The sequence below is a fragment of the Equus caballus genome, chromosome 8 (assembly GCF_041296265.1).
Source record: "Equus caballus isolate H_3958 breed thoroughbred chromosome 8, TB-T2T, whole genome shotgun sequence".
In the NCBI taxonomy this organism is placed as follows: Eukaryota; Metazoa; Chordata; class Mammalia; order Perissodactyla; family Equidae; genus Equus; species Equus caballus.
In genome coordinates, this window is record NC_091691.1 from 49,149,918 (window position 1) to 49,275,695 (window position 125,778).

The 125,778-nt window shown below is 36.7% G+C and overlaps 2 protein-coding genes and 1 long non-coding RNA gene across 5 annotated transcripts; 2 read left to right on the forward strand and 1 right to left on the reverse strand.

Annotated features, from left to right (window-relative positions):
- Positions 1 to 645: 645 nt before the first annotated feature.
- On the forward strand, positions 646 to 36,300 carry USP14 (ubiquitin specific peptidase 14). Of its 2 annotated transcripts, none has more exons than XM_023647533.2 (16): positions 646 to 1,047; positions 5,646 to 5,791; positions 7,941 to 7,973; positions 16,315 to 16,419; positions 17,194 to 17,297; positions 18,419 to 18,477; positions 21,333 to 21,463; positions 22,693 to 22,773; positions 23,121 to 23,206; positions 23,914 to 24,028; positions 26,676 to 26,741; positions 26,896 to 26,988; positions 28,149 to 28,277; positions 32,003 to 32,063; positions 32,426 to 32,533; positions 33,189 to 36,300. In XM_023647533.2, exons 1-16 carry the CDS (start codon positions 1,032 to 1,034, stop codon positions 33,338 to 33,340), a joined length of 1,485 nt encoding a protein of 494 aa, XP_023503301.1. In that variant the 5' UTR covers positions 646 to 1,031; the 3' UTR covers positions 33,341 to 36,300. The 2 variants fall into 2 exon arrangements, with proteins under 2 accessions (XP_023503301.1, XP_023503300.1); XM_023647532.2 differs by having other exon boundaries at positions 1,041 to 1,265.
- On the reverse strand, positions 36,186 to 91,388 carry THOC1 (THO complex subunit 1). 2 transcript variants are annotated; one of them, XM_001491890.7, is made up of 21 exons: positions 89,936 to 91,388; positions 87,729 to 87,802; positions 87,575 to 87,635; positions 86,266 to 86,332; positions 82,845 to 82,963; positions 82,332 to 82,380; positions 81,827 to 81,922; positions 75,405 to 75,487; positions 73,217 to 73,290; positions 68,201 to 68,309; positions 66,618 to 66,749; positions 50,051 to 50,151; positions 48,035 to 48,101; positions 47,786 to 47,836; positions 47,624 to 47,694; positions 47,114 to 47,209; positions 46,271 to 46,336; positions 40,900 to 40,983; positions 37,952 to 38,099; positions 37,095 to 37,170; positions 36,186 to 36,592 (listed from the first exon to the last, which is right to left on the reverse strand). In XM_001491890.7, exons 1-21 carry the CDS (start codon positions 90,218 to 90,220, stop codon positions 36,297 to 36,299), a joined length of 2,205 nt encoding a protein of 734 aa, XP_001491940.2. In that variant the 5' UTR covers positions 90,221 to 91,388; the 3' UTR covers positions 36,186 to 36,296. The 2 variants fall into 2 exon arrangements, with proteins under 2 accessions (XP_001491940.2, XP_023503298.2); XM_023647530.2 differs by lacking the exon at positions 66,618 to 66,749 and having other exon boundaries at positions 89,936 to 90,091.
- Positions 90,021 to 98,947, forward strand: LOC111774710 (uncharacterized). The gene is made up of 2 exons (XR_002809859.2): positions 90,021 to 90,147; positions 98,336 to 98,947. It is a non-coding gene; the product is annotated as an uncharacterized lncRNA (long non-coding RNA).
- Positions 98,948 to 125,778: the final 26,831 nt, after the last annotated feature.

The following is a 125,778-nucleotide window of genomic DNA, read 5'->3' on the forward strand; positions in this document are numbered from 1 at the left end:
TGCAGCATTTGGGATCTTTATAAAACCTCTTTATTAGGCAAGAAAGTACCTCAATTTTAATTTGCATTTCTTCGAAATTCCTCCGTTCGTTTACAGGTTCTATTTCCACTCTAATTCATTTAGAATGCTTCAATTTGTCTCTGCCATGACGATTTAGAGTTTGAAGAGGCCTCAGAAACCTCCCAGACTGATTCCGTCACTTTCCAGCCCGGGAAACCTGTCCGAGACAATGAGGTGCAAAGCTACAGGGAACTTGCACCCCGGGGCTGGGGCCGGACTCGTAGGGCGTTTTTCCTACTACCTGACCACATCCAACCTACAGACCCAACCGGTTGTTAGAAACAACAGTCTATTACCATCAAGGCAGACCTATCTCTGAAGCATTCAAAGCGCTTCGACATTTATTTTTGTCACAAAACCCCGACAGGGAAGGCTAGACATTTTCATTAATAAGTAGAAAGACGGAGTTGAGGGGCGGAGCAAGGCCTCTCTCAGCTCTTCTACTGGCTACACTAACAAAAAAAAATCCCGGGCTCGTACTGACCCACGGTTTTGAAACAGGGGAAAATGACTTTTTAAAAACGACAACCGCAGGGACACCGCGTTCCCACCCCACCTGCGGCCAGTCGAGGCGGGGCCGGGCCCGCGAAGCCGGCGGGCGGGGGGCGCGCGCTGAGCGCAGGCGCGCACCTGTCCAGGCGCAGGGGCCTCGTGCCCGCGCGCCGCGCCCGCCGCCCGCGCGCCCGCGCCTCTCCCGGCTTCCCCCTCACCTCGCTGCTCTCTCCGCCCTCCAGGCCCCGCCTCGCCGCTCCCGGTCTCCTCCCTGCAGTCGCCCGTGGCTCCGCGGGCGAACTGCGTGTTGCTGCGTCATCGCCAGTGGCCGGTTTGAATGAGCCTCTTGTCGCAGCCCCGCTGCCGCCACCGCCGCGCCTCTGCCTCGGCCGCCGCCGCAGCTTCTTCGCGTCCCTTTGCCTTCGACGCTCCTGCCAGGCCCAGCCTTCCTGCGCCGCCGCCGCCCCTCGCGCCTCGCCATGCCGCTCTACTCCGGTGAGCTCCCTCCTCGCCTCCTGCCCAGCCCGGCGCTAGGCCTCGGAGTAGGCCTGGCCTGCGGGGCGGGCGCCCGGCCGAGCCCTGGGCGGGGGAGGAGACAGGGGAGGCGTGTGTGTGGGGAGGTGACTGCGGCATGGGGATGACCCCGGCCCCTTTCTCCCTGCCAGTTCCGAGCCCTGCAGCTCGAGGGAGCGCTCTCCGTCCTGGGCCGCCAGGTGGGTGGGGTGGGAGCGGGAGTGGAGATGGAAGCAGCGAGCGTTGGCCTCTCCGAGTGGTGACTCTGCAGAATAGTTTCTGCCGCTGTCCTCGTGGGCCAGGAAAGGCGAGGGTGTGTCCCGGGGACCAGGCTGGAGGGGTGCTGGGGTTTCCCTGGGCTCCTCGGTGGTAGCTGCGGAAGGGAGCGGCCAGGAGGGGCAGTCTGAGGCCAGGGAGGGATCGAGGGACCGGGGAGGTGAGGTTGGCCGTCAGCGTTCTGGGGGTTTCCTTCTATAGCATCCTTGCCTTTGGCTCACCCGCCCTTTTTGTACCAATTTCGGTTTTATCCCGAGGCAGATTGCGAATTTATCTTTTTGCTTCGTTTTCATTTTATCACACATTGTGCTTTGGGCTTCTCTGTCCCGAGCATAATGTTAGCTTTGAGAGGTAGGTGAAATACAAATATCCATGGGCGTCATTTCCTTTTGATTGGCGTTTGACAGCGTTATTTTGCATAACGGCAGTCCGAGGTACTGGCCAGGGGTCACATTTTTTCTTAGTTAAATGGACCTTGCTAGTCTTATTCAAAATGGCACCTAAAATGTGTGTGGTGGCTCCGGTTGGTTGTGGATCTGTGATTCATTGGCCATCCTTGACTCTCAGTCATAATTCGTTTATTGAAGATTCAGTATTTTCAAAGAATGATATGAAACAAAAGAGTAATGTTTAATCTCGAGGTGGATTCTTGACTTTCTAGAATCTTGAATCGAATGCCTTCATAGTGATTGCTTAACCTCTTTCTGAGGCCACAATGATTAACAGTAGAATGGTATATTCTGTTTATGCAATATAAAATTGAGGGGCATTAATTAACTAATGGCGGTAAATACCCAGAGTATACTAATACTACTAAAACACACTGGTAGACTCACATACAGCAAAACCAGTCCCTCTCTTTGTTCCCCTCAAAAATGCATGTACTCACCAAACTATCTTAAAAATTGAGTTCTGGGCCAGCCGGGCTGAGTGGTTGAGTTCGTTCGCTGAGCTTTGGCGGCCTGTACCTAGATCCCGCTCATCGGGCCGTCCTGAGGCAGTGTCCCACATAGAGGAGCTAGAATGACCTACAACTAAGATATGCAACCATGTACTGGGGCTTTGGGGAGGGAAAAAAAGAGGAAGATTGGCAACAGATGTTAGCTCAGGGCCAATCTTCCTCACCAAGAAGCATATCTTTAAAAAAAAAAAAAGATTCTTTTAAAAAAAGAGAAAATTGAGTTCCATCTTAAATATTTAATCAGATCTTTTCCTCATTTCCAAAATGAGGGAATTGTAGATTTCTAAGGTTTCTTCCTTTGACATCTCCATATTGAGAATCTGTATTTTCAGGTTCTGCAAAAATGAGAACATTTTAAGTACCTTTTCTTAAGTTTTAGTAGCACATAAAATATTCAGATTCTTATATGGTTAGGGATAAGTGCTAGAAAAATCAATGAACACCTGTGTGCCTGGCACAGGGCTATTGTTTTTATACATGGTACTTTGTTTTAATCTTCAACGTAATCCTGTGATACTGATCTGATTCTCCTTTATGGGTAAGCAAAGAGTTTAAGTAACTTGCTGGTGGTGACACAGCTAAATAAATTGCAGGTGGGTTTCTCTTCATTATTTCTAATACTGTTTTGGTTTAGTCTCATCGCTTGCTTATATTATTGTAATATATTTCTAGCTTATCTCAGTGATTACAGTTGTGCTCCCTTCAAACCTATTTTCCCTGATGCTGCTAGAGGGATCTAATGTTCAAACCAGACCAACATGGCCTGTATAAAAACCTTTCAGGGGTTGCTCACGTCCTACAGCATAAAGCCCCGTACATTTTAGCATGACTTATGTTATCTTCCTTGACTTGATCCTTGGCCAGCTTCCAGTTTCAGCTGCTTGCTCTTCACTCTGGGAATTACTTACATCTCGGAACACGCTATGCTGCTTTATACTTTTGAATGTTTTTCTTGTCTTTTCCAGGAATGCTTTTATTCGCTCTTGTTTTCTGGCTAACGTCTAATTTTTTCTTTGATGCTCAACTCAAAGTTGATAGTGATAATTCAAAGTTATCACTTCCTCCAGGGAATCCTTCCTCACTCATGAAGCTTTACTCTGTACTCCTGTAGCATTTATAATATTTATATTGTTAATTATCTTAAGCTTTTTCCCTGTCTCTCCTTGAGTAAACTATTAAGTTTGTTCATAGTTTCCCTAATGCTTGTTACTGGGCTTATTGAATGAGTGCTAACCACATTAATTGAACTGGTGAAAGAATTGAGATTTGGAGTCAGAGTCAGTTTTTCATATTCTGATTTTAGTAGTTGGAAATCAGACCATTGTTAGTTTTGAGATTCTCATTTTGAGTAGGTATTAATTTTTCAGTGGAAACAAACACTGTTTATCCTTGAGTTTATTTATTTTTACATATTTTAAAAGTTAGCTATTTTATGAGGCTGATTGAAATTTTTTTATTGTGGTACAGTATATGTAACATAAAATGTACTGTTTTACCGTTTTTTTCTTTTTTGTGTGTGTGAGGAAAATTTGCCTTGAGCTATCATCCATTGCCAATCCTCTTTTTTTTGCTTGAGGAAGATTAGCCCTGAGCTAACATCTGTGCCAGTCTTCCTCTGCTTTGTATGTGGGATGCCTCCACAGCATGGCTGATGAGTGGAGTAGGTCCACACCTGGGATCTGAACCTGCGAACTCTGGGCTGCGGAAGCGGAGTGTGTGAAACCCTAACCACTTGGCCAAGGGGTGGCCCCCTATTTTAACCTTTTTTTTTTTTTTTTTAAGATTGGCCCTTAGCTAACATCTGTTGTCAATCTTTTTTTATTTTCTTCTTCTCCCCACCCAAAGGCCTTGCAGTACATAGTTGTATGTTCTAGACGAAGGTCCTTCTAGTTCTGCTGTGTGGCACACTGCTTCGGCATGGCTTGATGAGCAATGCTAGGTCCGCGCCCATGATCTGAACCAGCAAAACCCTGGGTCACCTAAGTGAGGCACATGAGCTTAACCACTCGGGCATGGGGCTGGCTATTTTGAAGTGTACAGTTTTTGGCATTAAGTACATTCTTGTAGTTGTACAACCATCATCACAATCTACCTCTAGAACTTTTTCATGTTACTAAACTGAAACTCTGTACCCATTAAACAGTAACTCCCTATTTCTGCTTCCCCCTAGCCTCCTGGCAACCACTACTCTACTTTCTCTCTATGAATTTGACTACTTTATTAGGTACCTTACATAAGTGGAATCATACAACATTTGTCCTTTTGTATCTGGCTTATTTCACTTAGCATAATATCTCCAAGGTTCATCCACATTGTAGCACATGGAAGAATTTCATTACTTTTTAAAGCTAAATAATATCCATTGTGTGTATATATCATGTACTGTTCATTCATTCATCTGTTGATAGTCACTTGGGTTCCTCCCATCTTAGGCTGTTGTGAATAATGCTTCTGTCAACGTGGGTATACACATATCAGTTTGAGTTGCTGCTTTCCATACTTTTGGGTATATACTTAGAAGTGGAATTACTGGATCATATGGTAATTCAGTGTTTAATTTTTTGAGGAACCATCATACCTTTTTCCCCAGTGGCTGCACCATTTTATATTCCAGTCATCAGTGCACAGGGGTTCCAGTTTCTCCACATCCTCACCAACACTTGTTATTTTCTGTGTTGTATTGTTTTTGGGTTTTTTCCTAATAGCCATTGGTATGTCTATGAAGTAGGATTTCTGTCTTTTCTAATGATTTAGTTATATCTTTGGATTCTTCTTAATATTTGACCACCTCTTGCTCAGGAACCATACCTTTCATTTCTCCCACACGTTTCTTCTTATAATTTAGCATCTTTATTCCTTAACCTGTTTTAAATATGCTTTATTCTCCCAAGAATTTTTTTCTTCTTTCAAATTATCTTTCTAACGTTTCTTTCCTCTCTTTATTCCAACAGTATATACTGATTTTAGTGATTGTTTAATTAAACACATTTTGAAGTCTGTGAACCTTATTTTCGAAACTATTTCCGTGTTGTTCACGTTTTGCAGAGATTATTGGAGTAGGATTCAGAAGACTTGAATATTTACTAACTAGTTTTGTGAGGTTAGTAAATCAATCAACTTCTCTTAAGTCTCTTTCCTTATTTATCAAATGAGAAGTTGGATTAGATCTAAAGTTTATTGAGAATTTACTGCATTCAAGTCACTCCTGATTAGCATAATGGGCATGAAAAAGATGAATGACATAGTTTAGTTTTCAAGAACTAGCCTTATAGTCCCTAAGGATCTTATAAATCTGTCTTATTATTTTGTAAATGAAAAAAATAAATTATGGTTTTATTAACAGTTACTGTGAAATGGGGAAAGGAGAAATTTGAAGGTGTGGAATTGAATACTGATGAACCTCCAATGGTGTTCAAGGCTCAGCTTTTTGCACTGACTGGAGTCCAGCCAGCGAGACAGAAAGTTATGGTGAAAGGAGGAACATTGAAGGTAAAATTTAGTCCAAATCTTCATTACTATTTATTATATAATTAGTGAAAATAACACCAGAAATGTAGCATATGCAGTATTTTTTATTTAGTCAAGGTATGTAATCTCTGGGATTAAAACTCTTGTTCATGTTAGTGTAAGAGGGGAACATTGTAGCCATTTCAAAACGCTATGTTATAAAAGCATCATTAAAATTTTCATTTTAAAGTGCATTATATCAATGAATACCTCTAGGGATCAGGGGAGTGGGGCACTTCCTATGAGGATGTGTTAGAAGTATTTTATTTTATTTAGACTAATATAAAATCTATTTATTTCCTTAAGTAATTTTCTGTTATAGAGGTGCAAAATTTTATGTTTTGTTAAAAATATGGAACAATATGGTAAATTTGTTTTTTAAAAAAATGACTACTACAGAATGTATTTTTGTATATGCATTCAAATGTTGAAATTCAGAGTATTTTAACATCTTTACCAAAGCCCCATTTCTGGAATACTGGAAAACTTCATTTTTTCCTTTGGCTTTTCTTGCATCCTACCCATTAAAAGAGAGCCCTTTTCTCTTGAATTATTGCTATCTAACACCTATCTGGAGATGGGAGAAAAAAATTTTTGTTTAAAAAGAGAGGGAGCCTAATTTTTTCTTTAGTTCCTTTGGAATGATCACATTGACTGCAGTTAAGAGTCCAAGCTTACTAGCATCATTGATGAAGGGCCACAAAGCAAAACTATTTTCTTTATTATTGTTTGTAATACCATTTAAGTGTAGTATATTAAAAACTGCTTTCTTCAAGAGTCAGATATGAAATGCTAAAGAGCTGTAGTTAACTTTAGAGATAAGGGCTGGCTCCCCTTGTCAGCGGGCAGTAAAAGATGTTGGTGAAGAAACATTGTTTCCCCTCCAAATTGCGGTATGAGCTTTTGGCCATTAGTGAACTTGATAAGCCAATTTGTACTGAGCTGTGTACTGGTGGTGTATTGTGGAGAATTATAGAAAAATGCTGCTTAAGTGAAACTATGACTACTAACAGCTACCACTTAGTGAATACCTATTGTGTGCCAGGCTCTTCCTTTGTTTTAATTCTCAACTGTATGTATTTTAAAAGTGAGGAAAGTAAATCTGTTTTACGTATTTTATAAGTGAGGAAATTGAGCATCAGAGAGGTTTAAGTAACATAGTAAGGTACCAAAAGAGCTTGAGATTTACAAGCTGAGCAGATATGGGTTCATTTCCCAACTTTGTGTGAGCTGGAATAAGTAAGTGATCTGAGGAGGCAAATATAGTTATCATTCCTTCTGATTAGCATTAATAGCCCTTGAACTGAGAAGGGCCTTTAGGAAGTTCCTGTTCCACTTTGAAGCAGGGTGTCCAAAGAGATAATTAGTGACATCACCAAAGGAAAGCATATGAGTGCCTGGCACTTTCTGTAAAAAAAAAAAAAAAGAGTAATGTGGAACTGACTTTATTCTGTGAAGGGAAAGGCTTAGCTGCACTAGGCCAAAATATCTATGGACCAATCATGGCGTTAAAAAAAATCGTTTTAACTGAACCTATGGAAGTGAAAGTATTTAATTGCTTCCTAGGTGTAAAATTTAGGACTTGAGAAACATTTGTGGACATGGCAAATATTATTAAGTGTTGATTTGCCTCTGGTAGTCTTGTTTACTCTCCTGATATAATTTTTAATACTACTTTCATTCTCAAGAGTCTCCTGATTTGGGTGATAAATTATATATTCACTTAATTATGTAAATTATATATTCACTTAATTATGTAGTCCTTGTAAGTTATTCTTCATTCTTGTCACATAAGCTAGTTATTAGCTCTGCTGGTTCTACACATTCAATAAACATGCAAGAAGTTAGTATCTGTCATTTGTCATCAATCAAGTGTTTTTTAGTACTTTTGGTGCTGCCAAGTTTACTGTCTTTTAGATTGTGTCTTACACAGTTTAAGCAATTGTTAGGCTTACTAGGACTGCATGGGTTTTTTGTTTTTTGTAAAATACTTTTGATTACAGTAATTTTAAATAAAATCTGCATACAGAAAAACGTTCTATTTTGAAGTAGTTTAAAATTAGTTGTTTATTAGATTATGTTCAGATTGTACAGAGTGGTTAAATGTTTTTTTAATTTGTCTTTGAAACAGGATGATGATTGGGGAAACATCAAAATAAAAAATGTAAGTATTATCTTAAGAAAGCTTATTATAATGCAATTTCCTAATTATTACTCCAAAATATATTCCAAAAGCCTTTTTTTCCATTTGTATATCCAGTTATTCCAGCACCATCTATTGAAAATACTCTCCTTTTCCCATTGACTTGTGTCTTGCTTGAAAATCAGTTGTAGTTCTATTTTTGGACTCTTGTTTCATTGATAGATTTGATTAAATTTATACTAGTTCCATATGGACTTGATTAAAAGCTTTATAATACAAGTCTTGAAATAAGATAGTATGTTCACGATGACTTCTTCAAGAATATTTTAGCTCCTTTGCATTTCCTTATAATTTTAGAGTAAGTTTGTTAGTTTCTACAAATGGACTCCTGGAATTTTGTTTGAGATTGCATTGAATCTGTAGTTCAGTTTGGGGAGAATGAACATCTTAGCTGTATGGAGTATTAAAATCCTTAAATATGGTGTATTTTTCCATTTATTTAGCTCTTTATATTTTCTTAGCAAAGTTTTGTAGCGTTTCAGTGTGGAGATCTTACATGGTTTTTGCTAGATTCTTGGAAGTTGATGTTTCTTGGTTGTTGAAAATGGTATTTTTAAAAAATTTCATTTTCCATTGTTTATGGCTAGGTTATGAAAAGACAGTTTATTTTCATCCTTTGGCCTTGCTAAATTCACTTATTAGTTCCAGTAGTTTTTTTCTGTATATTCCAGTGGATTTTCTATGTACATAAGCATGTAATCTATAAATAGAGGCAGCTTTACTTCTCCCTTTCCAGTCTTTGTAACTTTTATGTTTTTACTGTCTTACTCCGTTGGCCAGGACTTCTAATACAGTTTTGAATAGAAAGTGGTAAGAGTGGGCATCCTTGTCTATTCCTAGTTCACTAAGACCTTTTAGATTAGGCATGGCTGTTGAATTTTAAGTGCTTTTTCTGCTGCTTATTGAAATGATCATATGACTTTTCTCTGTTATTCTGGTAATCTAGTTAGTCTCACTGATTTTTAACTGTTACACCTTGCGTTCCTGCTATGTGTAGTTCTCAGTTTCTTGGTCTTTGTGACCCCTTTACCCTCTTAAAAATTATTGGTTTTAAATCCCAAAGAGTTTCATATTTATGGGTTATATCTATTGATTGAGAAATTTAAAAAAATACTATTCATTTAAAAATAACAATACCAAACCCATTACAAGTTAATCTAATGTTTTTCAAAACAAAAAAAAATAGTGAAATGACTGGCATTGTTCTACAGTTTTGCAAATCTCTTGACAGTCTAGGTTAGTAGAAGATAACTGAATTCTCATATTTGCCTCTGCATTCAATCTGTTGTGATATGTTGTTTTGATTAAAGTATATGTAAGAAATCTGGCCTCACATAGTTAAATAGTTGGACGAGGGAGGTGTCTTTTCAGATAAAATGGTGAACATTTTTCTTTCATAGTATACCAAAACTCAACACATGATAATTTATTGTTGGTTAGTTTGATGTGGTAGAAACCACATCAGTGACCTTTGTACGTTAAAATCTATTTGTCTGTTTTGCACTTAGGATGGGTCTTATACCCATGCATGATTTTGAACATCATGTATTGGTCATTTGGTAAATAATGGTTTTCTGAGTTTTTTAGATCTTATGTATGTTGATGCATTTCATTATACAATGTCAAAAAATTGCATTAGTTAATGTCATTACCAACCTCAACAAAAAAATCTTTAAATAGTTGAAAGCTGCCAGGTGCATAGTGACAGATACAAAATTCTTATTTTCACTTGAAAGCTCTAATTTTTTTTTCACTGTAAAAAATCAGACTCCACCTTTTATTGGGGGTGTGGCAAGATCACTTTGTAGGAGAGCATTTAGGATAGGAGATATTGGTGCAGCTATCTTTGGAAAATATAATCTGCCACATTTGACCTCTGGCCACAGCAATTTACATTCCTCCCGAATGCAAATCCACCCTGCCCTTCCAGACCCCCAGAGTCTAATTCGATTTCGGCATCAACTCAAACTCCAGGATCTTGTCATATTAACCAAGTCCAAGTCCAGATGAAGTTCTTCAAGTGCAATTTCTTGGGTATAGCTCCTCAAGTATGGTTCCTCATTCTGAACACTTGTAAACCAGAGACAAGTTATATGCTCCCACACACCCAGTGTGTACAGTGGTGATACAAGGATAGGATAACCACAATAGAATCCATTCAGAAAGAGGGAGAATGGGAAGCAATATAGAATCATTGATCCATTGCAGTTCTGGAATCCACCCAGGCACATGTCTTATTTCCTTGATTTGGTCCCAGTATCTCTCCCTGGTAATGATTTTCCATGATTGTGACACTCTACTCTGAGCTTTGGTTCCATCTTCTGAATCAAACTTTGATTTCTATAAAACATAGCCTCTGTTTGCAGCTGAGTAGCTCTCTCAGCCTTGAAAGCTCTAATTTTGTCATTGGCAACTATGAATATTGTCAGTTGTTTTCCCTGAAGCAACAAGCTCACTTCATTCATTTTTGAGAAAATGTTGGCTAAATACCCAAGTCTAAAAACGCATAATTTGTCAGTTGTTTTAAGTAAAAATACTACATGTAAAAAAAACAACTAGTCCAGTTTGCAACTTAAACATTTACGCAAGCGTATCCCAAAGACAGCTATCATACTTAGGTACCCAGAAGTGGTGTTTTCTTTTTTAATTGATTGGCACTTTGTAATTATTTCTTCAATAGACTTTAGTTTTTAGACTAGTTTTAGGTTCACAGCAAAACTGAGCGGGAGATACAGAACTTCCCCTGTGCCCTCCTCCCTCCGTATGTATGCGCGTAGCCTTCTCCAGCAGCAGCCTCCCCACCAGCATGGCGCATCTTTTGCAGTTGATGAACTGGCATTGACACATTGTTATCATCCAGAGTCCGTGGTTTATCTTAGGGTTCACTCCTGGTGTTGTGCATTGTATGGGTTTGGACAAATGTGTAATGATATATATCCAGTATTATAGGCTCATATAGAGTAATTTCTTTGCCCTAAAAGTCCTCGGTGCTCTGCCTATTCATCCCCTCCTCTCCCCAACCCCTGGCAGCCATTGATATTTTTACCCTCTCCGTAGTTTTGCCTTTTTCAGAACGTCATATAGTTGGAATTATACAGCATGCAGCCTTTTCAGATTGCTGCTTTCACTTAGTAATATGCATTTAAGTTTCCTCCGTGTCTTTTCATGGCTCAATAACTCAGTTCTTTTTAGTGCTGAATAATATTCCATTGTCTGGATGTGCCAGTTTGTTTATTCATTCACCTACTGTAGGACGTCTTGGTTGCCAGGAGAAGTAAGTTTTTTATGGGTACTTCCCATTCCATAATATAGAATATCGAAAAGAAGTGTATTCAAGGGTTGAGATTTAATAAAATTAATCGCTTTTACTGGTTCATTTTGATGTCACTGCTTTGATATATGCTAAACTGTTAAACTGCCACTGTTGATTTACCACCATCAGTGCAGATGTCAACACAGTGAAAAAGGGAAATAAATAGCATCTTGGTATTATTAAGAAAATAGTTTTGACCTTGCTGGCTCTGTGACAGAAGCTCAGAGACCCCATAGGGGTTCACGGACAACACTTGAGAACTGCAGCCTGGGACAAATTCACTAAGTCATGATGTATTTGTCTCTTTTATGTATTGCTGGATTTAATTTTCTCATATTTTTAAGGATATTTGCATATATGTTTATGAGGGATATTAGTATTTTTATTTTGTATCATCTTTCATTTTGTTATCAGGGTTATATTGGACTCATTAATAGAATTGGGGACGTATTCCCTTCTCTTTTCTGAATGAGTTTGTGTAAGATCGGTATTATTTCTATAAATATTTGAAGTAGTTTACCAGTGAATTCTGTTTGGACTTAGCTTTTCTTTGTGGGAATTTATTTGGTTGATGTGCAATTTCTTTAATAGATATAGGGCTATTTAGATTTTCTACTTTTTCTTATGTGAGTTTTCGTGGATTTTCTCTTTTGAGGAATTTATTTTAAATATGTTGAATTTATCAGCATAAAGTTCGTCATATCGAATATTCATTAATTGTCCTTTTGTATCTGTTATTATTTATTGATGTTCCCTCTTTCATTCCTGATGTTAGTAATATAAGTAGTTCTTATTTTTTTTGGTTGGTGTTGCTAAGGATTTATCAGTAAATCTTTTCATTTTTGACTTTGTTGATTTTATATATTACCCATTTTCTGTTTTATTGATATCTAAGTTACTTCCTTTTTTTTTCTACTTTGGGTTTAAATTGCTTCATTTTCTTGCTTTTTAAAGTGTATGCTTAGATCATTGATTTTTATACCTTATTTTCTTATATAAACAGAAGTAATACTAATTTCTCTTTAAGAACTTTTAGCTGTATTCACAAATTTTAATATGCTGTGTTTTTATTATGCAGTTAAAATATTTTCTAATTTACCTTGTGATTTCTTTTTTGTCCCATGGATTTTTTAAAACTATGTTGTTTCATTTCCAATTATTTGGGGCTTTTTCTAATATATTTGTATTATTTATTTCTAATTTGATTCTGTTATGGTCATGTAACATACCCTAGATTATTTCAGTCCCCTGAAATTTATTGGTACTTGTTTTATGGCCCATCCATTTGGTGATTATTTCATGTGCACTTGAAAACAATTTGTATTCTGCTGTTTTTGGGTAAAATGTTCTATAGATGTCAGGTCAAGTTGGTTTATAGTGTTCAGGTCCTCTGTATCCTAACTGATTTTTTGTCTACTTCTTTTATTAAGTGTGTTGAAATCTCCAACTGTTAGTGTAGATTCGATTGTATCTCCTTTCAGTTATATCAGTTTTTGCTTCATGTTTGTTTTTTTTTTTCTTTTTTCCTGAGGAATATTTGCCCTGAGCTAACATCTGTGCCAGTCTTCCTCTGTTTTGTACGTGAGTGGCTGTCACAGCATGGCTGCTGACAACTAGTGTAGGACTGTGCCCAGGAACCAAACCCTGGCTGCCAAAGTGGAGTATGCCAAACTTAACCACCAGGCCACAGGGCTCGTCCCTGCTTCATGCATTTTGAAGTTCTGTTTTTGGGTGCATACATCTATAAGATTGTTATATCTTCATGAATTGACCTTTCATCACAATGAACCGTCCCTCTTTATCCTTGATAATATTCCTTGTTCTGAGGTCTGCTTAATAGAGCTATTCCATATTTCTTTTAATTATTGATTGCATTTCATATATTTTTTTCATCCTTTTGCTTTTAATCCATCTATGTCTTTATATTTAAAATGGGTTTTTTTAAAAGAGCATATACTTGAGTCCTGCTTTTTTATCCGATCTTAAAATCTCTACCTTTTAATTGGAACATTTAGACCATTTATGTTCAATGTAATTATCAATATATTTGAGTTTAAGTTTACCATCTTGCTATTTGTTTTCTGTCTCATTTGTTCCTTTCTTCTTTTTCTTCCCTTTTTTTGATTTTTAAAATTTTGTGTTTATCTCTACCTTTGCATACTCTTTGTTTTGCTATTTGTGTTTTTATAACAGCTTTATTCAGATATAATTCACAGACCATAAAATCCAACCCTTTAAGGTGTTCATTTGTGTTTTCTACTATATTCATAGAGTTGTGCAACCATCAACACTAGATAGTTTTAAAAAAATGTAATCCCAAAAAGAAAGCTTGTACTCATTAACATTTTTAAAATTCTCCCCTACACCTCCAGAGTTTTAATGATTCCTATAGGATGCCAGTTCTCCAACTGTATCCTGGGAAGCCTAGGCAGTACCCAAGACTCTTTCAAGGGGTCCTTGCGATCAAAACTATTTTCATATTGATACTAGGATTTTATTTGCCTTTTTATTATTTGTTTATGAGTATGCAGTAGAGTTTTTCATAGGCTCCGTGACACGCGATATTGTAGCAGATTGAATGAAGAAGGAAATATGAAAATCTACTGTCTTCTCTTAAGCTAGACATTAAATTTGAGAAAATGTACAACAGAGTCACTCTTCACTAATTTTCTTTGTTTTGAGAAATACCATTATCTTTTACAGAAAATGTTTTTTATCTTAACATTAAATGGGTATATTATTATTTTTAAAATGAATAATAATTCATTAATAGTTCATTACTTAAAGTATTATTAAAATTTTTCAGCTCTAATTTCTAATATGGTAAATATTCATAGATAAAACTTAAATAACAGAAGTGCTTTGGAGTTCTCAGTTTTTAAAAATGTAAAACCATAGTCATCAAACTGAACTGTGGGCCAAATCTGGCCTGCATCCTGTTTTTGTAAGGCCTGCAAATTAAGAATTTTTTTTTTTTTTTTAAAGATTTTATTTTTTTCCTTTTTCTCCCCAAAGCCCCCCGGTACATATATTCTTCGTTGTGGGTCCATCTAGTTGTGGCATGTGGGACGCTGCCTCAGCGTGGTTTGATGAGTAGTGCCATGTCCACGCCCAGGATTCGAACCAACGAAACACTGGGCCGCCTGCAGTGGAGCACACGAACTTAACCACTTGGCCACGGGGCCAGCCCCAAATTAAGAATGTTTTTAAAATTTTTAAAGGGTTGAGGTTGAAAACAACAAACAATATGCAACAGAGACTATGTGTGGCCCAGATAGCCTAAGATATTGATTATATGCCCCTCAATAGGAAAAGTTTGCTGACTCTTGGTATAAAGGGTCCTAAGATGATATGTTTTTGAACTGCTGCTGTAGGGTTTATATTACGTATCTAAATTATTATCTACTTCACCTCAGCATTTTTCATTGTATAATCTATTTTCTTAATTTTAAATGCCATTTAGTCTTTGTTTATTCTTTTTCAGAAATTTCTAACTGTTTTCATGGTTATGAATTTGCTACCATGAATTTGTTTTCATGGTGAATGAATTATTTTGTAAAGTTTCAAAAAGGAATTTCATTAAATTTATGTAATAATTTAGAATCACATCTTTACAATAATTTTTCCAGTTCAGAAATGTGTTATGTCCTTCAGTTTATTTTGGTGTTCTTTTAATAAATAAAGCAAAGTTTTCTTATTGAAGTATTATGTATTTCTGGTTAGGTTTACTCCTAGATATTTCTTGGTATTCTTTCTTATCTATTGTATTTTCTAACTGGCTATTGCTAGTATGTTCTATGAATATTTGATTTTCCTGAGACAGTTGTCTTTGGAAAAAGATTCTTTAGTGGTAGCTGACTACTGCTTTGCTGTTATCTTATAGAAAACTTAGTAAAAATAACAGTTGATAGGATAAAGGTTATTGGATTTCAACATAGGTACTTTAAGACTGAGTTTATTGACCGTATTTGTTTCCTAATTTTAATTCTCATTATTTTTCTCTTCTCTTACTGTCTTTTTTTTTTAGACTTCCACTTCTGGCTTTTTTTTGCTTTTTGTTTTTTTATACCCCTCCACCCTTTTCTTTGTCTCATGTGTTCATGTCTTCCAATTAAGATATTAAGTAAGATGTCATTCACATTTCTGGATTGTGAGATTTAGGGCGACAGTAGCCTCATTGTTCTTCTATTGTATGGAGTGTTAGCATATATTGAGTGTAAGTATTCCCTTAGGTTAATAATGTGTAGAATTATAAAATTGGACATTTTGAACTAATTTGTGTGTTTGTTTTGATGTTTTCCAATAATGGAGATTTCAGTGCTCTCAAAATATTTCTATTCAAATGTAAATAATTGTTACAGTTATACAATAGACATTCACAGAAAGAATTTTATTAGGGCTTAAGTATTTTTTCTGGGGAGAAGTGATCATTTGAAGATGTCCCTCCCCTCCAATATTGTAATCATTCTCGACTTTCTTTATGACAATATTTATTTTTTCATTCTTAAGATATAATTTATAGAGAGTAAAATTCACCTATTTTTTAGTGTACAGTTCGATGAATTTGGTTAATTTTATACAGTTGTGTAACTAACAACACAATCAAGATATAGATGTTTCACCACTATAAAAAGTTTCTTTGTGCTTCTTTGATGGTAAGCAGGTGACCTCTGGCCTGAAGCAGCTGTCCTAGTACTTTTTTTTTTTAACAATTCGATAAGCTTTAGTATATTTACAAAGTTGTGTAACCTTCACTACAATCTAATTTTAGAATATTTCGACCACCCCAGAAAGACAGGCGTACCTGTTTAAAGTGACTCCCTCTTTCCACCTTTAGCCCTAGCAACCACTCATCTACTTTGTGTCTCTATAGGTTTACCTTTTTGGCACATGGAAGCAGTATATGTTTTTCTGTGTCTGGCTTCTTTGATTGGATAAAAACATGATCAACTTTTGAGCATTTTCATAAAATTAATTTTTTTTAAACAGGGAATGACTCTGCTAATGATGGGGTCAGCAGATGCTCTTCCTGAGGAACCTTCAGCTAAAACTGTCTTTGTAGAAGACATGACAGAAGAACAGTTAGCATCTGCTGTAAGACGTACCACATTTTCAATATTTAATCTCACTACGTTTCAGAAGTACAGTTACTAAGATGCCTTTCAGAAAGTAGCATCTAAATGTTTTGAAGATTTAATTTTTAACAGTAAGATGTATGTTTTTAGCAGTAAATAAAAATTTTATTTTTGAAATTGGCTTAAGGGGTCCTTCCATAATTGGATAATTCATGATAAAGTCAATATCTGTAATAAATTTGTGTCTGGCAGATGGTTCTATTTAAGTGTTTACTTTTATGGGAAAACAAGCTCAAAGAGGTTAAGTAGTTTAAATGCTGGGATATTTAAATTCTTCAAACCTTCTGTGTTGAAAATACACACAGTTTATTCTTAATTTAAATGTAGTGTTGGTTTAGAAACTGGTCAAAACATACTTGCCAAATGTTGTTATTACTATTTTTTTTACTACTCAACATTTATATAAACCGTTACATAAACCATTCGGGGGTTTTTTTGAAGTGTTAAGTATATATTTTGTTACCTTGTTCTAATGGTAAGCCTGCAAAGGAGGCAGGAATGATATGATTGCTGTTTTATTATTTTCAAGAAGGGAATTAAAATACAGAATGAGGGTCAGCATGATGCAAGTAAAAGTTTTTGTTGGGGAAATAAAACGTTGTTACTTTAGAGTGAAGGTGGAATGTAAATTGGTATGAGCTGGTAAATTGTATTTGTTTCAGAGTGTGAAGTTAGTGATTTATATATGCTATGTCATTTTATAAAAATCATTTAATCCTTTTCCTTAAATTAGATGGAATTACCATGTGGATTGACAAACCTTGGTAACACTTGTTACATGAACGCTACAGTTCAGTGCATTCGTTCTGTGCCTGAACTCAAAGATGCCCTTAAAAGGTACGACAGAAGAGAAATATTTTAAGTCTTCTTGGGTAAGGGAGGTCACATTTGGGTGAGTAGTGTTGTTTTGTGTATATATATATATTTTAGCAGCTTTATTGAGATATAATTCATTCATTGTATAATTCACCCTTTTAAAGTATTCAATTAAATGGTCTTTATTGTATTCACAAGGTTGTTCAACCATTGCCACAATCTAATTTTAGAATATTTTCTTCCCCAACTCCTTGAGGAGCTACTGATCTCATATGAGTTTTGTGCATTCTGTAACTTAAAATAAATGTACAGGATGTCCTTTTTCTTTGGTTTGGGTTAGTTCACTCAGCATAGTTTTTGAGATTCGTCCATGTTATTGACTGTATCAGTAGTTCTGGTTGTTCTGCATTCCTGCCAATCTTGGGTAGTGTCAGTCTTTTCCATTTTAGTCACTCATGGTTTTATCACGCTGAGTAAGCAATCTCTCCCACCCCCAATGTTTGAGATTATCTGAATGATGATTTCTGATCTTTTGCCATATGACATTGCATTAATAAATACTATGGTTTAAATATTTCCTTTGGATGGCAAGTCCTTTGTACTGTTGTAAATTAACTGAAAATTACAAAGCTGAAAATGAATTTAGAAATTACTTTAATAGAAGCCCCTCATTTTATAGGTGAGCAAACTGATTTGAAATTTAAGTGACTTATTTAATGTTACATAGCAAGTTAGTGCTGAATCTAGGTGTCTTGATTTGGATTTTGGATTGTTTTTGATCTAATGCTTTTTTCTTCATTATTTCTGAAATTGTATTATTTTCTTTGTAATAATGGACGTAAATGTGTCCCCTTTTTTTACACTATTTTCAGAAAATGTTTGTTTTAGATGAGTTAGACAAAGGGAAAGAATTTAAAGTAGGCTTCATTTATCTAAATTTCCTTTTTTCTTAGCGCTCCTTTTTTGCCCATATAATGCTTAAAGGAACAAGACCAGAAGAGAAGAAAAATAGAAAGGTGGGAACAACTCTGAGAAACTTGCAGTTGAGGGTGTCATGATAAGTCCTTTTACCTGGTTTCTTCCCATAAGAGTTTCAGAATGAACTGAATCCCTCTCATTTAATTCTGCCTTCATGTTCCTAGGTATGCAGGTGCCTTGAGAGCATCAGGGGAAATGGCTTCAGCACAGTATATTACTGCAGGTCAGTATATGAAATATCCTACTTTTCAAGAGGGCATATGGTAGTCAGTAAATGTTATTTTTCACTCACAATTTGTTTACTATCTTTCAGTTTACAAAATGTGTTTTGTAAAACATCACCTCATTAAAATTGGAGTGCTTACACTTGTGGTAAACAACTTGGGACTTATTTTATCTAAATTATAGACCAGTGATGTCTGTCCTTTTTGAAAAACAATCTTTGGATCTTTTTGGATTAAATTATACTTTGGGCTTTAGATTCTATTAATAAAGTATATCTTTGGGGATATCCAGAGATGGATTTTATTATAGTTGTCATGATCATTATAAAAGAGAGTCTTAGTGAGTACTAGTGTAAGGAAGTGGTGTATGAGGTATGAGGAGAAATAGAAATTTTTAAAGGCTAGAAATAACTTATTTCTTCCTTACATGAGACTGTATCCCCCATCCCATTTTGGGACAATTTTACAAATGAGTTCTCTCTTAAACTATTGCGCTAGATTATTAAGGTTTTTTATAGCTGTGCTTATTTTGTTTGTAACAGCTTTATTGAAGTATAATTCACATATCATACAATTCACCCATTTGAAGTGTACAATTCATTGTTTTTAGTGTATTCTCACAGTTGTCCAACCATAAGCATAGTCAATTTTAGAACATTTTCATCACTCCAAAAAGAAACTCTGTAGCATTTAGCATTCACCCTGTTTTCCCCTCACCACTCCCAGCCCCGTGCAACCACTGTCAGTCTTACAGATTTGCCTGTTCTGTACTTCTGTTGTAAATGGAATTATACATACAATATGTGGTCTTTTGACTGGTTTCTTTCATTTAGAATGTTTTCAGCGTTCATCCACATTGTACATGTATCAGTGTACTTCATTCCTCTTTATTGCTGAATAAGAGTCCATTGTATGGATATACCATGTTTCCTTCATCCTTTCATTATTGAAAGACGTTTGGATAGTTTGCACTTTCTGACTATTATAAATATTCCTAAACATTTGTGTACAAATCTTTATGTGGACATATGTTCTTATTTCTCTTGGATAAATATCTAGGAGTGGAATTGCAGGGTCCTATGGTAATTATATTTAACCTTTTGAGGAACTGCCAGACTGTCTTCCAAAGCAGCTGCATCATTTTACATTCCTCCCAGCATGCATGAGTGTTCCTATTTCTCCGTATCCTCGCCAACACTTGGTATTATCTGTCTTTGATTATAGCCATCCTAGGGGTTTGAGGTGGTGTCTCGTTATGGTCAACCATTAATTTTTAATACTAAAACCAGTAGGTTTCTTTGCATCATTTGAAGTTAGATTTCTCTCTAACCTTTTTTCCTGAAAGTAGATTTGTTGAAATGAAGTTTTTAATAAGAAAGCGTGATCACTTGCATCTAGTTCATTTGATTGTTTGTGTATCTGAGAGTAACTCAGTTATTCTCTGGTGTCACGTAGGAGACTTGTAGTATTGATGGGATGAAAAATACTGTTCTTTACTTTTTGCTTCTTGACTTTTTAACTTTTTTATTTTGAACAAATTTAAATTTACAGAAAAGTTGCAAAAATTAACTAACTACTTTTTGTCACATTTGATTTATCGTTCTCTATAAATGCATGTTCTTTTTCTCAGAACCATTTGAGAGTAAGCTGCAGACATCATGTCTTTTATTCCTGAATACTTCAATGTGTATTTCCTAAGAATAAGGACATTCTTAACCACAAGACAATTGTTAGTTTTCAAAATCTGGGAGTTTAATGCTGATATAGTACTCTAAAATACAGACTTATTTAAATTTTTCTGGTTGACCCAATATTGCCCATTATAAAGTTGTTTTTCTTTTTTGCTTCAGGAGCCAATTTGGGACCACATACTGCAGTTAGTTCTCGTCATGTCTCGTTAGTGCATTGAGATGCTCTGTTCATGATATATATTAAATCTTAAATCATCTTTTTGTTTTTTGAGTAGTGTGTACTTTAAAGTGTTATTATAATTTAGGCTTTTTTATTTTAAAAATAATTAGCTTTGTAATGATGTGAAAATTTCAGCCCTCCCTCCAAAAATATTTTTTAAACATTGTGTTTAGTTGTTTTTTCAGGAACGTTTCATTGAGCGCTTGCTTTGTGCTGAGATGTTGTAGTATTGGCTGGGCTTGAGTATGTTTAATAATGATAGACAACATTTCACATCTTAGTTAAAAAAACAAGTCAAGATAAGCTAGATTAGAGTTTTGCTGTATATGAAGTAAGGGGTAGATATGGATAGCTAGAAAGTCAGCAGAGGAAAAGTGTTCTGAACTCCAAGAGCAAGGCTGAGTCTGTGACCATGGGATTTGTGATAGTGAGAGGGGATAAGCAGAGGGAAGATTTTGAAGAACACAAATTAGATTTGATTTTTAGCTGTTCAGTAGAGTCAGGAAGTATGTTTAAGGAGCCAGATTTCAATATTCAGGAGTTCAGTAGATGGGAACCAAGTATGGGCTTAGAGGGAGGTGCCTGATAACGGCATAGGGGCAGAACAGTGACATTATGCCTGTTTGATCCTTAGACGGGTTGTGTATTCTCGGGATTGGATGGATATACCCTGCTTTGTTTGGGAGGACAAAGGCTGGCAAGGAGAGAGAGGGAGGGGCAGGGCTCAGAAGTTGTTTATAGCCAGTGATGCATTATAGTGTCTTCTGGTGAGTTCTTTAAGATTTAAAAACAAATCTTTTTCTTATTAGGAATACAACAGTAGCAAAAGGAATAGATACACTTAAAAATAGTTATTAAGCAGTTTTTTTTCTATTGAGAATTAATTTATAGTAGCATGTATTAAATATGTCACTATTTTATTGAAGCAGTGTTTGTTTTTAAGCCCTTAGAGATTTGTTTGATTCCATGGATAAAACTTCTTCCAGTATTCCACCTATTATTCTGCTGCAGTTTTTGCACATGGCTTTTCCACAGTTTGCAGAGAAGGGCGAACAAGGACAATATCTTCAACAGGTAATGAGGACAAGGTTCTATGGTTTTCATTTTGTAAATGTAAACTTTAGATTTCCTAGACCTACCATACTTATGGCGTGTATTTGGCAATACAGATGTTAGTCCTCCCTAGGTCACTCCGCTATCGTCTCTTGCTCGGGGTGGTGCCGTAGTCTGTTAACGGAGCATTTGCTTCTGGTTTCGTCCCTCTGCAGAGTTTCCCCCACATCCCCTAGGGTCCTTTTTAAAATCTAAATAAGATTATGTTGGTCCAAGGCTGGCCCCGTGGCCAAGTGCTTAAGTTGGCGTTCTCTGCTTCAGCGGCTCAAGGTTTTACTGGTTTGGATCCTGGGCGCAGACCTAGCACTGCTTATCAAGCCATGCTGAGGTGGCGTCCCACATGGCACAGCTAGAGGCACTCACAACTAGAATATGCAACTATGTACTGGGGGGCTTTAGGGAGAAGAAGAAAAAGAAGAAAAAAAAGATTGGCAACAGATGTTAGCTCAGGGCCACTCTTTAAAGAAAACAAACAAAAAAAGATTATATTGGTCCATTCTTCAATACCACATAGTGATTTTCTGTCCTAGTCCTAAATAATCTATCCACTGGCTACCTCTGAGCTCATGATGGGCCACTCTGCCCTTTGCTCACTTCTCTCCACATACCCTGGCTGCCTTGCTGTTTTAAACCCTCCAAGTATCCTCTTTCTGGAGGGCCTTTGCTCTTGTTCCTTTGGCTCTCAGAACTGAGTATGTAGCTGGCTTCCTCACCTTGTTCAGGTCTCATGGCTCAAATGTCAAGGCATCAGAGGCTTTCCTTGACTATCCTCTTGAAATAGTGCATTTTCCTTCCCCTTATCACGTTCTGCTCCTGTATTGCTTTTTTTTCCCTTGTAACTCTTCTCTTCACTTGAATTGATATTTTGTTTATATGTGTCCCCCTTAGATAAACTTTTTCTGTTTTTGGACTTTATCTGTTTTGCTCACTGCTATGTATTTCTAGTGTTTAGAACAGTGTTTAGCATAATTAGGAGCTCAGTAAAAATCTCTTGAATGAATGAATGAACTATTCTGGAATTCTTCATTGTTTTGAAGATCATATAATATCTAATTTGCCTTACTATTTTTAAAGAAAAAAACAGCTTTCTTCCCCTTCCCTAAGGAAATAGTAATTATTTTAGAAGAATTGTATAGACCAAACACTGTCACAGCCGTGGTTACTTACTGTGTCATTTTTTTAAATTACAGGATGCTAATGAGTGTTGGATACACATGATGCGAGTATTGCAACAGAAATTGGAAGCCATAGAGGATGATTCGGTTAAAGAAGTAATTGAAATATATTTGTGATTATAGTCAGTATAGACTGAAAAGGCTTGAAATAAATTTATCTTAATAGATAGACGTGTCCTTGAATACTTTAGATGTTCAATTGGAATTTGAAAGCTTGCATTTAACACTTGAATTGAATGTATTATTTATTAATCTTAATCATTTGATATTGTTGAGCATCTGTGGTCTTTGGTAATGTTTTTTGAATAGTAGAAATATTTTACAGAAAGATTACATTTTAAAAAGCTTAAATATATTACTAAACTGGATTGTGTGGGAGGAGATAGACATTAATATCTATATAAAGTAAAATTGGAATTTTTATTTCATTTTAATTTTTGCAGACAGATTCTTCATCTGCATCAGCAGTGACACCTTCTAAAAAGAAAAGTTTAATTGATCAGTTCTTCGGGGTGGAATTTGAAACTACGTATCCTTATGAGCCAAGATTTGTGTAGACCGTACTCATTAGCAGTGAATTGGTATAAAAAGCATTGCTGACTGGTTGGAGTGGTGGGTAGGGTATGAGGAAAAAAAATCTTCAGAGGTTCTTAAGCATGAAAAATATCATGGACATTAGGAATTTGGAAAAATACACCCATTGGTGAAATCTTGTACTTTAAATAAATGTACATTTAGAAGATATTCATTATTTTTTCCTAAGAGCATCTTTAGCAGAGTCTACCTCATTAATTCATCTCATAGAGAATTAATTTTTAATTGTGTGAATTGGAGTGTATCAACTAAATTGTATATGTGAGATTGAACCATTTCATAAAACATAAATTTAGGGAAGTACTATTTCATAGGTCATGGGTAGAAACTTAGAAAAGATTTCTGTTTCTGTATCTTTGGGTTATGGAAGACCATTTTAAGACTATATACATTGGTGACCATATAAATGCCAGTTTCTGTTTGTTTAGAGTTTATCCTTTTACACACATTCATTTCTTAGTATTGTTGGTAAGCGAATGAGCATTTTCAAGTATGTTGAAATGAATCTCTATTGGGAAACCAAAATGTTTTAAATGCTAATGAATGATACTATTAATTTTAATAGTATTAGGGCAGTTTATATTCAAGATTATTTAACAAATTGGATGCCCGTTGGCATATTCCTTATCTTATTTCTCAAAGCATGAAATGTACAGAATCTGAAGAAGAAGAAGTCACTAAAGGAAGGGAAAATCAGCTTCAGCTTAGCTGTTTCATCAATCAAGAAGTCAAGTATCTTTTTACGGGACTTAAATTGGTAAGGATAATTACAGTTGATCCTCGTTATTCACGGATTCCATATTTGCAAATACACCTGCTTGCTAAAATTTATTTGTAACCCCAACATCGGTACTTGTGGTGCTTTCATGGTCATTTGTAGAGATGCTCAGATAGGCAAAAATTTTGACTCTCCTCACACTGTCCCACCTGAGGTCCAAAAAGGTGATCTCTGCCTTCTTGTTTCAGCTATGATACAATAAACAAGTGTCCTTTCTGCCGTAATTTTAGTGCCACATTTTTTGCATTTTTGTGCAAAACGTTTGGTGATTTTGCTGTTTAAAATGGCCTGCAGGCTTCGTGCTGAAGTGCCATCTAGTGTTTAAGCGCAAGAAGGCTGTGATATGCCTTAAGAAGAAAATAACGTTTGTTGGATAAGCATCGTTCAGGGGTGAGTTATAGTGTGGTGGCTGAGTTCAATGTTAATGAATCAACAGTATATGTTAGGTAAGGTGTCGTTAAACAGAAACACACTTAAAACAAGGTGGTATACTGATTGGTTGACAAAAATGTTGTGGCCAGAGGCTCACAGGAGGCCTCTGAGGGTTTTATAATAAGGTGTTTTAATAATTATGAGATATAAACTGTGCAGATCAGGCCATATAGTCATTCTGCCATTGCGCTGGTATTGCAGTTGAGGCCCTATAAATTTAAGTGACATAGTTTGTGACAGAGCCAGATCTAGAACTTGCTCTGTTCAGTTAGTACTCTTTCTCCACTGCCATACTAAAGAATGCACTTCAGTGAGCAGTTTGATAAAATATAACAGTTTTGCTTGCTACCTGATTAATTTGATATGGTTTGGGGAATATGTACATCTCTTGAAAGATAGGCAGTGAGTTGGGGCGGGGATTACATTGATAAGCAAGATAATTTGTCATCAAGGAGCTCCCATCTACAGTTTGGGGTAGGATTGGTTAGGGGAAAAGTTGATAAATGTAGACATAAGAAGCAGATAGATAAATAGTGATGTTCTTTGTCATGTGATACTGAGGGGAGAGTTGTGGTGAAGCATAATGGCTTTTAAGAGAAGTTCATTTTAAAAGCATACAAATCCTAGCTCACCACCTAGAGTCCCATGAGAAATCATGATGTGCAAGTTTCAGGGCATCAAAACATGAAATTAAAAGTGTTAATTGGAAAGTGTGGAATGAAGTCTTTTGGCAGACTCTCCAGGATGATATTTTCTTCATAATTTTTAAATCCAGGAGAACTAAATATACTTGGAACTTCCAGATCATAGTGGATTGGTGATAATATGTATAGCTTACCTGATGAATAACATCACACCAGATGTGCTTTCTTGAAAAACACGTATTCATGAGATGTTGTATTTATTGTCTTGGTAATTTTTTAGATGCTTTATCATCATTTGTTCAGATTATTCTTGAGTAATTTGGCTCCACATTTCTTTACCTCTTTGCTACTGAGTAAACTTGATTAAATGTTAAAAAGCTACTCCAGCGCTGGCCCTGTGGCCGAGTGGTTAAGTTTACGTGCTCTGCTTTGGCGGCCCAGGGTTTCGCCAGTTTGGATCCTGGGCCCCGACCGAGCACCGCTCATCAAGCCATGCTGAGGCGATGTCCCACCTGCTACAACTAGAAGGACCCGCAACTAAAGTATACAACTGTGTACTGGGGGGCTGTGAGGAGAAGAAGGAAAAATAAAAATTAAAAAAATAAAAATAAAAAAAGCTGCTCCATGGTGATTCCTTTTATAATGTGATTAGTAATTTTTAAAAAACAAACTTTAAGAAATTTTTTACACATGTGTAACGTGCTTAGAATAATTAACAGTAGATTGTTTTAACTCTGATTTCTTAAATGTTTATATTCTTAATGCAGAGTGCATTAGCACTGCTGATTTTTTTGATATTAGAAATATTAGCTAATGTTTATTGAGCATGGAATATCTGCCAAACAGTTTTCCCAGTTTTCTGCATGTACTAACTCGCGTGACTCTGACAGCAGCACTGTCAACGTAGGTGCTGTCACTGCCACTTCCCAGTGGCGCCCAGAGGGTGTAACTGTCCTGTCCCACATCCCATAGGCTGTGAAGAGTGGAAAGGCAGACGTGATGGTTAGGATACGTGTAGTGGCTAAAGGCTTTCCCACGTTCGTTAGAATAACAAAGGTTTTCTCTGTTATGACTTTTCTCAAATTTAACAATAATTGGTTGGTTCTGGAAGGCTTTTATGCATAAAGCATGAAGAACAAGAACAAAGGTTTCCTACGTTCTCTTAATTTTCCTCTAATAGGAATTTTTTGATAATCCATAAGTAGGGGAATGCCATAAAAGGTTTTCTTACACCTATAAAATACAGTATGATCTCTCAGAATGTGAGCAACATTTGAGTCATAATTAAAAAAGTTCAAACATTATTTACATTCTGAGGAGTTCACACCAGTATAAATTGTTTGTTGCCTTTGAAGAACTAACTGAACCATATCTAAAAGCCTTCTCACATTGTCTTCATTCAAATTATTTCTTGGTGTTATGAATCCATCCACATACTGTACATTGTCTATTAAGTAGTACTAATTTTTAAAAGAATTAAAGGTTTGATTCCATATTGCAGAAAAAGTTGTTTAAAACAATGTTTGGTCTACTGTTATGTTCTTTTTTAGAGACTTCAGGAAGAAATCACCAAACAGTCTCCTACACTGCAAAGAAACGCTTTGTACATCAAATCTGTAAGTTGTGCATTCCTTTTGAAATTGAACTCCATTTTCCAAACTGAAAAGTTTCCAGTTAATTAATGTTAGCCAGTCTTTGTTTTTATCAAACCAAGGAATTAAAAACGTGGTATTGCGTGTAGTAGGAATTTTTTCCATTTTCTCTCCGCAGTCCAAGATCAGCCGGCTACCTGCTTATTTAACTATTCAGATGGTTCGATTTTTTTATAAAGAGAAGGAATCTGTGAATGCTAAAGTTCTTAAGGTTAGTAATGAACTTTTGTATAATAAAATATTATAATTCTTTGAAGGCAGTCCTTAGAATAGGTTTCTTTATTCTTTCAGGGATAAACTTTCTTTGAAATACTGTACATAGGAAAGTTATTAACATTAGATGAGTGGTTCTTAACCAGGAATGTGTATTGGAATTATCTATTGTCCTTTTTTGTTTTAAATCATACATGTGCCTGGCTTCTCCTCCCACCCTCCCTCCCCCCAGCCCCAGCATCTGATTAACTGGGGCCTGAATTCTTAAATTTTTCAAAACATTCCCACATAATTCTGATGGATGCCCTCCACTCCCCAGAAACACTGCTCTAGACCAGATCCTCAACTTCAGAGATACTGAACCAAGAGGTTTGGGGATGGGAGAGGGGTAGGGCGCAGTATAACACATTGCTCTCTGTTCTAGGTGGTTCCTTTCTTCCAGGTTAAAGGAGAGTGTTAAATTACTGGTGTCCAAAGAGTACTTAAATTGCAATCTTTTGATGTAGGAGCCAGCCTAATGATTTAGCTGTTTGGTTGAACAGAGTCCCTTATCCTTGGGAGAGGTATATATAATTCTAGCCTCTTGAGCAGAAATTCATAGTACATTTTCAAATATTTCAAATGTCAACATTTCAAATAGTGTTAGATGAGAAAGTTAAATGTAGTTGAAGAATATACTAGCGTTAACTTTAAACATATATTAATATTAGTTACTGAACTATATCACTATTGTTTCTATGTGAAATTGTGTTTCAAATTTAAAAAAGTCGTAAGAGGCCCCATTTGTACATTGACTCCACTGCTGGTTTTAGGTACCCATTATTTTCGCAGCAACTAGTCTAATATTTCTGAAATGCTTCTTTTGTCCTATAAATTTTGGTAACTCGTCTCTGGTCAGTTTCATGGGTTAAAATGTTTAATGGGAAAAAAGTTTAAAAAATTTAAAGTTAAAAATAAAAGTTTTAAAAATTTAAAGTTAGGACTAGATTGAAATAAACACTATGATATTTTCAACTGTATAGATTTCCAAGTGACTTTTACAGATTTTATTTTTAACTTTGAATTATGAAGGCACTGCTTTAAACGTGTGATAGATATTTTAAATAACTAGCTTTGTAAGTCTGTTTATACATCTGTTTTTCGTTTTGGTTTATTTAGGATGTTAAATTTCCTCTTATGTTGGATGTGTATGAACTATGTACACCAGAACTACAAGAGAAAATGATCTCTTTTCGATCAAAGTTCAAGGACCTAGAAGATAAAAAAGTGAATCAGCAGACACAGACAGTAGGTTCTTTTGCTGATTTTGTAGTCTTAATATTTTAATCTTAATATTTTAATCTTTATTGTTCAAAAATTACTTTGTATTGTTAATCTATTAGTAAAAATGGACAAACTTGTATTTTATTTAGCAGACATACAAATCCTACATATATTGGTGCAAGCCTTTAAAGTTTTAGGTGTATTTTAGCATAAGTAAAAGAACTCTTATGTTATGGTAAATGAGTCCTTTATGGGAGAATAAACTTAATATTTTCTTTTCCCCTGTAGTCTGCAGCTTACATTCCTTTTATGTTTATCTCCTGAAAGCATTTCACACAAAATCTTGCCTACAAGTATTTTCTGCATATTTTATTTTCCTTGTAAAGCGTGGAGTTATCTCCATTTTTAGATGGAAGTGGTGGTACAGCATATTGGTTCATTTATGCCCCCTGTGATGACAAAATTATGTCTTTTAATAAGTGCTGCAGGTGCGCCTGTAACTGCTAAAATTAGAACCTTACCAACTTTAATAAATTGTATTATTTTCGGTTCAGATAAGGTAAAGCAGAATTATATGTTGGATTTTTTTTCTTCAGAATGAAAAAGATATTTCTGGGTAACTAGAAACATTTTCAGCGTGATGTTGTATCAAATTTTAAAATTAAATCCTTCTGCAAGTTACCTTTTGTCTGTATGTGTGTATGTGTGTGTTAAAAGCCATTTGTAAAAAATTAAAAAAATTAAACTTTATTTTGAGATAATTATAGAATCACTTGCAGTTACACGAAGTACTGCAATGAGATTCCAAGTACCTTTTACCTACTTTCCTCTCTTGGTAACATATTGCAAAAACTATAATACAAAATTACAACCAGGATATTGACGTTGATGCAGTCTAGATATAGTACATTTCCATCACCACAGAGATCCCACATATTGTTCCTTTGTAGCCAAACCCACTTTCCTTTTGCCCCTACCGCCTCCATAATTCCTAGCAACCACTAACCTGTTTTCCATTTCTATAATTTTGTCATTTTAAAAAAGTTATATAAATGGAATCATACAGTATGTAACTTGAGATTGACTTTTCTCACTCAGCCTAATTCTCTGGAGATTAATCCAGGTTGTTTCATGTAATAGTAGTTCCTTTTTTATTGCTGAATAGTATTCCATGGTATGGATATATCACAGTTTGCTTAACCATTTACCCATTGAAGAATAGTTGGATTGTTTCCATTTTTGTCTATTCTGAATAAGGCTGCTATAAGCATTTATGTACCAGTTTTAGAGTAAACATAAATTTTGATTTCTCTGGAATAAATACCCAGTAATGTAATGCTAGATTGCATGGTAGTTGTATATTTAGTTTTTAAAGAAACTGTCAAATGTTTTCCATAGTGGCTGTACCGTTTTAGATTCTCATCAGCAGTTTATGACTAATCTACTTTCTCTGCATCCTTACCAGAGTTTAGTGGTGTCACTATTTTTTATTTTAGCCATTTGGATAGGTCTGCAGTTATAGCTCATGTTTTTAATTTGTGTTTCCCTAATGATGTTGAACATGTCTTCATGTGTTTATTTGCCATCTCTGTATCCTCTTTGGTGAAATATCTCTTTATGTCTTCTACCCAGTTTCTAATTGTGCTGTTTGTTTCTTTACTCTTGAATTTTGAGAGGTCTTTACCTTCTAGATGCTACTCCTTTGTCAGATATATGGTTTCCAAATATTTTCTTCCAGTCTGTGCTTTTGTGTTTTCATCCTCTTAACAGGGTCTTTTGCAGAGGGAAAGTTTTAAATTTTGATGCAGTCCAATTTTTTTTTTCTTTGGTGGTTCTTCCTTTTGTTGTCGTATCTAAGAAACCGTTGTCTAGTCACAGGTCATGAAGATTTATGCCTATGTTTTCTTCTAAGAGTTTTATAGTTTTAGCTGTTTCATTTAGGTTTTTGATCCCTTTTGGGTTAATTTTTGTATGGGGGATGAGGTACTGGTCCAAATTCATTCTACTGAATGTGAACATCCAGTTATCCCGGCACCATTTGTTGAGAACACTGTTATTTGCCTATTCGTTGAATGGTCTTGGCACCCTTGGAGAGAATCAGTTGACCATAGATGTGTAAGAATATTTCCGGACTTTGAGATTTATTCCATTGGTCTATATGTCTGCCCTTAATGCCAGTACAGTCTTGATTACTGTGTTTTGTAGTAAGGATTGTAGGAAAATAATGAGCCTTCCAGCTTTGTTGTTCTTTTCAAGATTGTTTTGGCTCTTCTTGTATTTCCATATTTATTTTGGGATCACCTTGTCTATTTTTTCAAGAAAAAGCAATTGGAATTTTGATAGGCTTGCATTGAATCTGTGGATCAGTGTGGGGAGTATTGCCATTATAATAGTATTAAGTCTTGCAATCTATGAACTTAATATGTCTTTGTTTTCTTTAATTTATAGTTTTTAGTGTGCAGGTCTTATACTTCTTAGGTTAAATTTATTCCTAAGTATTTTGTTCTTAAAATAAAGAATAAAAAAATTATTTATTATTATGCATTGTCCTTTGTTCCTGTTAATTTTCTTTGATCTGAAGTCTACTTTGATATTAATGTCAGCTTTATTAATCTTATTTATTAACATGCTTTTTCTGTTAATGTTTGCATGATATCTTTCTCCATCCTTTTACTTTAAATTTGCCCGTATTGTTATGTTTGGAGACAGTTTCTTATAGACAGCATGTAAGAAATGGGTCATATTTTTAAATTTACTCTGTTAATCTCTGTCTCTTTATTGGTATATTTAGACTGTTCACACTCAATGTAATTACTGATACATTAGTGTTTAAGTGTATCTTATATTTTGCTGTTTGTTCTGTTTTTCATTTCTCTTTTTTGTCTTATTGTAGGTTACTTGAACATTTTTCAGAATTCTTATTTGATTTATCTGTATTGTTTTCAAATGTATTTCTTTGGATAGCTTGTTTTTGTGGTTGCTCTAGGTATTACACTATATATATAAAAATGATTGGTTGACCTAGTTGCTATTTTTTGTTGTAGCATCCTTTGTCATCTTGTCACTCCAGCTATCTTTAAACTGCTTGCATTGTCTTCAGTGCCATTATAGTTTTCAAGAACTTTGTCCCCACGTGCCTAGATAAGTTGCTTAATTTTTTTGTATTACACACTGAAATTGGTTGAGGCAGGGAGTTCTCCCTAAAAATCCTTGTCTAAAGTATTAAATCACGCTTGTTTTAATATAGGTAAATATTTACTGAATTAAAGACTTCGGTTCATTTGGGCTGAAATGGCAGGTGGCCATGGCTTAGTAGATTTAATAGTAATTGTACTAATTCGCCTTCCCTTTTTTTTAATTTTTTTGAGGCATCTTTTTTTTTCACCTATGTGTTTTGATAGTACTTTGGTAAAATTATAGAATTGGGTTTTCCTTTTCTACCCTAGAGCATTATTCATCTATACTGCTATATTTGCTGGTATACTCTAGCTTTAGTGATTTAAAATTGGTTCTTACAATCAGAGGGTCTGTTACTATATACTTTGTATATTATTAAAGGGTAGCACCTTTGGGTTTACAGTTTTATGTTAATTTGTAGCTATATCATTTTATTAAATTATAAGATAGACCATATTTTGTCTTGGTGCTTTGCACTGTAGACAGTAAATAATTGTGGAAATGAATGCAGATTGAGCATACAAATTTTATTCCAATACCATGATTTAAAGTTAAATATGTTTTGCCCTCAGAGCGACAAAAAGAGTAGTCCCCAGAAAGAAGTTAAGTATGAACCGTTTTCTTTTGCTGATGGTAAGTGAAATCTTCATTTCAATTGAGTTGTTGTTTTTTTTTAAAGGTAAAATTGCTGTCTTTCCATGTTTGTTCAGATATCACGCTTAAAAAAAAGTTGTGTTTCTTGAAGTATAATTAACTTAATATGACATACAGTAAAAATCACTTTTTAGCGTGTAGTTCTGTGAATGTTATCATCCTTCTTAAAACTTCTTTCTTGAAGCCTTAACTTTGATTGGACGGTAGTATCTTACTGGATTCTAATAATAGAATAGCACTTCTCTAGGCTAAACTTCAGAGTTGTTCTTGCTTGTTACCTAGCTTGAGCAAGCAAATGTCTGTACATTGTCTAATATAACTAGATTTATGTCTTTCTATAGACATTGGCTCCAATAATTGTGGATACTATGACTTACAAGCAGTGCTAACGCATCAGGGAAGGTCTAGCTCTTCAGGTCATTATGTATCATGGGTGAAGAGGAAACAAGGTAAAGTTTGTTTACTGTATATTTTATAGCACAGTAGTTCTCAGACATTCTGGTCTCAGAACCCCCTTACATTCTTAATTATTGTGAACCCCAAAAACCTTTTATTTATGAGGATTGTCTCTCTTAATATTTGTAATGGAAATTATTTAAAGAACAACAAAGAACAACAACAAAAGAACAACAAAGCTGAGAAATAAATTCATTTTAAACTGATAGGAATAAACCCATTACATATTAACATAAATAACATTTTAAAAATAAAAACATTTTCCAAAACAAAAAAAATTAGCAAGAAATGGTATTTACATTTTTAGTCTTTGTATGGTGTAACAGGAGACAGCTGAATTCTCCTGTTTCTGCATTCAGCCTGTTGCTTTATCACATTGTGTAGCCTCTGAAAAATTCCAAAGCACACTTGAGAGAATGAGGGGGAAAAGGCAGATAATGCTTTACTACTGATATGAAAATAGCTGTGACCTTCATGGAACCCCTGAAATGGTCTTGAACCTTAGTAGTCTCTGGACCACAATTTGAGAACTGTTGGTGTGACAGATAAAATATTGCCATGCCTAAAATTATGCAGTACCTTTTTTGAAATGGAACTCTGAAAAATTGCATATGGTTATTAATTTCATTTTCCTTTCTCGTTCTTCAGATGAATGGATTAAGTTTGACGACGATAAGGTCAGCATTGTGACACCAGAGGATATCTTGCGGCTTTCTGGTGGTGGAGACTGGCATATAGCTTATGTTCTACTCTATGGGCCTCGCAGAGTTGAAATAATGGAAGAGGAAAGTGAACAGTAATCTTCATTTTAGCTATTTATGCTTAGGTGTGAAATAAATGTTATTTGTTGATCACTTCTATAATCCACAGCTATAGAGGAAGATATTTAGGTGGTTTTGTGTGTTTCCTCTCATGTGGAACAAGAGGGCAAAAGCAGACCACTCTGTATCAACCTAAAAAATTACAGAAAAGAAAAAATTGCCTTTGGACTGTGTTACCCTGTATAAAGGTAGCAGGAAGACATTTTTAAAAAGCTTATTTCTTGTATTAATTTTTAAAAATTCTGAGTTGAAATGCCTTTCAACCATTACCTTTTGTGATGATAACTTTTCTCCCTTTTTCAGCCCAAGATTCAGCAATCAGATGTTTATTGCACACCTATTTCTCTATTATTTGTTGTTGTTCTTGCATGGTTCAAACTACCGGTAATTCAGTAGCTGCCTATCCTTTGCCTTATCTAACAAAAATTTTGCCAGGAAGGTGGAAAGGAAGTAAGTGTTGCTCTCATTTTGTAACTCTGTGCTGCTGTCCACATCCCATGGAAACATGGGTACAATCAAGTGTTTGTCCAGCCTGACTGTTGCTGGCTTTCATGACTTTAAAATAAATTGTGATCAATAATAGTACATTTGATTATACATTTATTACTGTGTCTCTGATGTACTATTGTTTGTACATTTAACCTGGCAATGGTTTTGTAGTAATCAACTTTAAAAAAAAATGTTGACAAGCTCTGGTTGCTAATTTTTAGAAAATGAGGATATTTAATAAAAAAAAAAAACAACAAAAGGGATTAACAGCTTTTGACCTCAAGTCTTTTGTCTGTTGAGGGTTGGAGCTTGGCTGAAGTTCAGATGTTTTTAATATTATACAGTTTCTGCAGATAGTTTTACTCTGCTGTTAAGCATCCATTTAAAAATGTTATCTTCTTTGCCTGCTAGCATTATATTGTTTAAAAAGAAACACAGAATTGTAAAAGTAATTGAGTTCTTTGGATGCTGAATCCAACAATGTTATCAGTCAGATCTGTTCCTTCTCTCCCTTGGTGTTTGTTTTACTCTCCTGTCAGTTCCAAAAGTCTTAATATATATCAGTGATTTTTAAAAGTGATGGTAGAAATACCCAGAATATGAGGTATTTTAATATGGTGGGTTGCTTACATTTTAACACATTCTAATTCGTCAGTTCCTTATCTTTGTTTCAGGAGGCTTGTTAGAGAAAGGATAGAATGTTAGCTAATTTGTCTCTGATTTTTGAGTTAGATATTTATGATATAGGTTTGGGGATTATCATGAAATCTCATGTCTTTGCTTATGCTGTTTTAATGCTCTTCAGAGCATAGCACTGATAACTATTGGATTCCTAGAGAATAATGGCCATTTTCCTCAAGTTTGAACAATGTGATATAATCTGAGAACGATAGCGGATAAAACAAGCATTTCAGGGAAATTTATTTGTTAATATCCTCTTCAGCTAAACTTTAATTATTGGCAATCAGTACTCCCTTTGCCTTGGGGAAGGATGAGACCATAAGAATTGTAATGATTCTTTTTTATATATTCGTATGATGCTTGTAAGTTTGCAGAGTTTTTTTTTTATTCACTGTCTTATTTGGTCTGAACAATTCTGAGGACATAAATTTAGTAATCAGAATTCAGATTTTCTGATTTGTAGGATGCTGTAAATACTGGATCAGGTGAGGTAGGTTTAGAACAAAGTATGTAAACCTTGTATGTAATTAGAATTAAAATTGTAATTCTTTGTCATTATAAAAAAAACCTTGATCCAAAAAAGCATTATTCCAAAGATTTTTTAAGTATAAGAAATTGGACTTATACCAGTGTTGTTTTAAACTAATAAGGCTATTTTAGAATTTAACCTTGCATATAAGGTCTGAGAAGGGCAAGTAGGCAAGAAGACGACTTGATTCCTGAGTGTGCCTTACATGCTGTGCCACTAGCACTGAGGCCCTTTCTGTATTAGAGCTGAGCTGTATCACTGTTGGACCAGCTGGTGAAGTTAAGCCCAAGCAAGAACATTTATAGCGTGACATGCAACTAGTAGCCCTTCTTCAGGATTCAAAACAATGGCAGCCTAATTTTAGAGCCCTAAAGGGTAATGCTTATGTGGGAAGAGAAAAAGACAGAGGATACTGTCTCCAGCCATTACTACATAGTGCTTTGCTGTTTATAGGGTGCTTTCACATACATCTCATTTGACCTTCACAACAATCCCTGTGGTATGCATCCCTATTTTAACGACTTGAGAGGTTGAATAATTTTTGTAAGGCTAGAAGAACTAGGTCCCATTTCTTTTAAAGTTGGGGCTCAGCAAACCTTTTTCTGTAATGGGCCAGATAGTAAGTATTTTAACCTTTGCAGCCCATAAAGTCTCTTTGCTTTATGCTACTTAACTTTGCTGTTGTAGCATGAAAGGAGCCATAGACAATACTTAAGAGAATCAGCATGGCTGTGTGCTGATAAAATTGTACTTACAAAAACAGGTGGTGATCGGACCACTGTTTGCTGATCCTCTGCTTTTAAAGTATAAATAAGTGAGACTAGAGCACTCATATGGTTTCAGAAAGTCCCATTCTGGGATTTTCCGAATAGCAAGTTAAAAGTACTAACAGCATGTAGGAAACTAATTTGGCGTGGTGTACCTTAGGAAATATCATGCTCCTGAATATTGCTTCTTGACTTCATTATAAATACATTTAATTTATTTAACAAAAATATATTATGTGACCTTCAGGTCACTTTATTTAGGCCATTCTCCCAACCTACTCCCTCCTCCCTCCAAACCCTGAGGTCAGTTATCAAGAGCCAATATGCATTCTGTTGTTATTGGAGCACCAGCCAACTGTACAATTGTTATAAAAATGTTTATTGTTTACCAAAACCAGTGGACCTCTTATCAAATGCTGCTTGGTAACAAAATCTTATCATCACAGTTTTAATAAAAAAAAAAAAGAAGCTAACTATTTGTCTCATTGTCATTAGTTAGACTTTCTGCAAGGTCACTTAATCCAGACTTATTCAGTGCATTAATCAGATTCTCGGGTGTTGCATGTACTCCCTCTTGATCTTGCCAGGCAACCAGTAGCTGCTTAGCTCTCATCTTCATGTCTTCGCTGTCACACTCAATCTGTCTGATTTCTGAGTCTTTCATTTCCAAGTAGGGAGCCAGAATCTTCCATTGTTCACCCAGTTTGTTGGCAAATACTTCTATTTGTTCACCTGTTACAGGTTTGTCTCGCCGAACATCAGGACCTAGAAAACACAGGAAATGTCACTTATGTACCAAGTACCAGGACATGTACAATTCAAGGTATACAACAACTGGGAAGATATGGGGCCACTGAGATATTAAAGTAGAACAATTCCTTTTTTATATTTTTCATGGGTTGAATACTGTTCTTACAATCATGATCATTAGGAAATCAATAATCAAAGCTAAAGCTGTTGCCTCCATTATAATTATGAAGGCTTCCCCTGAAACCAGCTGCTCCCCTCAACTCCCTCCCCAAGAATTAACAGAGGTATGAGTCCCCTTCAAATATAAGTACTTTCCTTCCTAATGCTTCCAAATTTTATTGTATAAAATGTAATATTTCAAAAGTTATTGTCAAGCAATGTTTTGAATTCCTCACTATAAGAAACAGAGCTGAGATAAACGGTAGAAGTTGAGAAGTAGATCAAATAACGTACCTCTCAACCAAGAACCCCCATCTTTTCCAATTTTGTAAAATAGCCAAGAAAATTCAATTCTTACTTTCGTTTTCCTTCAGTAAAGCATCATTATCTTCCTCATCTTCATCCTCACCTGTTTTAATTTCTTCAGAAGGAGGCTAAAATGAATAAGAGGAAGGTTTAAAAGAATGCCAACTTCTAAACTAAGATAACTGGAGCTACTTTTTGTTTAGATAAGAGTGGTTGTGAGAGTCCAAGAACAGGGCCCAGAACTTTACCCCTGAGAGTGGTCATGTGAATGTCAGGTCTGGATCAAAAATGTGACAGTGTTAACCTGGAGAAGGAATGGACGGGGAAGACCTGAGTTGGAAAGACTCCCCTTGCCCCGGACCTGAGAAGAAGGGAGCCAGTAAAAAGTATGGCAAGGTGATTGGCAAATACCTAGCATAGAGTAACAATGGTCTAGGCAAGACTGGGGGAGCACAACTGTGTCTTTAAAAAATTCTGAGTAATTTTATGCACACAGTATAGTTATTATCACATTGTAGTAATATAATGAGAAAGTTGTACTAGAAAAGAGAACAGTAGAAAGATAGGCCAAGTTGCCTACTGTTACCCCTTAGACCCTGTTTTTGATAAAAGACGATATAATGCATTGGCAAACAGGAAAAATGATAATAGTTTATCGAAAGTATTGTGGACTTATATTAAATTGTATGCTGTATAAGAAATTATTAAAGTTACTTTATGAACTTATGTACTTCCTATAAATGTATACTCAGATGCATTTTTTCCTCATTCTAAAACATGGAGGTCTGTGGAGCATTACTTTTTTTCACGTGATAAACTAAATTCAGCTCTTTGTTCAAACAGTGATAGCAGTTTTAAAGAAGACAATGTCAACTAAGGGATATGAAAAATTTGATTTATATTACTTACTGGTAATTCCTTGGCTAGCTTTATTACCATGTTTTCGAGATATTCTGGCAAACTTTTAAATTGCTGGTTGGTTGGCTGGAAGAAATGAGGGCTTCTCCGTGCTAACAGTCTCAGGGCTCTCCAGCCATAATTTGAATTGTTCACAGCCCTATAAAAAAAGAGGTCAGTCTTGTAATTTATAGTCTTTATTTCTATATTCTATTCTAGTTAATGTAATTCACTGTGAAATTCTTTACTCTAAGGTAAGTAGCTGAAGGCACCATTCTTTTCATTCTGATCCTAGTCCTAAAGAACCTCTCAGTATATAGTTCACTTATAAATAATAAGAAACCAACAGAATCTGAAGAGGCAGATTCATAGGCAGGAAACACATTTTACAAGTTTACATACATTTTACTTAACTTTTAAAAAGTCCATTAGAATGTGTCTAGTACTGCCTAGATGCTGTATATTCAGGACAGAAATCATCCACTTAGTTATTTAGGGAAAAAACCCTTTATAATAGATTCACTATGTCTAGTAAGTTAATACCCATGCTGGCAATGTCACCTGCAGGTGTGTTTCATAATATTTTATAAATGCAACCCTGAGTTTCAATCATGTTAATTCAATCAATATTTGGTTTTCGGTTTATGTAACACCTAAACTTTAATTTGCTCGATACCAACCTCGATGAATGAAAATGGCTCCAAAACTAAAAGGGAAACATCCAGTAGCCAACACGGTAAGCAGTGCCCAGAACAGAATTCATGAACTGTTCCTTAAGGAAGCACAGCAATAACAGGCGGTACACAGTAAGGTGAGAAACGGAAACCTCAGAGAAATTCTAAAGCTGATGTTCTGGAAAATGGCAAGCTGCAGAAGAATCCAGAACACACATTTATTTCATTTATGAGTTTTTGCAAGTCATTTGGAAGTCCATGCCAAGTTCTCAGAGTAGGAACCTGATTTACTTAGTCATGTCTTATAAATGAGCCTCATTACCTTTGAGCAGTGCTGGTACAGGTGAAATGACCCCTAGACAGTGGAGATTCTTACTAAGTTAACATTATGCTATGAGGCTTTGCTAAACAGTTACGAGTCTTCCTCTCTGACACATTTCTCTTTAAACAATTTGAATCTTTTAAGCATTTTTAGAATTCCCTGTCAATTGTACATAAAAACTTCCTTATTCTCCAGAGATCCACACCATTCAAGTTCTTAAAGCAATTTTAGAGAACTGTTACTTTTAAGAATGAATCCACCTTGTCTTATCTAACCATGATAAATCAACCATTTATTTGACAAACACTTGCCGAGCTGGGCACTCAGGCGTCGTGTCCTGGAGACCGTGAGTGCACCCTGAACACCTGAGGCACTACAATGTAGTTAAGAGCAGGGCCCCTGACGCCACAGTTTGTTTCCTGGCTCGCCATTTACTAGCTGAGAAGTAAAGTGAATTATTTATCCTCTGCCTCAATTTCCTTAACTGTAAAATGGAGATAAGAACAGTTTCTACCTTAGAGGTAGGAAGTATCTGACACAATAAATGTGGAATGTGTTGGCAAGCATCATTATTGATAAACACAAGATCTAAGACCATTTCAGAGAGTGGTAAGGAAGAGAAAAACACGAGGAATGAGAATTTCAGATGGCGATACATGCTGTGAAATACAACAGGACTGCAGTACAGGGGGAGAGAGGAAGAGCTGCCTGGTCAGGGAAAACTGCTCTGAGGCAACATCCGAGATGAGAGCTGAAGTGAGAGAGCAAGCCACGGGAACACATTGGGGGCAGTGTCAAGCAAACCCAATAGCAAGAGCAAAGGTCCTGAAGTGGAAAAACCTTCGTGTTGAAGAACAGAAACAGGGCTGGTATGGTTAGAGTGGAAAGAAAATGAGCCAAAGACAAGACATGGTTGGAGAGGTAGGTATGAGGCAGATCAGGGAGGTCTTTTAGGCCCCAGTAAGGAGTTTGGGTTTCCTCCTAATTTTAATAGGCAGTCACTGGAAGATTTCAAGCAGAAGATCTGACTTGTGAATTTAAAGAGCATTGGCTGAGACATGGAGACTGACCAGAAAGTCCCAAGTTAAGAGGTCACAGAAACTGTAACTCGTAATTCTAGTCACAGCACTGTTTTCACTGAGTGCTAATTACATGCAATGCATGTTCAAAGTGAACCATCTTAATCCTCAGAATAACCCTGTGAAATGGGTACCTTTACTATTTAACAGATGAGGAAACAAGCAGAGAGGGGTTAAATTAGCTCTAGTAGCCTAGCCAGTAAGTGGTAAAGAATCCCAGGATTGGACCCTCAAATCACTACACCATGATGCCTATTGAAAACCATGGGGCTGTGTGGGGTCACCTAGAAGATTTAGATGAAGCAGCAGCTAAGACTGAGTCCTGAGGTTACTCCAAAATTTGAGTCACGCAAAGGATGGGGAGCCAGCAATGGAGACTGAAACACAGTGAGGCAAAAGGAAAAACAGGAGAGTATAGTGAGAAGAAAACGTTATCTAAGGAGGGAGAGATCAAATGGCGAATGCTGCTGAAAGTCAAAAAATGAAGTGACCTCAACGGGCTGTTTGAGTGGAGTGATGGGGAGACAGCCCAGCAGGAATGGGCTGATGAGATAATGGGAGGTGAGGAAATGAAGGCAGTAATTAAGGACTGTTGGGAGATACTGTGATTTTATGGGGAACAGAGAAAAGAGGTGATACCTGGAGGGAGATGTGGGCTCAAGGGGGATTTTTCTTATTTTTTGAAACAAGTATGATTCTAAGTCTTGCTTGTTAGTCAATGGGAATGGTCACTGAAATCAGGATGTGTAGTAATGTGAACTTGGTATATAAACTCACCTAGGAGGAAAAGTACTATGTACTGTCTCCCTTAATAAGCATTCTAGTATACATACAATTCCTAAGAAAAATACTGGAGAAAATTAGCTCATGAGAAACATTACTTACTTATATTCATTTTCAACCATGTTTTCAGGGTCTGCCTGTTCAATGGCTTCTTCAAAGAATTCCTCTAAAGTTGGCATGTATTCCCTGGGCAGTAAAAAATAACTAATGAGGCTCATGCATGGTCTTAATAATAAATACTCATAAAATTGTAGCAGTAAAAGATTCTGTTACCCACACTTGAGTTACAGTTAGATTACTTAGGAACTCAGATTTTTAAGTAGGTAAATGGCTCAAAACTAAACTTCTCAAAGGGGGCAATAAAGAGGGGGAAGTATGGTACTACACCATATTATATATTATACTTTATGTAATGTAACATGCACTGTACTATTACACTGTAATGTGTGATGATTGTTACTGGTCAGAGGGCAGCCAGAGGTTTCATAGCATAGAATTTCATCAGCAAGCAGGAAATTTTCACATCATGTCCAGATCCATAGATTTTTTTTTCTTTAAACCAGAATTAAACCAAAACTAATAACCAGACCATACTGAATTTCAAGAGTTTTAACTTTGAGCTTATTTTAGATTGTTCCATGGTAGCACAGCAGGTTTTTAGTTGCATCTGTCTTGAATTTGTTTTTAGAAATAAAATTTTGATACAGTCAAGCAAATAATTAAGATCCAAGGATCTGAAGACATCTTTGACTAAAATGAGAAAAATGGGCTCTCTAAAGAAAAATCAAGCATCAAATCTTATGACTTTCATTACAATAACATGCTCTAATCAGTAAACATTACAGGCCTGCCTGTAAGTTTCTTGAGTTTAGCACCACTCTTTTCTTCTATCTATCACACTAGACAAAACAGGGCTCACACTAAAATCCCAACCAGACTATCATTCACAAATGTGTGGAACCGTTTGCTAGTTTTAAAATGACTATATATTGCAAGCAATCAGGACTAATGTAATGAACATCCCAGGCGTTTCCAAAGACTACAAATACAACTGAGAGTGCCCCTGCACCTCTCCTTAATCCCGTTCTCCCCTCTCCCCAGAGGTAGCCTCTGTTCAGAATTTGGCATTTATCATTCCTGTTTGTTTTTTTTTAATTAAATACATTATTGTTTTGAACTTTTTCAAACTCTATCCTGCTTGTACTCTTCTACAACCCGAATTTTTCCAAAGTAGGCCTCTGATGATACAGTAGTCCTCATCCTTATTCTAGTGTGCTAACATAAGAGTAGTCCATTCCAAGAACATGCTACACGTTATCCATTCTCTTGATAAAAGGTGGTTTTCCCAATTTTTGCTATGACAATGCTAAACAAACTCTTGTACCTGTCTCCTTGTGCAGATGAACTAGTGTTTCTTTAGACACTACTGCCTTCAAACTTCCACTGCAACCCACAGTAGGAAATTCACTTTATATTGCAACGCAATACACTTACATATATGCAAGTATGTGTATGACATAAGTAAAGCTAATGTTTCACAAAAGTATATTTCACTAAAAAAAAAAAAAAGAATGCTGGCTGCAATTACTAAATTCACTTCACAAACCACCATTCTCAACTGAGTTTTAAAAGAACTACTTTAGAATCAGTATACCCAGGAACGGAAATGCTAGGACTTATAATGTGCACATCTCTACCCAGTTACTGCCAAATTGCCTTCCAAAGTGGCAGGACCAATTCTAGGCTCTAACTAGCAGCACTGGCAAATTATTTTTATCCCCAATTCTTACAAAATCTTGGTATTTCTAAATTACTAAATTTCTTGGCTGTGAAACTGCCTGCTGTGGGTTTTTCTTTTTTGAGGAAGATTAGCCCTGAGCTAAGTACTGCCAATCCTCTTTTTGCTGAGGAAGACTGGCACTGAGCGCACATCCGTGCCCATCTTCCTCTACTTTATACGTGGGACACCTACCACAGCATGGCGTGCCACTCGGTGCCATGTCCGCACTCAGGATCCAAACTGGTGAACCCCGGGCCACCGAGAAGCAGAACGTGCACACTGAACTGCTGCGCCATTGGGCCGGCCCCTGTGGTTTTTTGGTTTTTTTTTTTGCTTTTTTTTTTTAAAGATTTTATTTATTTCCTTTTTCTCCCCAAAGCCCCCCGGTACATAGTTGTATATTCTTCGTTGTGGGTCGTTCTAGTTGTGGCATGTGGGACGCTGCCTCAGCGTGGTTTGATGAGCAGTGCCATGTCCGCGCCCAGGATTCGAACCAACGAAACACTGGGCCGCCTGCAGCGGAGTGCGCAAACTTAACCACTCGGCCACGGGGCCAGCCCCTGGCCCCTGTGGTTTTTATCTGGACTTCTGGTTACAACAAAGTTGAGCATCTTTTCATAGGTTTATTAAGGTTTTCACTTCTGAAATTATCTATTCGTTTGTCCAGTTTTCTACTGGGTTGACTTTTCCTCATAGATTTGGCAGAAATCTAATTTTATTTATCTATCTTGCTAGCAATTTATTGTCCTACTCTTTAAAAAAATCTTTTGGGTTTTGTTGATGCTATTATTTGTTTGCTATTTTATTGACTTCTAATTTTATTTTACTTGCTATGATTTTACTCTGTTATTCTCCCAGTGCTGGACTCTTAATTTTCAGATTTTTTAAAATCTATAAACACATAAGGTCATAAGTTTCCTTCTGTGTTCTACTGAAGTTAGATCCCAACAGTTTAAATATACAGTACTTTTATTATCATTTAGTTCTATGTTTTCTAATTTACGTTATGATTTTTTTCTTTGATTCAGGAGTTATTCAGAAGTGCTTTAAAGCTTTTAAAGTATTTTATTGTTTTTCATGTATAATTTAAATGAATTTGTGTTTTCTGTATAACTAAGCCTGTTAACTGTCTTGTTAAATCCTAAATATACTAAGTTTTTCCTACCTGATTTCTTAAATACTGAGAAATTATTTGGTATCAAAATTCTAGTAAACACTTAGTATAAGTGTCAAAATTCTTCTGCTCGTGAGTGGATTGGTCAATTTCTGATTGTAATGCTGCCAGTTGAGACTACATTCTTAGGAAATAGAGTTTAGAACATCTATATATTTCTGATGCATTTTTCCCTTTGTTTATGCATTGACTGTCTTTATTTTTCTAATTTTTTAATTTTGTTGAGGAAGATTGGCCCTGAGCTAACATCTCTGCCTGTCTTCTTCTATCTTTTTCTGTGTGGTACGCCTGCCACAGCATAGCTTGATAAGCAGTGTGTAGGTCTGCACCTGGGATCCGAATTGGTGAACCCTGGGCCATCAAAGTGGAGCACGCAAACTTAACTGCTGTGCCACCAGGCCGGCCCTGACTGTCTTTATTTTTAATAATGCCTTCTAGAAGCCTTTAACACTCTTCTGTCTGATATCAATATAACTACGCCTCTTACATCTTATTTTATTCTTTTAGTTTCAACTGTTCCCCATCTTTATTTTTTAAGGTGCTTCTTGTAAATAACATATAGATGAACTTTTAAAATATAACACCATCTTCTGTCTTTGAACCAGAAAGTCTATTTACATTTATTGTTATTATATATTTGAATTTATTTTCACTATATTGTTTTATGCTATTACTTGTTTTTTATGTGCCGCCTTCTGTATTTTATTTGACTGCTTGAATCTTCTGTATTTCCCTTTTTCCTCAATTCGTTTATTCTCTTTCACACACTTAGTTAGCAAGCATGCTTTACTTCAAGTCTAGTTATTCAGGATCTCCATCTTCATCTGGAACATTCTTTAATTCTGATCACTCCTTCTTGTATTACATGTCACTTTTATTAAGTATGTTAGTTCCATCTTTTTAAATAACTCCCAATTAGTACTTATTACTGTTTCATACAGCGAGTTCTTGATCAGATTTATTCATGTTTACCAGCGTCTTTGCATAGCAGTCCTTCTTGCAGCTTACTCATGATTTCTGGGTTCAGTTTCTCTCTGAAGCTTTTTTGGTAAGGACCGATGATGGTAGATTTTCAGTTTTAGTTTGAAAGTAACTTTATTTCTCAATCACTCTTGACTGACCCACTGTTTAATTTATTATAGAATTCTGGGTTGAGGCTTTCAACACTTTGAAGCTGTCATTCCACTGTCTTCTGGTTTTTTTTGTTCTTGAGGTCTGCTTCTCAGTCTGCTCTTCTGCAGGTGGTCTGGTTTTTCTCTCTGGTGACTTTATTACAATGTGTAGAGATATGGATTTATTCTGTTTATCCTACTTAAGACTTGTACTTCTTGAGCTTAAGAATTTATGCCTATTCTCAGTTCTAAACAATTCTCAGTCCTTATCTCCTGGATTACTGCCTCTTTCCCATTCTCTGTTATTTCCTTCTTTATTAGATATTTCTTCAACCTCCTCATTCTGCGGTTCTTGACTCTTACTTTCATATTTTCTAACTCTTGATCCTTCTGTAGTGCTTTCTGGGTAGATTTCTTAATCATTTATTATTATTTCACCTGTGCCTTGTCTGCTATTTAACCTGCCTACTAAATTTTGTAATTTCAATGACTATATTTTCTTATTGCTAGAAATATATTTTTCAGATTCACTTGGTCCTTTCTGAGTGTCATGTTCCTTTCTCTTATTTTCAGTTCCTTCTTGTATGTCTTTAATTATCTTAAATGTACTTATTTTAAGCCTTTTATCAGATGGTTTTATTATCCGAAGAGGCTGTCTAACTTCTGTTGCTTGTTCTATCTGTTGATTCTTACTCATGGTAGATTATTTTCTTGAATGTTTTAAGTTTGGATGGTGAATTTATCTTTGGACTTTTATTTGTAGAATCCTTGTGTGGCTTAGGTTGAACGTATGACCTGCAGAAGGCTTTCTAACACCAGCCTGTGACTTCTTTAGCTCACCCCCTTAGCTTGGGGGTTCCTTTATACTGCTGCTACCATAAATTTAAACTGCAAGACTGCATTACAGCAGACTTGTGGTTATACTTTCTCAGGGAATATTTTTCCTTTTCACTCACACTGCAGGTAGAAATGGACAAGCTTCCTTGTTTCCTGTGCCAGCGAGCAAGTCCCTCCATTTCCCACTCTGCCCTTCTTTTACAGATAGTGTAGTATGTCAAGGGCCTCACCTTTATTCAGGGGAAACTCAGTTACAAATTCGTGCAGGTCTAAGGCCTTATGTTTTGTCCTTTTGTGGCTGTTAAAACTCACTTCCCTGGTTCCCAAAAGTGAGAATCATTCATACTTCAAGTTTTAGTTCCCTCTTTTTTGGTGAATCCTTATTTTCTACAATTATTTATCACCACTTCTAGGTGTTTTATGGTAGGAAGTCATATTCTGCTGTGCCAAAGGCAACCACAATAAACTTAAATTTCTTTTGAGCTCTGCTTATAGCTGACAAAAGGCTCCATTCCACTCTACTTAACATTTGAGAAAAGCAACACGTCATGTGAAACATTTTAAACTTGCCTTGTCTCTGATTTACAGGCTTCCATATTATCAGGGCAGAGATTCCAAAGCCTTGTTAATTCCTCACTACAAAATAGACAGACACATAAATAAATACATTTTTTTATGGACATCATCCTCAAATGCCTTAAAACTGTAAAAATACTTAAAATAAATAGTGGATTTTTGGGTGGTGACAGAATGAGTTTTCATTTTCTTCTACATTTATTTTTGGTATTTAGCAAATTTTTTATATCAGCATATATTTAGTGATAATCAATAATCATTAATTTTTTTTTTGGTGAGGAAGATTAACCCTGAGCTAACATCTGTGCCAGTCTTCCTCTATTTTGTATGTGGGTCATTGCCACGGCATATCTTGATGAGTGGTCTAGGTCCACGCTTGGGATCCAAACCTGTGAACCTGGGCCACCAAAGCGGAGCATACTGGACTTAACCACTATACCATCATCATTACTTTTTCCTAAAAATATTCAAACCCAGTCTAGAGCAATGAATAGTTAGCTGGCACGCAAGAGAAATTCAAGGATTATAGTACCTTGCAACAACTAGAAGTGAGCTGGATCAATCTAACAGCAATTGTTTTTGTCTGTAACATGGAAAAATGGCACAGCCTAGAGCCATGGATTTTGGAAGCAGGAGACAAAACGGAAGTTTGTCTAGTTGCATGAACCCATATAATGGGCTCTATAGATAGATAGGGTGTGGTCTGCTTTAGTACCAGTATGTACCAAACACACAAAAAAGCTGGAAAAACACAAAAACTGGAGAGTGCTTATTGTAACGTCTTCAAAATATAAAAATAACTAATAGCATCCCACATATGGAGATGGTTTAACTTACTTTCCCATCAGAATCTTTTTGTTGGGTCCTTTCCCTAGGAAGTCCTCTGGTGCCGTTCTCTTCCGTACTACTCTTGTCGGCTTGGTATCTGATGTTCTGTGGTGAAAACAATAGAATTACAACTGGACAGCAGAGATGGAAGAGTGTTTAATTGTAAGAGAAAATTTAGTTATTTTCTTCCTAAGAAAAGATGAAAGCTTCATATTACTATAGAACACTCATGAGAGAGAAGAGACAAATGCCACACCAGGGGCAAATTACGGAGTGAGTATATAGCATTTCTTTCAATAATTAATAATAGATCAGTTTGCTCTGGGAACTTAATAACAAGAAATTTGAAGTAAAAAATTCAAACAGAAGTAAATCAAAGTGGTTTTATTCTTATAGAGTTCAACTTACTTTTTTTAATGAAATACATATACACATATCTGTACATAATGTAAAAATAATCATGTCCAACTATATTTTGAAATGCCTTTTTCATATTTCTTGAGATGGGTATATATTTACCTTTCTTTCACAAAACTTGGGCAACCTTCATTTTTCCATGAGTTCCAGTTTTCTTCAGTGTTTAATATATGCTGGGAAAAACAAAGAAATTACATTTGCACAATGGAAGCCTTTGAAATTCTATTTGGTGCTAAGAAGACTATGTAAATATAGAACACATACCTCTACCATCTTTGAAAATCTTTCTCCATCAGGAGGGTTTTCAGATAGTAGCTGTGATTAGAAAGAATATACTAAGCTTTCAACAACGTTCTGCATCATAGGAGTGGTTTGTAGGCAGAGAACCAAGAAGTGTTTGTGGTCTTGTACCTGAGCTTAACTTTATCCTTATTTTCCTATTTGGGGCTGAAACAAAGAAAATTCTAAATTTCCATTTTGTTCAATCATAGGTTTGTTGCAGGTTGAACTTACTTGATAAACTGATTTTGTAGTATCTTCAATCCAGAGTGATTGCTCATCAGTTAAAACATAGTTTGAACTGGGGAACAAAGCAATAAAAGCATGCTTGAGTTACAGCACTATATATTCAATTCTAAGGTTTATGTACTGTCTTGAAAAAACACAAGGTATGTAACAGTAAGTCAGCCATAGTGTAAACAGTGTCAAAAATTACCAAGAATAATTGCAAATGAGAGGATAATAAGATAAAGTTTTTGCACTTCATCCTCAAGATAAGATGGTTAGAATTGAAGACATGAAGGTGTATAAAGGAGAAAAACATTCCATTAATCATTCTGATTAACTATGAACACAGCAATAAACGTTTCTTTTTTTTTTTTTTTTTGAGGAAGATCAGTCCTGAGCTAACTACTGCCAATCTTCCTCTTTTTGCTGAGGAAGCCCAGCCCTGAGCTAACGTCCATGCCCATCTTCCTCTACTTTATACATGGGATGCCTACCACAGCATGGCTTTTGCCAAGTGGTGCCATGTCTGCACCTGGGATTCGAACCGGCAAACCCCACGCTGCCGAGAAGCGGAACGTGTGAACTTAACCGCTGTGCCATCGGGCCGGCCCCCCAGAGCAATAATGTTTCTTAAAATAAGAAGTTTAATGTGAGATGTGAGCCTGAGACAATATTAATATTCCTCTACATGATGCACATTCAGATAAGGCATGCTATATTTCTTTAAAACACATTCAAAATACAAAGAATAAAAAACCCAAAACCTTAGAGAAGGCTGAAGAGAGACCCAAACTGTTAATAGCTGCCATTAATTCAGCTCTCACTATGGACTAGGTGCTTTGTACCCATCCAATCACTTTTTTTTTAAAGACTGGGACCTTTTTTTTAAAGATTGGGCAACATCTGTTCCCAATCTTCTTTTTTTTTCTTCTTCTTCTTCTCCCCAAAGCCCCCCAGTACATAGTTGTGTATTCTAGCTGTGAGTGCCTCTGGTTGTGCTATGTGGGATGCCACCTCAGCATGGCCTGATGAGCAGTGCCATGTCTGCGTCCAGGATCCAAACCTGCGAAACCCCGGGCCGCCGAAGCGGAGCGCATGAACTCAATCACTCAGCCATGGGACCGGCCCCCCTCCAATAAATATTTATGGACTATCATGCGCTAGGATCTGGGCACTTTACATGCATTATTTGTTTACTTCTGAGAACAAGGACGTGTGCATATTCAACAGACTCCAGAGGCTCCATGATTTGACCAAGGCCATAAAGCTTGAATTCAAACCTAGGGCTGGCCCCAAAGTCCTTGATCTTTCTACTAAAACTTCCACAATAATTGGAGGATAAGAAATAACATTTTTGAGTGCTTGCTACATGTTATCTTAAAATTACAAGTCTGAAAGGGCTGAATTACAGCTAGTGAGTGATAAAAGAGGGATTCAAAACCAGCAGGTAGTAAAGCCACATTCTTTATACAACTAATACAACATAATACATGAATACTGCATAAACTGTCTTGCATACTTAAAATACCATCAAGTAACAGTGAACTCTACTTCAATTATGGACAGGACAGGAGGAATGGTCTCTGCTAAAGGTGGAGCTATTCAGATAGAAAGGAGCACCAAAGAAACTGGAACTCCTCCGTACTTCAAAGATTTACTTTAGTTTTTTCAGTTCTAATGTCCTAGACAGCTCCACACCTTGGGAGAGAAGTGTTATTGGCTTAGTTTGCAAATCAGGTTTGGAGAAGGTCTGAGCAAGATGAGAAGAGAATGAGGGAATCCCGGAGCAGAGACCTGCCACTGACAGCAGAGATATCCAACATCTTTTCTCTAAAACAAGTATCTTAACGTCTGGTATCTCTAACAAAAGCTCCTGATTATCTAGTATTGCTGCAAAAGAAATGTTTCAGAGATGTGGCTCTTACACATAAAATGAGCCCAATATATAAGAAAAATATGTCAATAAGCAAGTCCTTCTTTTTGCTGCTGTTTATACATCATTTACTACCCATATGAACTTACCTTTTGAATTTGACCTGCCCCTTGAGATACTGGAATAAAATGAGATACTGCAACAGGATGTGTCGACGAAAGTTACTGTCGCTCAGTTGTAAATCCATCAACTACTCAAAAAACAAGCACACACATACACACACGCAAAACAACACATTAAATTCAAGTTCTGCCTAAAGGTACAGGTTATGCTATTATAGAAATGGAAGATTTCTATTAAAAAAAATTTGCTGAGAGCTCACTGCATGTGAGGCATTACTGCACAAGCCCCAGGATCGCGTAGCAAAAGCTTCATTTAATTCACACATGATTCTTAACCTCTAATTCCTTCTCATTTATTTACCATGAACACCAACTCTGTTGCAGGGACTTTGCAGGGCTACAAAAATGAGCAATGTTCCTTGTTGTTATGTTGTTTATCTGTGTGGACCCCTCCTTTTGCCATTATTTCTTTACGTGAGGGAAAGTGGGCAGCCTTTTACTTTTTCATACTTCTGCCTTACTTTATTCAGACTTCAGGCCCACAGATAAAACACTGCTATCCACTGACATAAATATTTCATAGCATAAATTTTTTTTTTATATTTCAGAGAAAATTGTATCATAGTTGTATTATCACAGAATCTGGATTAGAAAGGAAGTGAAGGTCATTTATGAGGAAGTTAATTAACAGCCCTACCACCTAGCTGTTCTTCCTGTAAGAACGACCTCCAGTGATGAAGGCAGTCATGCTGATTATGTCCCTAAAGCACTGAAGGAAAGCTGAAGTCTACTTCCACAAATTTTTGCTGGTTCTGCCCTCCAGACCTAGAGAACAATAGGAAGCTGCCTTCTTCTAAATGAATAACCAGTAAGACACCTGAAAGCCCTAGGAACTTGTTTCCAGTTCACGGTCTCAAGTTCCTTTGGTTATGCTTCCATTTACTAACGCAGCCTAACATTCAACGAGCCATTTTATTCACTAGCCACTTCTTCCACACAGCTGGCTCCTGTTTAAGCAAATGCCATGGCTTTTTTTTTAACATATGAGTGGCCTTCCATTTGGGTTTCCCTCACCTTCAGGGGCTGAATACTTGATTCTGTTATTTATCATATCCCATCCCAAACTGGCAAACTGAATGGCATGCTCCCAGTCTTCCTTTCCTTCACCTCCTGGGTGACTTTACTATCCCCACCTGGACTCTCAGTTCTTGACCTCAACTCCACTGACAGTCACAGACCCTCTACTTTGGAGCCCACTACCGCAACCACAAGCTGGACCTGGTTATCACTCACAGCTGTCCCAACTCTGAAATCTTTAATTCACAATCCTCTCACTACAATCTCCTATTTTTCTGGGTCTCTCACTCAGTTGTCCCAATGTACCTAATATGTGGACCTTATTGAGACCTTCAGTCTCTTGAATCCTCTATTTCCTGCCTATCTGTTAGTCCCATTGTGTTTTTACTATAATCCTATTTTAGTCTAAATAAGGGGTTGGCAAACTTTTTCTTAGAGGGCCAGTCAATAAATTTTTTAGGCTATGTAAGCCAAGAGGCATATTATGGATATTATGTAGGTACTTATGTAAACATTTAAAATGTAAAAAACCAAAAAACAGACAGTGGGCCAGATCTGTAAGTGGCTGAACCCTGGTCTAGACTTCTTGGTTTATCTCTTCAACCATTTTCTTGCCAACTTCCTCAACACCCTTGTCCCATGCTTCTGTCATATCTACTGAGCAAAATGGCAACCTTGGACCAATCCAACTGTTAGTCACCTTCTCTATACCAACACTAAGGCTTCCAATCTAGGCTGCGGGTGGAGCTGCTTGAAAGGAAATACAAATCACACGCTATGCAGATGGTACCACCGCTAAGTTCCTGTCTCCAATGTAAAACTCTTTCCTGTCTCTAATCAGGAATCTTTCTTTATTCTCCAAGGCTATTCTCTCTCCTCTTCTCCACAGCAACTTTTTCAAACCTTTTCCACTTACCAAAACACTACTTACTACCCCTCTTGCTGTCGGTAGATAGCTACCTCCACCTTCAACGAGGAGAAAAGTTCACTAAATTGGAAGTTTCAGCTGCATCCACATCCTTGTTTTCTTCATTTCTTCTGTCACAACACCTTCATTGCTAAAAGTAATCCTTCCATGTGGACATGCCAACTCCCTAAGTTGAGTTCCATCAGTTAACTGCCCTGGTGCCTGTATCTTCAGCCCTTCCTTCTTTCCAAGCTCCTTTCCATTAGTATTAAACAACTCTCAAAGAGACCTTACAGCCTCACTTTATCCTCCCCGAAGAGCAAAGCTGCTTGAAACAACTGGCTACAGTCACTGTTTCCAACTTACTCCTCATCTTGCTACAATCTGTGGCTTTCTGGTTCATCAACCCACTCAAAGTGTTTTTGCCAAGATCACCAATGACTTTGTTGTTGAATCCAATGAACACTCGTTTCACAGTCCTCATCCTCCTTGATCTGCTTGGCTTCCAGGAGGTCACACTTTTCTAGTTTTTCTCCATTTTCACTGGCTACTCTTCAATCTTCTTCTCTCCTCCTCCCTTCCTTCTACCTTGTTGGTTTTCTTCAGGATTCAGTTCCACACTAAGAATTCTTCTCTTTCCAGTCTACTTTCTCCTCCTTTAATTACCACATATACGCCAATAACTCCAAAATCTATACTCTCAACCTAGATCTTGTTCCTAATTTCCAGATTTATATATTCAAGAACCTACTACATACTTCTACCTGAATGTTTAACTGACACTTGATGGGACTGCAAGTCCACAATAAAACACACCAGGTTTCCCCACAAAGCCTGGTCTTCTCCAGTGTTGGCAAATTCAGTAAGAGGCTCCACCACCCACCTGTTTGCCTAAGCAACTCCAGGAAGCCTTCCTGGAAAAAACAGTAAGTATAAACCACAGGAGCAAACCTAAAGTTGGAGAGTATGCGGGAACAAAGAAACAGCAGGTACAAAGACTCTGAGCCAAGTAAGAGACTGGCCTGTTTGAAGCCCCTACATAGTTCAGTCTGGATTGGAGACAGGACTTCCTGGCCTGAAGAGATGAACTAAAGTGGCTAGGTGCTGTTTAGGAACTCTTCAACTACCTTGAGCTTTAAGCCCCCTTTACCACATTTACTTTTTATGTTGGAAGATAATTTTTTTTGATACAAACAATGGATTGAAAACAGGAGTCAACAAGACATTGAATCAGAGGTGGGAAGGGCCTACTGTGAGCATTCAAGCTAACTGCTTCAACATTATACTTAAGAAAACTAGGCCCCGAGGAGTTAAAATGACTCTGCAAGGTTACACAGCTAGTTAGTGACAGAGCTGAGACTAAAACTGGCATACTCAGTTGTATTTTCTTCCTTAATATATATTTTCTAGTTCTTCTTTTCTTCGGTTATTTTTAAACTACACGATTAACAATCATGCAATGGGTCAAATATTTCTTTGTTTCTTGAACAAAGGGTCTTTTACTGTCCTTAGCTTATACTGCACATCCTAGCTCAGGCCTCAGCCTTCCTGATTATTATTCTAAACCTAAAAAATCTCATGCCATTCTTCTTAGTTATCCTTATGTGCCTTTCTGTCAATAAATTGTACATGTAAACAATATTCCTGGTAAAATTAAACTGAAGTTTGAAATCTTCCATTTCTATCACTTTAACACAAAGTACTTTAAAAATCTGTGCTAGAAAACAAAATATTTAGAGCATTCTCAGCAATTAAAATCTTACTAATTCGTCATTATTAACACATCACCTGAGATCAAATTATCCAATTTTCAAATTATGAAATATTTTAAATGTTCAAAAAGGTATAGTTAAGTAATACACATTCATGTCCTACTATCCAGTTACATATTAAATCATAACATTTTACTTGTTCCACATTTGCCAAATAGAATCCTATCGAAACTGCTGAAGCCCCCACTATAATCTCCCTTCTCCTCTGCCCCTCCCTCCCTCGGCTATGTAAGCACTACATGTATTTGTTGTTTAGGATTGTAATGCATATTTTATACTATCACTACACATGTAGGTGTCTATAAATAATATATCGAGGTGTTCTGCGTTTTCAAACTCTATACATATTATTCTGCAATAAGCTATTTTCACACAACATTATGTTTGAAATTTGCACAACTTAATACACGTAGCTCTAGTTCAGGGGCTGGCAAGTTTCTGTGAAGGGCCAGACAGTAACTCATCTTAGGCTCTGTGGATCGTACAGTTTCCGTCACAACTGCTTCTCTGTGCTGTTGCAGTGCAAAAGCAGCTGTAAACAATACGTAAAGGAATGAACGTGGCTATGCGCCAATAAAACTCACTCACAAAAAGAGGCAGTAAGCCAGATTTGCCTATCCCTGCTCTAGCTCATCCAGGTCAGTGCTTTATAGTACTCTACCGTATAAATTTACCACCCAGTCTCCTGCTTATGAACACTCAGGTTGTTTCCAAACTTTCATTTACAAACACATAATCTATGTCTTCTTATACATTTCCTTGTGCATGTGTGTGATTCTCTAGGGGCCACATCTAGGAACAAAAGTTTTAACTTTGCTAGTTATTATAAAATTGCTTTACAAAATGGTTGCATCAATTTCTAATTGAACCAGGAGTGTATGAAAATTCTTTTCCCTTACCTTTGCCAATACCATTTATTGTTAGGCTTTTTTATTTTTGTCAATTCGATAAGTGTGAAATTATCATCTCATCATTTTAATTTCTTCAGCTACTAGAGATGTTTAGCATCTTTTATAAGCTTAGCAGCCATTCAGGTTTCTACATCTGTAAATTACCTGTTTGCACCATCTTCCCCGTTTTCCACTGGGCTGTCTTTTTATCAATGGAAGGTTCAGAATACTAATCTTTTTCAGTTACACAGGTGGTGAATATCTTCTCCTAGCTTGTGGCTTGTCTTTTCACTTTGTATATGGTATCTTATACTATTCAAGACTTTTACATTTTAATATTAAATATATTGATCTTTCCCTCATGATTTGTGCTTTTTGTGACTCAAGAAACTTTTCCCTACTCCAAATAAAACATGTTACATTTTCTTCTAAATGTTTAAAAGTTTTGCTTTTCTCTAATTAGACTTTTAATTAACCTGGAATTGAGCCTTGTACATGTACTAAATTATGGATTGAATTTTATTTTTTCCATATGGATAATGAATTGTCTAAGCAACATTTATTAAGAAGAATCCATCTTTTCCTCACTAATTTGTAATGTAACCTCTTTTGTATATCAATCTTTCCTATAGTTTGTGTTTTCTATTGCTCCAGGTTTTTTTTTCTTCTATATACCTGTACTAATAATTTCCTCACTGTTTTAATTATTAGAGCTTTATAGGACTTAATATCTGATAGGGCAATTTTTCCTACCTTTTTCAAATTCTTCTTACTCTTGCCTTTTCGTTTTTCCATAAAACTTTAAGACCAACTTTTCAAGTTCTCTCAAAAAACCCGTTTGGATTTGATTCAAAATACACTGAATTTATGGATACATTTGGGGAGAAGTGGCACTGGGTCTTCCTGTCTATAAATGTAGTCATCTCTCTCCATTTTTGTAATTTTCTCCATGAAGATTACTCCTAGGTATTAGTTTTCATTGGTTTCTTATAAGAGCACTACTGCTGTTTTTCTTGTAATCTTGCTAAAGTCGCCTTAATTCTAAGTTTGTTGGTTCTCTTGGATTTCTCTGTAGATGGTTATATTACCTTCAAATAGGGACAGTACACTCTTCTCTCTCCCATACTTATAACTCCTATTTCTTTTTTGTTTTCTCTTAATGACATGGCTAGGTCCTCCATTATAGCACTGAACAAAAATACGCTAGTAGACATTTAAATGTGCCTTGTTCTTGAATTTACTGGGAATACTTCTGAAAGTTTGATCACACGTATGATGCTTGCCATAGGGTTTTTATCAATCCCCTTAATCAAGTTTGAGAAATTCCCCCTTCTACTTCTGATTTGTTGTTTAATGAATATTAGATTTTATTGAAAGAATTTCTTGGCATCTGATATGAACACACAGTTTTTACTTAAGAAAGAACCTTTAATCTATTGATGTGGTATTACATTACTCTTTCTTATGCTGAACCATACTTACATTCCTGGGATAAATCCTATTTAGCCTCTATTTTAAAAAATAACTACATTTGATTTGTGAGTTTTTAAAATATTTTTTCATCTCTGTTCATAAGTGAGATGGATATATACCCTTTTTTCTTGTTCTGTCCTTAGTGGGATTTTATGTAAAAATCAAACTAATCTCATATAAGGACCTGGGATGCTTTCTCTGTTTTTCTAATCTCTGAAAAGTTTCATTTACAGTAGGAATTATCTATTCCTTGAAGTGCTGATATGTGCCAAAAATAATCTGGGCCTGACGTCATTTTGATTACTGATGATTTCTTTAATAGTTATTTGTTTATTCAGGTTTTCTATTTCTTTGTGAGTCCATTTTGGTAATTAAATTTTTCTAGAGAATTACTATTTTATTAGATTAAAAAAATTATTAGCAGAACTTGTTCAGAATATATTCTCTTACATATTTTAAATAGCTCTGTATTTTCAGTTATGCCTGTTGTTATTGCTAACATTGTTTACTGGTACTTTTCACTTTTTTCCTTGGTCAGGCCTGCTCTACACAATTTTTATAAAAATTGTTTTTATAAAATTTTTCTTTTAAAAGAAACGGCTTTTCATTTTGCTGATGTGTTCTACAGTTTCTTTATTGTATTTCATTAATTTGTGCTATATTATTGAGACTTCTACTTTCTTGAGGTTTATTCTGTACGTTTTCTAGTTTCTTGAATTCTCAATTCGTCACTTTTAAATTTTTCATTAATGCATTTAAAGCTGTAATTTTCTCTTTACCTTTCACTTTATTTGTGACCCACAATTTGACATATGATACTTAGAATTTTGCTATGTAATACCTTTATAACAAATTTAGAATTTCCATTGTGATTTCCTCTTGAACTCCTGGGGAATGCTTTTCACATTTCCATACACTTACTATTTAAACTATCCTTTTAATAGTTCTAATTTAATTGCACTGTGGCCAGAGAATGTGTTCTGCATGAGATGAAGTCTTTCATATTTGCTGAGACTTCCTTTATGACCTATTACATAGTCAAATTTTGTGAATGTTCCATGTGTATTCAAAAAGAATGCCTATCTCTATTTGTTGTATACAGGTTTCCATATATCCTACATCAAGCTTATTACTTTTTTTGTTCACATCTACCATATACTTATTAATCTTGGTCTGCTTGATTCATCAGTAAATCAAGATTATTTTATTGTTCAAATCTTCCATATACTTACTCATCTTTGGTCTGCTCAACCCATAAGTTTTTGATGAAGGCACTCAACAATATCCCACTGTAATTGTGGATCTGCCAACTTCTCATAATTTCACAAGTTTCTGCTTAATATATTTTCAGGTTATATGGTTAAGTGCATATAAGTTCATGATATCTTCTTGGTAGCTTGTTCCTGTAATATGTAGTGTCCTTTATCCTACTTTGTTTTTGCCTTAAATTTGATTTGGTATTTATGTAGCTTCTATTTTCTTGGTATTTTCCTGGTATGTCTCTTTCCATCCTAATATTTCAACTTTTTTGAATAGTTTTGTCTTAGGTATATATCTTCTGTGGATGCAAATTATTACATGCTCTGAATTCCATTTGTTAGATTTCACTTGTGTTCTCTTCTTTTCTACATAGTGTTAAGCTTCTTAGGTCTATTTTTCTTCCTTCTTAATGCAAACCAATGGAATTACAATGCTTAGCTATGCACTGCAAGTGAACTAGAAAGGGTAAGATTCTAAGATGCAAAACTATTTAAAATAAAAATGCTGCTCCCTGGAAGACAAATCTAGCAATGACAATCTAGTGTGTAGGAAGCCAAGGGCATCTGTGTAAATGTGAATCTATGTTTTACTCTTGAATCCATCATGCAGTAGGCTTCTACTTGCCTTACCTAAGCTGGTGAAGAATGTTTCCTTTCCTTGGCGTAAAAGTGCTCCTGTATAATCTCTAGTTTGCCTAATAATTTCTGATAAAAATAACCTATCAATTTTAATATTAATAATTTAATAACTTCTGTAGACTGAGTGTTAGGCTCATTTTCTTCTTCTTCTTTTGTGAAAGCTCACTGAACTGTGTGTCAGAGAGTAGGGAGTCGGGCAGCAGACTTTGTAATGCAAAAGTAGGATGGCTGTAGGCGTGGCATATTTCTCAAAAAATGAAATGAGTATATGAGTATATTGTACAAAACTCTGATCAACTGTGTACCTTGAGAGATTCATAGAAAAGTATAAAATCTCTCAAGTGTACTAGAGTACTTATTAAATTATTTAAAGGCACCACTAAGTTCTTATATAATCCTGGGAGAGCTGTTAAAACTCTCCTCAGACAATTAAGAAATCAAGCCAAAACTCCAAATGCTTTGAATATTTCCATTTTCTCCCCAGACTGGGAGAAAATACAGGTTCCAGAGTCATTATGTTTACTAAGATAGCCTGATTTAGACTTTTAATTTTCACAAATGAATTAGACGCTAAATTAGGGTTTAGAGGACTAAACTGTAAAATGGTTTTCCACCTAGAATAGGTACCTTCCATATATCTGTTTCAACTGAATTATAAAACTTTGGTTTTTGAGAATATATAAATAACTGTATAAAGACTAAATTATAAATTTAAATAGTATTCCTATTTACAGTAATAATTTTTTTAAAACTTTCTTTCAAAAAACAAGTTCTTAAAAAAATGGAAATCTAATTTTAGTTTAAGGATCTCAGTTTCCCTGACGAATTACAAGATAAAGAAAGATACATCCACTGCCAGGGAGATATCTTTTGTCAGCTCTTTTTCTTTAGTAAAAAGGTAACTTAAAGGTACAGTCACCAATTGAAAGGTTTTAAGAAAGCCTTCTGTACTAATACTTTTGAGAAGATTTAGAGGATTGTAATATTCCTCAGTAAAATAAATACCGAAAATTTAAGTTTTGATCTCTTTCCCTAATACTCCCAATTAACATAAAACATAAACTATTTTAGCAAATGCAAAACTTCTTTTCTGCCTTCGAAAGCCTAAATTAAATGGAACTTCTCAAACAACATCGGTTCTGTTGTTACCTCTACTAATACTTAGGATTATTTAAACACAAACATGGGTGAACAACTAAACCAAATTGTGCTTAAATTGCCAATGTCTATATATTGGTTTTCATAAACCTCAGACAATACTGCAAATTATGTGACTCTACAGAATACTCCTACACTATCTGATAAAGTTTCAATAATCTGTGTTTTCCTTAAGAAACTTTTAAAGAAATTAAAATTCAGATATGGAAAAAAACAAAAAGTACCTAACCACTATTCAATTCCTACATGTTTTTAGCCTAAGTTTCTCTGACTATAAATACATTTGTTCTTCATAATACTCAAATTAAGATTGTGAAATCAATTAATGTACACTTTTCAACATACCTAATAAAATTGTTTTAAAAACCAGAGTTTTTAAACTTAAAGTTTTATTGTCACTACATATATTGTTTGATATAATAAAACACATATAGTAAAGTATATTTAAAGTTAATAAACACATATATCATAGAAGAGGGAATCTGATTAACTCAGAGAAACAAAATTAAGTCTCTGGGTATGCAGTCTGTTCTCAAAGGTAGTAAAATGTTCTGTGACCGCTATATGTTCTGTCCAGGTGGCAGTAATTATTGCCCTCATCAGGGAACATTTTCTTTTCAAAGGTCTGTTAACATTTACAAATATACTGACTTCTTTATGCCTTTGTGCAAATCATTAGTACGTAGTGCTATAAAAATGATGAGAGCTCTCACTTCTAGAGGAGTCAACATTTTTAATGGTTCTTCTGCTATACCTATTATTAATTTTGATTACTCTGGCTAATAACATAGCAATGTTGGGCCATTTCTTATTCTATCTTTGCTCTTATATCAATTAACTAGTCTCCTCTGCCAATTCTTTTAGACTTTGTCCTTCTTCAGAATTAGGCTCCAAACCAGAGCCTACATTGGCAGGGTATCTTTTGTACCCTGACTGTCTTTCCTAGATGGCTGCGTGGTAGCACCAAAGAATTTGCTCTCTTATCTTGCTTGCTTCTGTGACCATGGCTTCACTCACACACACAGAGGACTTGAAAACTAATAAAGAATGATGAGTATGCTCTAAATTTCCCAATATGCTGAATGATATTTAAAGAGCTGTCCCATTTGTCAAGCCCACTGAGTACAAAAGTGTCACAATAAAGAGGGTAGCTCATGCCTCCTACTTTGAGGACCATTTTAGGTTGATTTTATTCCTATAAAAAATGTCAATCATACAAAAAGGTTTTAGTAATTGCATTTACCTTTTCAGATGGGTGGAAGCCTACCCATACGCTAAAACGGACATGAGTGTCAGCAAAAGACTTCAAACGAATTGCAAAGTTTGTAAAGACCTCAAGATTCATCAATGCCTTCACTACCCCCACAACTTAGACTCAGCAGAGATAGTCAAACATCAAAATAGAATTCTGAAAAATAAACTAACTCAAGAGTCTGTATGTAATTCAACTAAAGTGGCTAGACATGCTGCCTATAGCTCATATGACAATGATATCTATAGTAAACAGAAGATTTGGTTTCTCTCCTCATGAAATATTAATGGCAGGCCAACAAAGTTTCTGTTACTTCCTCAGTGGCCACCCAAAGGCCCAACAATGATGTGTTAGATAGTGTTGTGTTAGGTGATTTCAAAGCCCAAATCAAGTCTATCAATCATTCTAATCACAGCTGTGTGAAGCCCTATGCGTTGACTCAGACGGATGGTGTCAAGACATAAAGCCTGAAGACTGATTTACATCAAGGTTCATCAGTGGAAAACAGTGCTACAATCTTGCTGAGAACTGCTGAGTGCCTATATGATTTTTAAAGTGTAAGGCCTTCCATCTTGGATCTAAGAAAATGTCAGCCCTACCCATTTAACAGCTTTTTGCTATTAACTTCTTTTTCTCTGGGGGCGCGGGGACCAATGATTGAGTTTCTACTTAAATTTCAGACCATGGTGACAACGTATAGGAACCTCATGGTAGGTCCTGGAAACACCTGGTGGGCTGGCTCTTTCTCTGGCCTGCAGAGGAGGAAAACTCAAACTGTGTTCCTGAGTTGTCCAAAAACCTCTCACATCTGTTTAAAGGGTGTCCCATATAAAACAACCAATGAAATTAAAGAAATTATACGATAGTGGTTAGCCGCCTGCTTGTTAACAGGTGGGGTCTTACTACTACCATTCATTTGTTCCTAACGAGACTGTAATGTTTCATAAAGAAACAGACCTGTCTTTGCCTTCACTAAATAAAAATTCAGCCCTGGCTACCTCTTAAATGTATACAAAAAGTATGAAAAATTTAAGGCAGAATCACTATTTCGATAGTTTCTTTCTGCCAGGAACTTTTTTTTTAAATGACCAAAAGTCTTTATTTGAGAGCTCTTCACACAATGCAGACTGGGCAGAACTGTTAATTTTCTTTTCTCCCTGAACAAGAATAGCCTAATGAGCACACTGGGATCAACAGTGCGTGACTGTGGGTAACCACCCTGGTAAGTGCTGGCTACTGAGTATTCCACCTGATCTTTTTCCTTTGGTCATTGAGTCTCAATTGTAAACGGAAGAGGGAGTTAGTATTCTGTAGGACTGGGTAATCCTGAAGCCTACACCTAGTTAGTGGTACCGTACTCTTTTCTATGAGAACTCAAAGATAGAAAAATACATTCCTTTAACCATCATCTTAATACTCAGGGTACTTAAATGCTTTAAAATGTTGGTTCTGCTTTTACATGCTACATAGTGCTGAGGGAAGAATTCCTATAATACATTGCCTTTCACATGGTACAACAAATTGGATAATTAGACGTGAAAGCCTCTAGTAAAATTTCTGAGTATGACTCTGGACTAAACTTGAAGAATAGGTACTTCTTGGGGGCTGGCCCGGTGGCCGAGTGGTTAAGTTCACGCGCTCCGCTGCAGGCGGCCCAGTGTTTCGTTGGTTCGAATCCTGGGCACGGACATGGCACCACTCATCAAACCACACTGAGGCAGTGTCCCACATGCCACAACTAGGACCCACAACAAAGAATATACAACTATGTACCGGGGGGCTTTTGGGAGAAAAAGGAAAAAAATAAAATCTTAAAAAAGAATAGGTACTTCTCTACTAAAAAATAAAATACAGATGTCTCAGTACCATGTTTAGCAACTGAGAGCCCTAGATTATGTTGATATGCTAACAAGGGAACCATATTATTAGAAATTAGTGTTTACAATCATACCCTAGGCAGCACAAAAAAGTGGCCCTTGAAAATTACAATGCCACTTTGTTTCTGAGGGAAACTTCTATCTTTAAGAAAGAAGGTATGATAATTTAGAAAGAAACCTATTTTATTTGTAGAACCTGTGCCTAACTATAGCTGCCATATGACTGGCCTGTCTCTAACTCTAAAGGTTATATCATCCTTGCCATGCATCATCTCCTGAGTCTCCTAGGAAAAGTGTGACCACATTCACGTAAGCAAAGCACAACGCTTCTGAGTTATAAGATTCTCATCAGATGAAGTTATATGCTCTATTTGAGTGGTGAAAGACCTAACCTTGTAATGACAAGACTGCTTCTCTAAACCTGCTCCCCACTAAAATGACAGGCTATAGACTTATGCTTTAGATAATTCTATGGCTTTAGATTTCACTTTAGCTGGTTCTCACTGGCAAGGAATAAGGCACCTATATCCTTGAAAAATCAGAGCATTTTTTGTGCAGATCTAGAACCAGAAGAAAGTTGTAGAGAAGTAGCATCAGATTAGCATGTATTTAGGTATGATGGCCTTTTCAGAAATCCTGGGATTTAAAACATTACATAAGGTATTATAGAGATGCTGGAAGGCTTCTTTCAGTGGAGCGGTAAAACTTATCAAATGGGGCATACTTTTAAGGCTACAGATAACGCATTACAAATAGTTTCACTTGGATATTGAGTAGTAAACACTGGAAATACACAGGAAAAACATGAAGAATGTAAAAGAAGGGTTCTTCTATAGATCTAAATTTAAGATCAAGTTGTTGCTTAAGAGGCAATAAAGAACAGAACTGAAGGTGTGAAACATCACGCCTCACCTTCTCTTTGTTACAGTTCTCTGCGCCTTTTTCTTTCCAATATTGTAAAGTTTTAAGCTTCTCAAAGCTGCTTTTACTTCTCTCAAAATATTAACTAATGGAATTCCAGTGCTTAACCCTGAAAGCTCATGCTCTCCACACTGCTGGTCAAAGAAAGTTCACAGAGGATCCAGAAAGGAGACTATTCAGAAAGCCAGTTCTGATAAAGTGGTGAACGGAGATTGATACCAAAGCATCAATCTTATACTCCACTATGGAGATTTCTGTGAAAATGTAAAATCCTGCTTCTGTTATTAAAATGTCCTTGGAAACGTCATTTGTACAAAAAAAGTCTTTGAAGACATCCAGAGGTTTGAAATAGCTGTCATGTCCTGAGAAATGTAACTTATAACTCCTAAAAGTATATAACTGTTACTGGTTGTAGTATTTTGTAACTTTTTTGCCCTGTTCATACTATTATTTTTTTTCCCCTAAAGATTGGCACCTGAGCTAACAACTGTTGCCAATCTTCTTTTTTTTTTTTTCTGCTTTTTCTCCCCTAAAGTCCCCCAGTACATAGTTGTATATTTTTCAGTTGTGGGTCCTTCTAGCTGTGGCATGTGGGATGCCGCCTCAGCGTGGCCTGATGAGCGGTGCCATGTCCATACCCAGGATCTGAACCTGCAAAACCCTGGGCCGCCAAAGCGGAGTGCCTGAACTTAATCACTCGGCTACAGGGCCAGCCCCCTGATATTATTATTTAAATTGATATTTCAGTTTTTTGAAAGGTATCTATCTTTCGGAAAGTTCTTTGTTAAGCTAGAAGAGCTTTGGGATTTTCTTCCCTTCTTCTACATAGAGTAAAATAAAAATTATGAATTCTTTATTCAATCAAAGAGGTTTATATGTTTGTTTCATTTAAATTAATATACTGATAATGCCTTATTAGGTAAATTAAATCAGCTTACATGGTTATTACTGATATATTTGGACTTATTTCTACTCTCCCTTTTGCTTTTTTTCTCCCTTCTTGCCACCTGTTGGATTTATAAAGTAGTCTACATTCCTTCCTATCCCCTTTTTACCTCTTTGCCGTTTGAGAGCTACAGGTTTTCTTTCTTTTGGTGGTTTCTCTTTTAATATATTTAATAAAATCTAAAGCTATTCAATATTCTTTTCTTCCTCCTGAAGATTATAAGGACTGCAGTATATGCTTAAATTACTCATTAAACAGCTGTTTTCCTCTCTCATATTGTTCTCATCTAGTTTAAATTCCACATTAAAAAAATTTTTAAATCAGTTATTAGGACTTTTTTGTTTTTAGTCAGTAGTAAATTTTCTGTTGTATTTTTCAATTTTTGTGCTCACCATTGCTTTCTGTATCCCACGCCTTTCTTAGGGATTCAATTTCCTTCCTCTTGAAGACCATCCTTTGGTAGTTTTTCAAAATGGGGGTCTTAAAATGGTATATTTTCCTGGTCTTTGAATGAAAATGTCTTTATTTTCTCTGTCACAGTCTTGAGTGCATTTAGCTGGGTATAGAATTCTAGAGTGATAGTTATTTTTTTTCCTTAGCACTTAAGTATTTCACCACTATCTTCTGCTATGTATTGTTGATACCTGTTAGAAATCTGCTAAAAGTTAAATAGCTGTTTCTTTCCAGTATATTTGTCTTTTTTTCCTCTTTGGTGTCTTTTAAGGTTTTCTCTTTATCCCTGCAGTTACATCATGATGCACTGAAGTCTGGATTTATCTTTCTTTACCTTGCTTGGCAGTTGTAGCACACTTTCAATCTGAGAACTTGGGACTTCCTTCAAACATTTTCAATATAGCTTCTCCACCATTCCCTCCATTTTGTTCTTTGGAAATCCTATTAGATATATGCTGGAACTTCTCAATCTATCCTCCATGGCTCTTAATTGCACTTTTATGTTAACAAAAAAATCTGTTTCTTTGTGCTGTGTTCTGGGTGAACTTCTCATCACTATCTTCCATTCACTAGTTCTCCTATCACCTGTGTACAACCTATAGTTTAATTCTGTGTGCTGTTCTTTGGTTTCAATGATTATATTTTTTTATTTCCAAGACTCCCAAGTAGTTGTCATATTCAACTGTCCTATTTCATTGCTGCTGAAAAGTTTGTTTCACAATATCTTATTCTCAATGGATGCTCTATCAACAATCATCTCTTGGATTATCCAAAACATAAATATTTTCAAGTCATGGTCAGGTGGTGGATCTGAAATAAATACATGTATATCCAAATAGTTGATTTGGTTGGTGATCTTTCTTAGCATTGGATTTCTTCATGAGTTTTGGAATTTTAATTTATCAGAGAGTTTTGCATGGGAGGCTTCTGTTTTGGGATGTCTGTTTACTTCCCCTTCTTTCTCTCTGTATACAGCCTTTCCTGTCTAATAGTTTTGCATTTGCTTCCATAGGGCTCCTGGGCCCACGTCTGGAAGTCTTATGATGACTTTTTGGAGTAGTTATTTCAGGAGTATATTGGGGATAGCACATATCTGGTCAGAGAAAGCAGATGGACACAAAGCTGTGTTTTTGTTATCCCAAGACCCACAACTTCCTATGAAACCATAGGACTTGGCAGAAGATTGGTAATATTTTTCTTAGCTTCTTTTCAAAAGTGGGTAAAGTTCCACCCCAGTCCCCGGCTTCAAGCAGTGAATTTGCCTCTGGTCACTGATCCCACATGGAACACATCTGATCTCTGTCACTTGGAGCCAAACTGCTGGGTGCCACCACCTGCGTGATACAGAGTCCAGCAGGCTCGAGGCTTCAGTTTTGCTCACTACTTGGCATTTCTGGTCCATGAAGATATTTATCTTGTTTCTGGAAGTCCAGCTTTGTCTTTTTGGTTTTCTTTTTTAATATTTTACCTGTCATTGCTATGTGTTTGGAGCAAAGGGAGTAAGTCAAAATATAAACTCAACCTGCTATCTTGACTAGAAACTTACATATCCATTAGCATTATATTTGAACAATATTGAGTTATTAAATTCTATGAATAAGATTAACAGGAAATTTTTAAACCCCTCATTTGTACCTAAATGGCAAAGTAATTATAAAATATTTTCATAAATGCACATTAAATCCTAACTTGAGGTTCAAAATATATACACTTGAAAGTAATTACACTGCATTAATTCTAAAGTGAGTCCATAAAAGAGACAATGCAGAACTTCTTTCACCTTTGAAATCAAATTAGTCTTATTTGTGCAAGGAATAAATAGGCCTCTCAAACTAACATTTATCAGCTCTAACCAAAAGTAAAGCAAGAAATACTTCTGTTGAACTTGACTTAAAAAGGATATTGGCTAAATAGAAAAAAAAAAAAAAGACCATTTCTTATTAAGCTTAGTGAAAAAGAAAGATCAATACCTTTTCACTTGTTAAAAATTTTGCAAAATATACATGCTCTCCTCCTGTTTTCAATTCTTCCATCTTCTTCCTTGAGGCCTGAGTATCATCTAATTTATAACTCTTAAAAACAGCTAGAACTTCTTCAGAATACTGCAAAGTAAAAATCTCCATTAGTTTTATTTGGCATTTTTGTCCACTAATTTGTTGAGTACTTTTCTGCATCAAAGTACCTAGAATTTATTCCCCATTAACCATATATGCATATTGTAAGGCACATTAAATAAGAAAAGTTATGATAGAAGGGGCCGGCCTGGTGGTGCAGCGGTTAAGTGCACACATTCAGCTTCGGTGGCCCGAGGTTCGCCAGTTCTGATCCCAGGTGTGGACACGGCACCGCTTATCAAGCCATGCTGTGGCAGGCATCCCACATATAAAGTAGAGGAAGATGGGCACGGATGTTAGCTCAGGGCCAGTCTTCCTCAGCAAAAAGAGGAGGATTGCTAGCAGTTAGCTCAGGGCTAATCTTCCTCAAAAAAAATAAAATAAAAAATTAAAAAAGAAAAATTATGATAGGAAAATGAAGGTAAAACTATTCTGCATGAGATTTCATGGTATTATAAAAGTAGGAATAAACTCTCTACTCCTGAAGAAATGTGACTTTTTTATGCAGTCTGTTGAAGGGGTAAACAGAGAAAGGAAGGCTTTGAGAGTAAACAGAAATTTACCAGCTGTGGAAACTTAAACATTTCTTGTGCTAAACACTGTGACCAAATAAAACAATGATGTTAAGTCCTATCCAGTTGAGGGACAGTTCTAGATGATTTCTCACTCACCATTTAATATGAATTTAGATGGTGCCCCAAAACCCAAAATTATTGCATATAAAGTAAAAATTATAAAAAATAACACAGAACACACACCATGCTACTTTTAAGAGCTACCTATTAACCTTGGGTTTTGATTACAGTGAAAAAGATGACTGATCTTTAAGTAGCCAAGGAAAAGAAATACAGATAATTCCTATAAAACAGAGGTTAGCAAACTTTTTCTGTAAAGGGTCAGATAGTAAATATTTTAAGCTGTATGGCTCATATGGTCTCAATTGCAACTACTCAAGTCTGCCATTACAGCACAAAAACAGCCACAGGTAACAAGTAAATGACTGGGCATGGTTGTGTGCCAAAACAACTTTGCTTACAAAAACAGGCAACAGGCTGTTTTTGGATTTGGTCCAAGGCCATAGTGTGCAGACACCTTTTCTAAGAGGAAAGCTGAGATAATTTTGTGCAGAAACAATGCATTCTGTAAAAATTCATCAATTCATGTTGATAGTACTCACTACATTAAAAAAAAAAAATGGCTGCAATGACTAACTTTTCAATCCTCAAGTCATTTATAAAGTACTCCAAAAAATTAGTTTATATCAATCAGTTAACTGTAAATATTAATTTAAAATTTAGCCTCTGTATATTATGAAAAAGGTAAAAAATTGTAAGAGGTAGAATCATATAGTGAAAAGTATGCTGGAGAAGAGCCAAGTTTTGGCTCTGCCATTAGCTGTAAAATATTGGGCTTGTGGTTGTCTGTGATTGGCAACTCACCTTGAGAAAAGTCTTCCATGAAATCTTCTCATAGCATTGCACAGGGTTCCTAAAGTAATCCTGAAGTGACCAGAATTTTCGGTACAGGTTGTAATCAATTGGAATGGAGCTAATAAAATAAACGTTATATTAAATAAATCATTGAAGCTATTTTAAAATATCTAAAATGCTCTTAACTTTTCTTGGGTCACAAACCCTTTTAAGAAGCTGATAAAAGCTATGGCCTCTTTCCCGAGAAAAGTGCATATTCATGTATACTTATACAAACAACTTCAGGGGATTCACAGACCACAACAGACCCTCCTTATCTAAAGATGTGGAACCTCTGAATTTTGGCTAGATATGATTATTCAGCATTAAAGACTATGTTTCCTAACCTTTCTTGCAGCTAGCTGTGGCCGCGTGATTAAATTCTGGCCAATCAATTGGGAGTGGAAGTCATATGTGACTTATTTGGGCCATATTTCACCATTTTCCTTTTTCCCTTTTTGCTGGCTAGAATGCAGATGTGAGGATGAGCCATCCTGGACTATAAGAAAAAGAATACCAAAAGGGATGGTGGAACAAGAAGGTAGAAGGAACTTGGGTCTCTAGACAATCTCCCTGAGGAATGCTACCGTATCAGCCCCGGACTGCCTGTCTCCAAACTTTCAGATGAGAAAGAAATCAATATCTTTGTTGTTCAAGCTAATGTTAATTTGAGTCTATGTTAAAAGCCATAGGCATTATATCCTAACCAACATGTACTAAGTTAAGAAGTCTTAGTATGAGACAAACATATTAGGTACATATCAAAATAGTATTACAAAAATAAGCCCTTTCTTTAGTGTCTTTATTATGGCATTATTAATTCAACTTCTAATTTGGCTATGTTAGAAATCTATAGTCTCAATATACATTCTTTTAATTTTTAAATTTACAAGCAATCATTATACTATAAAATGTTTTAATTTTTAATGTTAAAACCAACATTTCAGACTTTAATCTAAGAGATGGTTTTCTTAACAAAATCATCTATATCATTCAAAACAGCCAGTGAAGTCTTTTAGTATTACTCATATGTCAAAAATGATTGTTTTGACTATTTCATATCCTCAAATATCCACAAAAGTTTTCAACATCACCTCTGTAAAACTAATTTTGTCTGTAAACATGACTGTGTACTACCTTACTCCATTCTTTCTAAATAAACCTTAATAATAAATAATATAATAATGATTACAGTTAGGATTTTTTTCAAGCTTCCTGCCCATACAAATATTTCAAGTAAGACTATAATTTTCTATGGGAAACAAGAAGTCAGTTTAGTGATCTAAAATAGCACCATGATCTTAGAGTTTTATCTTTTCTATTCTAGCCAATAATAGGAAGTAAGTTAATCCCCCATTCTTCATCTTTGGGATGCGTATATTTATTTTCTGATAACTAGGGAGTATCAAGGACAATATTATAATGCTTTTTAAAGGGTTATAATAAAATAAAGTGAGTATAATTTTTTACCACATACTTTGTAAAAAAATTTTTTAGGGGGAGTTAATGTTTAAAAGAGTGAAAAATACCTTTTTTCTTTGTATATAAAATAAGGAGGTTAGAGTAGAAAAGTATAAAAAAATTTGGTAGTATAAAATTCAGTTTTCTACAAAAAAATCTGAAAAGGTCTGTTAGTGATCTAAGAAAGAACAAAGGGAAAAATATTTTAGTAAAACATATAGAAGCACATTTGATAAAGAATCTCACCACAGGAATTTAATTCATATGGTTAAGATTACAAACTATAAGTCAATATCATGAAATATCCATTTAAAGAATAGTTTAAATTTATATCAATTGGCACATCAGTTCAAGAAAAGCACACACATCTAAAAACATACACACTATATATACACATAGCAACACACCACCTATCTTACATTCACACTTTTGACAACTTTAACTGCCTGGAACAGGGCTGTGAACTTGGACATAATTGAAAAAGCCCTTGGTCTGCAAGGAAACAGCAGCCACAAAATTCATGCACTTTATTTTACAAAAGAGGCTTGAAATTATGCTTACGTATACACCCAGATTATAATGGCTTTGATTTATGTGTAAAGTCAGGTAAATAATTTAGCAAACTTAGCTAATTTTGATAAAAGAATGCTAACTTTGCTAGATCAACCACTAGTATCTGAAGCATGTGGATCCTGCTTCAAATCAATAATGAAGAATATTGGCAACTTTTAATTGGCCAAAATCTAGCTCCTGTCAAAAGTTTTATCAAAGAATCTAGGAAGCATGTTAACTTTCATTCTTTTTACACTCTCCCCTAGAAACAAACAACCTTGAAAACAATTATCTGAACATCAATCTTTCTATAATTAAAAGCAATTTCATTGATTTACAACAATAAGATTATAAGGCTGGGTTTTCTATGGATCAGGTTTAAAAAAAAAAGAAAAAAAAGCCACAGAAAGAACATTTTCCAAAATGTGAAAGTAAATTGGAAAAAGAAAAAGCCACATAGAAATTATTTATATCCATGAAATAACACTATAACCAATTATTTGTACAGTTCCATACACTTAATAAAACAATGTTTTTGAAAAACTGCTTTTGAAGATTTCATATATATGTATACTTACATGCACATACACACACGTTACACACACACACAACGTTACTCAGTTACCACATCTAAGAATACAGTAAATATCTCTCAAAATGTAGTACCAGCAAAGTTTGTCTCTTAAGAAAAATGGAAGGCTACATCTAATCACAGAATGAGAATTATGGAACCATTATATATCCCTTTTTGTCTCAGTTGCCAGGAAGCTCACATTTAATTTAATGTTTGATACCAACAACAATCTTATTCTAAGTTGCTAATTATCATCTCCTACCTGTAAAGCCTTCTGATCTTTCTCCTTTTACCTTTAGTTCGCCTGGTATGTGTTTGAGGTGCCTCACAGAATAGATTTTAAACTAGCATTAATATAATACTGCTAGGAAATTTTTATAGTTGAGGCACTAATATATTTAAAAAGAAATCCTTCCCCTTGATGGTTCTTTTCCTCTCCACTACATGCTGTCCCTCTCTCTTTTCCTTCATGGCTAAACTTGAAAGGGTTGTCTACATTTAACGTTACTACTTCCTTACCTTCCTTTCATGTTTCAACTCACTGCAATTTGCCTTCCACCTTCACCATTCCACAGATACTTTTGGATTTTATATTTATCCACACAAAGCAAATGTAACTACTTATTGTTTACCCAAACAGTAACAAGTTAGGGTGAGAGTTTCTATCTAAAATAGAATGTTTTGTAACTATTTATTTTGGTGAGGAAGATTGGCCCTGAGCTAACATCTGTGCCAATCTTCCTCTATTTTCTATGTGGGACACTGCCACAGTATGGCTTGATGAGCAGTGTGCAGGTCTATGCCCAGGATTTGAACCTGTGAACCCTGGGCTGCCAAAGTGGAGTGTGAGAACTTAACCACTACACCACTGGGCCAGCCCCAATGTTTTAACCAAGATTCTCTGTAAAATGGCATTTTTTAAATGTTGAGCTGACGATTTTATAGGACTTTACACACTGGAATTTTTTTAATACAATAATTTTTATTGATGTATTTGAGCCAAATCTAAAATGGACTTCATATGGTAGATAATACATGAGTAATGTGTTCTTTGTAAATTATAGTGCCTAAGACAGTTTGGTGGTATGGTCTGGTCACAAAATAATTCCTCATACAATTTCTTCCTCTACTCAAAAAATAGTGATTGTGACAGACTGAGCAGCAGCTGAGTGCTGAGTCCTGTTTAAGTGATTTTCCTGCAGCTGTGACTAGTTTATGAACATAATCAATGGGGCTATGCAGACTTAGGCAGAGTTTAAAAAAAACTGCATTGGGCAGAGTTTGTCTGTGGGGCTCTGTTTACATCTCAGGTGACTTGTCATCTTGGAGCCTAATATCTTGGCCCAGCGCCCTCATGTTGTCCAGGCCCGACCACAAAAGTCTATTTTATGCATAACACACATGAGCAAATAGGTCTCTGGAAAAAAATACTCAAAAAACCATAGCTGATAATAATAGCTACTGGACACTGAACAGACACTGTTCTAAGCACTTTCCATATATCATTGTACATAACATCAATAACTACAGTGATGATAAGGATAACTACCGAGTGCCTTAACAGACCATTTCTGATTAGCATCTCATTTATTCGTCTCACAACTATAACAAGTAGGGGCATTACTATATTTTAAAGACTCTAAAACTGAGTTGCAGGGAGGTTAAGTAGTTTGCTCAATGTTATATGACTAGGAAATACTGGAATTTAGCCTGGAGCCACACTACTTGGAATGTTTCTTTGGGGATATGTGTTTGAATTTGAAATTTGGGATATCAGGAATACATCTCCCTGTGCAGATAGAGGAACGTCTTTTTGATCTTCTGGAAATTCTTTCAATTGCAGCTGAGGATGATAACTTGAGTCTCCTGGGACACCTGGAAGAGTGCTACTGTAAGTTTTCCTTTACACCTTCCCTTTCTCGTCCTCATTGCTTCTAACCAGCACTAGGAAGAAATTATTTGGAAAGAAAGCACAGGGTCATAGAGGATGGGATAAGAAACAGTGATGGTAGGGGACAGGAAGAGATAAAAGAGAAAGGAAGTTTCTTATCCCTCCCACTTCATTTAAAAGTCAGCCCAATATCCATAGATAGCGCGTCTACAAAGTTAAATGGAAGGAAGAAGGGAGGAGTGCCTAGGTTGGCTTTTCAAATATTAGAAATATATACAAAGTAGGCTATGCAAACAACGAAGTGTCTGAACATAATTCAGAAATCAACTGACACAGTCCATCAATGATTTAGGATTTACAATTTTAAGTCATATACATGAAAGTTACACGTAAAATAAATGGAGAAGATGATTTCCTTCCTCCTTGTCTACATTCTCTATCTAGTACTTGATAAGTCATTGAGAAATTATCTTTGTAAATCAAGAAATCTGAACTTCTAAAAACTCACCAAGTTGTTGGAGCTTCATCATCTCCCATTTCACCTTCTTCTACATCCATTCCTTCTTCTCTATCCTCAGTGTGCTAAATTTAAAAATATTTACAGCCTGTCATGAAGCAGCTGTCACGCAGAAAGTAAACACTGGAATAATGTTATTCACATACTGCTAGACAACCATTACTAGAGAAGTTTAGTCACAGTAACTATCTAGACCTACAGTTAATCTTTAAGGCAATGGGAATTCTATATGACAGGGATACAAGAATTTAAGAGCAGTATGACAATAAGATAGTCATGAAGACATAGTGGAAAGTTTTAAACTGGTATTTCTCAAAATATGGTCAGTAGATTCTCTCTGGAAATAAAGGGTCTATGGCAAAATACATTTTGGAAATACATACAATGATCTTTTACAGAACTGAGAGGATCATAAGTACATTAAGGACTCTAAGAACTAAAGTAAATAATGCTTAAAGTGAATTTAAGTTGTTTTTGTCCCTAACTTTGACCATGGAGATTCTCCCCTACCCCTGCAGAGAACACTTATTAACTGGGAACACTTTAGGATATGCTGGGTATCCAGCTCTATATTGAAAATTTCAAAATAGCAAGTTTACATGGAACAGTCCAAGAAGTATCTAAATACATAAAGATGAAAGACAAGATTTTGAAAACTCTTAAGCAAAGTCAGCATCATTTCCAAATTGATAATGATTTCACTTTAAGGAATAAAATACATAAAGTAGTCTGATTAATTTACAGAGAGATATCAGATACATCTAATTAATAATTTCTTAAATTTTATCACTTGCTACTAAATGACAAGTAGGTACAGAATCTCCAGAAACTTGTCAACTCGGGACTGTCTTCAGGATGTATCATAAATAGTTTCTAAAAATAAAGTTGATTATAACTGATGGCCTTTAAAAAATCAGTGGGCAAATGGAGTATTTAACAAGTGGTTCTGAAATAACTGGCTTGCCATTTGGAAAAAAATAAAATTATAATGCAATTTATTCAAAACTCCAACATTCCTGCTGGGTTAAAGATTTAAAAGAAAAAAATAAAATCATAAAAGCAGAAGAAAACAAAGGGAATTATATAATCTTGTGAAGTGGAAGCTTTTAGCATGCTACAAGGTTAGGAACAATAAAACAAAAGACCAACAAATGTTAATATTACATCCAATTTAAAAGTTCTATATAGGAAAGGCACCATAAATAAAAATTATAAGAAAAATTATAAACTGAGAAAAAACATATCAACATATGGTTGGTAATGAGTTAATAATATTCTATATAATGAGTTTCTACACATCAATAAGAAAAAGACATTTCAACAGTAAAATGGGCAAACAGCATTAACAGGCAATTCTCTTCCTCACTGCTTCTAACAACACAGAAGAAAAACACATCCCAGTAAACATACAGTAAGTCCCTCGATTTCATTAATAACCAAGAAAATGTTAGTTAAAACAAAGACTCACTTTTGAAGTATATACCAAATAAGCAAAGATTTTTAAACACTGATAATTCTTGATGTGGGAAAATGTGCAGGCATTCTCCATGTGCCACTGGGGGTAGAATAAATAAATGGGTACAATCTTTTTGAGAAGTAACTGGGCAATAGCTATAAAAATTTGATATATGTATATATTTTGACACAGCAATTTCACTTATTGGAATTTATCGTAAGGAGACACCTGCATAATTTAGCAATGATATACACAAGACTATTCCCTGTTAATGCTGTTAACAATTTTTCACTATTAGAGATTATCTAAATGACCTCTGACAAGGGATTGTAATATATCTACAGACTCATCATGAGTCATTAAGACACTGAGACAGATCTAAATGTACTGATGCAGAAATGCATCCATTTTATACTGTTAAAAGAAGAAAGTGAGTTTGAGAACAGTATGTATTGTATGACTTCATATACACAAAAAATCCTGAAAGGATAGACAGAGAATGATAACAGTGGCTATCTGTGGAGCCTTGGATTATGGGGTAGCTCTACTTTCTATTTTAAATATTTCTGTTTTCTTTGTACTTTTTTACACAGCATAAATATTATTTCTATAAACCAGAAATAAAAGTTTAAAAATTTTTGATGACCTGAAAGACCCATTCATATCATTTATCTCAATAACAAACTTACAAATATGTTCTGTTAGATTTAATATCAGTCTCACCTTCTGACCCAAGGTGCTTTCCTGCTCATTGGTATTGAAAACAGTGACATTTTCCAGATTAAACTGACTCTGCAAGTTAAGACCTATTAAAAAAAAAAAAAAAGCCTTAAAAGCAAATCTACCAAATGCCTAAACTTCTTTAAGAATATTACTTTGCTTTCACATAACCAAGACACATAAAATGATAAATCCATAAGTAAGCAGATCAAGTCAGAAGTAACATCACACGATTTTCAAATCTTTTCTAAAAATCATTTCTTAAAGGTGTCTTTCAAGTACACAGGATTCTAAATATATTAGAATAAACATAGTCGATCCTTGTTATTTATGAATATTCAAGAACAATTTTACAAAACGCAATACATAATAATTTATAATTTTGCTGAAGCACAAATAAAAATTGTATTAACCAAAAAGACTATATAGCAATATTTATAATAAATATATTGTAGTTAACGAGAAAGCCAAGTTTCTCAATGTCAGAAAAGAAGTTACAAACAAGAAGGTCTATTGGTGCTGAAATAGACACAGAAGTACCAGTAAGATCTCATGGTTTTTGTTGTTGGCCATTAAAAAAAATACAGACAGACAGATTCAGAAATAAATATAGATGCTCATGTATTCATGGGTTAGTACACATAAGTAACTTTCCTGGTTCTGTCCACTGAGAGGGTCTAGAAGCAGTGATACTCCAGTAGCAATCAGCATATCTAGGGCCCAGATCTTGGCTTCTAAATACTACTCTTAAATAAAATGAATCAGGCCTTTTGGAGAGCTGGCTGATTCCAGGGCTCCAGGGAAACTTGAAAGAGCTCTCAATGGGCAAAATAAAACAGTTTGAACAACAATAATGATACTGTGGGATTATAACCCAGAAAATAAACCAAATATCCATGAGTTCATATTGAAAAAGATGATTGAATTAATAAGTAAATAAGGGAGAAGAGACAACTCTTCCTTATAGAAGATTCTCAATTAATAAATGCAGAAGGAATGAGAGAAACAGAAAATCACTACCAGGGCAACCTAATAATAATCACTGCAGACAAGATCCAGAGGACCACTACCAAAATCAGTGGGCCAAGGCCTAGGGAAGAAACAATATTTGCATAGCCCCAAAGTATCTCCTTCCAAATACTGATTAATCACAAAGAGAAAAGCAGTAACTTGGCAGCAGAGAAATATGCTGATCAAGGATAATATCTTAACCAAGTTACCAAGGATACATCACCCGGAATAAGACATAGAACACCAGTAGAAATGATGCACTGAGAAGGGCGTATCACCTCTGTAGTCTTCTTCCCCCAAATCCATAACCTTAATCTAATTAGGAAAAAGCACCAGACAAACCTAAACTGAAGGGCATTCTACAAAATATTTGACTAGTATTCTTCAAAAGAGTCAAGGTCATGACAAAAACAAGCAAAGATTGAGGAACTGTCACTGACTAGGGAGATTAAAGCAACACGACAACTAAATGCAACGTGGGATCCTGGATTGAATCCTTAACCAGAAAAAAGAAAGTAGTGATAAAATTGGTAAAATCCAAATAAAGTCTGTAGTTAGGGCTGTATCAATGTTGATTTCTTAGTTTTGATAACTGTACTGTGGTTATGTAAGAGGTCAGCACTAGGTGAAGGTTATTCAGGTACTCTCTATACCTTTGTAACTCTTCTTTAAGTCTAAAGTTATTTCAAAACAAAAAGTCAAAAAAAAATCTAGCATGCTAGATCAAATCATTAAGCTGGTGAATGAACCTGGCTGACCATTCAGCACTGTCTACTTAAAATACCTTTGTTCTCTAACTATTACTCAATATAGCACATGACATAATTCTCATAAGTTAAAAATTTCAGTCATGTGTCACAACATTTAATTGGTAAATTACATGCTAAAAGGGCTTTCTGAAAGTCTTGGAATACACCCTAATGAATCACAAGCATCTATAAATGTTAAAAAAAAGAAAAGAGACATCTCAAAATGTCAACCTAGCTTATGTTAGGGTGGTAGGATTGATTACAGTTTTTTCCTTCATTTTCCAAATTTTCGGAAATAAGGTTGTGTTACTTTTATAATTTAAAAAACAATTAAAAATGTAATTTACTAAACAATATATATAAAGTTACTTTTAGCCATATATTGTTAGTCTTTTAACTAGTTAATAAGAGAAAGAAAAAGTGGTTTCTCTATGTCTTGTCAGTTTAGAAATGCAGTACATTGAAAAAGAAGTCTAAAATGTTAAAAAAAAAAAATGAGCTTGGAGGCTGCAGATAACCAGGAAGGACAAAAGAATGGCTGGGAATTGAAACCTTGTTCTTACATCTATAAATTCCAGAAAAAGAAATCACAAATTAGTACTTGTGAAGGGGCATATTTCATTTCACAAAGAGATAGAGCCTTCATTCATCACACATTTAAATGGCGACTAGGTGTTTAGCACTGTTCTAGGCACGCAGAATACAGAGGTGAACAACATAAACACACTGAAAATGCCAGACAGTGTTAAATGCTAAGAAGAGATTTGAAATCAGGTGATGATAATGAGTGACTGGTGGCAGGTTTAGATTAGATGCTCAAAGAGAGCCTCACTGAGGAAGTGAAATTTAAACTGAGATTGAGTGACAGCAAAAGTCAGTAATACGACAATAACAACAAAATGATTACAAACAGAGGAAAGAGTTAGTGCCAAGGCCCTAAAGTTCAATTGATCTTGTATTTTGAAGGCATAAAGAAGGTGAGATGCCAATTCAATGGGGGAAAGAATAGTTTTTTCAACAAATGGTGCTGGGACAACTGAGTATCCACACACAAAAGAATGAAATTGGACCCCTACCTCACACCATATACAAAAATTAACTCAAAATGGATCAGAGACCTAAATGTAAGAGCTAAAACCCTTAGAAGAAAACAGAGTAAATCTTTGTGACCTTGTGTTAGGCAATGGTTTTTTAGAAATGACACCAAGAGCACAAGCAACAAAAGAAATATATTAAATTTCATAAAAATTTAAAACTTTTGTGCTGTAAATGATACTATCAAGAAAGTGAAAAGGCAATCCACAGAATGAGAGAAAATGTTTGTAAATTATATATCTGATAAAACGCTAGTTATCTAGAATATAAAAAGAACTCATATAACTATTTTAATAAAAGGACAACCCAATTTTAAAAATAGGCAAAGAATCTGAATTGACATGTCTTTAAGGAAGACATACAAGTGACTAGTAAGCACATGAAAAGATGCTTACAATCTTCAGTCATTCAGAAAATGCAAATCAAAATCACAATCAGATACCACTTTATACCCACCAGGATGGCTATAATAAAAAAGACGGACAATAATAAGTGTTAACAAGGATATGGAGAAATTGGAACCTACATGTGTTGATGATGTAGGATTGTAAAATGGCGCAGTCTCTTTGAAAAACAGTTTGGTAGTTCCTCAAGAATTTAAATACAGAGTTATCATATGATCCAGTAATTCTATTCTTAGATATATACCCAGGAGAAATTAAAACAGAGTTATCATATGACCCAGCGATTCTACTCTAGGTATATGCCCAAGAGAGCTGAAAACATACATCCACACAAAAACTTGTACACAAATACTCACAGCAGCATTATTCACAGTAGCCAAAAAGTAGAAACAACCCAACTGTTCATCAACTGATGAATGGATAAACAAAATGTAGTGTATTCATATAGACAATATTATTTGGTCATAAAAAGGAATGACCTACTGATACATGCTACCACACAGATGAACCCTGAAAATATTATGTGAAATTAAAAAAGGCCAGTCACAAAAGACCACACATTGTATTCCATTTTTCAAATGTCCAGAATAGGAAAGTCTACAGAGATCAATAAGTACTTTAATGGTTGTTTAGGGTTTGGGGGAGAGGGTAAGGATGGAGGGAAGTGGGGAGTGACAGTTAACGAATATGGAGTTCCTTTTAGAAGGAAAAATGTTCTAACATTAACTGTAATGATGGTTGTACAACTCTGTGAATACACTAAAAAACAATGAATTGTACACTTTAAATGGTGAATCCTATGGTACATGAATTCACATCTCAAAAAAGCTGTTAAAAAAAGTAATAAAAAAAGGTGAGTTTCTGGTAATTGAAGTCTAGTTAATTAATTCAGATTAACCCTCCCACTAAGGATAACTAAAAACTTGCATAAATTCCATTAATCTATAAATATTTATAGAGCACAAACCACATTCATAGCACTGTTCTGGTCAATGAAACAGAAAAACGTTTTCACAAAAATGGTAAAGAGCTGACAAGATAGTAAGGAATATATGGCAAAAATCCAGAAGGCAAGAAAGATAAGCAATGCATCATCAGCACTCAAAGCCACTTCTTTCCTGAGGACATCTGCCAAACAGGAGGAATCAGCTGCAAAACTGAGCTACTCTTTTAGCAGCTTCCTGAAGCTAGGATGATAAAAGTAAATTTCTGAGCCCAAGGAAGGTGGGGAATCTAAATCCCACCCCAACCATCTTCAAGGCTGGGAGCGCAGAGGGCTGCAGTCTCAGGTAAGGCTATATGAAATTGCAGTCCAGTGCCAAGTCTTCTCGATGATCTAAGGAATCACAGGCCTTGAGCTGGGCTGGATTAAAGTAATCTTGGACTTGTGGTAGCCCCTTTCCAAAGACACCTAGCAGAAGTAATGAAAATTATCTGGAGAAAGGTGTCTTTCCTAGGCCTCAGAATTTTTCCTTCAAATATCTTCACAAATATAACATCCAAAATTAACCAGGCACATAAAAAGATAAGACATCATGAGTGAGAAACAGTAGAAGCAGACACTAGAGGCAGACCCATGGAGACTTAAGATACTGAAAGTATCAGACACAGAAGATAAAAATAACAATGCTTAGCCTGGTTAAAAAACAAACTTGAAAATATCAGTAGGGAATAAGAAACTAAAAAGTGACATACCAGACTTAAAAGACAACTTCTAGACATGACAAATCAATAATGGAAGTTTAGAACTCATTTAGCAGCTGATTATTCATAGCTGAAGAGAGAAGTAGTGAACTATAAAACATACCTGAAGAAATTATTCAGAAAGTGAGGGAAAGAGACAAAGATGAAAGTATAGAAAGTGTAAGAGACAGAGGATATAGTGTGAAGGTATAAGGATGTTTACTGGAGTTCCAGAAAGAGAACAAGAGGCATACACAATATTTGAAGAGATAATGGCTAAAATTTTTACAAACTAAATTAAGGACATCAATCCACAGATTCAAGATACTCACAAATCTGAGCATGATAAATAAAAAGAAATCTATGCTTGGATACATCGTAGCAAAACTGAAAAAAAAAACACCAAAAAAACCTCAAGAACAAATAGAGGAAAAAATCTAGATTGTCTTCAAAGGAGTTAAACTGACATTTGACTTGTCTACAGAACAATGGGAGATAGAAGACAAAGTACGATTATGATTATCTCCTAAAAAATGAAATTCTGTATCTAGTGCCAACCTAGACTCTTATATCCACTGAAAACATTCTTCAAGAATAAAGTAATAAAGATTTTCAGACCAAAACACAGATCTGCACTGACGAAAAATCTAAAGGGGAAATGATCATAGATAGAGGTCAGAAATACAAGTGGTAAATACCTTCGTAAATCTAAATCCTGACCACATTAAATAGGTAGGAAAAAACAAAAACAACATAGATCTAGCATGACAAAAAGAAAGCACATAAAAACCACTGCTAATATATAGTATAGGTCTTACCACATGTAGGCATTGTCATAAGCTCTTCACATATTTTAATTCATTTAACTTTTACAACATATGAAGTAGGTAGAGTGTATCACACTAAAATTAAGAAGGAAAGACTGAAGCAAAGAGATATTAAAATCTGGCATATTTGAACAGATTGCGGGGGGGAGGACTCTGGAGTACAGGCAATGTTACATTTCTGACCTGGATAAGTACTTGCTTCATAATTAGTATGCTATACATTTACTTTATGCACTTTTCTATATGACTGTTATATTTCACAGTAAAAAATGGTAAAAGAAATGAAAGGAAGTAAAATGTGGCTAAACAGTGGTGATTGAGGGAGAAAATGGAAGCAGAAAAATAAGCATACATTATGAAATAAAATGAAAACACTGGTTCATATCTACATATTTCAGTGTGACTCAACTACACATCATTATTAGTAAGCTCTGAATTTAAAGACAAAATCAACGACTTTATTTAAGGATTACCTGTATTATACAGCAGAACCAGTATAGCTATTTACAAGTAAAAGAAAATAAAGTGACAATTTTCTATGCTATCCTTCGAATTTTTAGAACCATTTTTCTTGTTAGCATCATGGCAGATCCTAATCCATTAAAAATTGGGAAAGATTTTCTTACAAAACATTTGTTTAATGTATAAAAGCTTACCTGATTTCTCAGATAAAGGGAAAAGCCTGGCCAAAAAGAGTTGAATTCGGCCACAGAAGACTGTATTCTGGGATTTTGATAATCTTCTTAGGAGATCTAATAATACATAGAAATGAAGGTTACACAGAAGAGATCATTCTTTGTTTATTACAACCATACCCAGGTTTCTTAACCAGTTTGTCAAGAGTATTTTCCTAAAGCAGTAGTTCCCAAAATGGGGCAGAAATTATTGCCACAGAAAAGCACTACAAAATTAGGAGTAAAACAAGTTTAGCAGAGTCAAGAAGAGCATTATCAAAAATTTTTTGGTTTTCATTAAGTTTACAGGCAGAACAGGAACATTTTAATTTAAAGTGAATGAGTAGTTTTAATAAATCAGACTGTTATTTAAAAATGAAGATATTAATCTATTTAAAAATTTTTATCACTGTGTTTAATTCAACTACCGGTTTTTCTGGCCACATTTGCATTTTAAAAAACAATCATTTACCACAGAAGAACTTACCATTGCACATACGTAGTAAGTAATTTTTCCCAGCAGAATAAAACGTATTCTGAAATTAAGACAGATATGACTGTTGTTCAGAAGTCGTTACACATCCTTCAATAGTAAGCCACAGGAAGTAAAAATATTAAAGAACACTATCATGCACTGAGACTCTACTATGCCACTTTCACTTATTTTCAAGCAAATAACACTTTCAATGAAATAAAAATATTTTTAAATATGTAAGGTAACAAAACATGAAACTAAGTAACTGCTTTAAATATGTAAGTGTGTATTTCCAAGTTAGTTGTTACTACTTAGTCAAATTTTGCACTTCAGCTTTCCTTCCATACATCACTTACATGGCTCCCCCAAGAGAGCGCAACATATATTAATTCCTTCATAAGGACAGATACACTTTTTAGCAATCAGCAATATTAGAAATAGAAGCAAAAAATCTACTCTTAGGACTCTGGATCCATAGAAACACAATGTTACCAAGAAAAAAAAAAACAAAAGTAAGGCACTTACTGATTTCCAAGTAGCAACATTTTTTTCCACAAAAGTGAATATTGTGTCACACTGATCCAAAGGAAGACAATCCAAAACATCTCCCAACAATACAAAAGGTGTAGATGCAGTACAAATACCTTCAAGTGGAGCACAAGTCAATTTAAAAGTTTAAAAAATTGTAGTGTAAAACAGCCCACGCAAAATAATTCTGAAGAATATCTTAAAGGTACACTTTGTCAGTCCTAACGAGGTTTTAAAAGTCAAGAAATGGAAGCAACCAAAAAGTCCTTAAACGGGACATACTTATGTAATTTCTGGTATGTGCACTCAACAATAACAATGAGGAAGATAATTCTCGATAACACTTTTAGAGCATTTACTATATGTCAGGCACACTAAGTACTTTACATATATTAACACATTTAATCCTTATAACCCTATGAGGTAGATAATATTATCTCCAGTTCATAGAACGGGAAAATTGAGACACAGAGAAGTTAAATAAATGGCAGAGCTGGGATATGAACCCAGGCAGTCTAGCTCCAGTCTGCTTGCACCACCACTACGAATGTAATACAGCCAATTAAAAGCAATGATTATGATGACTATAATAACTTGGAAAATGCTTATGATACTAGGTGAAAACAGCAGGATTCAAAACTGTATGTATATTATGGTTACAACAACAACATGTTTTTTTAATTTTAAATTTTAGTTCTAGAAAAACTAAAAACATATACCAAAACAAATGTAGTTTTAAAAAGAATTATGACTAGTATTTTCCCATTTTTTCATTTCTAAATGTTCTATAATGTTGCTAAGTGTTTTGAAAAGAATTATCTTTAAATAAGATAACAAAAAGGCTTGATACTGATTTCAACTATTAATAAACATTTAAAATAACAGTATTGTTTCAGGGAAAGAACAGTAAAGTAAAATGTTTATTTCTAAATTCAATGTTATTAAAGTAAAGCAATAAATTAAAAGCTTTTTAAAGAAAAGGTCATTTAGACTAACAATACTTTTATCTTCCTGCTCATTCTTCCTTCTATTTTAAGGTAATACTTACTAACACTTGTTAAGTGTTTAAGAAAAGTAGCCACTTATGCATAATATGTAAAAAAGTATCTAGGGGGCACTGCAAGCCCCAAACACTGCATTTAATATATGTTCAGAAAAAGGAAGTAGTATTTCTAGCTCTGATAAGATTACATCTGGAATGTGATGTGAGGGATACTGTCTAGAACCACTGGGTGGCATAAGGCAGCAGATTTCAACTCCAGTTGATAATCAAAACTATCTAACAGAAATCAAATAGTGAGCTCCATCAATGGGCACAGAGGCTGGTTGACTACCTGCCAGGGTCGTTACAGAGGGGAGCAGGATAGGCCAGATATGAGACTGGACTAGATGATCTCTAACGTCCCTTAACACTTAGATTCCATGATACCATATGCCCTGTATATCCAAGAGATTTGAGAAGTATACTCTGCTCTTAGTTGCAGCATAGCCTGGCATAAGTTAACTCACATTTAATAATTATAGAACTTAACAAAATTACCCAGATCTCATTACCAAAGACTCTGATTCAGTAAAACTAAGCTAGGCCCTGGGAATCTCACTTAAATATAGAGATTCACTGGTGATTCTGATGAGTTGGGTTATAACACGACCCCCTGGAACTTTTGCAACTCATATCCCAGCCTCTGCAATTGCCCTCTTTGCTTGCCTTTAACCTTGGCGACAGATAGGCACTTCCTCAGCTCCCAAACACCTTGTTATGTTCATACTTCCATGGTTTTGTTGATAATGCTGTTTTCTGCCTAGTCTTCCTTCTATCACATGGTAAATTGATAAGGCCACCTCATCTTTGTTTCTGAAGCACACTGTATGTAACTTATAGCACTCACCAAATCCTGTTTATCTTTATATAAACTATGAGCTTTTTAAATGGTAGGCATTTTTATATGCTTTAACCAGTAAATTATCTGACACTGAACAGAAGCTCAATAAATATCTGCTGGGTTGAATTTAACAAAACATATTTATGGACAATTCAAAAACATGGTACACAAATAATACAATAATAATCTCTCTCAAGAAGGGACTTTTCCTATCAAATTAAAATAAAAAAGCACTTAAGCTTTTATTTATGGTTTAAGTTCTTAAGTCCTCATCTTTCTCAAAGAAAGTAAAAGTTCTAAACATAGACTTTGTACAACTTCAAGTGTTAAAGACATTAACAGTCTACAACAGTAACATATCAAAGAACTAAGCAGATGCCGCAAACTGAGAGAAACTGGGCAAAGAACACTCCACTGTGGAACTCATTTAAGTATGCTTAATGATGGAATGAAGAAGCATCTCATATAAAACACATAAGGTCAGAATTTATGAACTATGCTTAAGTTCACAAAACAGCTTGCTGCTACGCTGGAAGACTACTTTTACCTTGCATTTTCCAGTTTTTGCAGGAATAAGCATCAAAATGATAAATATATGAATAATGCTTTACAGAGTAAAAGCATTTTTCACATAAATTATCTGAATTAATCAAATGAGTATTTTAACCAAATTGGTCAAAGAATACTGATAAACTATTTTTTCATTACTTCTTTCTGCAAATATTTAATGAGCTCCTCCAATGTGTTAGGCACTGTGTATCTACTATGTGCCTTTTTTAAAGTCTCTCAAAGCTGCTGCCCACTGCCCCCGCCCGATTTTAACAGTCTCCTACCTAGTTTTCCTGCCAGCAGTCTCTCCCAACCCAACTCTTCCTCCATAGCTCCTCTTTAGCATGGCATACAAAGTCCTTTACAAATGACCCTAACTACTACTCCTGCATCTTTCCTCACCATTCTCATTATTCTCTCACCCCTCTGCTCCACGCAGTTCTTTAGCCATGCTGAACGTGGCTTTTACACAGCTATTCCCTTCTGTTTCTGCCTTACAAATTCATCATCCCTCCCATCTTGGCTCTTGTGTTATAGCTTCCTTTCTAAGACCTTCCTGATTCCTTTAGACTCTGAAGTTTAGAGAATCACTTCAATCACAGTAACTACAGCATGGTATGACATTTACACATCTCTTTCCTCCATTAGCTACTAGATTCCTTCCGGGTAGGGAATATGCTTTATTTACTACTGAATCTCCAAGTCCTAGCTCAGTACCAGGCACACAGCAGATGCTCAATAAATATTTACTGAATGAACAAAACAACTGGAGAACAAAGAAAGTGTCAAAATGTGTGCTGCATAATAGAGATGAAAAATACATGTGAGCTAATTTCATTGGGACAACTTCTTGGCAAAGGTGGTAGGCAGAAACTGAAGAAAGAACAAAATCAGGCAGAGAGGTATAGGGAGAAACAAAATCAGGTAAGTTTTAAATAAAGCACGTTATGTCCAAAATTACTTTAAAAAAAGAAAGCCATACTTACCTTCAGTTACTCCCCCAATAGCAAGAGAAATAATAGCTAAAACGTTTTCACATGATGAATGATTTATCTACCAACAGAGGAGAAAACAATTTAGGGGCCAGAGTTGAGACTAATTTGGTAACAATAAAAACATACCATCTGACATTAAATTGATTATGACAAATATGGGATAAAAATGTCTCTTACAGAAGATAAAACTACTTTCTAAGATGGAAATACAAAACTGAACAGTAATAGAGTCACTAATTGTTGAAGTATATCAAGTAAGTAATAAGTACATGACTCACTTAAAATCCAATGGCCTTAGGAAAATGTTTACAGTAGTGTGATTAAGGCTCTAAGTTACTCAACCACAGAAGTACTGAGGTCAAAACTCAATCAATGGCATAGGCAAAGGCAGGGCCAAGGAAATTAATTGTACTGGGGCATCAATATGTCTGAGGGAGGGCTTTAATGGAAGGGAGGTAGTGCTTAGGTTCTATAACATCATAAAACCCAGCATTTATTGAGTGTTCCTTAAATGTTGTTTTATACAGGAACCCTGAAAGAATGGTATTTCCCCTCTTACAAATGAAATTGAGTTCAGAAAAGCAAAGCAACTTGCCCAATGGTTCACAACAGGTAGTTAGGTCTGAAGAGGAGGAAAAATGAATTTTGATCCAGAATTGTCCGAAAGAAAGGGACATTGTATTCCAACTGTTAGAAAAGGATCTAGCTTCTCAGGACCCATCCTTTCGCTTAACCAAGAATAAACTGCTAAAACTTTCCCTTTCATTTGAGCGTCCCATTAATGGTAAATAAATTCGGATTGTTCATGTTTAGATTAAGTTTCTCTGAACTCTAAACTTACACTGAAGTTGGACAGGTTGTAGTTATTTTTGCATGCAAACTGATGAGGAGAATGCCAGAAGAAAATGAGCGCATGAATCCCAGCTTCCATGCTGAACAACCTTCGACTAGAGCTTTCACGCCACTACAGGATGTGTCACTGTTTATACAGCAACATGAGAGGGCTCACTTCCAACTTCTAGTTCTTGCTAAGTAAGACCTCACGTCAACTTTTCTTATATTCACTTGGAGAGGGCTCTCTTCATTTATTAAACCAAGCCTTTAAACTGCACCTGTGCTGTCAAATGCCTTAATTATTACATAACTTTCTGTACTATGATCAAGTTAGCTTTCACAAAGCAGCAGGCTCACTCTAAAAAAAATGCTTAAATACCCATTCTAAGAACAAAAGCAATTTAAAAAAAAACTGGTTTATTAATTTGCCAGCAAAATTTTAACAATAAAGGATAAGCATACTTACAATTTCTTCTTCTAGAACACCTCTGAAAGCTTGGTCAAGGGTACATTTTTTTTCATTTTCACTATTAAAAAACAAAAGACACTTGCATTTTTTAAACAGCTCAGGTGAGTATAAAGATCCAGGAAAGCATATTTCATGGATATCAATGCCTTACCTGCCAGGTAACTGGCTGAAGGTATTCAACAATGGCTTAATATTTTTGTTGTTCAGGGCCTCTCTGGTAGACTTCTAAAAAAATAAAAATAGCAAATAAGTGGAAAGATTTTGCTTTTTACTGAAAATCATATCAATAGCATGTCTAACTAAAAAATGTTTTTACCTGGAAAAAATTACCTATCAGTCATTCTATCAGTAATTCTTATTCAAATGCCACTTACTGATACAGACTCTCATCACTTTAAACCTGGCAAGAGCTTCCTAGCTAGACTTTCTTATTCCAGGTTTTTCCTCCTACCATCTCTTTCAATATCACATTCATGAGAGTATTCTGCTTTTTTTAAAAAGAAAAAACCAAAACCATCCAAATGGCTCCTTATTTACAGGTTTCGGTTTTGAAGTTTCATAGCTCACTCTCAAGGTCCCTGATAATGTTATCCCATTCATATCCAATCTTATTTCCCACTATCCCCTCACACATACTCTCCACTAAGGTCTAGCTATTTTTTCATCAGTTTCTATCAACCTTACTCTAGTGTATTCATACATTCATGTTGTTCTTTCTGCCTGCTCATCCAAATTCTATCCATTCTTCAAGACCCATCTCAAGTCCTACCTCCTCTAAGTGGCTTGCTCGGCACAGTCCCTGCTGATTGTCTTAAAGTAGTCATAAGTGACAGACAAAAATATTGCAAAGTCATTCGTCCTGTGAAAATTCACATACACTTGCAAAGTCATCTTATTGCCTCATAGGAGTTAGATTTATACTGGAAATGTCCATTCCTGACTCTGCCACAATAGGCTGTGTAATCTTGGGCCTATCCTTTTATCTCTTTGTGCTTCATTTTCCTCTCCAGTTGAATAAGAGGGTTGTTGTAGATCCTTACTACCAGCAGCAGCAGTGGCATCACCTGTGAACTTGACAGAAATGCAGAATCTCAGGCCGGATTCCAGAACTACTGAACCAGAATCTACATTTAACAAGATCTCTAGGTGATCCCACTACACACTGAAGCTTCAGAAGCATTAGATTGGATGATCTCCAATTAAATGGTCCCCTTCAGGACTAACATGATCTTGGATATTCCTAACAGTTACTCTTAACAGAACATCAGAACACCAGGGATTACAGCAAAATGCACAGAAAGAAAACGATTTTGATGACATAAACAAGATATAATCTGGTAGGAAAAAAAAAAGAAACCCCACGCTGTATGGAAAAAAAAACAAACCCTGAACACAAGAAAACTACTGACTACAAAGAAACAATTTTCTTTCACAGAATCTTTAATCTGCCATCACTATAATTACATAAACACAGTTGAATGAGTAGTTTCATGACTTGAAATACTGGCACACATGCTAAAGACAAAATACAGTCAAATAACTTTGCACAGAGTTTTTCATGCTGGAGGCTATGATGGACCATATAAAAAGAATACTGGGTCTGAAGTCAGAAAAATCAGTGAAGTAAATCACAACATTGCGGGGAGACGAGTGTCTCAGTTTCTATCTCACACATAAGAGTTAATAAAACTTAGCCTACTTCACAACGCTATTCTAAGAGTTAAATAAGGCAACATGAAGACGCTCTGTAAGGTGTTTCCCAAATGCTCAAACTGCTCTTCCCCAAAGCGTAAGAATAAAATAACATTTGGCAACCTTTCCCAAGCTAATCTCTGTTTGCCTTTTCCCATTTAGGATCTCCTCCTCGATCTCTTAGGAGTGAGATACGGAGGGTTAAAGGAGTAAGGAATAGGCGACCGGAAAAACGACCTGGCAGCTTAGGAGGCGGGGCGGGAACCGGTTCTCTGGGCTGAAACCAACTCCCGCCCCCCACGCCCCCAGAGTAACTCCCCTTCCAGTTCTGGAGACACCTGACCCGCTAAGCGAGCACCGCAGAGGAGCTGGACCGCATCGGAGGCGGTCTTCGGGTAAGCCCTCCACGCAGGGCTCAAAGACGCCCAGAAATCGAGGCCGCGGGAGCCACTGGCGGGAGGGCGGAGACGGACAGCAGAGGACGCGCGAAAGAGACAGCTAATGCGCCTTTCTCACCTCCCAGCCCCCGAAGCGGCCAGGAGCCCACGCCGAAGCGTGCACACCTCGGTCCCCGCTTTACCCCAGGGCAAAATTCGAGTAATTTCAGGGAAAGAAGGGCAAAGAGTAGCGCTGAGTTACGCCCGCCCCCTCCGGCCTTCTGCTCACCGTGAACCGCGTCCGCGCTTCGGGCAAACTGAAAAGCTGCGGCGTCGGAGACATCTTCCCGGCTGCGCTTGCCCGCCACCGCGCTGTGGCGCTCGCTGATGACGTCAAGCAGGGAGCAACGAGATTGCCGGCTCTGTGCACGGCTAGAGCGGCCTGTGAGCCCAGGGGCGGGCCAGCTGGCAGTTGGGAGCTTTCTTGGGGACCGAGTTCAGGTGGGCGTTGGAACCCTGAGTCAGCCGCACAGTACTTAGTCGGGTTTGTGGGGAACCCTCGAGGTGACGGCATATGGGCGGCCTCGTCCTGTAAGCTTTGCGCTGCCGGGCGGGGACTAGGCCGGGACGCGCACCGGCGGTGTTCTTCGTGCGTTAGGGAAGCCGGGAGAATGGCTGCTAGTTACGGCTCAATGGGCCGCGGGGGAAGGTACCGGCTGCCTGAGGGTCCGAGCCTGGCGGGTTATCTGGGGAAGCGTTGGCAGTGGCCTTGGGCCTCCGGACCGCAGTCATTCTCCCTGAAGGAGTGGTCTCAGCTCCGGATTTACGCATTAGCCCTGTGGCTCAGGAGCAGTTCACTCTCCTGTGAAATACCAGTAATGCCTGTATCACAGGGCTGTTGAAAAGCGCGAACGGAATAATGAAGGCAAGTGGGGCTTGTAAAGCAATCTAAGTATTAGTGTTAATATCTTGGAATCAGTTAACTTTGCTGGCACGTAGAGGTCTCTGCTAAAGAGAAAGACCGAGGAGGAATGCAGTACTCGGCTCCGATTGGAAAATGGGTGGCGCCGCGTCCGGGTGGAGGCACCCGTTGCGAAACCCTGTCTCCTCAGCGATTTCCTCCCTTGTCTCCTCTCACTTGAGAGCCTTGGCTAATGAGAAGCCAAGTGGCAGTAACTTTCTCAGTTGGGATTATGCTGTGAGGAAAGAAGCTGTGACCCAAGTGCGAGGAACTTCCTACCGGCTCTAATTCCCTTCTATGGGTACCTAAATGAAGAAAGCTAGGCGCCCTTTACCTTGTTCCCCTCATTGACATCCAACGAGGATGTAGGAAGTTAACGAAAGACAACTTTAGGGTCTTGCCCCTAAGTGGGAATTGAGAACAGTGATGGCTACCTGGAACACTACAGTCTTTTTTAGAATCAACAGAATCATTCAGGTTTGATTGTATAACTTAAATGTCCAAATAGGCAAAATAAACTGGTATTAACTAATTTAATAGGTAGCTAGTGTAATAGGATTATTATTATTATATTACAGATGATTACTAACTACCTGGAGCACAACTAAGACCTGAGAGGTAGATAAAATTAGTTTTTACAAAATCCCAAACACAAGAAGAGCTGGTGTTTATTGACTCATCCATGAAAGCCCAGTGACTTAGAATGTTATTTGTTTATTCAGCAATTATTTTGGGGGCATTTTTGTACACAGTGGACAGTATTTGTTGAATGAATAATAAATATATGAACAAATGATTGAATGAACAAAATAATACAGCTTAATTCCTGTTTTGAGGAGCTATGGTTAACATGAAACAACTACAGTGTACAATTTCTATCATTAGTAATTTAGATAATAACTACTGTAAGAGGTCAAAGGAGAAAGAGAGATCACTACCATATGAGGTGGTCAAGGAGTCTTCATGGAGAAGATAGAGCATGACCTGGACCTTGAAGGATTCTGGTAGGCATAGGTAGAGTGGGAAGGGCTGAACAGGAAAGACATTCCACATGGAGAGAAGGTATGAGCAGAGGTGTGAAGCGAGGAAGCACAGCGAAAGACAGCTGTTTACTTTAACATTAGGTTCTGAACAGAAATAGGGCTGAAAACTGAAGTTGGAACCAGGTGGTATTAACGTTTGAAGCCAAAGAATGTTGTGGGTTTAAAAATGGCTTTTATAGTTCCTGCCAAGTTATAGCCAGCAGTGTATTTTGAGGGAAGGAGAAAATGAGCTGTTTTGCTGCTAACAAGGGAAGCAACACCAGGTAAAGAAACAGGGAAAACAGCAGCAATCATCAGGTGATAATGAGGAGTTGTTGTTTAATAGGTACAGATTTCAGCTTGGGGTGATGAAAAAGTTCTGGAGCTGGATAGTGGTGATGGTTCCACAACAATGTGAATGTACTTTAGCCACTGGACTGTACACTTAAAATGATTAAAATGCTAAATTTTATGTATATTTTACCGCAATGAAAATTTTAACAAAACGTATTTTTGAAAAAGCAGCAATCTGATGCTGGATAGCTTAAAAAGGGCAAAGACATCACAAACATCAGTATGATTTCAGACCTCAAGATAAGATTATATTTAATAAAGCAAGAAAGTAGGTAATGCATTTTAAAAAGATGTCATTCAAAAATCATTGCAGTAGAAAAATACTTTAGCATTTAGATCACATTAATAAATGCTTTATAATTCCCTGTGCACTTAACATGTAGTTCCTCATTTGATCCTATAAATGATATTTTGAGGTGGGTAATACAGCTATAATGCCCATTTTACACATGAAGCAAACTCAAGGGATAGGGTTCTTGATAGAGGTAATTAGCAAAATGAGACCACCCAGGGGTTTTGATCCCAGATTTCATGTTCTTGCCACCATGTTATACTGTGATAAGTAATTGTCAGGTTTTGTTGAGCACCTTCTATGAGCCAGATACTTTTGTTGGATTATTTCTACCCCTTACGACAACATTGTACATAACAATATATCTGTGAGGAAACAGGCTCGTCTCTCCTAGGTCACGTGGCTAGAGAAAGCTAGCTTGGGATTTGAGCCTAGCTTTAATCCTTAACTCTTGAATCTTTACCAACAGACATTACCATCTTAATGTCTCATAAATTGTTTCCTTACAATTGGCTAAGGGTGAGGATTATATTGTCATCGATAATAACACATTATAAGTTTTTTTTTCTTTAAAGATTGGCCCTGAGCTAACATCTGGTGCCAATCGTTTTTTTTTTCTTCTTCTCCCAAAGCCCCCCAGAACATAGTTGTATATTCTAGTGTAGGTCCTTCTGGTTCTGCTGTGTGGGACACTGCCTCAGCACAGCTTGAGGAATGCTAGGTCTGCACCCAGGATCCAAACCAGCGAAACCCTGGGCTGCCATAGCGGAGTGCGTGAAGTTAACCACTCAGCCATGGGGCTGGCCCCTGTAAATTTTTTAAAACTATGTAATAGTAACATTCAAAGGGCAGACATCCAATAACATGTAACCTCTTCACTTAAGCTTATTGTGCACCCATTTTTCCTCTTACGTTAGTGAGGTAAGATGGATGAGGGACTGCTTCTCTGTTAAGAAATACCCTCCATTGAAAATCCTAGGGTGGATGGTTTAGATCGGTTCTAAGCATTTGCATCTTCCTTCCTCTTTTCCTTGGTGTGCTCTTACATGGATTCAGGTTACCATTGGAGTGGTGAGATCTAGGAGCAAAGACCAAGAGAGGCAGCCTAGTCTGCTTTTGTTCTAGTCCTTATCCTCGCTTAGGGAAGAGGAAACTTTTTGCTCCATTCATCAGTCAACCACATTAGGATGTTGGATTGCAGCTTTTGCTGGTTCAGGTTCTGGGCCCTAGCCATCTTTCCCCTTCCCTCTCTGTAATTTGAGTGGATTGAAATAATGATATTGAGAGGGAACTGATGTTGGAGAGGCAAAATTGAGCAAAAAGAATGAGACTCCTTCGTTGGGAGAGGAATGGAACTGAGAAGAATAAAGATGGAAGAGGGATGCTACTTTGTATATATTTTGGGACTTACGTTTTTGTGGAAAAAGAGAAATTATGTGAAAAGTGTGTGGCTGCTGTCTTTTATAGGGTGGTGGCAATTTTCATTTTATATTAATATTGTACTATTTACTCAACACATTTATTGAGTGCCTAGTATCTCCGAGTCACAGGTACAATATTATTGGACTATATATGAAGTATTACTTTATTAAATTGTAAGTACTGTATATATCATTATCTAGTGTACATTGCAAAAGCCTGTTTGGTGAGCTTGGTTGGACCACATACGTGAACATAATTCAGGGTGAGAAATAGAATAGTGGGTGACTTCTTGCCCTGCTAAGCCCAGCTTCCCTGCAGGGTTAGGCAGAGATTTTGCCTGAAATTGTACCCTTGCTTGACTTGTTCCCCTTTCTTGTCCTGTTTCTCTCTCCTTTCCTGGTTTCTCCTGAGAGCACCTTAATAAGTCATTTGCCCATGAATTCTCACCTCAGAGTTTGCTTCCAGAGGTCCTGATTGTGTTAGTTCGGGTCTACCAAGAAGCAAACACCACCACAGGATTAGATGTGCAAGAAGTTTATCATGGAGTCAGCAGGAGCAGGCAGGGAGAGCTTGCGGACCACAATGCAGGGCTGACACCCGAGGAGGGAGGATTAGGTAGGAAGTTTCTGAGTGAAGCGCAGCTCCAAGAAAGGTTTGACTTTGCCAGTGGAGAGTCCTCAGGCCATACTTCTTGTCAGAGGAGTCCTGCGGTTTGCCAGAATGGACTTGCACTAGTACCTCTGCCATGCTCAGTCATTGACTAGAAGCAGCCCTCAGGAAGCCTGGCCTTGGTGCAAATGGGGTGGATCCAGAAGTTAACAGCTGGGGCTGTCAGTCAGTTGTGCTCCCCACAGCAAAAGATCTGAGTGGAGCATTTCATGGCCACCACATTGTCCTAAGGTATTGATATAATAATATTTTATCCATTTTCAGAAAATATTTTCTTCGTTTGCTTATTCTTGACAAATATATATTAACCTGGCACTGTGAACTAAACAGAAGAGTTACTAACCTTAATGGAGCTTTTATGCTGTGGGAGAGCAGATTTTTTAAAAAGTAAATAGAAACATAAAAGAATTTCACTATGTGATAAGTGCTGTGAAGGAAATAATAGCATCTGAGTGCTATTGTGTGCTTGAATTCTAAGTGCGTTACATGGATGAACTCGTTTAATCTTCCAAGCAACCTTATGAGGTAGTTACTCTTTATAATTCCCAGTTTACAGGTGAAGAACCTGAGGTGAACAGTGCTTAAGTGACTTAGTCCCAAGGTCACTCTAAATCAAAGGAATGAGAGACTGAGATAGAGAATGCTTGAGCAATATTTGACTTTAAATAGGGTTGTCAGGAAGGACCTCTCTGAGGAAATTATATTTAAGCTAAAATTTAAAGTATGGAAAGGAATTTGTTGTATATTTATGAGGGTGGGATTGGCAGGGGAAGGCAAGAAAGAGCATTCCAGGTAGATGGAATAGTGTGTGCAGTGGCTTGTATTAAGAAGGAGGTTATCGTATTTGAGAACAGAAAAAAGGCCATAGTGAGCAAGATGGAGAGCAGCGGAAAATGAGGTTGGAGAAATGACAGGGCCAGATTGTTTAGGACCTTGACCTTCCTGCAGTTTCATTCTCTTCTACTGCACGCCACAGCCTCTGGAATCTCATTGAATACATAAAGTTTGCTTTAGAAGTTATTTATTTTTTGCATAAAGTGTTTCAGAGGAGAGTCATTTGCTTTCATTAGTCACCTTGCTTCCACTCTGGAGCATCTGATTTCCTTCATATGACTGGTGATTTTTCATTATGTATTCATGTTTATAAATGAAAGTCAAGCTTGTTCAGTCCTAATAGCTATTGCAGGGGCTGCTCAGCATATTTTCCACTCCTCACTTGCCATTCCCACCCCCCGCCCCCTCGCCCCATTCTTGCAATAGACAAAACAGTTGTGGGTGTATGACCAGGCCTGGCCAGCAATGTCTTTGAAATTTTTCTTCTGCAGCTGGAAAATATGTCTGCTGTACTAGTTAGAGTTCTTTTTTATAAACAATAGAAACCTACTCTGGTTACTGTTTTGAGAAGTAAGTTATTGGGAGGGAATCCGGAAGCTCATCCAACCAAGTGGAAGCCTGGAGATGAAGCTTGGGCAGCCCTCAGTGGAAGCAAGACATAGTTTCAGTCTTAAGATGACCCTGCTAACACCATCTCTAATGGTGTGGCTTTGGTTCTGGATTCTGCAGCCCTTGCATACTTGCCACCCCATCGCTGTATGCTCACCTCCACACGGTGCTGCTGTAGCTATCCTGCTTAATCTCCAGCTCTCAAACCTTTGCACCTCTTCCTCTAGATTCAAGGTCATGGCTGGGAGTATCTGATTGGCTACCCTCAGGTCTTGTGCTCGTGCTTTAGCTTCCAGAGAACAGGAAAAGTTACACCCATCCCTCCTTGCTTTCAGCATCTGTAATGAGCTGCAGAGCCTTATTTTTGGATTTCCCTTCAATTGGAAAGGGTATTTGGATGCCAAGCAGCCAGTAGGATAATACCCATTGGTCATACTGGCTGCCCAGTACAATTCTCTGTCACCTCAGGGGCTGTGACAAATATTGAGCCCCTGTTGCCATCTTCTCTATCCCTGGGAGAAAGCCCATCTACAGAAAGAGAAAATGAGGCCAACACACAGAAACAGAGCTGAAAGATGGGCTATAGAATGAAAAGAGAGGAAGAAAAAGATGTTAGGTGGGGAGGACAGATGTAGGAGGAGAGAGAGAGATGGGAAAGTGATGGGAAGAGAGATTAATCGCAGGATAGTTTGAGCTCTGGGCTTTTTCATGTCAGATGACGGCTCTGTTTTCATCTCCTAAGTTCCATGAACCATTAAACCTCTTTGATAATAGCTTAATGCCATTTGAAATTGGATTTCATTCATTCGCCATCAGAGTCCCAGTTAATGCAGGAGCTGAGGTAGGTTTCATCTACAGTTGTGTTATTGTTTAGTTTCCTTTTTATTTCTCAATCTCGAAAAGAGGAGGCTGGGTCACCCCCTAAAGTTCTGAATGGAGTGGATTGACTTTGAAATGATCCAGTGTGCTGGAGATTATGGTCTAGCAGGGGTCCACCTCTCTTACCTCCTGTGAGCCAGGTGAAGTCTGTAGTTGAATTTTGCCTGTGAGCAGTGGTGGATCTTTTTCTGGATGCACAAGAAAGTAGCAGACAGGCCTCTTCTTAGGTGAGAGGTGACTTGAGTGGCTGTAGACATGAATATCATTACGTGACCAGGAAGCCATCTGGTAAGTGGGATTTGTTTTCTATAATAATGGTGACTCTTAAGACCTCAAATTATGTCAGCAAAGCTTGCGAAGTTTTGAAGAGGGATAGAAGAGGAGTGTTTTAGTCTGGGTTACCCCCAAAAGTAGAGTCAAAGACTTGTGTGTAGATAATTTATTTTGGAAAGTGATCCAAGGAAGCAGTGAAACCAGGGAGAATCAAACAGGAGGAAAAGTCATTGCAAAGGTGCTTTATAGTATCTGTCACTGCTATGGGCGACTGGAGCCCAATTTCAGTGGAATCTTTTGAGAAGCTGTATCTAATGTGCCTCAAAATTGCCTGCCCAAAGAAAGGGGGAAAGCATTCATGCATTGACTTCCAATCCCCATTCATCAAAGACTGACTCATGGTCACATTGCTTTTGTGTATGCATGAATACATAGAGGGCTTCCACAGGGGTTCTGTGCAATAGGACAATATTAGAGGAGCCCTGGGGCAGGAAAAAAGTGTATGATGCTGCTGTGGTGAACTCCTGTCAGTTTCACTGTGTGGAGATGGCTGTGGCTAGAGTAAAAGTGGGTCCAGTGGATGTGAGACAGGGCCAAGAGATGTCCAATATAAGGGGAGAAAATGTGCTGAATTCAATCATACATAAGGGGAGCCAAAATAAACTGTTCAGTTGGATCTCAGCCAGTTAAAAAAATAGATTCAAGCATATAGACATTAAAAACATAAATGATAATCATTAGTGGAATCTAAAATAATATGTATACCCTCAATATCACTGGAGAAAGTAAGAAAAAAAAGTTCATATAACAAGAGTTAGAACACAGAGGGAACTGCAAAATCTCTCTGACTCTCTCTACGTCTCCCTCCCTCCCTCTGTGTGTGTGTGTGTTTGGGTGGAGAGAGAGAATGAGAGAGGGCATACATATAAGTATATATGTACATGTATATATACTAAAGTATAAATTATGATGGTAGAAACAAAAACAGGCATGTACGAAAGCAGCAGTGGATCTAGCCTGAAGTTTATACAGTTTGGGAGGGATGGTCTTTATGAAGAATAATACAAAATCACAAATATGAAATTAGATATGAAAGTAAATATTTATTTGGAATGAGAAAAGAAATGACAATACATTGTAGGTGGCACAAACATCATAAAATTCAGGATAATATTATTATCAACTGCTAGATATCCCTTCATAATACTTTCCTCCTACATTTTTGGCTGCATATTCTTTGATCACTTCAGCATTTGAAAATGATTATGTAATACTTCTATAAAGAAGAACAGAAAGATAATTCAGCCTTTTACTTAGCATAGTGGATATTTGTTATTATTGATTGTTTAGAAAAGTTTTGATTTTTTTTTTCAGTTTTACAGCTCATCGGATATGCCACGTCTGTGATTTCCTCTGCAGTTTCTTGCTCAGGTCACGCGTCTTGCTCTGACAACTTCAGCCCTTTGATTTCAGTTAGTACAGCACCCGACAGCTACAGCCAGAGCTGGCCCTCTCTGCAATAGGTCCCCCTTCCTCCCACTGCCCCCAGTAAGCCAGTCTTTGGTGAGGAGATGTAGCCATGAAACTTGAGTGTTGAGCCCTGTCTAGGGAGCAGAGTAACATCTTTTTAAAGTATCTTTTTCTTTGGGGTCTTGGATGCTTAATGAGGTTCACCAGGAGAGGTTGTCAACAAGGGTCAGGAAGATGCAGGAGCACAGGCAGTTCAGCAGATAAAATGGAATACTAAAAAATATTTGATTAATCAAAAGATGTCAGGAAAGGAAGAACGAAGATAATATGGGACAAATAGAAAACAAATAGCATGCTGACAGACTTAAGTCCATCTGTATCAGTAATTGAATTAAAAGTAAATGTGGAATAAAAAAATGCAATATGGAATCCTGGATTGGATCCTGGAACAGAGAAAGGACATTTATGAAAAGACTGGTGACATCCAAATAAAGTCTGGAGTTTATGTAATAGTAATGTGCTAGTTTTGGTTTTTTAGTTTTGGTAAATACGCTATGCTTATGTAAGATATTAACATTAGTGGAAACTAGGTGAGAAGTATTTAGGACCTGTAGTAGTATTTTTGAAACTATTCTGTAAATCTAAAGTTATTCCAAAATAAAATGCTTATTAAAAAATGTAAGTAGACTAAATATCAAATAAAAATCTTAACAATATCAGTCTGAATTCAGAAAATAAGACTCAAGCTATATGCTGTTTACAAGAATACACTTTAAAAATAAGATAGGTTTAAAGTAAAAGGATGGAAAAATACTTGTGTAAACACTTGTGATGAGAAATATAGTATTACTATTTAATATTGGAAAAAACAGCCCCCCTAGACAAAGAGTATTACCAGATATGAAGAAGGTCATTTCACAATAATGAAATGATGATCTCATTAGGAAACATCCTAAATGTGTGTTCATTGAAAAATAAAAGCTCATAATACATGAAGCAGAAATTGGCAGAACTAAAAGGGTAAATAGAAAAATCCATACTCATAGTTGGAGACTTTAATACATCTCTCTCAGTAATTGAGAGAATGAGGAGAAAAAAAATGAGTAATGCATAGACTATTTGAACAACAGTTTTATCCAACTTGACATAATTGGTATTTATAAAACACTATGTCCAACAAATGTAGAATGAATTTTCTCTTCAAGTGCACATGGATAATTCACCAAAATAGATCATTGCTCAGTGATAAAGCAAGTCTCAAAACTTCCAAAGTGATAAATCATATAGGATATATTCTCTGATGATAATGGAATTTAGAAATCATAATAAAATATCTAGAAAAATCACCAAATATTTGGAAATTAAGCAACAAAATTCTGACTAACCCATGGGTCAAAAGGAAATCACAAGGAATTTAGAAAATATTATGTACTAATGAAATGAAAACACAATTTACCAATATTTGTGGATACAGCTAGAACAATGGAGGAATATCTATAGCTTTAATATATTTTATATAGTTTGTAAGCATTTATTAGAAAAGGAGAGGGTTAAAAATCAAGAAGTGAGCAATAGAAGAGCAAATTAAACCCTAAGAAAGTAGACAAATAATATAAAGGCAACAAAATAGAACACAAATAATAGAAAAAATGAAAATCAGAAGATGTTGCAAAAGGAGGAACAAAGATAAGGTGGGACAAGTAGAAACCAAAGCCAAAAGTTAGTTCTTTGAAAAGATGAATAAAATTGATAAAGCTTTAGCAAGATCAAGAATAAAAAGAGAAAACTAAAGTTGTCAATATGAGAAACATTACCGATCCTATAGGCATTAAAAAGATAATATGATAGTGTTAAAAACTTTAAGGTAATAAATTTGACAACTTAGAGGACATGGAAACTTTGTAAACACAACTTACCAAAATGACAAAGAAGAAATAGAAAATCTGAATAGTGCTATAACTGTTAAAGAAATTGGATGTGTAACAAAAACTTTTCCAGAGAGCAAACTCCAGGTCTAGATGGCTCCATTGGTAAATTCTGCCATACATTTGTGGAAGAAATAATACCAATCTTACACTAAGTCTTTTAGAGAATAACCCAGGAGAAGACTTACCAACTTGTTTTGTGAAACTAGAATAACTCTGATATCATACCCTTAAAAGTACATTATAAGAAAATACAATTACAGGCTAACATCCCTTATGAACGTAGGTGCAAAAGTCCCAAATGAAAAAATGCAAATCCAGTGATATGGCAAAAGGATAGTACATCATGACCAAGTAAGGTTTATTCCAGGAATGTAAGTTTGGTTTAACACTTGTGGTAAGTCTATATAATTCAACATGTTGTCAGAATAAAGGAGAAAAAATATAAATATGAGCATATCAATAGATATAGGAAAAGTGATAAAATTCAACATCCATTCATGACTTTTAAAAATATCAGCAAACTAGGAATAGAAGGGGAACTTTTCAATCTGATAAAAGGTATCCAAAAGAATCTTCAGCTAACATCATAATAGTGAAATACTGAATTCTTTGCCTCTGAAGACTGGAAAAGATGATGTTCACATTCATCACTTTTATTCAACATTAAAATGGAGGTCCTATCCAGTGTATCAAGAAAAAAGCAACAGAAGACACAAGGATTGGAAAGGAAGAAGTAAAACTGTTTTTATTTGCAGATGGCATGATTTTTTACATAGGAAATTCAAAGGCATAAAGTATATAAAAGAGAACTATTGGTGCTAATAAGTTAATATAACAAGATTACAGGATACAGGGTCAATCTATATTTTAATTTGTATATAGTAATTGTAAAAATTTGGAAAATAAATTGAAAATCAATGCTGTTTATAATAGCATAAACAACATTAAATACCTAGGAATAAATTTAGTAAAAGATGTACAAGAATTTAAAAACACTGCTGAGATAAATTAAAGAAGACATAAGTAGGAGAAAAGACAAACCATGTTCATGAATTTGAAGATTCAATACTGTAAAGGTATCAATTCTCCCCAAGTTGACTATAGATTCAACACGATCTTAAAAAAAATCCCAGCAAACTTTTGGTAGAAATTGACAAACTGATTCTAAAATTTACACAGACATGCAAAGAACCTAAAATAGCTAAGATAATCTTGAAAGAAACAAAGAGGAATTATACTACTAGATTTTGAGACTTCCTATAAAGCTATTGTAATTAAATCAATAAAAAAATGTAATAAGGATAGAAAAGTAGACCAAAGGAACAGAACAGAGTTCAAATATAGACTCAGGAAATTGGTCACTTGGTTTTTGAAAAGGAGTAAATGGAATCCTATGTGGAAAAAGATTTTTGGGTTTTTGTAAAGATTGGCACCTGAGCTAACAACTGTTGCCAATTTTTTTTTTCTTTTTCTCCCCAAATTCCCACAGTACATAGTTGTATATTTTAGTTGTGGGTCCTTCTAGTTGTGGCAAGTGGGATGCCACTTCAACATGGCCTGACGAGCAGTGCCATGTGTGCGTCCAGGATCCGAACTGGCAAAGCTCTGGGCTGCTGAAGCGGAGTGCACAAACTTAACCACTTGGCCACAGGGCTGGCCCCCCGAAGGTCTTTTTAATAAATAGTTCTGGAGCAACTGAATATCCACATGGGGAAGAAATGAACCTTGATCCCTACCTTTCATCTTGTCCAAAAATTACTTTGAAATTAAATGAAATAAAGAACAGTAGAAAACAATCAATGAAACTAGGAGTTGTTTTTTGAAAGATACACAAAATTGGCAAACCCTTAGCTAGACTAAGAAAAAAAAGAAGACTCAGGGGCTGGCCTGGTGGTGCGGTGGTTAAGTTCGCATGCTCTGCTTTGGTGGCCTAGGGTTTGCTGGTTCAGATCCCAGGCATGGATCTATGCACTGCTTACCAAGCCATGCCTTGGCAGGCATCCCACATGTAAAGGAGAGGAAGATGAGCACAGATGTTAGCTCAGGGCCAGTCTTCCTCAGCAAAAAGAGAAGGATTGGTGGCAGATGTTAGCTCAGAGCTAATCTTCCTCAAATGAAAAAAAAAAAGAAAGAAAAGAAAAACTCATATAAATAAAATCAGAAATGAGATATTACAACTGATCTCAGAGGAATGAAAAGGATCATAAGAGATTACTATGAACAATTAGTTATACACCAGCAAACTCAATAACCTAGGAGAAATAGATAAATTCATAGAAACAAACAACTTACTAAGACTGAATCATGAAGATATAGAAAGTCTCATCAGACCTATAACTAGTAAGGAGATTGAATCAGTAATCAAAAATCTCCCAACAAGGAAAGCCCAGGACCAGATGGCTTTACTGGTTAATTCTATCAAACTTTTAAGGAAGAATTAATGCCAATCCTTCTCAAACTGTTCCAAAAATTGAATGGGAGAGAACACTTCCAAATGAGGCCAGTATTGCCCTGATATCAAAGGCAGAGGAAGACACCACAAGAAAAGAAAACTATAGGCCAATTTTCCTAATGAGCATAAACGCGAAAATCTTCAACAAAATACTAGCAAACCAAATTCAACAGCATATTAAAAGGATCATACACCATGACCAAGCGGGATTTATCCCTGGGATGCAAGAATGGTTCAACATATACAAATCAATATATGTAATATACCACCTTAACAGAATGAAATATAAAAAAAAATCACATGATCATGTGAATAGATGCAAAGAAAGCATTTGACAAGATTCAACATCCTTTCATGATAAAAACTCTCAATAAATTAGGTCTAGGAGGAATTTACCTCGGCATAATAAAGGCAATATATGAAAAGGCAAAATCTAGCATCAAACTCAATGATGAAAAACTGAAGGGTTTTCCTCTAAGATCAGCAACAAGGCAAGGATGGCCACTCTCACCACTCCCATTTAACGTCATACTGGAAGTCTTAGCCAGAGCAATTAGGCAAGAAAAAGAAATAAAAGGCATCCAAATTGGACAGAAAGAAGTAAAATAGTCTCTGTTTGCAGATGACATGATCTGATATATAGAAAACCCAAAAGACTCTGCTAAAAAAAACTGTTAGATTTAATAAATGGTTTCAGTAAAGTTGCAGGATACAAAATCAATATACAAAAATCAGTTGCATTTCTGTACAGTAACACTGAACTATCTGATAAAGAAATTAAGAAAACAATCCCATTTACAATAGCAGAGAAAGGAATAAAATACTTGGGGTTAAACTTAACCAAAGATGTGAACAACATGCACAGTGAAAACTATGAAACACTGATAAAAGAAATTTAAAAAGACTAATAAATGAAAAGACATCCCATGTTCATGGATTGGAAGAATTAATATTATGTGCATACTTCCCCAAACAATCGACAGATTCAATACAATCCCTATCAAAATTCTAATGGCTTTTTTCACAGAAATAGAAAAACAATCCTACAATGCATATGGAACCACAAAAGACCCCAAATAGCCAAAGCAATCTTGAGAAAGAAGGACAAAACTGAAGGCATACTTCCTGATTTCCAGAAATATTACAAAGCTACAGTAATCAAGACAGTATGGTACTGGCATAAAAACAGAAATATAGGCCAGTGGAACTGAATAGAGAGCCCAAGAATAAATATATCCATGTATATATGGTCAACTGACCTTTGACAAGGGTGCTCAGAACACACAGTGGGGAAAGGACAGTCTTTCAAGAAATGGTATTGGGGAAACTGGATATCCACATGCCAAAGAATGAAATTAGACCCTTCTCTCACACAGTATACAAAACCCACCTCAAAATGGATTAAAGACTTAAACATAGGATCTGAAACTGTAAACCTACTGGAAGCAAACAAGGACAAAGCTTCTTGACATTAGTATGGGCAATGATTTTGGGATATGACTCCAAAAGCACAGGCAGCAAAGGCAAAAATAGACACGTGGGTTTGCATCAAACTAAAACGCTTCTGCACAGCAAAGGAAACAAAGGACTGAAGAGACAACCTACAGAATGGGAGAAAATATTTGTAAAGCATACATCTGTTAAGGGGTTAATATCCAAAATATATATGGAACTCCAATAGCTCAATAGTAAGAAAACAAATAACCCAATTAAAAAATGGGCAATGGACCTGAATAGGCATTTCTTCAAAGAAGACATACAAATGACCAAAAGGGATATGAAAAGGTGCTCAACATCACTGGTCGTCAGGGAAATGCAAATCAAAATTACAATGAGATATCACCTCACACCTGTTAGAATGGCTATTATCAAAAAGACAAAAGATAAGTGTTGATGAGGATCTGGAGAGAGGGAAACTCTTGTACACTGTTGGGGGCAATGAAAAATGGTGCAGCCACTATGGAAAACAAAATGGAGGTTCCTCAAAAAATTAAAAATAGACGGCCATATGATCCAGCACTCTCACCTCTGGGTATATATGTATATATCCAAAGGAAATGAAATCAGTATCTTGAAGAGGTATCTGCACTCCCATGTTCATTGCAGCACTATTTACTATAGCTAAGATATGGAAACATCCTAAGGGTTTGTTGATGGATGAATAGGTAAAGTAAATGTGATACACACCCTGGAATATTATTCAGCCTTAAAAAAAGCCTTGTGCCATTTGTGACAACCTGGATGAACTTGAAGGGCGTTATGCTAAGTGAAATAAGCCAGACACAGAAAGACAAATATTGCATAACCTCATGTATATGTGGAATCTGAAAAAGTCAAACTCATTAACCATAGAGTAGACTGGTGTTTGCCAGGGGCTAGAGATGGAGGAAATGGGGAGATGCTGGTCAAAGGGTACAAACCTTCAGTTATGAGTACTGAGGATCTAATGTACAGCATAGTGACTATAGTTAATAATACTGTACTGTATACTTGAAATTTGCCAAGAGAGTAAATCTTAGGTGTTTTCATCAATCACAAAAAAGGTAACCATGTAGGGCCAGCCCGGTGGTGCAGCGGTTAAGTTAGCACATTCCGCTTCTCCGCGGCCCGGGGTTTGCCGGTTCAGATCCCGGCTGCAGACATGGTACCGCTTGGCACGCCATGCTGTGGTAGGCGTCCCACATATAAAGTAAAGGAAGATGGGCACGGATGTTAGCTCAGGGCCAGGCTTCCTCAGCAAAAAAGAGGAGGACTGGCAGTAGTTAGCTCAGGGCTAATATCCCTCAAAAAAAAAAAAATGTAACCATGTGAGGTGATAGATATGTTAATTAGCTTGATCGTGGTAATCATTTCACAATGTATACTATATCAAAACATCACGTTGTATACCTTAAATATAGTCAAGTTTTATTTGTCAATTTTTCCTCAGTAACACTGGTTAAAAATTAAAACCTGCCTTACCAGATATGAACTTATTAGAACCATAGTAATTAATATGCCATAGTAATAGTTTAGGTAAAGATAGGCTAATGAAAGAGAATAGGGAGCCCCAAACAGACCCATACATGTGTAAACAATTTATCTGTTTCACTGTATTACTTTATAAGACATTGTGACTAACAGTCAATAGGAAAATGAGAGATTGTATGATAAATCATTCTGGGTCAATTGGTTAGCTACATGTGAAAAAAACCCCTCATGTCATACGAAAAAATACTAGCTGGATTAAAGACAGTATGAAATGTAAAATTAAATTATTTAGAATATATCTTAATTACCTTGGAGTAGGGAGGGATTTCTCAAACAAAATACAAAAAACATAAACCATAAAGGAAAAGACTGATAATTTTGGCTACATTAAACTTAACTTCCGCTTATCAGAAGACATGATAATAAAAACAGAAAGAGAGAGAGGACTTAGAGTGGCAGAAGATATTTGCAACTCATATAACCAGTGGTTAGTGTCTAGAATATATTAAAAACTTTTATAAATCAATAAAAATGTGGCAAACAATCAAGTTAAAAATGGCAAAAGACATAAGCAGGAAATTCATACAGAAGAGGAAACATGAAAAAATGCTTAACCTCACGAGTAATCAGGGAAATGCATGTAACAATACTGAGATACTGTTTTCTCATCTATCAGATTGGCATGAGTCCAAAAAGCCTGATGAATGTTGGTGAGGAAATGGGGCACATATACTCAGTTGATGGAAATGTAACCTGGTACAACCATTTCGGAAAAGAATTTGGCATTCTAGTAAGGTTGAAGATGTAATACACTTCAATTCAAGAATTCTACTCTAGGTATAAACAAGAAGATTTCTTACACTTGTATACGAAGAACCCTGTACAAGAATGTTTATTTCAGTACAGTAGGTAATGCCACAGAATTAGAAATGGCCATGTCAATCAATGAATTGGTGAATAAATTTTTAAGTATTCATTTGATGAGCGTGTGAGACATTGAAAATGAAAGAACTAGATTGAGATTGCCAAGGAGAAAGCATTTTGTGGATGAAGTTTTTTTTCTTTTGCCATGAAAATATGATCATTTAACTTACTTTGCATCTTGCTATTCATAATAACACAAATTATCCTAAATTCCATTGGAATGATACCTTCTTTGAAGTAACTGATTCTTCCCACAAGAGGTCAGCATTTGCATGAAAATATTTCCTCCAAAATAGTATAGTGGAAAAACAGACAAAAAAATGAACTTTTTGTATTTAGATGTGTTCCTATCTGAAGTAGATTCTGGTATTGACCTTCAACTGATTTAGTCAATGCAAATTTTAAGTAAGTCATTACAGAAAACTGTGTATATAGTGCTGTTCTGAGTAACTCAGCAGCTCTATGCTGCAGAAGTCAAGAAGGTTTATCTTGATTTTGGTGGTGTGTTTCTTTCAAGGTGTTCCTCTAATGGCTATTTTTGCCAGTTTAACAAAATAAGTGACACATACCTTCATCAGAGGGACTTACTAAGTTATGAGGTTTTGTGACCTTCACTCTTGCATGTATTGTTTTTATTAATACCTCTTAGAGGAAAATGAAGCACTTTGCCCTCAGGGCTAGAAGAGATCTCTGCCACTTGGTTCTGATTAGACTTTCCTCTACAGTGTTTCTTCACTCAACTCCCGCTTCCTTCCACCCACTTTGTAAATGGAAAGTGAAGAGTTTCCTGTTTTGAAGTCAGCACCAGACTTACACTAAATTGTCAGCATTGATGGCTGTGAATCACAGACTTGGAGTCGAAGACAGCATTTTTATTCACACACCTTCCCCACAGTGCTTAGCATACTGTCTTGTACTTGAATATGTGCCTTAATGAAAACAGAAACCTGATCAATCTATTCCCAACTAAAAATCCTTCAGCTGCTTCGAATAGCTTTCAAGATCTACTTGAATTGGCTCCACATTCAAAACTATCCGTGTGGCCCTACCTAACCCGTCAGACTTATATATTAATATAATCGTATTAATAATCAGTTGCTTTGTGCTAAGAACTCATCATATTCCATCGTCTTTCATACTGTATATACAAGATCTCATTTATTCCTTACTTTTTGAGACATTGCATGCAAATGAGGAAACCAAGACTCAGAGAACTTTACTCTTTACACGCTGGGATTTGAACTCGAGTGTATTTGACTTCAAAGTCGTAAATGTATGTCATACTTTTCTCATCTTGCCTCTCCTCACAACCGCACACTCTACAGTCAGACTGAGTTACTCTCAGTTCCTTTTATGTCTGGTAACTTTTACACACTTTTTTGCCCTCTCTGGAATGCCTTTCTCCTCTGCTCTAACTGGTCAAATTCTTGTGTTTAAGACCCAGGTAGTCATCACCTGCTGTGGTTGACCCTCCCTGATCCATTCAGCTGTATTCTTGCCTCTGCTCTGAGTTACAGTCATAGCCCTGAGCAGCTTTCTTAGGATGTGTGTGTGGTGGTGTGGCAGGGGCTGGGGGAGGTAATTGCTGATGCGACACTGGAAGAACCGTCGCTCTGTGTAGTGTGGAAATCCGTTTTTAGCTTGAACCCCAACAAGGAGGTGATTCTTCCTTCCAAAGGGAGCGAAATAAGTCCCTCTCCCTTTACCTTCAGATACAGTCACTAGGAGAAAGAGAGTACTTACTGAAGCAGTAACTAAAGTGTCAAGACAGCGCTCCCAAGTCAGAAGGAGTTGCAGGGTAAGAGATTAGAAAAAGATATTACCTGGGTTAACAAATCAAATGGGCAGCTGTATTTAAAGGCGAGACTTGAAATGAACTTTGAGCCTTTGCAAATACGAAGACCAAAAAGGCCTCAAAAGTAAGGAACAACAATCTCCACCCACACTACTACAGGGAGGATGTGGGTACTGAGAACGGGCAAATCCAGAAAAGTAACAGCCCTTTCTTAAAATTCTTCTCTCTAGCTTATTGCTGTGTGAGCAATGTGGGAACAGAACATTTGAGGGATTATATTGCCAACATTCCTTCTCAAAAATTGGGAGCTAGACTTTCACTTAGATTTGTAGGATGAATGTTGCCTTTCTTATCTAGCTATGGTTTCTTCCTCTTTATTCTTTTATTTGCATGTTGAACAGCTTTCTAATTGATGAGGCTGTGAAAATTTCCAGGCAAATTATGGTTCCATTTTCTTGACAGGAAGGAATTCTTTAAAGATATGGCCTTAGTAGTTTCCCATTTCAAGTATTTTCTTTTCATCACTCATTTTGAAAATGTTACGAGAAAGGGAATGGAATTAGCATTTACTGAGGATATGTGACGTGCCAGACTACTTTTTCACATGCGTTGTCTGATGTAATTCCCAACAGAGTCCCTGAGATATGTTAGTATTATCCCCATTTCATAGAGGAGGAGATAGAGACCGGGAGACATTGAATAACCTGCTGGTCAGTAAGGAAGCTGAGGTTTGAATAATCTGATTCCCCTACCCCAGGGTTGCCCAAATTTGAATGAAGAATAAATATGTATATATATATTTTTTAGGAAAACATTTCCACAAACCCTTTGTGTTGACTAAAGTTATTTTATGTTTCTTAAGTGAACAATCATAAAAGTAGACGTAAACATCTCATGCTTATGGCATTTATATAACTACAAATATACAAATTAAATAGAAACAGAACTTCAAAATCAATAAAATTCAAATTAATGTTAATAAGGGACAATTAATACGTTTTGTTGAAATAAAGTTGAAGCTTGCAATATAAATATAATATTGATTCTTATAGTGCAGGTTCTTTTTAATTTGGCATTTCTATCTGCTGTGTGATAAGTCCATTTTCACAATATTGTTTTCTCTTTGAACTACTGTGAAAATCCTAGATTTTTACAGCACATTGTGATGCAATTTAGCCTTTGTTTGGCCCAAATGGTGATTTCGTCATGAAATCCACCTCTGTTCCGGTTTCCTTAGCCCACGACAATAAAAAAGCACTATATTACTGGAACGTCCTCTCCTTGCAGGTGGGTCCTTTGTCTGCCTTTTTCACTGTTGTATTCTTGGTGTCTAGAACAGTACCTGGGCACATGGTAGGTGCTCAATAAACATTTATTGAACATAAGAGTTAACAAAAAAATACTTGGGGCTAATACATTATTAAATGTAAATGCTGGCTATGAAATCTTGCAGCAGTAATAGATTGTAAGATGGTCATCGAGATGATCCAAAATGTGCTTATACTGCTGAGATAATATCTAGATATTTATTGATTGATTTCTGCCTGTGTTTTCCCTCTCTAGTCATTCCCTTTCTTCGTGCCCCAGCCATTCAAGCAGGTACTTGGGTTCTAGGCCTGTGACCTCATGGGAGAGATATGGTGGGTCAGAAAAGCAGAAATTGTTTGCAAGCTTTCTTGGTTTGTGTTCCATAAGCCTCCAGATGAAAGAGCCATTTCTGAGTGCACTCTTCCTCAATGTGCTGCTTATCTTCCATTTGTACCTCCAGACCTACTCTCCATTCTTCTTCATCCTCATCTGTGCTCTTGGAGGCTGATCATTATGAGTTGCATCACTAGGCCCTCTTGCCGTTTGGCTTCTGCCTGGATTTAGCCAGTGGGAGGCCCTGGCATGAAATTGGGGGACCACATCTCACTGGCTACTTGTTTGGATAGGTGTTCTTCTCCGACACAGCACCCCATGCTTTGGTATTTGGGCTCTGTGAAGGGTCATGGAGTTGTATCAAAACCCTGGAGATGTGGAGTGAGGGAGCAAGGAGATCTGAGGTTAGGTTGTCTGTCTTCTTGGGGGAATGGTAGACTCAATGTTAGAAATTAAGTTTAATTATAGAGAACTAAGTAATACATTTTTCCATATATAAATTTGCAGACTGAGATTCATACTCTCTCTGTTATATTTTTTAAAGGTTATCATTAAAATGGAAACTTAAAACTTCAAAATTGTTGTAGTGAATTCAATTGACCCCATCTAGGAATCCAGTTTGAGTTATACTACACTATGTCATGCTAAACTTTGGGTTATAAAATTCTAAAAGCTGGTTTCTTGTGTGCATGAATAAAAGTTGTGATTAAAAGTTATACTCTGGGAAGCAGCAAAACATAGTGGATAAGAATGAGGAGTCTGGATTCAGAATCCAGCTTTGCCACTTAACAGCTGTATGACTTTTAGTAAATTGCTTAATCTCTGTTCCTCATCTGTAAAAGTACACAAAACTTTGAGGATTAAATAAGATAAATGTGTAAATAACTTAGAAAGTTGTACATGATAAGCTCTCAACAAGTGATTATTATTATTACTATTATTCTTCTGACCTCAGTAGTCACTGACGCATTCATTTGTTTCACTAATGTCTGCTTACACGAACCTTGAAATGCACAGCAGGAGGCACTCATGCAAAGATGATTAGAGCATTTATCTGCTTCTAAGCAGATGTCAAGCCATTCCTTGAGAAATCCATTTCTTCTTTTTTGGGACACACAGCTAGACTACCTTTCTTGCACCCTTACAGGTAGGCATTGACTGTAACTAAGTTCTAGCCAATGGTTTCTGAGTAGAATTTGCATGTCACTGTTGACTCAGGGTTTTTAGGAGGCTGATGTGCCTTCTTCATACGTGTTTCCTTCCATTGTTTCAATGCATAAGATGTCAAGGCCCTCGGAAATGACAGCCACAAAACAGATGAAGCCTAGGTTCCTGAATCACCATTGGAAGAGAGCTGCCAAACCAGTAGGAATATCTCCCTCACACTGAATTATGGGCAAGAAATAAACTTCTATGGTCTTTAAGCCATTACATACTTTTTTGAGGAGCTGTTTGTTATAGCAGCTAGTGTTATCCAAATTAATACACTCTCCTCATAACTATAACCATGATGGAACACATGGAAAGGGTGGATTTTTACAATCGAATGTGTTGTCTTGTTGGATTCAAATTTTCCGGAGGGGGAGTGTGGGGAAGAAGCTAGAAAAATGGAATCCTTTTGCATCTTGTTTTTTTTTTTACTGAAGCTAGACCCCTCCCAGATCCTCCTGGTCTCCCCATTGTGTTTCACCCTGGGCAATGTTTTCCCCTGACCTTTTCTCCATCATTTTCTTTGTTAGTAGAGCTTTGAGGCAGCAACCTCCTCAGCTCAACCATGAATAGCATCTGCTGGAAGTGCTGGCCCCTTTTTATATCTGGGTCATGCTTTGTGTGTCTTTCTGCATTAGTATGATAAAGAGCTCTTCCTGACCCTTTGGTTCCTTTCTCAAATGATCAATTGGCAATTTGTACAGTGAAAGATTGGTCTTCCAACAGTCCATAAATAATGTGACTTACTAATCAAAGGAAATTCATTATACACAAGGCACTTAAACCGTTTCTTTTAAAATACAGTATATTGTTACTTTGGGAAAATATTTTTTAAATTTCAGGTTAATGCACATCTACTTCTTGAGACAAAATACCTTAATTTCAGTCAGCACTTTTCTGGAATGAAAGACCTTCCCTAAAATGGTAAAAACAGGTCGTGGTTCCCATACTATTTTAGCACCATCCTCTAACCTAAATTATGGTTTGACAGAGACGTTTCTCAGGACGGAAACAAACACCCATTTAGCAAATCTGTATATATCCCCAGACAGGCCTCTCCAGTGGGCTCAAGTGAAGACTGATTCTAAGGGTGCTGCTCTGATTCAGGGCAGCACAGGGAGACCTGCCCTGGGTCAGTTCCAGTGCAGCCTGCTCCAGGCTCTGTCTGGAGGCCTCCCTAAAGGGGCGGTGTACATAGTGTCCAGTTCTTTCCCTCCTCCAGGGCACTGCCAATCTGCAACCTTAGCTTGAAAGGTGTAATAACACAACTAAAAACAAATCGTAGGTACATTTTCACCTGGAGTTGCCAACTGTCCTGGATTGACCATTCGCATCCAATAAGCAAACCTGAATCTAAGAGAAAAATAAGCACTTCAGAAACATTTGGATGTTCTCTCTCTCTCGTTTTTAGACTCCCAAAACCTGAAACCAAAAGAAGGCAATACTTCTTAAGTTGCTGTATGTAGATTCAAGTGCCTACATTGATAATATTTGCTATCAGGACTTCATTTTACATTTTAAAATAATATTCCAACTCTGAAAAAATTTACTCTTTTGGCAGGTTTTCAGGAAATAAATGCTTACCATGTGAGATTTTAGAAAAAAGGAAGGGAAATTAGTCACTCAATACTTCGAAGCATCCAGCAACTTCTAAATCCCTGGAAAAATCAACACAAGGCAGACCTGTTGCAGATTTCTTAACTTCTCTATTCTCCTAGGAATGCCAATCTCTCAGCTGGCTGGAACACAATTTGTGAGCTAGGACTGGCCCAAACCAAATCATGTTTTTTTCATTTTTCTATAGCAATGGCATTCAAACTACTCATAACAGCCACAGCCTGAAGTGTGTCCCCCTTACCCCCGCCTCCTCCCAAACTGGGCAGAGTTGGTTCTAGCACACAGATATTTTTCTGACGTGCTCTGTGGAGGGTGTCATGTTCTGGCCAGACACTAGAGTAGTAGTGACCACCCACTGGGCATGGAACTTATGGGGGAAACTACATCCCCCAACCCAGCACTACTCTGGTTTGGCAGGGTGGGTCACCAAGGAAAAGCACAGATGTAAGTGCCAAAGAGCGTCACTCATATTACATCTCTGCCCTGAACTGACCACAGCGGAGAAGTTAACCAGCCACCTACCATCCATTTACCAGCAAAGTGGACGATAAAGATCACAGGATCTCAGTGCCGGCTGGAAATGGACCGCTGCCATGTTATAGCCCCTCTCAGAGTGGCCTTAACAGAAAGCAGCAAGGGTAATTCTTCCAGTGGGAGGAGATGCAAGCAGCATACTTGGTGGCTCACTTTATAAAGAGGGAGAAGCAGCCTGAGATACAGATTGATATGAACTCTGGGACAAGAGTGAATGGCTTGGCTGCTTGGTCAAGGCCCAGAAGGAACAAGATTGGAAGGTTTATGATAAGGTAATCTGGGGAAGAGGCATGAGGACAAATCTATAGTTGTGGGCACAAAGTGTGTGTATCTTTAATCTTACATTAATGCCTACCAGAGAACTCCCGCTGCAGAGGAAGCTCTCAGCAATGAGGAAGACAAGATGTCTCATCCTGTGGATGTGGACAAGTAATGATGAGCCTTGAGAAGATCAGACCCCCACCTGATGGCAGAGTGATTTCAATTTCAATTTGTCCTGCCCACATGTCTCTGTTAGCACCACCATCCAAGGCTCACAGAATTCCTGGTCTATTGAAGTGGCATACTGTACAACATTGTGGCAATGGGCACATGACTGTGAGATCCACTGGTCTACCAGATATCTGATCAATCAGAAATAGCTAGTCTAATGGGACAGTGGAAAGATATTGCAGGTTCAGCTAGGGTGCTAGCCTTGGGGCAATAAGCTGTAGGGTTAGGGTGCTGTCCTCCAGTGTGTAGTATATGTACTAAATCAGTGAGTATGGTGCAGTGTTCCCATTAACTAGCATTCACAGGTACAGGAACCAAGGGGTAGATGTAGATATGGATCCTCCCACAATCACTGCTTTTCAAGCTTGCAACTTTAGGGTCTGCCCTATTAAAGGTCCTGGTTCCCACAAGGGAAACACCAGGCAGTAATTCACCTTGAAGCTGTGACCACTGCCAGGTCATTGTAGACTCCTCATATTAGTGGAAGGATTGGCAAAAAAAAACAATTACTACCTTGGTGGGTGAAATTGACCCTAATTACCATGAGGAGTAGGGTTGCTCCCACATAATGAAAGCATGGGGGAATTGACTGGAACCCAGAGGGACTTACTGGGTGTCCCGTAGTGCTTTCCTGCTAGGGATAACAGTAAATGGGCAACTTCAACAGCTATGGCTTGATGAGGCTAAGGCAGCTGAGGACTCAGGGCAGAGATTCTGCATCAGACCAGGCAGGCAGCCTTGACTGGAGTACTGGCCAAGGGTGAGTGAGATCTAGAATGGGTATTGGAGGAGGGAAATGAAGACTTTATCTTGGGATTCGCTTTCCAGGGAACTGAAGAAAGATCCCCAGCACGGACACAGGATCTGGAACATAGTAGAGAGGCCCTATGTAGTTGACTATATGAATCTTTGATGAATATATGAATAACTGTGCCCTGTGCTCTGTCATAAAGGTGCTCAAGTTAATTCATGTTTGAGAAGTGCTTGAGGATCTCAGGGGGAGGTCTGTATGTTAACACGTGGCACTCCCAGCCCCTGTTTCAGCAAGGTCCACTCACCGTCCCTCCTGCAGAACCAGGGTTTTGTGGTGAAGGCTCACACACAGCTTTGGAATTGCACCAAACCACCTCTCTGTTTGCCTCCGCAAGCCACTGTGTCACCAGCAGGAACTCATTATTCCCTCAGAGTCAGAGCAACAGAGAGAAATACAATCCTTAAGGCTTAACCATTTTCTTTCCCCCAAATAAAAAAGCCAAATCACACATGGCTACAATTTGGATGCTGTGTCACTTTCACACTTTATTTCTCCACATATAAGCCAATTGAATGTTTTTGTAAGTGACTGAATAAATTTAGTTTTTAAATTATCCCATGTACCTTACCCCGATAAATTACCAAAATAAACAGTAAGCGTAATATAATTACAGTGTTGACAGTGGTCTAAGGCTCAGCTTGATGAAAAATTGCTTTCCCTCCACCCCTTCATTTCTCTCTCCTGGGATGGGTTGGTTGGAGATGAATTCTCCAAATATGAGCTATCTTCTTGAAATGTAATAGTAGGCCTGGATGGGCTGGGAAGTGTTTTGCCGGGTGCCTAATTGTGAAAGCAGAGGCTTTGCAGATAGGGTCAGAAATCTTTCAGTTTTTCACTCTATTCCCATCCTTTCTGGTGTCTATTAGTTTTGACATTTTGACAGTCTGACTCAATGACTCTCAACTCCTACGTTTCTAGCCCATTCTTGTATGCTAGAATTTTGGTGGCATACTTGAAGAGATTGAAATACTCAAAACAACAGTAAACAAGTAAGCAATAAATTACCATGTGATCACTGCTAGGGTTTAACACTTTCTCATGGTGTCTATGAAAGCATCCACAGCTATTGCCTCTTTCACCTGACAGTTTCTTAGGCCATGTTGTTGTTCGAGAAGACTTTTTCACTGCCCTGGCCTTTTGCTCGCATGTTTAAATTTGCCTTTTCTACTGGCCCGATAAAAATATGCATTTTACCACCCTTACTCACAGTAGGTTGTACATAGCTCTATATTGCTTTTTCATAACCTTCTCACCTCTGTTTCATCTTTTTTTTAATGTGTGCTATTCTTTTTTACTTTTTTAATTGAAGTACAGTTGGCATGCAATATTATATTAATTTCAGGTGTACAACATAATGATTCAATATTTATATGCATTATGAAATGATCACCACATAAGTCTAGTTACCATCTGTCACTATACAAAGTTATTACAATATTATTGGCTGTATTCCCTATGCTGTACGTTATATCCCCATGACTTATTTTATAACTGGAAGTTTGTAATTCTAAATCCCCTTCACCTATTTCACCCATCCCCTGACTCCCCTGCCTTCTGGTGACCACCAGTTCCTTCTTTGTATCTATGAGTTTGTTTTTGTTTTATGTTTGTTCATTTGTTTTGTTTTTTAGATTCCACAAATAAGTGAAATCATATGCTATTTGTCTTTCTCTGTCTGACTTATTTCACTTAGCATAATACCTTCTAATTTCTTCCATGTTGTTGCAAATGGCAAGATTTCATTCTATTTTATGGCTGAGTAATGTTTCGTTTATATATATACCACATCTCCTTTATCCATTCATCCATCACTGGACACTTAGGTTGTTTTCATATCTTGGCTGTTGTAAATAGTGCTGCAATGAACATAGGGGTGCATATATCTTTTCGAATTAGTGTTTGCCTTTTCTTCAGATAAATACCCAGAAGTGGATTTGCTGGATCGTATGGTAGTTCTATTTTTAATTTTTTGAGGATCTTTCATAGTGTTTTCCATAGTGGCTGTACCAATTTACATTCCCACCAACAGTGTACAAGAGTTCCCTTTTCTCCACATCTTCATCAACACTTGTTATTTGTTGTCTTTTTGATAATAGCCATTCTGACATGTGTGAAATGATATCTCATTGTGGTTTTGATTTGCATTTCCCTGATGATGAGTGATGTTGAACATCTTTTCATGTGTCTGTTGGCCATCTGTATATATTCTTTGGGAAAATGTCTGTTCAGATCTGCCCATTTTCTAATTGGATTTTTTTTTCACTATTGAGTTATATGAGTTCTTTATATATTTTGGATATTAACCCCTTATCGGATGGATGATTTGCAAATATCTTGTCTTATTCAGTAGGTTGCCTTTTTTGTTGTTGATGGTTTCCTTAGCTGTGCAAAAGCTTTTTAGTTTGAAGTAGTCTCATTTGTTTATTTTTGCTATGCTGCCTTTGCCTGAGGAGATAGGTCCAAAAAAATATTGCTAAGACTGATGTCAAAGAACTGACTGCCTATGTTTTCCTCTGGGAGTTTCAGATGTAACACTTAAGACTTTAATCCATTTTGAGTTTATTTTTGTATATGGTGTCAGAAAGTGGTCCAGTTTCATTCTTTTGCATGTCCAGTTTTCCCACCACCATTTATTGAAGAGACTTTTTCCCATTGTATATTCTTGCCTCCTTTGTCATAGATTAATTTACCATATAAGTGTGGGTTTATTTCTGGGCTGTCTATTCTGTTCCATTGGTCTATGTGTCTGTTTTTATGCCAGTACCATACAGTTTTGATTACTATAGCTTTGTAGTATAGTTTGAAATCATGGAGTGTTATACCTTCAGCTTTGTTCTTCTTTCTCAAGATTCTTTGACTATTTGGGGTCTTTTCTGGTTCCATACAAATTTTAGGATTCTTAGTTCTAGTGCCATTCGTATTTTGATAGCGATTGCATTGAATCTACAGATTGTTTTGGGTAGTATGGACATTTTAACAATATTAATTCAATATTAATTCTTCCAATCCTTGATCACAGTGTATCTGTCCATTTATCTGTGTTGTCTTTAATTTCTTTTATTAGTGTCTTAGTAGTTTTCAGAGTACAGGTTAAATTTGGTTAAACTTATTTTTAGGTCTTTTCATCTTTTTGATGCATCTATAAATGGGATTGTTTTCTTAATTTCTCTTTCTGATTGTTCATTCTTAGTGTATAGAAATGCAACAGATTTTTATATATTGATTTTGTATCCTGCAACTTTACTGAATTCATTTATTAGTTCTAATAGTTTTTTGGTAGAGTCTTTAGGGTTTTCTATGTATAGTATCATGTCACCTGCAAACAGTGACAGTTTTACTTCTTTCTTTCCAATTTGGATGCCTTTTATTTATTTTTCTTGTCTGATTGCTGTGGCTAGGACTTACAATACTGCATTGAATAAAAGTGGTGAGAGCGAGTATCCTTGTCTTGTTCCTGATCTTAGAGGAAAAGCTTCCAGCTTTTCACCATTGTATATGATGTTAGCTGTGGGTTTGTTACGTATGGCCTTTATTATGCTGAGGTATGTTCCCTATATACCAACTTTGTTGAGAGTTTTTATCATAAATGAATGGTGAATTTTGTCAAATGCTTTTTCTGCATCTATTGAGATGATCATATGATTTTTATTGTTCATTATGTTAATGTGGTATATCACATTGATTGATTTGTGGATATTGAATGTTCCTTGCATCTTTGGGATAAATTCTACTTGATCATGGCTTTTAATGTATTGTAGAATTTAGTTTGCTAATATTTTGTTGAGGATTTTTGCATCTGTGTTCATCAGGGATATTGGCCTGTAATTTTCTTCTTCTCTTGCTCTCTTCCCTTGTGATTTGATGACTTTCTTTAGTGTGATGTTTGTATTCCTTTCTCTTTATTTTTTGTGTATATATTATAGATTTTTGGTTTGTGGTTACCATGAGGTTCTTATATAACAATGTATGTATATAGCAGTCTATTTTAAGTTGGAAGTCACTTAAGGTTCAAATGCATTCTAAAAGCACTACATTTTTACTCCCCCTCCACATTTTTTTAACATTGTATTTTACATCTTTTTATTTTGTCATCCCTTAGCTACTTGTTGTAGATGTAGATGACTTTACTACTTTTGTCTTTAAGCTTCATACTAGCTATATAGATGGTTTATCCATTACCTTTATTATATGTTTGCCATTACCAGTGAGATTTTTTTCTTTTGTAATTTTCTTATTTCTAGTTATGGCCTTTTTTTTTCATTTGAAGAAGTCCCTTTAACATAACATTTCTTGTAAGGCTGGTTTAGATGTGATGAACTCCTTTAGTTTTTGCTCATCTGGGAAACTCTTTATCTCTCCTTCAATTCTGAATGATAACCTTGCTGAATGGAGTATTCTTGGTTGTAAGTTTTTTTCCTTTCAGCACTTTGAATATATTGTGCCACTCCCTTCTGGCCTGTAAACTTTCTGCTGAAAAATCAGCTGATAGTCTCATGGGAGTTCCTTGTACATAGCGAGTTGTTTTTTTCTTGCTGCTTTTAAGATTCTCTCTTGATCTTTAACTTTTGACATTTTAATTGGAACGTGTCTTAGTGTGGGTCTCTTTGGGTGCATCGTTTTGGGGACTCTCCATGCTTCCTGGACTTGGATATCTGTTTCCTTCCCCAGGTTAGGGAAGTTTTCAGCCATTATTTCTTCAAATTAATTTTCTGCCCCTTTCTTTCTCTCCTCTCCTTTTGGGACCCCTATAATGAGAATGTTATTATGCTTGATGTTGTCCAAGAGGTCCCTTAGGCTATCCTCATTTTTTTAAAATTCTTTTTTCTTTTTGATGTTCTGATTAGGTGATTTTCACTACCCTGTCTTCAAGATTGCTGATCTATACTTCTGCACAATCTAATCTGCTGTGGATTCCCTTTAGTATATATTTCATTTCTTATTGTATTCTTCTTCTTATTATTATTATTGTAGTTACTGTCTTCTTCAGCTCTGATTGGTTATTTTTTATATTTTGTATCTCTGCTGGAGTTTTCACTGTGTTCATCCATTCTTCCCCTGAGTTTGGTAAGCATCTTTATAACCATTACTTTGAACTCTTTATCTGCTACGTTGCTTATCTTTGTTTTGTTTAGTTCTTTTTCTGATATTTTGTGTTTTTCTTTCATTTGGAACGTATTCCTCCATCTCCTCATTTTGCCTAACTCTCTGTATTTCTTTGTATGTGTTATGAAGATCAGCTATATCTTCCAGTCTTGATATGGTGGTCTTATATAGATAGTGTTTTGTGGGGCCCAGTAGCACACTCCCCCCTGATCACTAGAACCAGGTGCTCCAGGGGTGCCTGGGCTGTGATTACTGTGGCACTATGGTGTGTGTGGCTGACCCTGTGGGGCAAGGGCTCCTTTGGAGAGCCACTGATGCTGGCTGGGGCCACTCACTGGGTGGAGCAGGTTGGGAGGCCCTTTGGAGGGGTATCAGCCAGGGCATGTTTGCAGGAGAACGCTGGGGTGTGGCAAGTGGAGCTAGCAAGGTAGATGAGGAGTGTTAGAAATGGTGCCCACCAGGGCTGGGCTGGGCTGGGCCAGCTAGGTAGAAGGAGAACAAAAAATGCACCCCGCCCCCCCCCCCCCCCCCCCTGCTGTTCCATCCCTGGAGAAAGTTCCAACGGATCCCTGCCCCTCCAGCATATGCCTTAAAATTAGTCAATGAATCTCCTCATGTATAACCTAGGTACTTTTCAAACTGCTGCCTCTGTGCTGGGACTCAGAACAAAGTGAGTTTGTGTGTGTGTCCTTACAGAGTGGAGTCTTGGTTTCCTACAGTCCTCCAGCTCTCTGGGGTGTAAGCCCTGCTGTTTTTCAAAGCCAGACCATTATGGGGACTCAACTTTCTGGTGCAGGTCCCCCAGGCTGGCAAGCCTGATGTGGGGCTCAGGCCCCTTGCTCATCTGGGAGGACCTCTACAGCTGTGATATCCCTCCTGCTTGTGGGTTGCAGTGCTGGGGGTGTGGGTCCTGACCAGATCACATCTCCGTCCCTCTTACCCATCTCAGCGTGGCTTTTTCTTTATATCTTTAGTCGTGGAAAATCTGTTCTGCTAGTCTTCAGGTCATTCTCAGTGATAGTTCTATATGTAGTTGTAGTTTTCTGTGTTTGTATGAGGAGGTACGCTAAGGATCCCACTACTCTGCCATCTTGATCCAAGCCTCTTCCTGTGTTTCATCTTTCACTGTGTAACAGTAAGGATTCTAGTTGTGCCCAAAATGAAATTTATACCTTGATCACTATTTGGCCGCATGTTCGCAATGGATTTTTGAGATGCCATAGTTCGGTATGTGACCTACCCTTTAAGAACCACGGATCTAGCTAGTAGTAATGATTTCTGTGAAGAAAGCAGTATAAGAGTTACAAGCTATGTTTGTTGAGATAAAATTATCCAAACCTTGGAAATAAGATAAAAAGGATGAATGTGTATTCATGGAATTGTCATCCTGTCCTATTGACAAATAAGCCCATCTAAGGATCATCAGAACCTCTAGGGGAATGAAACTTTGATGACTTACGCTGATTATGGCTCAGAATCTGTGAAACTGGATGGTAATGAAGATAATTGATAAGCTGCCAATGATTATTGTCCAGCAGAGGGGCAGAAGATTTCCATCTGGCTGAAGAGATAACTCCAAAGGTTATGACTTTATCACTCTGCAGTATAGTTTTGCATCTAATTCAGTAACTTTTATTTTTTTTAAAAATAGACTTTAGGGGCCGGCCTGGTGGTGCAGCGATAAGTTCCCATGTTCTGCTTTGGCAGCCCGGGGTTTGCTGGTTCAGATCCTGGGTGCAGACACGGAACCGCTCAGCAAGTCATGCTGTGGCAGGCATCCCACGTATAAAGTAGAGGAAGATGGGCACAGATGTTAGCTCAGGGCCAGTATTCCTTAGCAAAAAGAGGAGGATTGGCAGCAGATGTTAGCTCAGGGCTAATCTTCCTCAAAAATAAACAATAGATTTTATTTTTTAGAATAGTTTCAGATTTACAGAAAAATTGAGGAGATAGTACAGAGGATTCCCTTATATCCTGCACCCAGTTTCCTTTATCATCTTACATTAGTATAATATGTGTGTTATAGCTAGTAAAACAATATTGATACATTATTATTAATCAAAGTCCATACTTTACTCAGATTCCCTTAGTTTTGACCTAATGTACTTCTTCTGTCCCAGGATCCCATCCAGGACCCTACCTTACATGTAGTTGTCAGGTCTCTATAGGCTCCTCTTGGCTATGGCAGTTTCTCAGTCTGTCTTTGTTTTGATGACATTGACAGTTTTGAGGAGTACTGGTCAGATATGTTGTAGGATGTCCCTCTATGGGAATGTGTCTGATGTTTTCCACATGATTAGGCTGGTTTTATTGGCTTTTGGGAGAAAGACTGCGGAGGTTAAGTGCCATTTTCATTACCACATATCGTATGACTTATGACTATTAATATTGGCCTGATCACCTGGCTGACATAGCATTTGTCAGGTTTCTCCACTGTAAACTTTCTCTTTTCTTCCCCCTTTCCACTCTGTCCTCTGTATCAGGGAGTCGCCAGGTGCAGTCCATTCCTAAGGAGTGGGGAGGTTTGCTCCTCCTCCTGGAGGGTAGAGGATCTACATAGATTATTGGGAATTCTTCATGGGAGAATTGTCTCTTCTCCCCACATTAATTTATTCAATCATTTGTTTCTATCGTATTTATATGGGCTCATGGGTACTTGGTGCTGGGTGTACTTGTTGCTAATGGGGTGTTGCTTCTCTTGGACCCTCTGAGCTGACAGCATGGAAATATATATATGTCTATTACCCTGTATGTATACACATGTCGATGAATATTTCTACATGTAACCATCTGTATCCATGTTAAGCTAAACATGAGTTCTCACTGATGTCTCCAACTCTAACCACATGGATCATTCTTCCCCTTGCTTACCTGTAAATTCTCACTTCAAGAGTGAGAAGCCTGACTCCCCCTATCCACCATCCACTTACTTAATTGTTCAATTCCAGGATAGATGTAGAGCAGTATCAGAATTGTTCATCCGTGCCCCCATGGGAAACCATTTTATCCACTAGAGTACAGTGCTTATGTCCAGCACATTTGCCTTTAGTCTTACAGACTCCACTCATTCCCAAAGTTAGTGAAGTCAGCACCTTTTCCTCCTCCCTCTTCAGTGAGGTTGTTTCATACATTTGTAATACAGTTACATTCTCATGTCACAGTCTGCCTTCCTTCCTGGGATCCCCCAACTTCCTAAGTGATTTTTTTCAAATTTTGAACACATTAAGGTTCACTCTTTATACTGTAAAATTCTGTGGATTTTGACTATTGTAATAATGTTAAGTATCTACCATTATAGTTTCATACAGTTTTACTGTCCTAAAAATCCTCTGTGCTCCACCTCTTCATCCCTCTCCCCTCTCTCCTGGCAACCACTGATTTTTATGCTGTCTCTATAGTTTTGCCTTTTCCAGAATGTCATATGACTGGAATCATACAGTATGTAGCCTTCTACTTAGCAATATGTGTTTAAGTTTCTTTTATATCTTTTCATGGCTTGATAGCTCATTTCTTTTTGTCACTGAATAATATTCCATTGCACAGATGTACCACAGTTTGTGTATGCATTCACTTATTGAAGGACATCTTGGTTGCTTCCAGTTTTTGGCATTATGAAGAAAGCTGCTATAAACATTCATGCCAGCAAGCTTTTTTTTACTGACTATATAAACATTCATGTCTTGTGTACCTCTTTGAACCAGTTTTTCCGTCCTGCCAGTTCCCACATTAACGACATGTGCTCACTATATATTTGTATGAGAAGTATGTTTTTAACCTTTTGACAATTATACCTTGATATGCTATTTTTATAAAATGCCTATGAGACGATGTAAGTATTCCCTTTGTGACTTGGGGCACATGCTACATGACCTCAAGATTGGCCACCAACCTCATTTCCATAGGCGTGGACCTTGATGGGTGAGTCCTTCTAAGGGTAAGCCAAGAGGAGTATTTCTGATGAGTGGTGCTATTGTTGGTGACCTCCTACGAGAGAGGTTGTTGAAAGTACTACTTTGCTTTTAAAACTCCTTAAGATGATTCTGTGTGCGCTTAAGACTTTTATCAGGTCACATTAAGGACATTATTGTTGTAAGGAGAGTGACAAGAGAGTGGGATGGAAACAGCACTGGGTTTGAGGACCCCTCTGCTATTCAGTACCAAGTCTGTTAACACCATGAGCCTCAGCTTGCTCATTTTGTAAGGTAGGATACATCTTAGCAATGCAATGATACTATGACTGATAAAATATCCTAATCCATTGAGATTTTTTGGAAATAAAAGAAATTATATGTGTAAAATACTTACTAAGCACTATAGAAGGATAAGTTATTACTGGCTAGCATAGGGGTTGGCAAACTTTTTCTATAAAGGAACAGATAGTAAATATTTTCAGCTTTGCAGGCTATATGGTCTCTGTCACAGCTACTCAACTCTGCTATTGCAGTTCAAAAGCAGCCATAGACAGCACATAAACCAATGGAGCATGGCTGTGTTCCAATAAAACTTTATTTATAAAAACAAACAGTGGGCTGTATTTGGCCTATGGGCTGTAGTATGCTGACTCCTTTGTCTCGAATAAGCGTGGAAAGACACAAACAACTCTCTGCTCCCTTCCTCTTGAAATCTCTTCCAAATACAGCGCTGGGGAGTACATTCAATAATTTACTGAGAGTCTTGACTCACAGACTACAAAGTCCCCAGATGGGTTGAGTTACTTGTCAGCCCAGCTCTTTAAAAAACACAACTAGTTCCCTGCTTTCTACAAGGGGTCTCATCTTCCCTATGGGTGGAGCCCACCCTGCTCCTTCAGGAACTGCCACCCTTGTCTATGCATAAAACTGCTCATTCACTCCCCTGGGCCATAATATTAAATGTCTGGGATGACTAAAACCTTGTTATTTCCTTAGCTAAACCAGATACTTGGAAGAGAGATCCACAGAAATGGAAAGGACCTGAGATTTTTGTCTGCATCTTATGATCCAGACACTGTGCTAGATGCTTTTACTACTTGAACTCATTTAAAACTTGCAATAATTCTGTAAGATAGGTATTAATACACCTATTTTACACTTGGCAAGTTCAAATTTTATAATTAGTACATTCAGCTTTCCATATATGTACATTTCCTCTGAAGTCATGACATCCCAATTTCCACAGAGAACAGAAAATGTAATTTGTCAACTCAAGGTAACTCAATCACTTCTGCATTTCAGTGTAGTTAATACAGTTTTAAACTCAATTAATGCAAATTTCCTCCCCTCCCCTCCTTCACCCCTCATTCCTGGGGGTGAGCTAAGTTTCTGTGGCTTGGCTTATTTATATACCATTCTGGAGGGAGAGGTGGATGCTGGCCTCTGTCCTTGCTGCATTCTCCTGAGAAGGTTTGTCTTTTCTAGTCCTCATGGTTTCCTATCATGTCTGTGAGGATCGTACACTCCTGCTCCTTGTCCCAAACCCTGGCTCCTTTGGGACTGTGGCTCGTGCTCAGTCACTTTCCTGTTCCTCTAGGGGCGCACAGGAACCTTCTGCTTATGGTTCTATGAGGCTGCTCTGAGGGTTGCCTGACCAGGAAATTCCCTCAGCCGTTGTTAGGCTGCCCCTCTGGGGCCACACTGGACATGAGGCTTCTTCGTAAGACTTGGATTCTCCTTTGCTAGTCCTTGGGAAGCCAGGCAATGGTCTGTTTGCCTCTGGAGACCTTCTTGGGTTATCTGAAGTTTCTGTCTCCCCTCTGTCTAAGGTTTTTGATCCATGGAGGGGACCATTGTGCAGGGCATGTCTTAGGGGCATAAACATTGGCTATAGCCCCGCTGATCCTTCTTCCCACAATCACTGAATTCATCTTTTTTTTTTTTTTCCAAGTAGAGA

Bases quoted from the DNA above. Each gene is read 5' to 3' on its own strand.
- USP14 (XM_023647532.2), top strand. From the start codon at position 1,184: ATGGGGATGACCCCGGCCCCTTTCTCCCTGCCAGTTCCGAGCCCTGCA. The intron at 24,029-26,675 runs GTAAGGATAATT...GTTCTTTTTTAG, and splicing joins TTTTTACGGGACTTAAATTG to AGACTTCAGGAAGAAATCAC. The intron at 32,064-32,425 runs GTAAGTGAAATC...GTCTTTCTATAG, and splicing joins ACCGTTTTCTTTTGCTGATG to ACATTGGCTCCAATAATTGT.
- THOC1 (XM_001491890.7), bottom strand. From the start codon at position 90,220: ATGCCGTCACCTCGAGGGTTCCCCACAAACCCGACTAAGTACTGTGCG. The intron at 73,291-75,404 runs GTGAGACTGATA...TTTTAAATTTAG, and splicing joins AAAGCACCTTGGGTCAGAAG to CACACTGAGGATAGAGAAGA. The intron at 38,100-40,899 runs GTAAGTAATGTT...CTTTTTTTATAG, and splicing joins ATGGTTGAAAATGAATATAA to GGCTGTGAACAATTCAAATT.